The sequence below is a fragment of the Haemaphysalis longicornis genome, unplaced genomic scaffold (assembly GCF_048455015.1).
Source record: "Haemaphysalis longicornis isolate Haplotype H1 unplaced genomic scaffold, Haemaphysalis longicornis Haplotype H1 scaffold_16, whole genome shotgun sequence".
Lineage (NCBI taxonomy): Eukaryota > Metazoa > Arthropoda > Arachnida > Ixodida > Ixodidae > Haemaphysalis > Haemaphysalis longicornis.
The window spans coordinates 13,897,469-14,041,647 of NW_027526266.1; the positions used below are offsets into that span (position 1 = coordinate 13,897,469).

General features: G+C 47.2%; 1 protein-coding gene across 1 annotated transcript; it reads left to right on the forward strand.

Moving 5' to 3' along the window:
- Positions 1-20,775: 20,775 nt before the first annotated feature.
- LOC144166121 (uncharacterized) lies at positions 20,776-69,586 on the forward strand. The gene is made up of 5 exons (XM_077695739.1): positions 20,776-20,891; positions 32,744-32,829; positions 37,762-37,863; positions 43,989-44,018; positions 67,912-69,586. Exons 1-5 carry the CDS (start codon positions 20,846-20,848, stop codon positions 68,917-68,919), a joined length of 1,272 nt encoding a protein of 423 aa, XP_077551865.1. The 5' UTR covers positions 20,776-20,845; the 3' UTR covers positions 68,920-69,586.
- Positions 69,587-144,179: the final 74,593 nt, after the last annotated feature.

A 144,179-nucleotide genomic window follows, 5' to 3' on the forward strand; every position in this document is an offset into this window, starting at 1 on the left:
TTTGAGTGGCCTGCGACGCGAAGGTCAATTGGACCTGATCAGGTCAATTGGACCTGATTTATAGCGCCGACGGAAAAGCGCGGAACGGCACTCAGCAAATGGACATCACCGTGACATCATCCCATGAAAGCCAAAAGAAGTGACGCGAAAGCACTCGTCAAAAACTCGTGATGTCATTTTACGCGCGGCCCCGCGAGCGGCGAGCACGTTCAGCTCCGGCGGCGGCGCGGTCGAAACAAGGCCCCAATGGCCTCCCCAGTGTTTTTATCTCCGCACAAAGCGGTGAGCTCATGCCGGGATTCTGTCATATGCGCCTTTCGGGATGAAAGCGCGAGAAATTGAAACGAACGATTTTCATTCGTTTAATGTAATTAATTGTCTCGCGCTGAAGTATTTAAAGTGCTGTTTTGGGTTTCCCGGACCATTAGGTTCCGATAAAAGCAACAAAAGTGGAATATAAAACGTTGGTGTCAGTAATCCTTTAATCTCAGACAAGAACGAACCCATTCAACGACTTTTGGAACCCTCAGTAACCGCATCTACGAACTATTTATACGTATACAGATACCGGGTTATGATATAAAGGAGTACTATTGTGGTCCTTCTTCATGATCAATGCATATATTCTGTTATCGAGAAACATTCCTTTTAGATGCAAAGCATCTCTTGCTCGGGGCTATGTCCGGCGTCCGTCCATTGTCCGCACCCCCCCCCCCTACACTATAAAAAAAGAAATAGTTAGCAGCGCCCGGGTTTGATCCCACGACTCTCTGGCCGCCACAGGAGGTACGCGGCGCTCTTCCCACTGCGCTACTAAACCGAGGCGGGAGCAAGTGCTACGAACGCGCCTTATGGCCTTGACTCATTCAAACTACGTCAAGAAGCTACTGATACAACGAAGGCACGCGAAGCTGAACGTCAACGGAAACTACGAACTGAAAACCTTAGAGGAGGATGTTAGCGGCTCTTGCTTGGGGGGATGTCCCGCGTCCGTGCCCCGTCCGCAGCGCCTGTGATGATAATTGTGGCAGGATGCCCCTATGGAATGGCCAACCAAAGAATTCTTCACGAGATAGCTTCGCGTTTAACCACCGTCGTCATCTTCCCGTAGGGGAACCGCTGAAGACAACGAAGGAGAAGAAGACAAAGCTCTGAGGAGGAGGGCGTGTACGTTTCTCTCGCCCCGTCCACAGCGCTTCTGATGAGGATGTTGGCAGGACGCCCCTAGGAATTGGCCAACCAAAGGATCCATCACGAGATAGCTTCGCGTTTAACCACCGACGTCATCGTCCCATAGGGGAACCGCTGAAGAAGAAGAAGGAGAAGGAGACAAAGCTGCGACGACGAGGGCGTGTATGTTGCTCTCAGCTAGAGCACCAACATCAACAACCTTTCCCTCACCAACGCTGATGGAGACTACCGATTCTACCACAGAGACGACAGCATCGACAAGAACATGATGGACGAGTTTTGGTGCCTCTAGCACCACCGCGTACTCACCGTAACACAACAGTACTTGCGTGCCTTTGCCACCGGTGTGGACTCGGACGTGGAATTCTCTCTGGCGCTACTAAACACCAGATCACTCAACATAAGGGCAATACGCCAGCTGCGCGATAAGCGCTCATGCACGTCTCCTCTCTCATCTTCTCCTCTGCACTCCATCTGCTATATATAATAAACCCGGTCTGCGCGCCGCTTCCTCAGTTGCTGCTTTGGTTGAAACACGCTGCACCGTCCGATGAGCTGAATGGACGCCAACCATTCTGCTTTGCATCACCACAAAGTTCCCTTCGAGGAGATGGTGTAATTTGTTTTGCAATTTTCAAGTAACGGTTTGGACACAGTGGGTGCCCGGTTTTTTGCGGTCGATCAACTGAAAGACGCTATCAGTCAGACTAAGAAATCTGTCGTTTTAATTGAACAAGGGTTTTAGATCCACTAAACATACACGAAGTCATAAGAGCGCACTTGACTCTAACTAATAGCAATGCAACTCATAGCACGTAATGAAAATTGGACGCGTAAAATTTATTGTTGATGTAATAGCGCACTGCTTACCTAATATTTTTTTAAAAATACAGTCTGGAGTTTTCCCAAGAAAACTTCAGTCATCTAAGGCCACTGTGTTGTTATTTAAAAATCTACAAAATGACTTTCGCAATTATCGCCCAATGTCAATATTACCCGTGTTCACTAAAGCCTTTACAATTATTTTAATTAGGCTGATGTCTTTTACCGAATGGTGTAATAAAATCAGTGTAGCTCAGTTCGGTTTTCGGAAATAATAATTGACCAAGTTAGCCCTAGTGGCCAAAACAATTCATAGTGGAAAAGACCGCAATAAACAACATTGTTGTAGGTGTATCTCTAGACTTTAGTCAGCCGCCGTGGTAGCTGAGGGGATACAGCGTTGTGCTGCTGAGCACAAGTACCCTTGTACGATTGCCGGCCGCGACGACGCGGCCGGCAATCGTACAAGGTACAATTTTACAATCGTATAAGCTACAATCGGCAATCGGCAATACGGCAATCGTACAAGGTACAATCGTACAATTTTGATAGCGGCGAAACAGAAAAACGCCCATGTGTTCGAGATTTCGGCGCACTATAAATATCCCCAGGTTGTTAAAATTAATCCGGGTCCCTTTTCGGGGAATTCGGGTAGTAATCGTAGCCAGCATAGCCAATCACGCCAATTTAACTTTAGCTCCAAATAACAGAAGAATTAAAACAATAACCTTAAAGTATATGTTTCCAAAAGCAAAAAAATCTTGTTTCATCCACGACGTAAGGTGTTTCACCTACCATCCAGTTTAATTGAAAACACAAGAATGTAAATTATTCCATCACATAAAACACTCTATGTTTACATTTGCCAACACATGACTTGGTGATATCATAGTATTTACGTTGCCTCTAAACTATGCAGCAAATCTCGGTACAACGAACACCACATTAACGAACGTTTCAGATTAACGAGCAATTAAAAAATCCCACGCCGAGTGCTTATAGTTTCAATGTAAAATTATTTCGCTACTACGTACTTGAGAATGGCGAACTTTTCAAAACAACGATCATTTTGTTTAGTTCTGTGCCATGTTAAGAACGGCTCAGTACTACGAACTCTTACTTCCGAGGCCGGAGATTCTTAGATTTCCGTTAAACAAATGCGGCAACCAGAGCCTTATGCTAGAAGACGACGCGGCAAAGCGCCGCGCAGATAAGGACATCATGCAACTTGCTCTGCGAGTGCGGGAACCGATGCGAGAAATAGAAAAAAGGTAAGCAGAAGAAAAAAAATGAAGCATGGGTGGCCTCCTCCATTCAGAAAGCCGCGGCCGCGCTATTCGCGCCCCACCCCAAGTTTTTCTACGTTCCGAAGCCGTTCGGGTGGCTTGCTGGATCTTCCCGCACATCTGCGGAGCTCACAACAAAGGACATTCTCCACAGCGGGAGTGTTCAAGATAAAGAAGGGAGCAGAGGCCGGTGAACTCACTCATGAGTACACTCACTCAGACTCATTTGGACTCAAACTCACGCATGAGTTTGAGTTTGAGTGAGCGCGAGGCTAGTGTGTCATGGTGAGTTTGAGCTTGAGTTAGTTTGAGCCGAGTGATCCCGACTGAGTTTGAGTCCGATTGAGTTTGAGTACGCCTGAGACCTAGTGAATTCTGAGTCCATTTTGAGTTCTGAGTACATTTTGAGTTTGAGTCCATTTTAAGTTCTGAGTCCATTTTGAGTTTGAGTCTATTTTGAGTTCTGAGTACATTTTGAGTTTGAGTCCGTTTTGAGTTCTGAGTACATTTTGAGTTTGAGTCCATTTTGAGTTCTGAGTACACTTTGAGTTTGAGTCCAGTTTGAGTTCTGAGTACATTTTGAGTTTGAGTGCATTTTGAGTTTGATTCTTTTTTGAGTTCTGAGTACAATTTGAGTTTGAGTCTATTTTGAGTTCTGTGTACATTTTGAGTTTGAGTCCATTATGAGTTCTGAGTACATTTTGAGTTTGTGTCCATTTTGAGTTCTGAGTACATTTTGAGTTTGAGTACATTTTGAGTTTGAGTACATATTGAGTTTTGAATACATTTTGAGTTCCGAGTAGATATGAGTTTTGAGTCCATTTTGAGTTTGAGCAAATATGAGTAGCCTAGCAGGCAGCTATGGTTGGCTGTTAAGTTTCATGCGTCGCTGTGGGCTCGGAGTTTAGGTTACCGGCGGGTACGGCACCAATCACGATCTGCATGATCAGTTGGGAGGGAGGGGGTGTCTGATTTTTTTTAAATTCTTGTTGAATTTTCATGGCCATACGCACTTGCTGTGTACCTAATTTTTGCGGCTGGGCGCGTGAGTGATAATTGACTGGTGAGGTCATAAAAAAGGGTAGTCTTGACTTTCCGCTTGACGGATCCACTAAGAGCGTGGGAAAGGGTGGTAGGAAAGCACACGGCGGCGCTAGCTTGCTGGTTGTTCGCCTGCTACTGTTAACGGCTTGATATACTAAGGGTCACAAAGGAAGAAGTGAGAGCCGGGGGGAAATGGGGCCGGGGGCTGTCCCTTCTGTTGTTTCAAATGAATTAGCTGAATTGACTGGGCAGCGCCCCTTAAGACAGAATAATGACCACATTAGATTGGGCGAAAAGTGAAACTGATGAGGCTAAGGCATGTAAGGTATCAAATGAAAGGTCTGCATTAACGGAATCATGCCAGGTAAATCAAAAAATGCTTCCTGATTGTAGTAATCAATCAATCAATCAATCAACCTTTATTTTTGGTGCCCAGGAACAACCCTAGGGTCTTGGTACGGGTACACCATATACAAGCATTCATAAAAACAAACTAAAATCAAGACAACACAACACAGAAAACCGTATATATGAAAGAAACAATAAGATAAAAATAGTTACAGAGATCCCAGAAAGCAAAACAGCAAAACAGCAAAAAAAAAGGAAGCCTAGTGTTAGAAGCCATGACACCCGGCCAGCAAAACGTTGAAGGCACGTGAAAAATTGAAAATACACAAGCAAATACTCAATGCACATGACGGAGATAGATTATACACATAAAACAAAGGTTTTGTAACAAAATGTCAGGAAGTTTCAAAATGGAAAAACGAAGTTCAGCGTTACAAGCACTGACACTTAAACCGACAGAAATTCAAGCAACACAAAATCAGGAAAAGTGAAAAACAAACAAGCAAGATGATGATTTGCATAAAATAAATACGGAACAGAAATACGGCACATAAATGACATAAAGGCACTTAAGTTACAACAGTTTTCAATTCATTAGAGAACAAAGACAAAGAGCTCTGGAATATATCAAGACGATCGGAATATTCATTATATGCACATTGTATTCTGCAGATGGACGAGCATCGTTTACTTAAAGCATCTGTTCTGAAAGTTCGAAATCTTCGAAAAAGTTTGTTCGGCAAGTTGACATTGATAAGTGCAACCAAGTCATCACACAAAATATCACCATGAAGAAGTTTATAAAGAAAGATAATGTCAGCTCTCATTCGTCGACACCAAAGGGAAGGAATACTTTTGAGACAAGACGTGCTGGCGTTTGCGTCTTCTTGTACATGACGGAAACGGTGCCTAAAGATAGAAAGGAACTTATTTTGAACCCTTTCGATGCGCGCACTATTGGACTTGCAAGTTCCATTCCAAACAACAGAACCGTATTCGAGAAGAGGTAAGCACAGAGCCGAATACAACTTTAAGAAAGGAAGAGGACTTTTGAACTCTCTAGAATACCTGCAGACAGCACCCAGACATCGAAGAGAGCGTCCGGTAATTTTTGTAACGTGGGAAGAGAAAGTCAGAGAAGAATCAAATAGTACTCCCAAGTCCCGAATTTCGGTCACCCTCGGCAGTGCAGTGCTTGCTATTTGATAGGAGTATTGCAGCTGTTGAGTTTTCCTACTATAGGTAACAACTTTCGTTTTTGAGGGGTTCAAAATTAAGTCGTTTTTGGTGCACCAACGATGGAATGACACGATATCAGCCTGAAGAGAATTACAGTCCTGAACATTACGCACTTCTCTGAAGATTTTCACATCATCAGCATACAACAAAAAAGAAGAATTTTTAATGGCAGAAGCAACATCGTTAATGAAAATGGAAAAAAGAAGGGGGCCCACAACGGAGCCCTGGGGTACACCACTGGTTGCTTTGTACCTAAATGATGTTTGACCATTAACACTTACCTAGCAATATCGTTCCTGGAGATAGCAACGTATAAGACCCACTAAGGAAGCGTGAACATCTAACAGAATGAGCTTGGCAAGTTTCAAAATGGAAGGCGGTCATAATGAGTCATAGATTGGGTTAAAATTCAGAATGACGCAAAGAGGGCATGTGGGGAATAAAATTCAAGGTCTCGATGTGGGGAATCATTCGGGACAAAAATGACTTATGGATATTCCATGACGTAGTCATGGTAAGTCATAGATTCAGTTGAAATTCAAGTTAATGACGCTAGGGCGTGTGGCGTATCAAATTAAAGGTCTCGATTAGGGTAATCACGTGCTTCCTGATTAATATCATGACAGTCAAAATGGGTCATAAATTAGGTTAAAATTCGCAATGATGCCACTGGGTGTCCAGGGCATCAAATTGAAGGTTCCCAAAAGAGAAATCACGTGGGACAAAAATGTGGTTGGGCTATATCATGAGATAGCCATGGTTAGTCATTGATTGGTTTAAAATTCAAATTGATTTTGCTAGGATGTGACGGGTATGAAATTAATGGTCTTGATGAGCGGAATCACGTGGGAGAAATACAAAAATGCTTCCTGGTTATAACCATGAGATTGCCATGGCGTGTCTTATATTGGGGTAAAATTCGAAGTGACCCCGCTAGGGCGTGTAGGGTATCAAATTTACGGTCTTGACGAGGGGAATCACATGATACAAATAAAAAAAGTCTTCGTAGTTCGAATCATTAGATAGTCATTATGAGTCATAGATTGGGTTAAATTCAAGGTGAGGCCGCTGAAGCATGTGGGGCGTCAAATTGAAGGTTCCAGTTAGGGGAATCATGTCGGGCACCTAAATAATGCGTCCTGGTTACAGTCATGAGAGTCATGGTTAGTTTTACTGGTATGAATTCCATATAACCCTGCTAGGGTGTGTGGGGTATCAAATTAAAGGTCTCGTCGAGGGGGGACCAATATAAAAATGCTTTATGGTTATAATTATGAGGATATAGCAAAAGGTACACTCTCACACTCACACTCACACTCACACTCTCACTCTCACTCTCACTCACACTCACACTCTAACTCTCACTCTCACTCTCACTCTCACTGACATTCTCACTCTCACTCTCACTCACACTCACACTCTCACTCTCACTCTCACTCTCACTCTCACTCACACTCACACTCACACTCACACTCTCACTCTCACTCTCACTCTCACTCACACTCACACTCTCACACTCACTCTCACACACTCACACTCTCACTCCACTCTCACTCATACTCTCACTCCCCTCACACTCACACTCACACTCTCACTCACACTCACAGTCACACTCTCACTCTCACTCTCACTCTCACTGACACTCACACTCACACTCACACTCTCACTCTCACTCTCACTGACACTCACACTCACAGTCTCACTCTCACTCTCACTCACACTCACACTCTTACTCTCACTCTCACTCTCACTCTCACTCACACTCACACTCACACTCACACTCACACTCACACTCTCACTCTCACTCTCACTCACACTCACACTCACACGCACTCACACTCTCACACTCCCTCTCACACACTCACACTCAACTCTCACTCAACTCTCACTCACACTCTCACTCCCCTCACACTCACACTCACACTCTCACTCACACTCACACTCACACTCACACTCACACTCTCACTCTCACTCTCACTCACACTCACAATCACACTCTGACTCACACTCTCACTCTCACTCACACTCTCAGTCACACTCACACTCACACTATCAGTCACACTCACACTCACTCTCACTCACTTTCACTCACACTCGCACTCCCACTCTCAGTCACACTCACACTCACACTTACTCTCACTCTCACTCACTCACACTCTCACTCACCCACACCCACACTCACACTCACACTCTCACTTTCACTTTCACTCACACTCTCACTCACACTCTCACTCTCACACTCTCCCACTCACTCTCTCACTGTCTCAATCTCTGTGAGGCCATTTGAGTTCTGAATTCATTTTAAGTTCTCAGCCCATTTTGAGTTCTGAGTACATTTTGAGTTTTGAGTCCATTTTGAGTTTGAGTGCATTTTGAGTTTTGAGTACATTTTGAGTTTGAGTACACTTTGAGTTTGAGTACATTTTGAGTTTTGAGTCCATATTGAGTTTGAGTACATTTTGAGTTTTGATTACATTTTGAGTTTGAGTACATTTTGAGTTCTGAGTACATTTTGAGTTTTGAGTCCAAGTGAGTTCTGAGTTTTGCACTGAATGTGAGTTTGAGTTTGAGTTAGCGCAGATGTGCTGCTCAGCATTGAGTCTGAGTTTGAGTGAGTGGTGATTCGAAAAAAAAATTGTGAGTGAGTTTGAGTAAGCCCCGCCAACTTTGCCGAGGTATGGAAGGGAGTGAGGATGGCATGAACGACAATGCCTCCGAGGGTGTCGCGGCAGAACTCGAAGACTGATACGAGAACGTGAGGACTGCGGATGTGCTGGGCAGCATACAAAAACTCTGCACATAGCCGGGAAAAAACCACACGGCCAATGAGTCAGTCCACAGAAATTTGGAAAAGTTCGAGTCGTTCGTGCTAGGAAGCTTGACCTGCACGCACAAGAAGAAAATTCCCAACTACTTTAAATAAACGTGCATTGTTTCATGATCACTTGCGTATTTTTGTGAAAGTCGTTTTAGGCATTGAAATATAATTTGTTGTCTTAAATTTTGCGATTTTCTTTCCAACGACCTTTCAGACCAACCAGCAACTTTCGGTGGTCCCCTGAAGCTCCTTATCCAGATTTTTTTTTCCATTTCTTCTTCCTAATTTTTACTAACATGTCTTAATTTCTACCAGCAGCTTTAGGCACGCAGCCTGACGAGATAAAGTTGTCTCACGGCAAAATTACCCCAAAGATTAGATAATTAGCACGCGCACACACGTACGTATCATTATGCGTTAACAAAAGTAAGGGCGCGAGAAAAAATACGCGAACATTTCTTATGACGCAATGTGAGTCTTGGCTATTCATTTTAGAAAATCTATTTTCACAAACCAGCTCATCAGAACATGTTGCTCATAAATGCATCTGGCATTCTCCGCTGGCGCAATTTTCACGGTTACACGACCGCACAGTGGCAGTAAAAATAGTACCGTTAGTTACGAGGTCATCATCATCATCGCCAGCCTATCTACGCCCACTGCAGGGCAAAGGCCTCTCCCATTAATATCCAATTACCCCGGTCCTGTTCTTACTGCGACCCATTTTTCCCCACACACTTCTTGATCTCATGTTCCCATCTAACTTTCTGCCACCCTGTGCAACGCGTGCCTTTTCTAGGGATCCACTTTCTTGCCCTTAGCGACCAACGATTATCTTGCATTCACATTACATGCCCTCCCCACGTCTATTTCTTCTTCCTAATTTCTACTAATACGTCATTAACACACGTTTGTTCCCTGACCCACGCCGCTGTCTTCTTGCCCCTTAATGTTACGCCTGTCATCTTCGGCTACATTGGCCGCTGAGTCGTTCTGAATTTAAGTTGAACCCTCTTAGTGAGCCTTCAAGTTTCTGCCCCGTAGGTAGTTCCGGTAAGATGCAGCTGTCATACACTTTCTTCTTCAAGGACCATAGTAGCTGCCGTTCATTATCTGACAATGTGTGCGGTATGCACTCCACCCCATTCTTATCCTTCTAATTATTTCTGCCTCATGGTTGGGATCTGGGGTCACAACTTGGCCTAATTAGATGTATTATCTTACTACTTCCACTGACTCGCCACCAATCTGAAAGCGCTGTGCAGTCCCGAGGTTATTGATAATTCCTTGGGTGTTCTGCATATTAATTTCCAGACCCACGGTTCTACTCTGCCTGTCCAGTGTGGAAATCGTGCTTTTCAATTCGTTCGCCGAGTTAGTTAGCAAGGCAACGTCATCAGCAAATCTGAGATCACTGGGGTATTCTTCATTAACCCTTACTACCACCTTTTCCCAATCCCACGTTCTGAATACTTCTTGTAAACATGCTGTGAATAACATTGGAGAGATTTTGTTTCCTTGTCTGACGCCCGCCCTTAAAGGGACCCCGAAAAGCTTTGTGAAGGTGGCAATCAAATGCATTCAGGTGGTAGAACACATAACGGGGGATTTTTGAGCCAAGTGTGAGCCCCATACGTTGTACAGATAATTTGTAAACAATTTTTGAAGATCGCCTTTCTCAGCCGATGAGCGCGACGCCGCAGCGAGCCGACCGCGGCTGACGCAACGCCGACCGCGGGTGACGCAACGGCGATCGCTGCTGACGCAACGGCGAAGGCGCCCCCTGATTCGCCCAATCGCCGGCAAGGTCGGCCGCCGGCGGCGTCACTGCCATTGGCTTCCGGCTGCTCTTCCTCCTTCCTGCGCGATCCCGAGGCAAAGGCGGCAAAGGCGGGTCCGCAGTGATTGACGCGAGCCTAGGCGCAGGAATGTAGCTAGGTGCTTTGAAGGAGGCAGAGAGGGAGGAGGAGTCGATCGGCAAGTGGGGAGAGGTGCATTTCATTGCTTCTTGCGCAGTTAATACTGAATGTATATCAATAATTCCAACGGCATTGCATCGCTATATTGGTGCTACGTGACAATACAGGCCTTTTGTAACTTTTACAGAAGGCTTTTCTGGGTCCCTTTAAAGGTATTTTACTGCCCTGCTTATAGAGGATGATGGTAGCTGTGGACCCATTGTAGATAGTTACGACGTGGGTTAGACTAAAGACTCCGTTTGATATTCCCGGTTCTGTTATTCACGCTGACAGCGACTTTCTATATTCATTTCAAGGCGGCAGCCGACAATTTCAGGTGTTAAATTAGAAATATGGGTCATTGCTGCATAAATCATTAAACACCCGACAGGATAGCGGGTGAGAAAGACAGGATGATTTTCGCGCTGCATCCATTTACGCACGCAGAATCAGGGTAGATTGCATGCAGTGGTGTGCGATATTACTCCTGCTCATTATTTGTTTGCTACTTCAGAAATATACGTCGTGCAATATGTGTGTTAGATCTCCTGCGTTAAGTCGATAATATTTCTTCCGCTTTTCATTATGGTCGACTAAACGTTCCCTCAGAGGGTATGAGCGATCGTCACGTTTGCGGCTCTTTACGATTGTCCCACCGTTCATTGTGCCCGCTGTTGCGTATCTGGTAGCGTAACCCGTGATTGCCTCCGTTGGTTCGTAGTAGAGCTAAGAACGTTTATGTACATATACTTACATAGCGTTTGACTGAGTAAACAGGGTTCTGTGCTCCTGCGCACGCGAGATTAAATAACCAGGTTGGGTCCGCCCCCTTTCACCCTTTCTCCCGTTGTTTTCGAGAACGCACCAATCCCTAAAATCCATGGCACTGAAATTGACGTCTTCGCACTCACAGAGAGAAGGCACTTTTCTTCTCGCACAGGTCAGCGTGCAATCTTCTGCGGTGCAATCTTCCTGAGGTCGAAGCCCTTAGGACCACACAAAGTTGAAGTGAAAGCAGGGCGCCTGGGTACCGTCGGTCATCGGGCGTCGGGCGCTCGTGGCACAACACTGTTTCTGACACGCCACAAAGGGTTTTCCGGATGCTATAAGATGACAGGACGACTTAGATTACCGCCGAAAGAGTAATGCCGTGCGCCGCCTTTGTCGCTCCCTCCGTGCTACTTTAGCGATCATTGTGACTTGCCTTGCCGGCAGGCGCTGAACGCGGATTGTGCCCAGCAGCAGCGCCCGTCGCCGCCGTGTCATTGCGTACAAAGGCGGGTCGCACCCCGTGGATGAGGGGGGGTGGGGAAGCCGTAAAAACCGTACGACGGAAGGATTGGGTGATTGAACCCCATAATATGGCAGACGGTCTTCGCAACACCGTACACCTATCTTAACACCGCGCACCGATATTTAGAATCCGAGTGCGTACGCGTGTTTCGTGATTTAGTGCACCCTTTTACGTATTTGAAGACAGTAGTCGTGGCTAAGTGAACCAAGCCCCCGTGGATAACCAAGAAGGTACTGCAACGTACGAATTGAGAACGACAAGAGGTGGTGCGAAATCGGAAGATAACAGAAGGAAAGCTGGGTAGACGGTGCCATGGGGACATTATCATTACACGAAAATGAATTTTTATGGGCGTAAGTCAGCGTTCCTTCTTAACGTACTCCGTGTTCACAGCACATGGGCTAAATTATTTTACCACAATTCGCATACAACAGTATTGTCAGTAAGAAATTTGTTTGGCGGGTTTTGGCCGTATTAAAAATTTGTGGAAATTCATCTTGACCTGTCATCGGGAGGCTATGGATAGAGAAGATAAGCTTTGGGGTAAACCGCAATATTGATTTAGTAAAATATTCTGTCAGGGTCTTGCGTACTGTCACAAATTTCCCAGCTGAGGTAAAATTTACCTAAACAGCAAAAATAATGTTCTGGCTTCGATTTCGACCTGCAACTTTGGAACTCACGCCGCGTGACTCACGTGGGGGGAGCTGTGAGCTTTACCGAGCTGGGTTCCTATTCATAGACATTCGAGCCCGGAAAGGTTTATTTAGAACATAGAATTAATTCATTGGTCGTATACAAAACCAAATCCGCGGATTTGGTCAAAAGTCTACTGAATTTTTTTTGTCCCAATTAGCGCCTAAAAGATGGGTTTTATTCAAACCTAGATAACCACATCATGCCAGGCTAAAAGCAGTAAAACAATATTTCAAGGGCACGGTGCATTATATAAGCTTCAAGACAGGCAGCGTATTTAATTTTAACGTAATTTCTCAGCCCAAAATCTGGTAGGCTTAATTAAACATTCGGTAATAATGGTAATGAAGCAAGTGGCCCATGAAGAAAACAAGCAGGGAATATCTGAATGTCTTTTCGGATACACGTGTCACGTAACTTTATGACGCGTGCCTCGGTCTGGGAGCGTCCAAGCTAGGGTACGCGCAAGAAATACGTATGACCTGACATCAAGCTTTGAGATGTCTCGCAATATTCAGGTACTTCCAGCTTGATGTACTATGTATTTTACGTTGCTTGACCCGTCGTTACAAGTCACTGTAAGGCCGTCGTGACGTAGACCTAACAAGGGCAATTGCCCAAGGCAAATCGCCTAGAAATGTATATTAGCGTCTAATATAGACACATCTTGTAGACTAAACCCTTCTGTACTACAAATAAATAGTACGAAAGGTTACAAAATGCTCACGAAGATGGCTACTGAGCAGTTGATTACAGCAATGTGCAGTGTAGAGCCTCGAGTAAATGTAGCTGCATGCCTTGCCTACCGGAGCAACTGCCAAAGGAGCCACAAGGCTGGGCGCACCGCCCTCCCTACACCTTCCAGGTGCTGTGGCCCCATTTGCTCCTGGTTGACTCTCAGGAACATTGCAGCGCCTTAGTACGGACGTACTCATGCGGCGTAGTTTTTAATGTCTAAAGTATTTGTCGGGATACAAACACGCGAAAAATTTGGTGTGCCTGTCCGTATGTTAGAACAATTTTCCAGGAAGCGCACCGTTCCAAACTACTCCATCTGCTGGCGGGAGACATGCATGTTCGCTTTATTAAGGGTAAATAGGCCCTCAGGGATCATCATTATGATCATCAGCCTGTCCATGCCCCATGCAGCGCAAAGGCCTCCCCCATAGATCTTCTATTATCCAGTTCCTGTGCTAACCGCAACCAATTTATGAACGCTCATAAATTATGATCTTATCTATGATATTATTTATGATCTCATCTACTGACCTAACTTTCTCCCACCCCCTGCCACCCTTGCATTCTTTAGGAATACAGTCTGCTACCCTTAACGACCAACGGTTATCTTGCCTTCGCATCACATGCCCTTCCCAGGCGCATTTCTTCTTCTTAATTTCTACTAATATGTCGTTAATTCAGCGTTTATTCCATGACCTACTGCGCTCTCTTCTTGTGCCTAATGTTTACCCTATCATCTTCCGTTCCATTGCTCTCTGAGTCGTCCTCAATTTAAGTTGAACCTTTGTAGTGAGCCTCCAAGCTTCTGCCCCGTAGGTGAGTACCGGTAAGATGCACATACCATACACTTTTCTCTTCAGGCACCATTGCCCTGAAGAGGAGAGTATCTCATTGTCCCTTACAAATATTTGAGGTAAAATTGAAGAACGTAACCGGTACATCCAGCGTTGCTAAAATTACCATTACAAAAAACTTGTAATACACTTTAGGTTGCTTTTTGCGATAGCATGTAAAATAAAGGACACATTCACAATGGCACAGAAAGCATGCAGCTTCTGGATGGTGTAATGAAGCCCAAAAGGGAGAGAGCTAACGCTCATACCGTTTCAGGAATAGCAAGTAACAAATGAGGAATGAACATATTCGAGCTACCCAGACACACGGCGGGCGAGTAGTCCGAAGCCATTAGAGTTGATTGCAGTAAACAAGCCCCCTTCATTTTACAACAAGAGGAGCGTGAATAGAAAATTCTGGCCGCGTATCTGCTCGTTTCGTTGCAAATGTCGATGAATGACAATAGTCTGTTCGTCAACATTCGCCAAATAAAGGCCTTTCTTCGCTTTCCGGTTCACCTCTCATACTGTTCCCTTCGCGTTGCGCTCCTCCCAAGGCAAACACGCTACAGGTTTGCTCAAGTCACTTTATATTTACCGCGTCCCAGTGCTGTAGGCTGGGTGCCTCGATGCCAGCGCTGCCACACGGCAGAGACTCGCGTGAATCGGGCGCCCTACTTCAACGTTTATAGAATCACGTTGCCCTTCTCCACGTGTGTTCGAAGCGGAACGTGGAACCCATCTAGTGGAACATTTCGTAAGTGTTTTCGTTCAATGTCTTAAAATGCCGCCAGAAGCTACAGTTGTGGGGGTGGCAGCAGGCGACGCTTAGCATTTTTTTCTGCAGCGGATCTAGTATTTATTTGCTGAGGAAAAAGCAGTCATCTACGAGTTTTTAAACAACACTGCGAATATTACTGATGTATTGATTTTAGGCCTGATATTTGCGTAATGTTTTGTTCTTTTTCAACAATGTTGGCAAGTATGAACACTGCCACCGGATTTAGACGTTTAGATTTGGCTATGGGTATAAAAACCTACTGTGCAGATTCTGTTTTACTTTGTCCGGCTGGGTAATTCAGCGAACAGACAGACAGGCAGACAGACAGACACACAGACAGACAGACAGATAGACAGACAGACTGACTGACTGACTGACTGACTGACTGACTAACTGACTGACTGACTTACCGACAGAGACAGACAGACAGACAGACAGACAGACAGACCAAAATTTTCTCGTTGATGTATCCATAGAAAGACTCTTGTGTTTGAAAAAAACCGCTAGAGTTGGGAGCACAGAGAGAAAAGGAGCTACGCGGCAGGGGCTGATGACGACTATAGCGTCTTTCCACGACTTAAAAATGCAGCAAGCAGAAACGCGTAATTTTTTTCGTGTGACAGAATGAAGCTTTCATATTTTTACGTTTCAATAAAACCTCCTGAGGCCTTTTTGTTTTTACACAATTTGGGCTCTCTGAAACAGGCCTTCTGCCAACTTTGCTTATTCACACAAAATACAGGGGCTACCCACACACTCTTAATGGCGGCTTCGCAAAAATGTTCGTCTTCTTGCGGGAATTGTATCTCTACTGAGCCCCCAACCGAAATGTGTAGGTCAAACCGTATACAAACATTTGAATTTGAAATACGAAGTCACTGCACCTGAACAAAGAGCACACGCTAAGCTGCTTAACCTAATTGATTAAAGATATCTGTCTGTTTGCCTGCATCTAGAAAAAAAGTATTATTAGCCATTATGGTGTATCAAACGTTGATTTGTTAAATTGCAAGCGGGAGTTAAAATTTGCTTTTTTCTAAGGTGTATTCCGGCATTAGGATAGAAGAAAGTATCGAAACATTCCACTCACATAGTTGCCCTGTTCTTTTGTTAAAAAGGAAAAAACAAACCGTACTGAAGCTTCTCGGGAAACAACGCCTTCGAGAATTATTTTGGTGCAGAAATCGCAGCGATTACATCAGCATATTTCGCATTAGACCCTTCGCACGAATTGGCCGCCTTTGTGTGCTGTATTTGTAAACCCGAACACACATGACGAAACAGGTAACATCACCCGCCCACTATAAACGTAAATTACTGTTTTAGAGCGCAACAAAAGAATACCCTATGCTGAGAAAAATCTCGGGTGCAGTTGTCATAACAACGCAGGTTATGCACCCGCCCACGGTGCAACAAATCACGGTGGTATGTAATCTACCTGTGCTCATGGGATGCTCCAGACTGCATAATAGAACGACTTATTCTTCTTTTGGAGCAATTCCTTTTTGTCGACGTTTGGGACCTTATTTTGGCGTACGCGATCCCCTGCTTGTAACTGAGCAGCCTGCCATATGAGAAAGCTGTTTGTGCGTGCTCTTTGCACGCTTACATCGTGCCTACTGTTGGTCTCTACCGAGTACCTTTGCACCCGGTCAGGCTTCGCTATATTGGCGCTAACAAAAGGTGCTGGTGGCGGCTACTCAGCTTTCACTAACGCGTAACACCCCGGCAGCATGACACCTTCGCAACTCGTAAAGACTTGGCTAAAATAGCTCCCATTAAAACAGCACCGCTGTACGAGTCTTTTAAACGTAACGCAAAATATTAGAGGTAACGTATAAAGGTAACGTGAAATCCTTTATTAGGTACATATTTGTACCAGAGTTTATATATTTCTTCACTGAAACCAGCCACTCAAGGTTGTAATAGAAGCTGCCACATGGTGTTGATTTGGTAAGTTGCGCAACTTACGACTGTTGCGCCGATACAGCTCCAGTCTTTGTTAGCAAACGTTGCCGTGATAACCTTCCGAATAATGATAAACAATCCAAGGAAATGTTTTCCCATATACTTATTATTTTCACCAGCGGCAAGGTTACTTGGGGGAGTTTATGGATCTTTCAATAAAAATGAGTGTGTGAGGGGTTTTCTCACCTAGAAAGGTGTAAAACTATTTGCGCAACTTTTATGTGCTACAGATGGTAACCATTCCAAACAGTCTCAACACAGTCCAGCCCGTTAATAACGAACACATCGAGAAACAGAAATCAGTAGGTTATGACCGTTTGTTGCTATATCTGAACATTAAATAAATGTGTACAAATGGTAAGAAAATGAAGATTTCTGTTTTATAGCGGGGATTTGGCAAACCCGGTAGGGTATGAGTGGGCTATGCTGTTTTGCTTTCCCGCGTTTAGGTTTTACTGTAGCGCCCTAGCGCATCGTGTTACGGCTATCGTACTTTTTTTGTGTGACAGTCTGTATGGCTGCGCGCATGGTTGTCTCATATCCTGTTTGAACCTAGTCTGGATACAGGGGCCACCCGCCAGGAGAAAACGGGATCCAAGGTAGCGAGATTAGGCGAAGTGGGCATCATGGCTAGAATGGGCAAATAACTGCCTTGGTTCTGCTAAATAAAAAAAAACGGACCGCCGAAGCCAAGCGTTTTTGGGTTTGCTCTGTATTTTCAAGGCTGTGGTTTCCCACCGGTTGATGAACCGGCGCTGCTGAATATTTTTTTGTGTGTGCCGTTATTCATAACAATGCACACCACTCCTAGGCTCCCACTTTACGCACAGTCGGACGGCAAGGATCAATGCTCACCACAAAACAGCAACAAGAGGACCAGCATGTGCCAGGTGACGAACGGGACAGAATTAAACATATCCTGGCTTAAGAATGTTCGATCCTTAAATCCACTACTGATGATTACTTTCTTTAATTTGGTGTGTACTTGCCGGCCGTGACATCATACCACCTCGTCCACAAATGCTGCTGCTTTCTTTTCTGCCTGCTCATAGCTCACCAGAGCATTGCTTAACGCCGACTTTAAAATTCGTCCTCTGTCGGGGATGTGCGCGGGGCATGAAATTATGAAATCGGCGCCAAGTAATGAAATAGGCCCGGTTGACGACGGGTTGGAACAAAAGTACCAGGATTAGCTCTGTTACATTCTCCACCAGACATCAGCTAGGCTCGGATACCGATAATACCCGATAATGACATCCGATAATCTCTGATACTCTGTTGTGCAAAGCCAGTGGCAGTCGGCGGAAGTAAAAGTTGTTCATGTGTATATTCACTGCTTCCTTGAACGCCTTAATTACTAGCCGAACAACTGTGTTCCTGCCAATTTCCGTGAAAGTGATGAAAGTTGTGAGATACGTAACTTGCCGAATACATAGCGTTTGAACTAGAAACACTAAATCTGTCTCTTTCCTTCTCCGCGGGTGCGTATAATGCGTCAGAGCGTTTGGGAGTTTGCGGTAAACCACGATACACTAATTTGGCGGTTGCATGTTTGTCGGCCTGAATGGTAAGGGCAGATGGCCTGGGCACATTAGCACAGCTATCAGCGTTGCTTTTGGGGAAATCCGGTTTTTGTGTTAAAATGGAACCCCGGAATACAAAAAAAGTCTTCACCACCAACGCCAATACGGTTAGACAGCTGTAGCTTTGAAGATAAGATGCGCTTCTTATGCTCACATAGACGGACACAGGAAAAAAGTCCACTTTCACGACATGGCGGGTCTAGCGATATTAAACTAGGCCTTCGGAGTTCTTTATTGCGTTCAACCCAGCAACGTGAGCTACAGATCTGTACTGAGAAAAAATAAATACAGTAAAACATCGCTAATTTCTATTCAAAGGTGACTCCACATAGGTTCGAATTATTGATATTGAAATATAATTATTAAAATGCCCCGCTGGTACTTCCGCCACTTCTTCGTTGTCACTGGTAGCGACAGGTGCTGCGCTTCTTACCAAAAGAAATGATGCACTCTGTCACTACGCCCCACATCCTAAACTAGTGTCCACGTCGAAGTAAACCGCAAATAAATGCATTGAAAAAGGGCCGCTATTCGTTTTAAATGCGGAGCATTTCTTAGCCTCGCGATGTCACTCGTCGATGTTGTCGGCGCCATCCACACGCTCACTGCGCATGCGCGTCGCGTCGAGCCGCAGGTGCGCGTCTCTCCCCCGTATCCTCCTCGCTCTCAACAACAGGTGCGGCGGTGCGGGAGGAGCGCGTGTACCCCGTGCGCTCCGTCGCTCTCAACAACAGCTGCGGTGGTGCGGGGGGGGGGGGGGGGGGGGGGGGACGCGCGTCTGTGCGCCCATGCGTCGTAGCTACCCGTGCGCTGCGTCGCGCTCAACAGTAACGGCGGCAGGGCGTGTACACGTGATAACGGCGTGGTGGGTGCGTGGAAATTTCGCGCGCTTGTGTACGGAAGTGTGCGCATGCGCGTCTCTCCCCCGTACTCCTCTCCCTCGAACGCGGGCGGTGTGTATATACAAGCGGTGGAGCGCGCATTCGGAATTCAGTCAAGGGCGTCTTTGCTTGGCTTTCGCTTGACTTGACGCTTTGCTTGGCGGCACCAAGCAATAAAGACAGACTTTAACTTTACACTCCTTGCTTTTGCTTCTCCTTCATTCAATAAATAAGAATAATAAAGACGAAATAACAATTAAGCAATCCCAAACCATACCCAATTACGCTACATTCACGCGATACCCCCACCACTCTGCGACGCATTTACTCGAGTTCCCCCCGTGGGAATATGCGGGCGGGTTTTTTTTTAGACTGCTTTTACCCGATTTAACTTCTCTCTGCTGTTATGTCCTTTACGGAGGCAACGAAGACTCGTGTCTAGGCAGCGGGGCTGTTTCTCTGGCCATATGCCAGGCCCGATGCTGCCACCTTTGTGACACGGAGTTCGAGTAATTTGTAGCGGAGGCCCCTCGCGTTCGAATTAATGGAGTTTCCAATATATAGGCTTCTGTGGAGACTACGCCGGACGAAACCATGCAGTTAAAAGCATCAAAAAAATTCGAATGATTGTAGTCCGGAGAGCTTTCTTTGTATTCACATGTTTCCCACGTCGTAAGGTTCACCTTTCCGTCTGCTTAACGTTGTGATGAGATGTATGGCTTACAGGGACCATTGATCGAGTCAGTTACACTAACCAAGCGCAAAAAAGTCAGAGTAAACATGGTGTAATAAGAACCAGCTATATCCGTGAAGCTGAAAGTTATGCTTTCCGAATCACTAAACCATAATTAGTGCCTTCGTAATTTCGTGGGCCAACTCTTCTATTAAAAACTTTGTCTTCGTGCGCAATCACGCAAGATTGTTTAAAATGGTCGCAAAAACATTCACATATGTGCTTTCCACATTACGGGCATCAAAACTCCAAAAAGAATTTAATCTCGGTGGAATTTTGTATTACCTCATTTATTTCGCCACTGTCTTTGGAAACGCGCAGCGATGGCTACTTAAAAGAAACATGCATGACCAAAATGAATTCGCATTGCAGAGAGAAAATACCTTTCGCGAAGTTGACTTCAAAGTGTGGGTCGGTGTGATAGAGGAAAGTGGACGACGCGACCCATTGTTTTTGTCCCATCTGTACGTTTTCAAAACCTATAACAATGACATGGGGCCAAGCGAGCGTGCAGATGCGAATCAATCAATTTGCTTGAAGTTAAGAAAAAACAACGAGCTAAAACTTGCATCATCAAAACCGCCGAGGTCATCCTTCAGTTTATGCCTCGTGGCTTCGAATGAAGCCTAGTTATGGCCGAAAGAAGCGTACTGTTGGTTATCTTCGTTTTAAGCAATGGTAAGTGGAGGCACATTTTTTTATTAGGTGGAACGGGACGGTGCACACTATTGTGAGAACAATCGAATACAAAAAAAATTTAATGTAACATATGTCCAAACGCATTGATTGACAATTTCGCAGCGTGGCGTTTTCAAACAAAACAAAGACATCACACAAAACATTTATTTACACCCAACAAAAATCTTTGGCGTGGTTTAACAGCGTCAAAAAGGCATTGAGCGCAGCCACTGAAGTGAAAATTAAAGCAATAGCGCTGGAACTAAGCGAATCTGATTTACGTTCAGAAAACGTATCGTGAGGATCATACCTCTTCAAGTAATGAAGGACCCAAAGTGCTAACCGTAAAAATTTATTGCTAAAGTTTTTACTATGATATTTACACCTCGTGACTGAGGTGGATACTGGAATGTGCCTTGTGCTTATTGGGGTGCTTTTACGGATTGTGTACAATTTCTGTTAAAATTTATATTCATGGAGGTTGTAGGTTGCATTGTTGCATTCTCAGATTCTGATTGGGGCAATTTCTATGAGCACGAAGCTATCCCTTGCAGTGTACACCTGAATGCTTCTCTGAAACAAATAAAAACGTTAGAGCATTTGCATGCAAAAAATCACCATTTGTGAAAAACGTAACATCCCTCGCTATCAAACAACCAACTCTGCGTTTACAAAAAAGCGCTCTGCCAATATTGTTTCAAGGAGGATGCTTTACGACACTTCTAAAAATAAATCTGAATGTTTACATTACAACGCGGATAACTGTACCGCACGAGAGTTTACACTTCACCGATTTTTACTGAAACGGGAACGCAAAAAAGCACGCGCTCACTGCTGTCACACCAAATAAAGAGACCGTAAGACACACAGACACACAGATGTAGGACATGCACAGGCCGGTTTGAATTTCCAAGTCATGTTCACAGCAAGTGCACCTTTGCTTCGATTGTCTTTTCAGTGAGAGACAGCATTAATTTGTACATAAATTGTGGTCACGGAACAGGAGTCATGAGAGAGCCCTCACCCCCTCATTTTTCAGCCAGAATTGTTTCCTGCGGCGGCCTCGTTTGTCTGGGCCAGCCAGACCTGCTCTCCATGGCCCGAGCTGAGCAGCGTGGTCTTGTTTTTCTCGGGTATTTTAATGGCTAACTTTAAATTCCAAACTTTCTTCCGGTAATGTCTACTTTACTTGTTGGAGCGAGCCCAGACTATATGTAAATGGTCTGCCCATTTCCGCACTGTGTACATGCGCTGGAGTATATAGCGCCGGATAGCAGTGGTTTTCAGAATTGCGTAGGGAAGGAGTTAGTTTATAGCAGGCGGAACTGCACTGCCTACCATTTGGAGAAGGTCCTGTCTCCTGCGGGGTACTGCTCCCTCTAAAGCCTGTTGTACTTTATTTCCTAGAAGGTGAAAAGTCTGTACCTGTTCGACCGGCGAAGCGAGAGCGCGTCTTGGATGTTCGTGATGTCAGCCGGGTAGCTAAAGGCTCCAGACTCATCCTGCGCTGTCGAGTTCCCGGAAGGCCACATTGAGTGGCGCCCACATGGTTTGAATCACCCGTACTCGACCCCATGGAAACCCGCTCCTACAATGTAGTTGTCCTTAGACAGCATGCGTTGCGTCAAACAATTTGGCGGTTTGGAGTCACTTATGCATTGGTTCGGGAGGACGGGATCACTGCGAGTGCAAAGAGTGCCCCTTCGCGGACCTCCTCTGATGTGGTGGTGACCATGCGAGAGGTGATTGAATGACCCTGTTGGTCAACTATCAATATCGTCATGGCGTCCAAACATCTGTGGTCTCCTGAGGCGAAAGGTGCTCGATGTGTGCAACCTCTTGACTATTGTCTGTGCTCTGGCCTGTGCTGCGTTCCGCATTCTGGTAGGGATGTACGTTCCGTGTGTATGTTGGGATTTTTATATGTTGCCTTATATTGGGTGGCATTTCGTGCTTCTCCCCGAGTCCCCTTCTCCCTAATGTGTAGGGTTCGGAACATGTGTCTGACCATCCTGCTTCTGATGAGCTTTTCCAGCTTGGCTATCCTCTGTGCGTTTAGGTCAGTTCCTTTTTTTTAAAGCGCTTTTTGGAGGCATAATTGGCATAGCGTTCGCCTAGAGGAAACATCTCCTATATTAAAACGTTGACTGCCTTGCGATCTTTATTCCTGGGGATGAACAGCGGAGCGACGGAGGTCACTCGACTCAGGGAGAATGCCTGCACAGGCGTGATTAGGTTGTCCTTCCTCATTCATGGGTGCTGGGTGGCAATAAGCGAAATTAGGCGGATTGTTTGGTACAAATGTTTTTCGGGTGACCGAATTGTCTCAGTGATGTTGTGCTTCCGTTAAATGTCCATGTCCAAGTATCAAATGCATGTTACTAGGAGATGGGTCGCCCCCACTATAGATTAGCTGAATTTAGAATTTTTCGATGGGGCTTCATTTTTTATTCTTCCAGGGTCAGCTTATTGAGCAGTACATTCTATTTTGTGGGACGCATTCTAACATTTTGTTTTGACGTATTATTCTGATTTTATTACCTCCTACAGTATATTCTGCTCCTGAACGTCACTGCCTTCAGAAACCCACAGGGAACCTCTTGAGCTTACAAGCTGTTATTTATTTCATTTATTTTCTTCAAGATTGTACGTAGGCCGATCATGGTTACGTTGAAGCGGAAAGGTGAAATGGCTGAGCTTGTGGCGTGGCTCTGCTCTCCAGCCCCAGGTGGCTGAGTTCAACCCCCTACTGTCACCGAGGCTGTTTTGCTATATAAAAGTACTTATTCAAGCGTAGGCCCTTTCTTCCTCTAAGTATTTTAGAATTGCATTGTGTTTTACACTATTGCGTGGCTTTGTGAGGTCAACCCCCACAATGGTTGTGGCGTCTCGTAGGTGCATACCTTCTCATAATTTGATGTATGAGCCACAGCATCACATCCTAAGGCGAGAGCCTGGGCCCAAATCTCATCATGGGATTTGGCAAGAGTTAATTCTCAACCATTTACCTATTATGTCTGTTATGAAATACATTCTCGATTCACTTTACTGACTTGTGTAGCACTCCATTAATTGACTCTTGCTACACCCAACTTTTGATGTTGCAGTGCTCAAAGCAACGGAGACACAATGTCTACAGAAACTAAGTGGCCGAAAATACCCAGAAAAATTCCATAGGTTGCATACGAGCCAGTGCCGCTAATAAATTTCCTCAATCGTACCAGGCTGATTCGATTTTACTACGTATTTGGAATACTTGTTTTAATATGTAATAAACTTTACCTAAATTCCCTGGGCGTGCATAACGCACAGTCAGGATGGCATCACCTCCAGGTTGTCCGCACAGTGGGTAGTTTAGGTAAAACCCTCCATGCCATGAGGTATGTGCTTTTTACTTGGTAAAGTGGCGCCAAAAAATTTAAGAAAAACCGGCGGCGTTTTTGCGCTTAGGAGGATAAGCATGCTCGCGCCACGGACAGAATTTCACTTAACCAACAAGACTGTGCCGTGGAAAATAACGCGTGGGAATTCGAACGTTCGCTTCATGAAAACATTAATGCGCAGCTTGCCCTCAAGAAAATAACGTTCTTTTTGAGAAGACTAGCGGTCGTTGTGAGAAAATAAAATGTTTAGGTTTGTATTGGCGATCAAAACGTTCGTATCACTTCGCGGCTATTTGATTGAAATATTGTGTTATTGTGTAGGGTATCACCCCAACACCTGCATATATTTTTGCAGTGGAAATAAAAGTACCGTAGTTGTTTGTTTCTGCGTCAACCGTTAACAAATCTCTTATCGCTGTTATTAGGGATTACTTTATCCGGCAAGTGGTAATAAATCTCGTGACCTCTCAAACACAGGTATAAAACTGCACTACCAGTATTTTCAACAGGTCTTTTAACTCTGCCTTTCAATTTCTTACAATAAAAGATCAACGATAACTTCTCTTATACCTGTGTAATGCTCTTGGTTGTTGAGCAGAATGAGCACGTCTCATTCAGGAGCATTACTGTGTTAGACAATATTGAGCAATTTGCAGTAAGCGTTTCTTCTACAGGACTATAAAGACTCACAGGAGCTCCCTATAATACTATCACTTTATATTTAAAAAACAAACGTTATTTGTGCCTAGAACTACAACTCAGGTATTCTGAATGTATTTTCATTGGTCCAATATGTTGGTCGAACATGCCGGTTTTAATATGCTAAAACACTGCACAGCCATTTTAAAAAAGAAACAGAAATATTATTACGTAGCGTGGATATGTGAATACATCATATCCCTTTTGTTCCTTTCCGTTAGTTAAGGCTGACGGCCTCGGCCAAAATACACCAAGTTCGCCAAAATGAACTTCTTCCCGTGTTGATGTTGAAAATCGTGAAAGAATGACCTGTTGATATAAGGCCATCTTAGCACAATGCAAAATTGCAGTTACAGAATCCCGGAAGACGTTTAAGATCAACATGCCTACTGTTTCGGCTTGAATGACATATTGAGTTTTATCACCTCAAGCAGGTGCCACTTCCCAAATCTGGAAATTTAATTATGTAGAAATCACAGGTCTCTGAAAGGCTCACTTTGCACTTTGACTTTGACTTTGACTTCGGTACTCCCTTAGATGACCGCTTTCTTACTCAAGATATCGTTTTTACAGCGCGCAACCTACTTTCACATGTTTGCATACGTAAGCGGTTGAGTCGGAAACGGCTGCACCAGACCTCAACTAAGATGCGCCTGCCAGTTTCTACGTTCAAGGGATCCAGCGAATGCTTTACATTTTATAAAACAGGAACCAACCATTGGGAGATAACTCTGCATTGGTAAACGGGTATCAGTGGTGCGTTTCTTCTGAAGATGTTTCCTTTTGCTCCGTGTTTTGGCACGCTACAAATGAGAGGATATTTAAAGATGGAGAGAGAGATGACACTAGGAAAGTAAGTGAAACAGAGGAAAGTTGGAAAGCCAGAGAGAGAGAGAGACAGGGGCTGCAAAAGCACAAATAGTGACGAAACCGATGCGTTTTCGAGTCTAACGTTTTGTGCTAGATGTAAAACCTACGACTGAGAAATAGTTGTTTATATACATCGAGCTCCACAAAAGCGAAAGTAACACGTCGAAAATCACGATTTTTTTCCTTCCCGAAGTAGTTTAACATGACACGTGCACGGTTCGGATGAGCCAGCAATTCCAGTATGTATCTACTGCACGCTAGATATGGAGGTCACATCGCCTCAAAAGGAAAAATTTGCGGTATACGTTTACTTCTTAACCATTTGAGGGTCAAATTTTTTCGCCAAATGCCACCCCCAAGGGTTGATTTTTTATTATTCTCCGGATGAATCTATTTTGAGAAAAATTATTGTAATTTTTAGGGTGACCATAAAGTGATAGAAAAACCTTTTTGTTTTACTACATATATGTCATTTATTCATGAGTAACACAAGACAAATTCCAAATAAAAACGAGAGAGTAACAAGCCAGCACCTTTTGAGTTAATCCAAATCAGATAGACATCAGTTTCGGGGGCGCAAAAAGCGGGAAGCGCCCGGAGCACGATGCAAAAACCAGCCGCTGCGCGCGCGCGCGCGCGCGCGCGGCCGGATGCGGAAGCAATAGACGGCACACCGCTCACAAAATAAAAAAATTCCCCCGCATTTCCCCGAGGGGGAGAATGTGAAAGTGCGAATGCACGGTTGTCGGCCCGCTTGCGGCGCTTGCGCTCGGCCCCCGCAGCCCACCGCCTCGCCGCCTTCTCTTCCATCTCTTCCATCGGGTTTGTAGTATCACGTGTACACCACGCAGTTATCAAGCCGCTATAATGCCGCTGAGTCGCCAACGCACGCCGCTGACGACGTAGTTGGAATGCGTTAAAGATATAAGGCGCGTCACTAACGCTGATATCACGTCGCGTCCGTGGCTTGGTCGGTAGAGCATCGCGCTGCGGCCGCAAAGTCCGCGGATCGAAACCTGGCGCCGGATGCTGTTTCTTTATAGAGGAGCACTAGGGACGCCGACGCCGCCGACGCCGGCGGTGGATGGTTTGGGGTCGCTTATAAAGTGCATTCGCACTTAAAAAAGAAAGAGAAAATAGCCTCATCAGTTTCGTAGGCGACCTTGGTCTGTGGCGGGCGCAAGAAGCGAGAGGCGCCCGGGCGCCCAGTGGGCGATACCCAGCGCGCCCCCTCGTTAGCGGATGCGGATGGGATAGCCGGCACGCCGCTCAAGTAAATAATAAAAAAAGGAGAGCCATCGGCGCAAGAAAAAAATTTGACGTATTTCCGAAGTGTGGCAGTGCATGTCAAGTAAGAGAAGTTGGCGAAAAAGGCGCGCTTTTTAAAGATGCAAGCAATGCCGTACATGTACGTCATTGACCGTTTTGAAAGTGTTTGCCGATGCCGTACATATACGGCCGTGACCCTCAAAGGGTTAAAATGCAGGACGCGATAGCTTTGCTTCGACTTGAAGGAAGCGTTTTGAATTCGTGTTTGTGCGTTTACCGTTTATGCTTTCGAAGAACTGCAGTAGAGGGACGGGAGCTGGAGAAGCTGCAATGACTTTTGATCACTGCTGCAAAGGGAACGCAGAAGCCATGTACGCTTCTGTGGCTTAAGGTCTGGGCGTGAAAGGTTTTGGCTGTGTGTAGGTCAGTTTCAGACCCGCCGCGGTGGCTCAGTGGCTAAGGCGTTGCGCTGCTGAGCACGAGGTCGCGGGTTCGATTTCCGGCCGCGGCGGCCGCTTTTCTGATGGAGGCGAAAAGCAAAAACGCCCGTGTGTTCGAGATTTCGGCGCACGTTAAAGATCCCCAGGTGGTCAAAATTAATCCGGAGCCCTCCACTACGGCGCGCCTCATCGCCTGCGTTGCGTCGGCGCGTTAAACCCTACAATCAATCAGGTCAGTTTCAGCAAGAAGGTGACGCTATCAGTGTTTCAAAGGGTTTATTCGCTGTCATCATGACCCGGCTGAGGGTTTTGTGTTTTTATAACTACAGACCGGAACTTTAGGAACAAAAATCAAGGTTTTTGGGCGCCTACAACATGCACGGAAAAGTGCCATGTAGGCGTATATAGGCAAAAAATGCTGGCGTTGATGCACATATCGGATCAATTTGTATGTGCTTCAGCAGCGTATTTCAGGAGAAAATTCTGTCTTGAGTTAAAACACTAGATATATCTTGTGCGGGGGGAAAGTGATTTTTTCATTGTGAAAAAAAAACTTACACGAATTGCTAACTTAACATGTACGCAAAATGCAGGATGATTTGACACTTAAACAAAGCCATCCAAGCCATGACAAAACAAGCAAATCTCTATACTATGCTGTTTACAATTGTACCTCTTTTCAGTCCATAATTTTGTGCCAAAAAAGAACTGTCAACGTTAACTGAAGTTGGGGAGCGTGCTTCTACTCCGGCACGTTCCATGATCTCAATCGATCTGGAATATCTAAATGCTTTCTGCTTAGAACCTACGGCAGTTCTTTTAGCTCAGGGAATCCAGGCAGTTTGTCCCAATGTGTAAAAAAGGGCTCAGATTTACATCTGAGCCCTTTGTTACACCTTGGGACACGCAGTAACCTCGAGGCACAATCAGTAACTGCTCTTCGGTAAAAGATCTTAACTGGCACTTAATATTCGTTTACAGAGCCAAAAAGCGTTCTCAGCTCTTCAGAACACCGATGAATCCCATGGATAGTACACTGAAGGGAAATTATTCCAAACAAATTACTGAGCCATTCCGTCCTGCAGAAGCAGATGTTTAGCGAAGCTGCGGGAATAACAGCATTCACTGCCTATGCACCATATACCGATTATCAACATTTCGCAGAACGCAAGACTCCTTGCAAATAATTACCTAACTGCTGCGTTTCCAAATGCCCTTAAAGGTTACCCGGCACGACAGATGACGGCTGTCACTACTAGACTAATTGTAAAGTGCCTAGATGTTCATTCTTACAAGCCTCGCTTCTCGTTGTTTCTGGTGCACACGCTGAATTTCGCCAGGCGGTGGTGAACTCGTGCTCGGCTGCTGACTGTTCACGTACTTGTGGCGTCACCTTGAAGCTCTCTTGTGTCGGATGCTTACGTGGTTTTCTCATTGGAGGGGTCGTTGATCTTCAGAGGCATGTGCGCGGCTGTGTCTCGCTCAGGTTTTTATATGCTAGTTTTTATTGCGTTAGCAATGAAACGGTCACGTCGGAAAATGTTTTTGCCTTTGTTACAATGGCAGAGCGCGTAAGAACATAAAACAAAAACGTTCGTGCAGACTGGGGTGACGTCGGTGAGCTTGGTGGCGGTGTTTCTGCGCACGGGCCTCGGGTGGTTCGGCTGAGCTGGCGTGGTCAAGGGGGCGCCGACTGGAGCACGCTTAGCGGTTCTCGGCGTGTTTGGCACTGGGCGGATTATTCTCGCAAACGGCGTGCGACAAACGCCCAGTTGTGGGATTCTGAAGCAAGAACAGTCCTTAGACGAAAGCGACTAAAAAAACCAAAAAAGGCATTTATAACACAAAAAGCATTTAGGCGCTGAAAAGTTGATATAGGGCCAAACACTCAAGATAAGCGCTAAAATCGCGCAGTGAAAATAGGCGCTTATAGGTAAAATAAACTATTTTTTTAAGAATCCTGACCTTCCCTCAGCTCCGCTCCTGCTTCTATGTTAAAAAGGCTTGTTAAATACTGAACAAAGAATATACAATTTGCCGACTTTCCGGTCTCTATTTATAACACACACACGCAGTGAGTGAGGGAGAAGGAGAGAGAGATACTTTTTTGAGTAAGATTTATTGAAAGTTTGCAAAGAGGGGTTAAGTGAAGGTAGACTTCGAAAGTAGAATCCGAAGTCCTGGGCTACAGCATCAGCTAATGTTGATCTTGCGGTTAAGAGCTGGCCAGGAAAGCCTTCTATGCGTCAATGTAGTAGTAATACGCAATGTTTGAGTTCTTCGCGCATGAGCAATATACTTCAATACGACCAGATTGCCTTAAAAGAGTGGGCGTTTTCCCGTATTTATCACAATTTAATATTGAAGTTGCACGTTTTCTACTTAACATCTTCACTCATCTAGACTTGTGGATATATTTTTTTGTTTCTATCCTGCAGAGGGTTTGTGATTTTTCGGATTTCAGATCACCGGTGTTCCTAGTATCGAGTGGAGGAGACATTCTCAATATTTTTCGATGAGGAACTGTGGCCATGGTTGTCGAAAGGGAGCCGCGGTATGCGAGTTTTCGTGGATTTTTGCCGCTTTGTCATTCCTTCCAGACCCTTTAGCCCGGATGGTGATGTGCCGGGAACTTTCATCCCTGTCGATTTAAGAACCCTTATAAAGCGTTTTGGTACTATGCCTGCAGCCAAAAGAAAAATGTCCCTTCGAGCATGTGTAACGAAATTAGGCATCTATATCATAGTTACGCTGGCATAGATCGCCTAGATGATTTCCGCTTTTTCGTTCCTGTGTGTAGCAGCGTAATTAGGTAACAGCGATTTCCATGGTAGTCCAGTACGACCACTGCTGCCTTCGTTCATTCAACGTCCCGGGGTCGGCGTATGCTGTATTTTAATAGCGTTCGATCTTTTCTCGACGGAATATGATGATCCTACCTTGTGTAGGGGTCGCTGTATGTTTTTTGGTAGTGCGAGGCTTATATGGAGAGCCGCTGGATTTGTGAAAATTCATCGTTGCATTCAGACGCTTTCTCTCGGGAAGTGCGGCATATATTCCATAGTGTGGCCGGTCGCAGTGTCTTACGCAAAGGCTCTTTTAGAGCTAGGAGAGTGGTTTCTCTATTGTATTTAAAGCTGTAATAAGACACAATATACAACCTACACGGTAATCATAAAAATTGACAGGTAAGACCGTATATACTGTACAATAAAGGTGCATATTTGGCTGCCTTCAGGGCTGGTAAGTTTCCGGTACGGCTAGCTGACAAATATCGTGCTCATGACCAGTGCCTACATGAGTTTTGTCATTTCCTCGTTTATTCATGCTCATCCCCGAAATCCGTGTTTTACAATGTGGTGGCTGTGTTTATATATTCCGGGTATATTGGCGATTGTGTCATCGCCTCTGCCGTTTCTGTTTAGGGATCTGCCGATGATCCTTACGTGACGGTTTCTGAAATATCAAGCGGCTCTATATTTAGGTTTGGTGACTTGGCAGCGTGGCGCCATTCATCCTTTCCTGGACAGAGACCGCGGAGGAGAGAGGGTTGCGAAAAAAAAATGAAGGAAGCTCGAACTAACGCGCCAGACTTGGAGCAGACGAATTTGTACGCAACCTTCACGACCATCACGATGGTTTAAGTCGACGATTGCAGCCGATTTGCTTCTTCTTTCCTGCCGCATTCACCTTTACTCCATCATTGTTGCTATAAGTGTGAGCCTCTTCGATCTTTTTAAGTCATATCATTGGACCTCGCCTTGGAGAAGGCAACGCTGCGGCGTGTCTTTCTCGTTCCGAGCAACTGCTCCCATAATTATGGCGAACGCTGGAGTCTTTTTCGTTCGAGCAGCAAGTGCTGCCACGGATACAGCGAATGCTGGCATTTTTTTCTAGGCCAATGTTAGCAAATCTCCCTAGGTGGTTAGGCTTGGCTGGAAAAACGTTCACTGAAGACGTCGGGTGGTCACCGCGTGGCACGCACGCACGAGCGCTCGCATTTTCTCGTTTTTTTTAACTTCCGGGTGGTCGCAGAAATCTTGGCCACTCACCCTTAGTGGGCAAGCTTAGATTGACAAACGTGCGGCGGGGACACTTGGCGGCCGCTGCGAGGCACACACACACGAGCGTTCGGCATTTTATTGGCTTTTTAACTGAATGGTGGTGGCCGCGAAACACGCGCTCCTGGGCCTCGCGGCATTTTTAACTGCGGACAGAAAAAGTAACGATTCGCTAGACAGCTTCGCCTTTAAAATTTCAAAAATCTTTTTAAATTTCTTTGCCCCGCCGCGGTGGCTCAATGGTTAAGGCGTTGTGCTGTTTATACTAAGGACGCGCGTTTGATTCCCGGCAGCGGTGACCGCCTTTGTGATGGAGGAGAAAAGCGAAAATGACCACATGCTCCAGATTTTGGCGCACGTAAACATCCCAAAGTGGCCAAATTTAATCCGGAGCTTTCCACTACGACGGGCCTCATGAGTTGTGTAGCGTTGGCGCGCTACCACCTCAGAATCAATCAATCAACCAATTTTAAATTTCTTGTATTTCGGAGCCATATAGTGCACGGTTTTATTTTTATTACGACAAATCGGTTTGTGTGTGGGCTTCGAATCTAGCTTTCTCTGGGTTTAGTGAGCATGACGATAATCTTTCAGCTGTTTTTATGTAGGTGACACAATATCAGCGCCAGCAGTAGTATCCTTTGGAGATGCGCTGCAGTGGTGGCTTGAGTTGAGGACACAGCTCGCAACTATGTCTGCCAAGGAGGAACTCTTCTGAGAAGTCGCGGCGCCTGCCTATATCGCGCATTTTTCTTTCTTCTCTGCCTCAGCATCATTTTTCTCTTTTTCACTATCTAGTTGCCAATTCTCTGCACTTCCGATTTAAGTAATCTATTGTATTTGAAGGCTTCAACCGCAGTTTCTTGTCACCATCAATGATGTTCCTCCGTGGATGTCTGATGAGCACGCCTACTAGCGGACGGCTAGAAGGGATGCAAAAACCGAGAAATGAGCCTTCTAACGCTATCGCGATAAAAAGCGTTTCCATCAAATGCAGAAATATCGATGCTGATTCCACCTAACGAGAAGTTGTAAATGGTCAATGTTGAGCAAAAATCCCAAGACACAGACACCTTTGCTGCGTGTTTTGCTTCGAAATTGCAAAACTCACGATTTATCTTTACCTGCAGGCATTGATAATGGAGGAGCTTCAACTAAAACGCAGCACCTTTCGTTGAGCCCCTGGTATTGTCACCGCCTGGTTCCTCTATTCATAGTAAGTGCATTTCAAGCAGTTAAGCATTTTATGAACTGTACAAATGAGCACGAGATTGCTGACGTTTTTGTGTGGAGCCACAACCAAATAAATTAACAAATTGACAAAGGAAGAACCAGAACCCACGCACGCCGTATGCGCCCGATAACGTATATTCAGCGTAATTTGTTGTCAACAGTTTAAATAGGTCTTTCGCTAAGTAGTTCACAGTACCTGCCCTTCGATGCTGTTCTAACATCGATTTACTGTTTTGGACCAGGGTAATACTGAATTTTATATACAATGATGTACAAACACTCAGAAAATTCTGGAAATAAGATGAGAGTATGTGATGTCACATAAAATGCCGGAGAAGCAATTTTAGCTTAGGAAAACAACCAAGGTAAATATAAATGGTAGCGAAGGCTCGCGCAAAAAGCGGTTCAGAACCTATTGCCAGCAACATCAGCATGGGGGCTTATGGGAGTAGCGATTGAAGCGCGACTAGGTGAGGAGGGAACAAACACTAGTAACAAAAAACCAAGTTTTATTCAACAATAAAGCAACATTTATATTTTACGAACTGTATTTATTTCTGAATCACCTTTATTTAGGCACAGTGTGCAAAGAACTTATGAAAATCTTGTTCATTCTTAAAAACCTTTTTTGTAGCGCCCTCAGAAGAATGGCAGTAATTGTAGTGTTCGGAAAGGCGCACCTAAAGTTCGTCTGTTAGGAAACGCCCCTCCCGTGTTTTGGTGGTGCGCATTTGCATTCGTTCTTCCTTGTTAATATAGTGTGCCCTTAATTTTTGCTGTGCGTGGAGTTGCGAGGTGCGTCGTATCGTGGGTGAACACGTTTAGTACCGTGCCCGGCGGGCACGGTGAACTACGGGACTATGCTGCCAACGGTTGGAGCGGAGCGCTTTCCTCGGTACCTACGGAAACGATGTGCTGTACAAGGTTTCAACAGCAACTCCCGTACGCCTGGCGTTTCACTGCACCATTTTCCTCTCTTTTTTACAGGTAACGCGAAAATATGGTACTGTTAATACGTGCATGGGGGTTGTGTCAGGGTACGTGGTGGTGCTTCGAAAAATAATGGGTCTAAAGCTTTGTTATGTCACAGTTACCTTTTGATTTCACTTCAGGTTGGATCGGAGCAAGTGGTGTCAATTACTCTGGGACTTCTCAGCGTATTCACACTTGAATTCAAATGATTCACTTTAATTGTCGACCTCAGTGCCTTCTTTATTGCATTACAACGCTTGTAGTGATCGTTGGTTCCCGCAAGCATTATTCCCATGGCAGTACTGTGTTGTGCTGCTCCGTGCTGCCCTGCTGCCAGATTTTTGCTGCTTTTTTTACTTATCTGTTGCGACACTTGCCTAAACAATGCAACCATGAAATTGCCGGCGTGAATCCTGGGTGAAGTTCTGAGAAACCCATGTCTACTTGATAAGACGCCGGGACAGCTGCGGTGTGCTCGCTTCACTTTCGTGAGTCCGCATTACTGCGGCCTGGTTTTCTGCGTCAAGATGCAGTGCCTAGTTCTTTTCACTTGTTTCGAAGTAGTTCTGCTGTTGAGGCTTTCATTGCTCATAATGCTATGTGTTACGGGTAAAGTCAATTTTTCGGCTCGTAAAAAAAATCATAATGCATGTAGTTTCCACGAACATTTTGTACTTATTGTATACGTGCTGATTTTGTACAGTGTGTTAAAGTTGTTTTATGTTTATGTTGGAATAAAATTCAAATATCTTGGTTATAGCTTGACAATGCGTTATTTCTTCTCTTAGAACTGAAGCACACAAACCGAGCAAGCATTATATAACATTGATCTATACTTAAGGCACGCACGCAACCTGCGTATGTGCGACGCAATTAAACAGCCCAGTAGTGGCGTTGGTAGAAATTTGTATCGGGGTGAGGAGTGGGCACATTTTTAATATGAAGGAGGGGAGCGGGTCGGGGAGTGTGGTTGAGTGTCATTTTGTGCTCTGCATCCCATGGCAGAAAAAAAAATTCCGGTCGAGGGTGTACGTGCCCGGTTCCCGGTTTGCCACCCACTGCAATCAAAATAAACAACTGATTGCTTTTGTACAGCAGTTGAAGACATGAATACAGAATAAAGTTTCAGAGATAATGCAAGATGTTTTCAGCAACGCCGAGGTTGATCATACGACAGTATGCTTAAGTACGTTTCTGTAGTCACGAGTCTGTACTAGTTAGGCTGGCGTTGACTGGAAGCACACACGCCAACGGCTCGCCAACTTGCGTCAGATGGCAATGACATGAACCCTGAGCGATCAGAGGCGCGCTAAAAATATTTTGAAGTCAAATTTTCGCGCTAATGCCACCAAAATGACGTCACTTTTTGACCGGATCTTGCTTCACATCCGGTTTATTTTTTGTTCCGCCGGAAGTGTTCCCTCCTCACACAGATGGCGCTAAGCCCCATGAGCAGCTCGAGAGCCGCCATTTTCTGAACGTATGGGCTTCTATGGAAGCTTCGCTACCAGTTACATTTACCTTGAAATAACTTGGTAATTTGACAAATGTTTTAAAATAAATCCGGTATAGTGTTCCCGTGCTTCATTCTTCGAAGTACTTTACTAACATATTTTTAAGTAAAATGTTTTATACACCCATACGGTGACCAAAACCATGTTTTTTGAACAGGACGTCTAGGTTTTCTGGTTATATTCATAGAATATTTTTAATGCCGTGTGCTAATAAGCTACAATGTTTCAGAAAATTGAGGCCCCAGAGAGGTCGATTGAAATTAAGCTGCGTTCACAGCTCTCATCGGGAACGCCAATTTTTCGGAACGTTTACCATTGTCAACAAATAATTTCAACCATTACATCAGTTACCATGGACTCGTATTTCAAGTGATTTATTCATATACTCCCATTGGCAAATCCTAAATTTGTAGACAGTTTTTTTGCAGGAATAAAAACTGGCTGTAAAATTTTCAAAAAATATTCTCAAAGTTTTCTCACTAACTGAAATTGGTGTAGAAGCCAAACTATATTAAATATTTTTCCCGATCAAAACTCCCGGAGCACTTGTAATTATTCCAACTGGAAATTGAACGCGAGAGTTGGAAACCTAGCCAAACTATCAACATAATGGTCTGCTAAACCGTTTATTATGCCCGAAAACTCACTCTTTGTGAGCAGCCAATTTCAATGGAGATTACGCCCTTGCCGTTGATTTACGGGGCGAAGGTATGGATTGGCATGGTCCGGAATAGGCGACATGCGCGGCAGGCAACCGGGGGGCCGGGAGTATTACGAGTGTCCGGTTGCGTGGCGCACCTTTCGAAATGCACGCTAGGCGGTCATGACCGGAAATTTTGCGAGAAGGGAACGGTGAGACGGTGAGAGGAGGCCACTCCCGCAGACATCCGTTCATTGACATGGAACTGCTTTGCCTGCCGGGGGGTTTTCTCTAGTTCAGCTTCCGACATCACCAGCACGGACCCTACATACTTTGTAACGCGGCTGCAGCACACCACGGGAGCCCGTGCCCGTCGCCATCATCACCTCACACAAACCCGGCTCGTTTCGTGTTTAAGAACTTGTCGCACTTGCCTTCTCCTGGACGATACTGTGCGTGGTTCTTTCCAACCACTTTACTCAGGACCATACTCATTCATTCGTCGTAACGACAGAACTTGGACACTGCAAATCAACTGGGAGGACGTCGGTTTCCCTATCGACAGAAAGCAGCCATCGCGCATCGTCTTCGAGGAGATGCCAAACACATGCGCGTGCGCTCCAATAACAAGTCCATAACCATCCCCGACCTCTCGGCTTGTGCCCTGCATCACCCGCATTCGACGCCGGGTGTGCTTCACCAATTTTTAAAACCCTGAGGGCTCTTCTCTACGTTTGTGCATGTGTAGGGAGGGGGACTTGTGTGACAGCCGCGTCGGTATTTCTCAAAGGGATTACCGGCGACAAAAATAAGGACGCATACACACCGGCTCAGGTAAACGAATACGCGCGGCCAGCTGCAACGCGTGGGAACGAGAACTTGATGGCGCAAAAGTGCACCGACCGTGCCTTCAGCCATGCGGACGACCCAGTGCCACCACTAAACGGAAAAGGTGCTGTAATGCGTTTCCAGGGAAAGAAATAAAGCAACGCTTCCCCACATGTGGAGACGACAGGTACCACGTTCAAATATTTATTTCGCCAGCACTCAATTTGAGAATTGTTAGGAGGTCGCCACATAATAGCCTGTAGTTCGGCAGCCAGTCATGTCAAACTATTTTATTTTTAGGAGGACTTCGGGAATTTACTTTTTTTTATTTTCCCTAAACTACTAATCACCAGAGGAACACAAATTTCTATAGTACAAAAATATCACTCCTTCTAGGTTCATAAATTTTTTAAAGAAATAGTATGGTAAAATGGTTTCAAATACCTGGACATCATAATTATGGGGTAATAATTGGTGTAATTAGTGAGCTACTGTTTTTGTTTGTTCTCCCTACAACTCTGTATTGGGGAATGTAGTTTTGAATAAAGTCGTTAAAGGACCTGCACAGCCCGACAGTATATTACTAGCATTAAATATCCTCAGAACCAACATGAAAAAAAACAGCGAATGCGGACCAGCCAGAAAAACTCGCCAGTGAAACTTTTAAAGCTATCTATGTAAGCAACTTCTATTATTGTAGGCTACGGGAAGTGTACCCAACTTCCGCGTCTAAAAACTGAAAAGATTAGTTTTTCACACGCGTTCGCTGTTATGGCGCGAAAGAATTAAAACGGAATTTTGATGAAGAACCTCCGGCGTGAAGGAGGACTGTGTACATTGTCACTGGATGTACAGGGAAATCATGTTCCTCGGCAATTTAAAAATGTTTCTCTAATCTGACACGAAACACGAAAGCTGTTTACAATATTTGAATGTGAAAATAACTTTTCTCCTATTTCAGAATTCTGCGGGCACTCCCTGCTCTTACCCGTGCCTTTTTGTATCGGCCCACGAACACCCTCACATTGTTGTGCAACCTGAGCCCGATGGAACACCGTGCAGGGTAAGTGTATGCAGGGTGAGGTCGATGGCTATTCTACAATTGTTGGAAAGAGAGGGTGGCGAATTCGCTGATTACAGGAGAAGAACGAGCGATCTGGAACTGATTAAGCACGTGCAAGTTTGGCACACGATATTGAATCGACCATGCTAATTTTAAATGAGTAATACAGCTTCTACTGCTTCATCCCTATGCCATATGGATAGCATGGACAACTATGTATTAAAATCACGCGTATTTGTGCAGACATTCTTCTCATGTAAAAGTAAAAAAATTGAGATTTCGCCAGAGGTGAGAAGCTGTATATACAGTCGGCCTTTCCTAAGAGGAAGTAACTTCGACCTTCTCGTTGGTCTTGTGGTCGCGAACGCACTCCTGGGTGAAGACTCCCCAACTATTCTCGGACATGTCCTGACTGAGGAGAAACCACACCACTTCATGGGCCGACATCTTGACCGCCTTGAGCATGTTAAAAGTGTGAGCCTTGAGCCCTTACGGGTAACCCATGTCCCCGCGTTACTACAGCATCTCGGCCACGGCATAATGCAGGTTAGACGTTCTGCACTGGGCTTTGTTCACGCAGTTGACAACGTACGTGACACAAGCACAGTGATTGGGAATAACCTCAATGACCGTGTTGGAGTCGAGCACGGAAGCAACCCAGGGGTTGAATGTGTTGACCCACTCCTCATCGGGGTGCCGGTTGTACAAGATGCAGGAACGACTGATTCCAGATCTGAGAATTTTTATGTAGTGACCAACGTTGCGCGCGCCAAACAGGCATCAGAACTGTTCGATGTCATCGAACGGCGTGTGTTCAAGCAGTTGTACATTCTTCCTAAAGGTTCTTCAGGTTTTCAATGTGTTTGCGCTCGCATTTGTCTTCTCCTTCGTCGGTTACGTTTTCGTCGCCTAAAGCTTGCTGCTGGCCATTGCGAACAGTGCGCGGAGGAGGGACGATCTTACGCGCCGGACCCATGTATATGTGTAGAAACAGCTCCTCGCCATTGTTATCGAGGACATTCGCCCGACGACGTACTTCGACTGGGTGCTACCGTTAACACCAAACATCACCACGCTCACGTTGTTCTGGATCTCTCTTGCCGCGTTTGTCTATGCTGACGAGGGTCAAGGGGGTGTATTGGTAACTACCGCAAACACTCCCACCATCCCACCCGCCCTCGCTGACGACTCAACCACCCTCACAGCTAGCACTGATGCAGACAGCAAGAATGCTTTCGTACAGGCCTCAAATAAAGACGTCTTTCTTTCGCTCTCTCTGTTATCGTAAAGGCGAGAATTCGGGAAGCTGCCTCCTGCCGGCGGCATGATAACGTAGCTGCAAAACATGTTACGTGGCGGCACAGTGGAAGACACGAACCATGGCAGGAGAAGGGATGATTTAATCAGCGGCTATATTAGCACGAGCATTCGAGGTGTGCACTATTCTGTTCATCGTATTCATCAACGTCGCTCGGCTTGCTAGTGATTTAAATGGAAGCGTGAGTGCGTGAGTAGGAGGGCGCAAAGCGGCCAGCGGAGAGGAGTGATGAACAGGATTTTCAGCGAGCTGAGCGTAGTGAGAAGTATACAGAAAGACGACGGAGACGAGCCTTATAGTCGAGGAATGGACGGCTCGCTTTCTACTTTGACGCCAGCTTCCAAAACTCATAAAACAAAGATAGTGACATACCTTTGTAATTTGTGTTATGAGAACACCACGCGGGAATAAGCGAATAAAGACGATGACGAAATTAACTAGTGAGTGCAGGCAGTACGCAACGTGCGACTTGCCACAGCATTCGGTTGGCAAACTGTGTTTTGTCTGCTTTCGCTTGCATAAGCAATCTGGCGGAGCTAAGCCACAGTCGTTTATTTTTGTACTTTCTACTTCCTCTTTTTCACTTATTCTCTGTTGTGTTCTCATTTCACAAATTACGTAGTTATTACAGAGCACAAAAGCCAATAATGGCTAAAATCGATGCCCCCTAAGCACATTGCAAATAAACCTAAAACTCCAGGGTTATGAGATTATTCCTGGAGATTGGGACCTTTGCCGTGCGGGATACTAATGAAATCGATGTAGCAAACGAAACACAATAGCTCCTAAAAATATTTTTATGACACCTCTTGAAACCAATGCTTCGATTTCGCTCAATATGAAGCAAAATGTGGGAGTACTACTGGGTCTCCTAATTATTACCAATACTTTGTTAGAAATGTCAATTATTTGTAAAGAAATTTAAACAAAGCCAGAATTAAAAAAAAGCATCAAGTAGAAGTGAATACTTATAACAGCAGGACAACAATAAATTTTTTTTGTTATGTTTTGAATGTCACTATCCTAAAAGGGAAACAAGGTTTTGTTATACCGGCAATATAAGTAAATTAGTACGGCTAATATGCTGGTTATAAACCAACTTCGCGTCAATTTACACTGCACCTACCATAAAAAACACCCAAGGTACTAGACGTCAGAATCGCATAGAATGAAAAAAAAATCCAACATTAATGAAAAATATACAAGCATTATTTCTTGTTTAACAGTAATCTATCAGTGCCCGTACAACTAATGTCTTAGGCGAGCATCAGGTGAAAAAATAATGCAGCGTCGTTTGAGTTTTAAAAGTAACTGTAAATATTAAGTAAAAAAATTCCTACTATTGAATATTTTAAGGCCCCATATTTGCAGCAATCTATTCAAATGCAGGGATGAAAAAAATGACTCAACATTTCGGCCGTGCAAAAGTGGGTGGCGAGCAAATGTTTTAGCACATGATATTGAGGTGACAACAAAATTGACTCCAATTCACGCTGTGAAGGTGGTTGGAAGGAAAAGCTTTGAATAACCCCCACAAGAACTGCCCATGCGACCTCACTTGAATTCTCGTACGTCGCGTTAGAAAGAGTGAAACCAGATATTCGGCCTGCCGTTACCTGGGATTTGCGGGGGCGCCATCCCGAGGGAAGCGGCGTCGGCCACGGCCGGGATCGAGCGGCGGATGCCGCCGCTGTAGCCTGGCCGTGCGTAAGAAGAAAGAAAATGGAAAGTAGCCTGTTGCGAAGGGAGAGACAGTGGAACCTAGTCATCCTGATGTGCTAGCTCGGCGCTACACAACCGCGCGACACAACGGTGGCACCGAAACAATCCGGCATGTTAGCTTAGAGATTCCCAGTATGCATATTTCAACGAAATAGATTCGTAAGTTTGATAATTTTGAGAAAACTGACGAAACTTGCATAATCGCTATTTATGAGACCCAGTTGTTCCATTCGTCTTTTGTGATACCTGTTGAAACACAACCGCATTGACATTCAGCAATTGACAAAACGCAGTCGAATTCGTCACAAGCAGTGCGCAAAAAGTGGCGTTTCTTCAGCGCCCAGATGCCTGTAAGTGGTCTCCGCATTTTGTTTTCCGGCCCTGCAAACTGCAGCACGACGGCTTTATTTCATCGGCTCTGGGTTGCCCAATAGTTGCTGTCGAGCAAGTTAATCAAGCGGTGCGAAGTATGCCCGCACTGGACGCGAAGCTGCACCAAAACAGCCCAACACCGTCGCTAAAGCAGACGGGAAAGCCGATGGAACGGTCGCACCGCAGCACCCGCAGGGGTATGCAGGGGGACGCTGGGTAATAGCACCCTCTCGCCGCGCGATCTACACTGTGCTCCGGGAGGGAAAAGCGCCCTCCCCCTCCGCAGCCGCGTTGGGAGTTTCTTGTCCCGCACGCCAGGAAAGAACCGGTGGCTGCTGGAGGTAGAAAGCTTTGCTTCAAAATTGAAGGGGAAGGTGGAGAAAGTATTATTAAATGCAGAGCATTTCAGTAACTCACGATGTCACCCGCGTTGGCGTCCGTAGTCCGCACCGCACCCCTCCCTACTATATATAAAAAAAGTACCATCGGCCGCCAGGTTTAGATCCCTCGACCCTGCGGGCGGAACGCAATTTACATGGTGCTTAACCCACTGCGCCACAAAGCCGACGCAGATTGGGAGGCTACGGACGCGCCTTATATCCTTGACTCATTCAAATTACTGCTGACGAGCGCTCTCTCGTCAGCAGTTGCCACAAGTGCAACAACATTAACGTAACGCAAACTACGTAACGTCGTGCGCCCCCGGAAATGCTCTGCATTTGATCGTGCCCCTCGCGAGGGGGATGTTGACGCTACCTCTTGCAGAGATTGAGTGCAACCACCGAGAGCAAGGTCCCACGAGCGGCGCGCGCGCCGTGGACTGGTGGCGCCATCTGTCAGACGCGACGCGAACTACTATCATGGCAGTGCGAAAAACGAACGCGCGAAATACAAACTGGGCTGTTTGTAACATCTCTTGAGTGGGCTAAATGGCGTTTCCGGCTGCGCTGGGTGTGACGTCAGGGCCTCTATTTGTGCTATATACCGTCGAAATATGTGTTCGCCCTTTGTGGATAAAGCCTGCTTGCCACTTTGGAAACACGTGAGGTTAAGGAAAGCTGAAATGATTGTTTACCTTTGAGTCCTGCATGTCAATCGTCAAGCTATCCTGCTCGAAGGACTAATGTAACTACTGAACTTTCGTATTACGAAATGTCGCATTACCTCGGTAGTGAATCTCACGGATACTAATGAGTGGGAAAAGCGGTGTTGGCCGAAGTGGATTACAAACAAGCCAGTCCTCGCTCGTAAGAGCGCCAAAGCCATGTAGGTGACGTGGAAACAGGCTTGGGAGACCTGAATGGATTATGAAGCTAAACCTTCTGTGAGCCTCCGCTCGACACCTTCTTTTTCTTTAGCTTTGAGGAGAAGTCAACCTCATGAACTACACACGCATCCATGCACACTATGTTATTTTATTCTAGTGATTGTGTGACCATGGCCCCTAATTAGTAAACTTTATTCAATAAAATGCATATCATAATAATAATACGCATAAGTTTTAGGTCACATTATTTTTTTAACTGCATACGGCTTTTTTTTTTTTGTTTTCGTTCTAAAAGCCCACACATAGCGATGTTTGTTTTTCGTCCGCACGAGGTTGCTCACCATGTCAGGCGCATCTACGTGATACATTTACGAAAACGCGTGGCTCTAACTCAAGAGGCTATATGCATTCGCTTTTTTGGGGGGCTTTGGTGATAAGCTTGGTGTTTGTGAGCTGGCTTTCCCCAAATCGTTTGCGCACAAAAGGCAAAATATAGCAATTGTTATTAGTAAATTAGCCAATTTTACGTTTCTTGTTACCAGAACTAGCACCTTTTTGCATTAGGCATGGCCATGCAAATATCTCGCCAGGTCGACATTCTCAATTTTTTTAACAATACATTGGTCCAGAAACAGATCGTTATTATAATATAAAAGGAAACCTCTTCTGAATAATATACTTTTTATAGGTAAAAACGTCCAATACGGGCATTATTTGCAACAATATTGGAACTTTTTCTCATTGATGCTAACACTTCAGTAGATATTACGAACAACGTATCATAAAAACCAGAGTTATTAACATTGTACGCACATCTTGGTGGTTCAGCGGCTAAAGCGTTCTGCTGCTGACCCAAAGGATGCGGGTTCGACCATTGTCGGGCAGGCTGCTCTTCTGATAGAGGAGATAAGCAAGGACGCAGCTGTGCCGAGATTTTGGCGCAAATTAAGATTTTTGGGTGGCCAAAATTATTTCGTATCCCTCCACGGCAGCTCACCCTTTTACCATAGTCAAGTTTCGGCGCGTTAAAGTTCACAAACAATCCCAATAAAAAAAAATTGCGCCTGCTGTGCACCTGTAAGCAAATAACCGTAAGCAAATAAACCCTTTAAAACAAAACTAATCCCATCAAACCAATTGGAGGTGAACCTCTTCTACATACGCTGCGTTTATTAAACTGACAAAGTATATATAGCACATATTCTCCCCGGATTATATTACAACCGTATGTTTACTCTGTGCACTTTATTACAAACCAATAGGAGTACTGGTAGTCAGAAGTTGCGAACCAATTTACTAAATATTGTTATCGTAAACAAATGTGGCTATAAAAATACACCCCACGTTTTTAAGCGAGAATCGGAAAACCTAACGTTTGACTTTTATAGACTATTGTTTTTTTTTGCATTTTTATGGAATGAATATCTTGCGGCTTTTTAATTTCAGATCACCACTGGCAAGAATCAAGGCTTCAAGGTATGAAATTTAGCCGTATGACATATTTTAAACATCTGAAATGACGAAATTTTGCTTTATGTATTGTCTCGTTCAACACAACCCCCTCTTTTACACTGAGACTTTTCTAGTGTGAAATGATGTTCAGTGACTGATGAACGCAGTCGAATACAGAGAAACAGCCCACAAATCGTCGCGGGACGGTTGTGCAAAACGGCCGGGTGGCACTTGTGTCGTTCGAGCTTGTAATTATCAACAGCAAACGACAACAACAAACGAACAGTTATTAAAAGGGATGGCTCAAGGCCACATGGGGAAGAGGAGGGAGGGGAGATCAACGACACTTTTATGCACACGAAAACTACCAAACATTACATCTTGATGGTTTCAAAGAACAGGGTAATGCACAGAAGGAATACACCAAAAACCATTTTGTTTGTGGCTTCTTTCCGTCCGTTTCCGCCTTCTCTACAAAAACGTGATTTGCATGCGTCGCGTGAGTAACTCGGTACTTTACAACTTGCTCTATATTTGCTCGCATATTAACATTTTCTCTTCGCAACAAGTTAGCAACCGTCAGAATTCCAGCTGATAACACCGCCCATATTTATTTCGGGGTTTGACACACGCCTTTTCATTTTCCGGGCGCACAGAGGTAGGTACGAGAGCGGTATAAAGGAGGGATTAGCAAAGAGCCACTAACGACTTGTTTATTGTTTGTCCGCTTCCTTTTTCCATGCGTCGTTTGTTTTCATATTTATTTTTTATACTGGGTATCGGCCAAAGTTCTTTATTTTTGAACGGGGAGCAAGTGGGCTGGTTGGTGCATGTTTAAAAATGTAAGAAACAGCGCTAAAGGACAAAACGTAAATTAGACGACAAACACGCGCCGCGTGTTTGTCGTCTAATCTACGTCTTGTCCTTTAGCGCTGTTTCTTACATTTTTATTTTTGGTTCAACCTTCTTGCCTTCCTGTTACTGCGCAGTAAAAAAACTCTACCGGCTGCTAAACAAAACGAAATTTGGCGTTGGGGTAACGGTATTGTTGTTCCCAGGATGTTAAAACATCATGAACAAAAAATTAATGTTCTTCTAGTGACCACAAAGCAAGACGCATATTTTCGGGATGTCCACATTTAATTCCCGCTCCATGTAATATGACCATTCAAACTAGCTTAATAGTTTCCTCATAATAACTGGTTTTTAATATTCCGAATCGGCAATAACCTATATTCCCTCACTGGACGCTGAGTCCCCCTTTCTATAAAAATGCAATATTTTATGACTGTTAATAATAAAATAATTCAAAACAGGCAGTGTAGGCTTCCTACAAAGCAACAATATCAAGCTTCTTTTTCCGGAAACAACGTTGTAGACAAGTAAGCCATGAATACCACTGCAACTCTGTAACCTGCTAACATTTTTCTGCAAAATTGAATATTTGTGCAGTTTCACTAACACAGCGTGGTACTCATAAGGCAGTGTCCGATATCTTTTGCTGCCCGTTATCGACTGTACTCTGTGGGCATCGGTCCTGACGGAAGAGAGCCATAGGCCATACTTCTGTTGATCTGTCTAGTTTGGAGCACCCTCCGTGGAGATTTCAGGCTCAAGTTCATTTATGCCTATTGCTGTTATCAAACAACAAAAACCGGATGATGCCCCGTTTACTTATGACAAACCGTCTACTGAAGCGGACGCTGATAAAACACCTGAGAATTCAGGAACAATGAGTTCCAATACGTTGAAGAGCGGATGTCAATTAGGAACACAAATCTGAACAGAACCTGACAGTTATGGCATGAAAACTGGTTTCATCTGTCCGCCTTTGGACACTCTGACTACAAAACTAGGAGAAACAGAGCAATTCAGAAAGACGGTGTTTGTTGGGTCGAGCGCGACAGGGCCATTAAGTGAAGACAACTGCTCTCGCGAGCGGCCAACATGCCAACTATTAAGGGGTGACGTTTCGAGAGTCAATAAGCCGTGAACATGCGAAAATGTGTCAAAACCTAAAAACATTGTGCCCGATGATGTTCCCTGAATGATTGAAAGAGAGACCTAGGCATGGCTTTGCTTGGGCACCCCGTGGACGATGTGACACCGGGAATTCCGGTTGCGAAGTCGGAGCCAACGACGCGCAATCAGCATGTTACATCTCGCGCCAGTTGCCGCAGGGACACGCTGGTTGCTCGCGGCTATTCTGCTGTGGCAGCGCTTTACGATTCAGGGGATTTTCCTGGGTGCCGCAAGTAACGCTAGAGAATTTTTCTGCCACTGTGTAGCCAGTGATGACGCCGGACATTATGCACCAGTGGACCTCATGTTTTTTGCAGTAATAATTGTGGGGCCCAATTTATACCAACAATATAGAAGCATGTACACGGCTTGCTTGCTAGTGTGGCACATTACAAAAAATTGGCTATTCCAGCCCTGCAAAAGTGGATTGGCAGCGAAGCGTTTCAGCACGCGAAATAGGGCGGACACAAAATTAATGTGAAAGCTACCAGGAAACTCGGTCTTGAGCTGTTCCGGTGGTCATCTCAAGGAACGACATGCCTGTAGGCACAAACTTTAATTTTGACTCTTCCATTCAGGCATAATATAGTTGCGTAAGCCGCTTATAACATTCAAATTATAAGGCGTGTAAGGTCAGGTGGAAAACATGTTATGAACGGCGTGCGACTTAGATTGTGACGCTTTCCATGAGCAAACACATTGGGAAGTTCGTTTTTGTAAAGCCGCTCATTTGGTAACCTTCTCTCAGACACACTATACTCAAATCAATGCGTAATGCAGTCACAGAGTCGTGAGCGGCGATATGTCGTTGCTTCGGCCGCATTCATTTGCTTTGATTGTTACTTCTTTCACAGCCAATTGTCTCTTTCGCTTTACATTTTTAGGGAAAAGATTCCACTCCATCACGATAGGCGACAGGCATTTGGTTTTTCCGTAACCCAGGCCTTTGTAAGATGGCTTTCTCGGAATGCATTTTCCGGCGCATGTGGCGGTATAAAATCCCGCATGTCTGCCTTAAAAGCTTCCCGAAGTAATAGTGCCCCCGTGTACGTAGGTGTCTTTCTTAGGAATGGCTTCTGCCAACGCTCAATGTAAATAAATTTCCTTAGTTTTCTCCTAAATTGTATTATCTCCATGTAGTATGCTGGAAACATTAGGGGATCCTTTACTTTTGTATGGTGGGAATGATCGAAGAAAGAAAAGAACTTTTTCACAGTTTTAGTTCTTGCCGTTGTGCCGCTGTCCCTTTATTTCGAGATGGGCGGTCCGTTGCTCTCCCAGACTCCCTCACTGTCTCGAAGGCAGTAAGCCGCCAAGAGTTCTTGCGTTGAATTTACGTTGACGCCATGAGCAATTCTCAGCCAGTTTCGAGAAAAAGCAATGCTGGAGCTAATGACGAACGTGGGTCTGATGGATGACACTCCCAGTACATAGGTGTCGAACAATAGGCGGGAAAAGCTTCTGGGCGTAGGGCGAATTGCACGCAGAGGATTTCGTTTATATAGTGGATGCGAGATGAGGTAAGTAGAAGAAGGGATTTATGCTTGCAGAAATATTGGTATTGCTTCACTGAGAGGGTGACATGCGTGGTTAAGAACACTGACTGCTTGTTTTTAGCGCGTAGAGAGGCTGTAGGCGTGCCTGACGATCTAAAACGTTTCGATGTAAGGGTGGGGGAGGCTTGGCCGGAGCACGGACAGCCACAGTGACATTTCTCGTGTAAACGTGGTTGTTCAGACATCGCGGTCCAAGTTCGGCGTGCAGGGCGCCTATAACAGCGTTATCTTTGGATTGATGGTGCAGCACAGGCACGGTAAGGCTGTGGCCATCCCGTTCAGATATTCAATTGTGTTTCCCTGGGTATTGACAACACATTAGAGTGCAGAAATTCCCTTTGAGGTGCTCTTGTGCTTGCAACACCAATAGGACTGTTTTAGGTTTGCAGGAAAGAACGTCGCTCAGAAATGTCTTGGTAAGTGTTAAGCACAGTGATATATGAAATTGGGTTTTGCTTACGTGTTGCCTGCACAAATGCACATAACTGACTTTGGATAGCCTTTTCTAAAACGGCGAATGGTATTTATGAAAATACGCCTCCCAAGAAGTGAATGTGGCAAGATCTATCAACACCCAACTTGAAAGTCTGCAGAAACAGACTTGAAATGTGGGGAGTAAACTGCTATAATGGTGACGGATCTCATTTACGCTGACATATTGTACTACAGCCCCGAGCAAGCGAAAACACTTGGTACCATATCTTCTTGCTTTTTTGCTAAAAATATAGTCCAAAAAAGCGCACTGACGATTACTATACCCCCTAACCCCCCGCGTTGGCTCAGTGGCTAAGGCGTTGCGCTGCTGAGCACGAGGTCGCAAGTTCGATTCCCGGCGGCCGCGGCTGCTTTTCTGATGGAGGCGAAAACCAAAAACGCCCGTGTGTGTGAAATTTCGGCGCACGTAAAAGATCCCCGGGTGGTCAAAATTCATCTTAAACCCTTTACTACGGCGCGCCTCATCGCCTTCGATGCGTCGGCGGGTTAAACCCTAACATCCATCAATCACCATACCCCCTAATATAAAATTTCTGCGCAGCGCGAACTGCAGTCTGCTAAGTCGCGGCGCATATCTGCTGCGTCTCAAGAAGTGATCGCATGATCAGCGAACTCGCGGCGGACTGGCAAACTCTGCTGCTTTTTCGCAGCGCGTCACTGCCGCCGATCAGGTTGTTGCAAATCGTGTTTGAACCTCCCGTGTAACTTTCAGGTGGTTTGGATGAGACCCTATCCCTTTCCCGGTCTTTCCCTATCCCTTTCGCAGGACTGGCTGCGAAAGGGATAGGGAAAGACCGTGAAAGAGATGACGCAATGGCAGCGCCCGCGCCAAACGCTGTGAGGAGGGCCTCCTGCGGGCTCAACCAAAACCAGATGGAAAGGGTAAAGACCTTAGCTGTCTTTCCGTGACGTCACATAATAGGGCGGCTAACAACAATGGCGGAGCGCTGTTCAAGTGAGGTCGCGTAAATGCACAGTGCAGAAATTTTTTGGGGGGCAGAGCCCCTTAGTGCCTGGGGCTGTTGGCGTCTTCTGTCGTCGTCGTCGTTCGTCTCATGTAGTCACGGTACTAAAATACCGAGAAACTCGTTTACGCCTCGCGCTAGACGTTATGCGTACTAGAAAAAACAGGACACTAGTTTACGCCTCGCGCTAGAGAGGTTCGTGCTTCAAAGACAAGAGGCTTCTACAGCAACGCTGTATACTAGTACCGCCCAACTGTTTCTTCCCCATTGAGAGAGAGAGAGAGAGAAAAAAAATAAACGTTTATTGCACACAAAAAAATGGAGCGATTGATGGTCTTCGATGCTCTGACGTTGATAAACCAGGGTGGGTGGCATCCCTATTCCGGGATGCAATGGCCTACAGCTGCTTGTCTGTCCCGGGCCACCAGGGCGCGCTGGTTTTCCAGGATCTCGCTGCGCACAACGACCTCACACTGATGCGTAGGCGGCGCAAGGAGTTATAGTAGTTGTCAAAAATACCAAGGCGCCTAGAATACACTTATACACTGCATGCTTCGCCCCTCACCGGTTTTCGTTGTTTCCGCTATACAAGGAGGAATACACCCATTTATTCTAGAGAGTTGTTGCGTGCTTTTCTTTTCTTATCGGTAGTGTCGAGAAGTTGACCATTTAGCTTTCAACAGAAGTTAAAAATTCATTTGTGTTAAGCGCAGCGCCGGAAATATTACCGTAGTCGAGGTAGAGTTTTATACGTATTTCATTATTATAACTGTGACAAAGCCCCGGCCGTTTTCTAGGCAGATATTCTTCGCGCCATGTAGCGGCATAATGCATCCCTCTAATGCTTTTAAGTGCGGAGCACTTTATGGGCTCGCCTTGTCGTCGCAGCTCACGGTAACCATCGATACGACTGCCGGAATCAGGTGGTGCAGCGAGATAACGGACCCAATCAGAGCGGTCTGTACCGTCATTAGGGAGTCACGTTAAGGCTTCGAAAACCACATTGTTTATATAGTCATAACCCTTCCAACCTCGTGAACCGCTGGCGCGTGTGATACATCTCCCCATTGTTTAGCTGAATGAAAACTGCAGGTACATTTCTGGCATAATCTGTGCATATAGCCGGCAGCCCACGCGTTCTTTTAGTTAGAACACTCGTTGGGTCGGTGTTTGCGGTAGTAAGCGAAAAAAAAAGCGGCCGCGCAAGAAAAACATAGCGGGTACGAAATGACGCAGAAAGGCTCCAGCCGCGAAAATAATGGGGCGTTCGACATGACCCAGAAAGGCTCTAGCCGCGCAATAAAAAACTACGCGTTCGAACCGTCGCAAAACAGCTCCAGCATACGAAATAAAACAAGCACAAAAACAACAGAACTTCCGCGTGCGCTGTTTTAGGCAGGGTGCGGGCGAGCACTGCTAAGCATGGAAATATGAAATGCATTGAGTGGCAGCAGTTAGCGGATAACGGCGGTGCAGCCCATTGTTTCCTAATCACTGCTGTGCACTTAAGACAGCTTTCATATTGAGTGGAACGGCTTTAATTTTTTGTTAAGGGCTCACACCATAAGACTAGCATATTGATTCGATGGTCATAAGATGCGGCGAGCTGATACTTGGCTTTGTATGTAAGCCTACGCATGGAACAAATATAGAGAAGAGAATTCAACAGAGCACGATGAAACAACCACCGTAGCATCTGCGGTGTTCTTTGGTAGGAATTAGGTAACTTGCTCTTGCACTAATCGTCTTGGGCGGTGGAGCTTGCGCCTGCGCGAGTTTGACGTCACAATAGTCTACAAATCCAGCAAGAAACACTCCGACGCCGACTACCTGTCCCGCGCCCCCGTCGACCCACCACCACAAGGCTCCGATAAAGACAGCGCGTTCTTCGGAGTCGTGACTGCGAGCGACCTAGCCGCCAAGCAGCGTGCCGACCCCGACTTGCGTGTCATGATCGACTACCTCGAAGGACGCAATGTCGCCGTGCGTAGTGGGTTCTAGCGGAACTTAAAAGCATTCACCCTGAAAAACGCCGTCCTCGTGAGGAATTTAAGCCGCGGAACGAGAACGAATTATCTACTTGTTGTCCCCGCAGACCTCCGTGACGAAATTTTGGAATCTTGCCACGGCGACCTGTCTTCCGGATATCTCGGCACAGCTCGCACTATAGCAAAAATTAAGGCGAATTACTTCTGGCACCGCCTTACATCCGACGTCACCCACCACGTTCGGAGCTGCCCTGACTGCCAGCGACAAAAAACGCCGCCGACAAGACCCGCCGGACTTCTGCAACCGATCGCTGTCCCATCGAGGCCCTTTGAACAATTGGAATGGGCCTTCTAGGCCCGTTCTTTACGTGAAGATCGCAGAACAAGTGGATTGTTGTAGCGACAGACTACTTAATGCGCTACGCAGAGACCGCCGCTCTCCCGAGGGGGACTGCACAAGAAGTCGCCAAGTTCTTCATAAACAAAGTTGTGCTGCGACATGAAGCCCCTGAAATCCTTATCACGGACCGCGGAACGGACTTCACTGCGAAGCTTATGCAAGGAATCTTACGCTTCTGCACCACGGATAGCCGAAGAACGACGGCGTACCACACCCAAACGAACGGACTAACAGAACGTCTGAACAAGACGATCGCGGATATGCTGTCAATGTACGTTGACGTTGAACATAAGACATGGGATGAAGTGCTCCCTTATGTCACGTTTGCGTAAAACACGGCTATTCAGGAAACTTCAGGGGCTTCATGTCGCAGCACAACTTGACTTATGAAGAAACTTGCGACTTCTTGGACAGTTCCCCTCGGAAGAGCAGCGGTCTCTGCGTAAGGCGACATGTAGGCTGTCACTACGACAATCCACTTGTTCTCGGATCGTGACGTAAGGAACGGGCGCAAATGGTCCATTCCAATCTGGTGGAAAGGCCTCGATGGGACGGCGATCGGCTGCAGAAGTCCGGCGGGACTCGTCGGTAGCGTTTTTTGTAGCTGGCAGTCACGGCAGCTCCGGACGTAGTGGGTGACATCAGAAGTAAGACGCGGCCAGTAGTACTTCGCCTTCATTTTTCCAATTGTCTGGCCTTTTCCGACATGTCCGGAAGTCGGGTCGTCGTGGCACGATTCCAAAAATTTTTCGCGAAGGTCTGCGGGGATGCAAGAAGATAATTTGTTCTGGTTCGGGTGCTGAAATTCTTTTTCACGAGAACGGAGTTTTTGAGGCTGAACGCTGGTAGGTTGCGTATGAAGGCCCTAGGCACAGCGACATTGCGTCCTTCCAGGTAGTCGATCATGACGCGTAACTAGGGATCGGCACGCTTTTTTGGGTGGGTAGATCGCTCTCCGTCACGACTCCGAAGAACGCGCTGTTGGCATCGGAGTCTTGAGGTGTTGGATCGACGGGACAGACAGTCGGCGTCGGACTGTTTGTTGCAGGATTTATGGACAATTGTAACGTCGAATTCATGCAGGAGCAAGCTCCATCGCCCAAGGCGGCCAGAGGGGCTCTTCAAATTGGCAATACAACACAGCGCATGGTGGTCCATCACAACATTAAATGGGCTTCCATACACGTATGGGCCAAATTTTGAAAAAGCACATATGATAGCTAGGCACTCTTTCTCAGAGGCAGAGTAGTTTTTCTCCTCCTTCGACAGACCGCGGCTGGCATAGGCAATTACCTTTTCGCCACCACTGTGCTTTTGGACGAGGACGGCACACAAACCTATATCACTGGCATCCGTGTGCATTTCTGTTTCGGCGTTTTCGTCGAAATTAGCGAGCATGGGCGGGTTTTGCAGGCGTTTTTGCAACTAGCAGAAAGCTTTTTTCTTGGTCGTTTTCCCAGCCAAAAGGCCGCAATCTTTCGTCAAGCGTGTGAGTGGCTCCGCAATACGTGCGAAGTTCGCGACGAAGCGCCGGTAGTATGCGCACTGTCCGACAAATCTTCGCACGACCTTTTTGTTTTTCGGCCTTGGGAAGTTTGCAATGGCTGAAGTTTTGGCCTGGTCAGGTAGGACTCCGGCGGCGTTGACGATGTGTGCCAGGAACTTGAGTTCTTCGTATGCGAAGCCGCACTTTTCAGGCTTCAGCGTTCACCCCGACGTACGAATGATTTCGAGTACACACTTCAACCTTGCAAGGTGTCCGTCGAAAGTCCGGGCGAGTCCACAACGTCGTCGAGGTATATGAGAAAAGTGTGCCACTTCAGGCCAGCTAGCAGTGTGTCCATGACTCTTTGAAACGTTGCTGGCGCCGTGCACAACCCAAAAGGCACCACCTTGAACTCGTATGGGCCGTCCAGGGTTATAAATGCATTCTTCTCTCTGTGTCTCCCGTCCACTTCATTTTGCTAGTAGCCGGTCTTCAGATTCATCGATGAGAAGTACTTGGCACGGCAGAGGTGGTCGAGCGCGTCGTTGATTCGTGGCAGGGGGTACACGTCCTTTTGGTGATTTTGCTGAGCCACCGGTAGTCAACGCAGAGCCTTAATATGCTGTCTTTTTTCTTTACGAGTACGACCGGCGCAGCCCAGGGGCTTTTCGATGGCTGTATAATGTCGTCGGTGAGCATGTCGTCGACATGAGTTCGGATGGCCTCCCGCTCGTCTGAAGAGGCGCGGAACGGTGATTATCGGGTAGGTCGGGCTTCAGCTTCGGTTATAATTCGGTGCTTCGCTAGGGGTATCTGACGTAATTTTGAACTTGACGAACAACACTCGCTGTAGCGACATAGCAAATCCAATAATCTGTCCCGATATTAGTGCGGATACGCCGGGTTCATGTAGAAAGGATGTGGCAGCTTGGAAGCATCTGCGCGTGCGTGTTCAAAGTTGGCAACCACGATCACTTGGCTTGCTTCTTGCGTTTCTTTGAGGAACGCAATTGCAGCGCCCTTGTTTAGATGCTGGTACTCCTAGGTGAAATTGGTGACTAAAACGTTGAATTTGCATTCCTTAAGCGCGTAATGCCTCTTGCGACGGAGACACCACGGTTGAGAAGCAACCATTGGCCAATCTGTATGATAGCGTTGATGTTAGGAGCAGTGCCCTCACACTACACTGCGATCATCAAGCTTGCGCGGGGTGGCATGGTGAGGTGATCGTCGGCGATCCTTACAGCAGCACGGCGATCAGGGTTGGGTTGCGGCGTCGTGGAGTGATCGGAGAAAGAAGTTATCGACTTCTTCGGCAGATCAAATATTGCTCCGTTGTTCGTCATAAAGTCCATTAGGAGAATTACGTCGCGGGAACGGTTAGGCAGAATGACGAACTCAGCAGGGTACGTGGTTCCGCCTATGGTGACGCGTGATGTGCACGTTCCACTTGGCGTTACGAGATGGCCTCCTGCTGCGCGTATATGCGGACCGTCCCATTTTGTCGTAACTTTCTTCAGCTTAGACGCGAATGACCCGCTCATTACCGAGTAGTCGGCTCCCGTGTCGATGGGGGTGACTACGTCAAAGCTGTCGATGGACACCTGGACGTCGGACGCCACCTTCCTCGAGTTCCGGTTGCGTCGGGGCGTCGCATCTCGGCTTGTGCGTGTTGACGGTCGGGCACTGTATGTCGTCGTTGTCGTTGTCTTCTCAGTGACCATCGCGGTCATGTTAAGTACGCGGCGCGCCGCTAAGCTGTCGTCGTGTTCGGGTGTCTAGTCACGGTTTCGTCAGGTCGTCAGGATCAGGGCATGTCGTTAATCACGGTCTTCGGCGCGCCCTTGTGTCGTTGGAGTATTTTCATTTTTCCGCCGTTGTGCAACTTCACCTCCAGAAGTTGTTGTCTTTAGTTACCCCCGCGCGGGCTGGGAGACCTTCCACGTGAGAACTAAGCATTGCTAAGGCGTTTTGGCGACTAGTATGGGATGGGCGACGGCGAACGGTTGAAACGGGCTGGTCGACGGCTGGTGTTGAACATGTGTTCTTCGAAATCCGATGGGCGCTGGCCGGTTCAGGGGCGGGGTGCGTCGACGGAGAACTCTCGCAAACCGAGCCTCCTATAGGGGCCACGACGGTAGATATGATCGGATTCTCCGCAGTGGTAGCACAGCGGACTATTGTCGGACGTTCGCCACACGTCGGTCTCCCTTGGGGCTGGGGGCTGCACCGCAGGTGGTCGGGCCAGCGATAGAGGGCGACGGTACGGAGCCTTGTGACGATAGGCCGCAAGTGGGCGAGGGCGATGGACAGCAGCCGCGTAGGTCATGGCTTGCCGCTCGCGAGGTGCTACTGGCGTCGTGGAAGTTCCCAGCGGTTGCTGTACTTCTTCTCTAATGACGTCGGTAAGAGAAACAACTTGTGGTGGCGGCGGCGTTGGGAGCAGTTTCCGCAGCTCCTTTCTCACTACTTCGCGTATAGTCTCCTTACGCTATCCTGGGGAATGCGCACGCAGTCGACGCACTTCGCACTGGCCGTGTCAACAAAGTTCCGGTCGTACTTCTTAGCACGCATTTCGAGGGATTTCTCAGTGGTGCTAGCTTCGGTCACGAATTCGGCGATGGTCTTTGGCAGATTCCGTAAGTTCGGGGTCTGCGCGCCGAAATAGCTGCTTCACCTTCTCAACGAAGATCACGACCCCTTCGTTGGGGTGTTGCCTGCACGTTTGCTACAAAAGGGCGGGTCGTTCTTTTTGCGCGATGGAAGCGAAGGTTTTGAGCAACTCGTTCTTAAAGAGAGTGCAGTCGGTTAGGGAGCTTTCATGGTTCTCAAACCACGTTCGGGCCGTATCTTCTAAATGGAAGAAAACGTGGCGGAAAGTTTCTTCGTCATCCCACCTCTTCAAGATGTGGACGCGCTCCACTTTCTCCAACCAGACCTCAGGGTCTTCTCCGGGGGATCCACGGAACGATGGTGGTTCCGGGGGCTGTTGAAGAACAAGGGCAGGATTGGAAGTGCTGGTCATGGTGCCTGCGTTGGTCATGGTGGCGGTCACGACGTCTTCTTTCTTCACCTTATCCGGAAGCAGTCGAAACTCCGGCTGAGGACCTTGCTGTCAGCGGCTGGCACGAGTGGGACTTACCCGCCGCGGTGGCTCAGTGCCTAAGGCGTTGAGCTGCTAAGCAGGAGGTCGCGGATTCGATTCCCGGCCGCGGCGGCCGCTTTTCTGATGGAGGCGAAAAGCAAAAACGCCCGTGCGTACGAGATTTCGGCGCACGTTAAAGATCCCAAGGTGGTCAAAATTAATCCGGAGCCCTCCATTACGGCGCGCCTCATCGCCTGCGTTGCGTCGGCGCGTTAAACCCCACAATCAATCAACGAGTGGGACTTGCTTGCTGGCTTGACGAGGGCGTACGGTTCATGTATCCCGCACCTTCACCAGATGTCACGAAGCCAAAAACAACGCAGTTGTTTTCAAGGTAAACAAGTTTAATGGAGCGAACTTGTGCTCCCCTAACAACTTGAAGAATACAGGTGGCGAAGCAGCAGTCAACAAAGTGACGTGCGAAGGCGAGCGCGAAGATTCAAGATTCGAATTAAAGCTGCGGCGTCTGCTGTGCAGGCTTTCATCTTTCGGCGCGAGTGTTTCTCGAAACGTCGATTTACATCCAGAACGTAGAAGATTATTGTAGGCTGTTCACGTTAGTTCGGAATGCTCTCCCTATCAGAAGAGATAACACAGGCGGCACAGAAAGAAATAATAGAACACGTGCTTCCCTTGGCACACAGATAACGCAGATAAGACAGACCGGCCCAGCGGGCGGTAAAAGCAAAACATAAATTCACAAACCAAATGCATGGTTTGCGGCAATATTTCTGCTGACTGGTACAGGAAAGATTGCTCACCATAGTTCGTTCTTACTTTTGGAGTGCGCCGTATTGTATGCCTTAGATGGTAGCCAGAAGATTTACTGTTAACTTGACTGTGGGTCTTTTGCTGATACATGGTGTGCAGAACCTTCATCTAATAGAATTGGTCAGCTCGAGGCATTGAATATTATGTAAATACAGGACTTGTCCATACATCTACGTAACAACCCTGATAATCTAGATATATGTGCTAAATTCTTTTTTGCAATACAGTGAGCCTGTAAAAATTAGTTTTTAGTTGTGGTCCCCCACACCGAAACCTCGTAGCATAGTTTCGAATAAATGAGAGCATTGTATATGTTTTGTTTTAACCATAGTGGTATGAAATGGCCCATTGTAGATATATGAGACCTACACTTTTAGAGAGTTTGGTGGACAGGTGGGCAATATGCGTATTCTACGAAAGTTGTCCTTGAAACCAAACACCTAAGAACTTCTGTTCTGTCGCTCGTTTTAACTTGGTTCCCTTGAATATAATCGGGATTTCTTTCGCGAGATTTTTATTGTATGGCCTAAATATCATGTAAGTTGTTTTTGTAGGGTTAATTTGCAATTTATTATCTAATAACAATTTGGTAATTGTTCCAAATAAACATTTATCATAGAGTGAAGTTTAATTATAATAATAGATGTGAAGAATACGGTTGTTTTAAAACGTTTCAATGCCTTTTAGGTGTATACCGGCCTACTGTATACTACCCTCTCCCTTTATATTGTCACGTAGCCAAGGACGAAGCAGTTGTTTGGAAAAGAAACAAGTTTATTGGAGCGAACTTGTGCTCCCCTAACAACTGAAAAGAATACAGAGGCGGCGAAGCAGTGGTCAACAAAGTGACGTACGTGCGTCGGCGAGCGTCGCAGAATGGAATGCCCCGGCGTCCACACTGCAGGCTTTTTATCTTTTGGCGCGCGTGGTTCTCGAAACGTCGATTCGCATCGAGAACATAGTAGATCCAAGAAGATTATTCTGGGCTGTTCACGTTAGATCGGAATGCTCTCCCTATCACAACAGATAACACATCCGGCACAGAACGAAAGAATGGAACACGCGCTTCCCTTGGCGCACAGATAACACAGACCGGCGCAGCCGGCGGTAAAAGCAAAACACAAATAAACAAACCCAATGTATGGTTCGCGGCAATATTCTCACCTGGTTCTCCCGGTGTATTTTTCTAAAAAGGTTATTAAATTCTGTCCCCCATACCTTGTTCTCTGGGATCTTTCATAGCTTCTCCTTGTCTACTTTGTTCTACGCTGCCTTTATGTCTATGAAGGCTAACCACAAAGGTCGACTTTGCATCTCGCCACCTCTAGGCATTGGCGTACTACAAATAGGTTGTCATTTACTCTTCTGTCCTTTCGAAACCCATTTTGAATGTCCCCTTGCAGGCTATTCTCTTCTACCCATTGCTCTAGTTCAAACTTCACCGCCTGTATTCCCAACCTGTATAGCACGGACGTAATGGTCACTAGCCTATACGAGCTTGGTTTAGTGTTGTCAGCTTTGCCCTCATAGATTATGCTGAACCGGCTAGTATGCCACGTCTCCGGTATTGCCTCCTTTGTTATCCACGTGCTAATGACTTTAGCTTTCCTTTGTTCTTTGTTCCTGATAGGTTGATCAACTCAATCGGTGTCCCATCCGACCCCACTACGGTATTTTGGATACTTTTAAATGCGAAGGCATCTCATTCACCCGCCTTGTCCCTGCATCCGGCGTCGGCGTCGTCGTCGTTGGCGTTCGGCCCTCCCCCATTCTCCTCGCCGCGCGAGCTGTGCTCTCCGCCGCTCACCCCCTCTCCTCTGCGATAGCGAACACTCTCTCGCGAGGGGCATTGGACTGGATTCAATTGGATTGGCTTAGATTGGCTTGGCTTGGCTTAGATTGGATTGGATTGGATTTGGATTGGATTGAATTAAAGTGGATTGTGTTGGATTGTGTTGCGTCATAGCCGCGGCAGGCGCACTGGCGCCGGCGCGTCCCCTCACCGTTATGCACGCTATAAAACGCGGTGCCTGCGCCGTTCCGCTCCATCGTTCCAGCGCCGTTCCTCCGCTGTCCAACGCTACTACGTGAACCCCCTATGCGTCGCATCTACACAGGGGTTCCCGCGAGGGGAAGTGGGAGTTTTGTTTACTCTGCTTCTCCGCACTTGAGCCTGTCCCCTCTTATCTACAGTACTTTCGGCCTCCTCGTCATGACAGCGCTGTGGCACTGCCTGGCCGCTCACACAACCCTAAGGAATTTCTCAGTGACAATTTCATGAAGGTATGTCAATGTATGCTCTCCCTTGAGCATCCGCCCCGCTTTTCTTTCTACAGTAGCACTTTCTGTTCTGTATAGTAGCACCTTCTGTATGGCCCACACATGGTTCCAAAACTTTTTCGACGCGTCTCTACCCCTGTCTCGTATTTGCGCCACCCATCGCTCGCTGCCGCCCTTTATCTTCGCCTACACCAACAGTTTCACTTCCACTTTTCTTTGCTTATATGCTGCCATTTTACGTCTACCTCTTCCTGCCGTCTTCCTGCCCTCTTGGCCTGCCTGTGTTCTCCAGACGACAGTTTGCGCTTTTCCATAGCTTCCTTGATTTCTGGGTTTTATCAGCTTCTTGGCGTTTTTTTTCCTCTTCATTGATTTGCCCTTTTTGCCTTGAATACTTTTTCCTGCATAGTTTTGATGAGCCTGCATATTCCGAAATTTCTTAGGGCCTCTTTCTAGTGGGATTCTGTACTTTCAGCTATAGTTAAAATTTGGTTACTACTTTACTTTGTGTACTGTTCCGCAGAGTCCTGTTTCGCGCCCCCATGTTTCCCAAAATTCAGTTGCATATGCTTGTGGTAACTGCGCAGGCTGTGACCCTCTCCCTCTTCTCTGCTCATTCCATCCAACCATTCATAAAGGTTGTCAGAGAGGAGGCAGTAGGCGATACTCGATTGTCTCCTGCCACATTTCCACGTGATTTGACCGTCGCATTTTTGTTCCCTATTTACTACGATCAGGTTCTTTTCCTCACACATACCCAGCTTTAGATGTCCGTTGTTGTCTGAACCCATTTAGACCCGTCTAGATCTTCAATGTGGGCGTTCATGTCCCGTACAAATAGTACCTCCCCGGACCGTTTCAAATACTCAATGTCCATTTTTAGACCCGCCACCAGGTTTTCACTTTGTTTCTTACTCTCCTTACCCGTCCACAGGTGCGACACACCTAAAGACACCTCCCTACCCCCTACCATCTCTTTGACCCACATGCCCTTTACAGTCTTCTTTCAGCCCTTTTGCTTTTTCCCCCCTGTCGTACAGGCATACCTGCTCCTCCACATTTTGTCGACCCAGCCGTCCTATTGAAACCTTCCGGTACATACTATCCGATTACCGGAGGTTCTTCTAGGTCTCTTAAGTGCGTCTCGGTTACTGCATATACCCGGATCCCTTCTTCTAGCTGTTTGCGAATCTCCATCCGTTTTTCTGGTTTCCTGCCACCCTGCATGTTTAGGTACGGCATATTCAGTTTTCTCCCTCTCTTCTTTACACTCCGGGGTCTCCTCTTTCTTCTACCTACACCCACCTGTACCGACCTAGCTATCTCCCGTTGCTCCCCGTTTACTCTCTCCTCACAAAGGCCTGCGCCCTCTGCGCCCCCCCCCCCCCCCCTAAAAGGCCATTGCACGCTTCGCGTGTCGTCGCCCGATGGCTTCTCCCACCTGCTCGCTTAAGTGGACTCCGTCCTTTAGAACACCCTGTTCCAGCCCACTCTTCAGGCTTTCAGAGTCGAAGCTGACGGCTGCAAAATCCATCGCGTTACCGAGCTGTCGTATCTCCCTGTTAATTGCCATCACCTCTCTCTCTCTCCACTTGCACCCCTCTCCAAATATTCTCGATTGCTGTGCTCACGACGACCTCCACATTTCAGCACGGCATCCTATGCTCCCGCACTCCCCTCTCCAGCTGCCTTCGCACCCCAGCGCCCGTTTCCTACAGAACTTCATTAGTTCCTCCGGCTATAACCACGAGGTTCTGCCCCTGTATGCTTTCCCACATCCTGTATTTCGCTTTTTCTATAACTACCCTGACCGTCTGGACGGGACACACGCCCACCAGCACTCTCTCGCCCACCAGCACTCTCACCAGCACCCGTCCTGAAATCTCCCCCTCCGAGTACCGCATTTCCGAATCGCCTGCCACGATCAACTTGTGCCGATCTCCTTTCTTTTGGCTGGCCCCGGGCGCCAGCACATACTCCTGGCGCATCTGAGTCAGCCTGACCTCCTTATCGCTCGGACTCTCAACCGGATCTCCGGCTTAACTACCCTACTTTTTGATGGCCGAACTGGTACTCCCTCGGTGACCAGCGCTTCCCTGTCCGTCATCGTTTTCCACGGGGCCAAGCCCACTGGGCGCGGATGTGTTGCTGCGTATACCACTCTTGGCCGTGATCGCGCCCCTCTTCGGTAGCTTGCGCTCCATCATGCGCTACCTTCTCCTCGAGCGCCACCCGCTGCTTCCGCTAACCTTTCAGTTCCTCCTGTAACCCGTGAACTTGCACGCGGAGGTGCTACTTTTCTGCCCTGAGCCGGTCGAGGGACGACACCAGCACACACTCGTTGCACATAAAGCCCCGCCCTTCCGCCTTCTCGACCGACTCGAACCTCCGTCTCTTCGAGCGGTTACTCGCGCTCGCACACCACGCAAACCACACCCGGCTTCTTCGGTGGCATGTTACTCCGCGTGCCCAGGTGCGCCCAGCTCGAGTGCATTCACTGCTACGGTCTCCTTCGAAGTCCCCGTTACTCACAAAGCAAAGCCACGTGTAACAACCACTTGTCACATATGGTTCGTACATTTCCCTTTGCTAACCACTCCTGCTTTCAACCTTACCGTAATGGCTAAAACTACATCGTTTTTTATAACGCATCGTCAATCTAAAAACGGAACAAGAAAATTTAAACACTTTTTCGCTTTCGTCGTCGATGATGTCGATGCCGCCATCTATTGGTAATAATTAGCACCAAGAAATTTATTAATCAGATTTCACGCCTTCGCTAAATATGTCTGCGTAAAATTAGTAAACTGTATTCTAGTAATTCTGCAGTAACCTATATTACCTTGCCTAAGACAATTTCAAAAGCGTAAGTGTGGTTTGTGAGCTTATAAACGCATCTTAACCATTTGAGGCCGGGGAGGCTAGGAATAAGGGCGTAGAATTTGCTCACCCATCTGAAAATAAAATCGTCATTTGTCGTACGGGTGAGCGTCATCAGGAAGAATAACGTAATAAACAACATCAACTACGTTTACTTGCATGAAACGTCCAGCACCGCGTATTTGCTGTTATTTAATAAAGCCGCGATGGTACACTTGGCCGGCGCAGTGTCCCTCAAATAAAAGTAACTGTCAGTTACCGCTCACGGTAACTTTCGCAAGCGCGAACTGCACTCACGCAATCATGGTATACGCAGTATCCCTTGCTCGAAGTCCTTGAGTACTGGAAAGCTAGCTAAAAAAACTGTGGTTGATTGCTCCGTCATAGGAATCACTGAAACACGAAAGTGAAATATGCAGCGAAATTTGCAGCTGAGCTTGATTTGCGGGTCGTCGGCTGTCTTGTGGGTGTGCTTGGCGAGCGACGTGCTGCGGGCGGGTCGCTACGGGAAAGGTGTACTGACATCAGTTCTGTGACGCATATGACGTAAGTGAAATCTTGGTGTATATGCCATAAAACACTCACGTGTTTTAAAACCAGAAAACGAACAACACTAAGTATAACCTACTATTCAGTACTAAAGTTTGCTTCCTCGTAAAAAGACCTTGTGTTCAACGTGCATCCTTTATAGGCCACTTCCTTCGTTGTAGTAGTGTCAATTTTATGCGTCACAGAACTGATTTCAGTAGACGTTCCCGAGTGACGTGCCACGAGCGGGTCGCTTCGGGAAAGGTGTACTGACATCAGTTCTGTGACGCATATTATGTAAGTGAAATCTTGGTGTATACGCCATAAAACACTCACGTGTTTTAAAACCAGAAAACGAACAACACTAAGTATAACCTACTATTCAGTACTAAAGTTTGCTTCCTCGTAAAAAGACCTTGTGTTCAACGTGCATCCTTTATAGGCCACTTCCTTCGTTGTAGTAGTGTCAATTTTATGCGTCACAGAACTGATGTCAGTAGACGTTCCCGAGTGACGTGCCACGGGCGGGTCGCTTCGGGAAAGGTGTACTGACATGAGTTCTGTGACACATATGACGTAAGTGAAATCTTGGTGTATACTCCATAAAACACTCACGTGTTAGAATATAAACCCAAAAACGAACAACCCTAAGTATAACCTACTATTTAGTACTAAATTTCCCCGTAAAGAGACCTTGTCTGCAACGTGCATCCTTTACAGGCCGCTTGCTTCGTTGTACTAGTGTCAATCCATGCGTCACAGAACTGATGTCAGTACACCTTTCCCGAGCGACGTGCTGCGGGTGGGTAGCTTCGGGAAAGGTATACTGACATCAGTTCTGTGACGCATTTGACGTAAGTGAAATCTTGGTGTATACACCATAAAGCACTCACGTGTTAGAATATAAAACCCGAAAACGAACAACTCTAAGTATAATCTACTATTTAGTACTAAACTTTGCGTCCTCGTAAAAAGACCGTGTGTGCAACGTGCATCCTTTACAGGCCGCATGCTTCGTTGTACTAGTGTCACTTCCCTGAAGGATATGACGACAGGGAAATTTTGGTGTACCCCCGAATGAAACACCTTAGTGTTAAAAAGGGCATCGTGGTGCCATGTTTGGCTCACTTCCAGGAGTAACCATGGTAATGATGACGCTGTAAACAAAAGCGGATAGAACCACCGCAGTCCGAAATCGCGCACATGGAAGTGAATTCAGACGGCCAACTATGAAATGCGTGCTTCCCTTCGGACGAAGTCGGACTACTACATTATGGCACGTCGCCGAGCCGACAAATAGTTCCGTCTTGTCAAAGTAATAATTTTTGTTGGCGGGAGCTAACACGGTTGCAATTTTAACGCGAAGCTTTTAACCTCTACCTCCCAAGGGTTCTAGCGCGACCGTGGGTGTCAACAGAAAACTCCCGCGAACAAATAAAATAAGTTACGTGCTCCGCCAGGAATCGAACACGGAACGAATAAAGAAACGGGGCGTGAACCCGTCGCTTTATTGATGTGATACGAGCTTACGCGGAGACAGGTGAGACAGAGGGCGCGCACACCGAGCATATCTGTGGGATTACCCCCTGCATTCTCACTAAATGCCACGTGATAGCATCGCGCGACCTCTTGCGGTGGTGTACACTTCACCCACGGCGTGTGTAGCGGCCGTGTGCGCGCCTTGCACATGCACAAGGAGTTACAAAAATTAAAGCTCACACCAACGCATGACTTCTCTCTTCTCCGTCTCTACCGCCGACATAATCGCCTCCGTCGGCGGCGGCAGAAACGGAGAAGTGAGATCGTGTAACACCGGGTTTCAGCTTCCACTCACTTTCTTCAGCATTACAACTCAACCAACCCCCTTCACGAATCATTCATTGATTAACCTTAGCAAGAATATCTCTTAAAAATAATAAACGGTGTGGTTAAGGGCATTCAACTTGCCTCTGGCTTCCCTCTTTTTACACCCACGTGTGGGGATTTAAATGACGTAACGTGAGTAATCGTTATGGCGTCGTTTGCCGCTTCTCTTTTGAACTACCTTAACTGGGTGGATTGACGTGCTTTTTTTGCATCTCGCCGCTCTTTGACATGGCTTCACAGTTGTTTCAAGAACCAATCAAACAAGTTCTTTTAATTTGAAACAACACTGATACCATTCGATATGTGGTTAAACTTCTTGAATTAAGCGTGTCGCTGTCTTTTCGCTCTAATTTGAACATACATGAGCCAATGGAACAGTTCATTTGCGGCCTACAACCCATCATGAGGTGAATTTTGGGCTGGATTTAAGCAACAGAATCAGGTTACAGACAGATAGAAAGACAGACAGACAGACAGACAGACAGGCAGACAGAAAGGAAGAAAGAAAGAAGGAAAGAAGAAAAGAAAGCAAGCAAGAAAGAAAGAAAGAAAGAAAGAAAGAAAGAAAGAAAGAAAGAAAGAAAGAAAGAAAGAAAGAAAGAAAGAAAGACTGTGTGTCAGGTAACACAGAATTTTCGCAGCCCTATAGACAAATCATTGTTGCCTTCCACATCCATTTGGTACCAGGTGCCCGTCAGCAGGTTTTGTTCTGTGTGAGCGCCAGAAAGGGCCTCTAAGATTGGGTTCAAAGTGGTATCGTTGGCGTCAGACATCTAGTGTCTAGTTCTTGTTAAGGGAAGTGTTAAAATCGCGTCAACCAACCCGGTGTAAGTGATTAGAAAGCGAACATGCAAACGACGCCACGACTACCCACGCAATGTCACTTGAATTCAGACACGTGGATCTACAAAGAGTGAAACAAGAGACACTTAACCACACTTAACTAGGCGCTTTAATACTTCGAAGAGATATTTTTTCCTGATGTCAATTGAATACTTGATCCATGAATGGTGGTTGGTTGAGTGGTATTGGTGAAGAACATGAATTAAAACCCTGTTTTATAAAATGAAAGGAAGCTTTAAACTGGAGTGCGACGTTCTCACTTCTCCATTTCTGCCGCCACCGACGTCGCATCCTCTTGTCGCCTACTTCGGCGGCAGAGATGGCCAAGTGAGATGCGTAGGTACTATCGCATGCGCAAGGTGCGCACACGGGTGATATACGGGCCTTGGATGGAGTGCACAACGGTGCGAGATGTAGCTTAACGCTATCACGTGCAATTAGCAAGAAGTGAGGGGGTAAACCGCAGCTCTCCTCGGTGAGTAATCCGTCTGTCTGCCACCTCTCCACGTGCGCTCGTAGCTCAATACTCTCGCGCCGTTTTTCTATTCATTCCAGCTTTGATTCTTGACCGTGGCAGTAATTTCTTTGTGTTGACGTTTACGGTCGCGACAGATCCCTCGACCTATGAGGTAAAAAGCTTCGCTTTAAAATAGTTGACTGAAGCCTCACATGTCTATTTTTGGGCGATTAGGATAAGTAACCTCGTGCGGCGACATGCAGGGGAAGCTTGCGAGCATGCGCCTTTTCAAGTTTCCTTCTTATTCTTCGTGTGCTCCGATAGGTATGCGCCCTGAAACAAATCAGGATATGCTAACGTTTCAATAAATATTTTTGGTGGTGGCGGAGTTGCTCTCTCTGCTTAGGTTACTCAGTTAGGGTGAAAGCCTAATAAGAATTGTGAGGTGGCAGAACCCTAAAATGTGAGCGATAAACGGCTTAACATGTTGTGTGCGCGCTTGGGACATGGTGTTAAAATGAAATAAGGCCATGAAGAGAAATAAATATCGTCAATCCTCCCTGTCTCGGAAGTATAATTTTAGTGATCCTGATGTCAGACATTATACTAAACACAGGTTGGAACGGTTAGCGGAGGCAAGTAACCGGTGGCCGTACCTTAGCGTCTTTCAAACTCGATAGATGGTCCAGATTCAGTGGGTGGACATATCGGTTGACGAAGTAACCGGGGCACGGCCCCTTTACGCGGAGAACCCATACGTCCTGCCCCATTGGAAAATATTTGCCATCCCCAGCGTGCTGGATTCCGCACTATACTTAGCCTTCTCTTTACGGCGACCGAAAGTTCAAAATTTGGACCGCCAGATTTTTCAAGTGAATCAAATGGTACTCAGAAATATGCAATCACACCAGCGAGCCCGCAAAAAAACACCCACCCACCCACCCACACACACACACACACACACACGCACACACACACACACACACACGCGCACGCACGCACGCACGCACGCACGCACGCACACACGCACGCACACACGCACACACACACACACACGCACACACGCACGCACGCACGCACGCACGCGCGCACACACACACACACACACACACACACACTCTCACACACACACACACACACACACAAGCACACACACACACACAAGCACACACACACACACACACACACACACATACACCATAACTTGGCAAAACAGAATTTGGCACATGAGTTTTGCACACCCCAATATGTTGAGGGAAACACATTATGCAGTCAGCCTGAGCCGTACACTGCTTCAACGTAAAATGATACAGGACGAGTTTCCTTTGGCTCCGCGAGCACACGCGACGCCGCTCGATAACGTGCAAGAGGGAACTGTTATTCGACGTGTAGATCATCGGTCTTTTCAGAGTGTCTGGAGCCGTGTATCAGCAGGGAAGGTGCGTCAACGTCGGGTGTACGGTCAGTGTGTGCATCGAATATGCGTGGTGCGCCGCACGAGAAACAATACACTTCTGAATACGGCAGGCGCAATGCCAGCGGTGCCCAAACCCATCTCAACTTCAAGCCACTTCAGCAGGTCAAACTTACCAGAGATATTCTAAGAAATTTTCCGTCCATGCGACAGTTGAAGCGATACAAAGGTTAATTACCCGATTTGACCTCTATAATGTAATATTATCAATGTAACGACACATGTTTTTCCAAGAGCGCCGGATAAGACTTTTCCAAACTGGATTGAGCGCAATGCAGTCATATGCCACCTTCGAGAGCATATCGAGCCGTTTTTGCGGGGAAAACAAATGAAAGTTACCAATAGCGGCAAAGTCGAATGTGTATTTCTTAAAAAGTACTAAAATAATGCCCCATCTTTTTTACAAAGAAAAAAGACAACATATTGTGTGGTCTATGGCACGCAGGCTCAGCACTAATACCAATAGTCGCAAAAAATATTCCGTGACACAAAATCCCGCAAAACTTTGTTCGAAACGTTCGAAGTGTGAAATAATATTACAAATTGTCACAGGATACAATAAAAGCAAACATATCTTTAACTTTTCTTTCTCGCCCCTATGATTTGTTGATTTTTAAATACTCTACTTATCAGCTTGTTCCTTTAGACTATATTTTCATTTGCGTAATATACAGTATGTGATATATAAGAAAACAGAGCCCCTCAAAGGGTTCTGACCCAGGCCCTGGACTTATTTGACTGTTCCTTTGTTCTTTTTTCAGGAAGGCAAGTGTGAAGGTAGTGTATGCCGCATTGCTTCGCCTCATGACACCCTGAAACGGAAGAAGCGGTTCATTTGTCTGTACTCCATAGTAAAACTTATTAAGGAGAAGAGAAAACTAAAGAAACTGAGGGAAGATGTGTCAAGGTTGCAAAACGGTGCTGCACTGGGCAGTTCTGGGGCCGTGGGCACTCTCAGCGGCCGACACATTGACACTAGACGACTAAGCGGAAGTGGACCCGGTGGCAATGGTGGTTCGACCATTGTTAGAATATTGATTGGCCCAGATGCTGGTAACGGGGTACCACGGGATACTCCCAATTCCGCAGGTTTGGGGGAAAGTGGTAGAAGAAGCGTTGTTAACAGTGGAGGGAGCATTCCGTACAGTTTAAGACCTCAGGGAATGTACGGAGAGCCAACACAGCCAACTTTTTCTGCTGGCTATAGAGTTCGAAGCCCATTCTTTGACGTTAGTAGAACTCGTAGAAGTGGCTTCGGCATAACAGACAATGGTGGTCCGGCAGTAAATAGTAACCCCGGCTTGGGGAACCGCTTTGGCCGTGGTGGAAATATTGGTGGTAGGTTCCCCGGGATTGGTAGGTCGGTTTTGGGCACAAGTGGTGCCGGGAGCACAAGTAGCCCTTATGCCTTGTCAGATGGCATGGGAAGTGGCCGTCGCGAAAATGGTGCTGCTAGCATAGATATCAGCAGTGGCCCTAGTCCTGGAAGTTTCATCTCTCCGCCGACTGTTGTTGATGCCGCACGAGCAGCCAGTAGTGCCGTTTCCAGACTTTCAGGAAGCGCTCATATAGGCGCCAGGAACAACGCCGGAAGAGATCTTAGCAACGAAAATCGCCGATTTCCCCCAGTTTCTAATTCCATTGGTGGCACGTCATATGGCAGCGGTGGGAACCGACCAAACGATGGCACGCGTATTGAGAATGGGGGAGCAATCAACGAACCTTCTTCTGGGCCCGGTCGTAGCCTGTTTGAAGTTGACACTGCGTGAAAGAATGGTGCCTGTGGCAGCGGAAAGAGAATAGAAGGATTGGTAATGGCAGGAGTACCACGCTGCAGTTGTTTTGCTTGACCATGTAGATTGTCTTATTCAAAATCAATCGCCGCTAATCTAGTGATCAGTAAATACAGCTTCGACTTGTTCATGGGCTAGGTGGAGTATCGGCCTTGGCTATGGGTTTTTATTTAGGAGGCAACTGTAGCCGGCAGTATAATATAGATGAGCAGGAAACCCTACAAAATAAGATATCAGAAGTTTAAAAAGCTCGACGCGTCACTTCTGTAAGGTTCCTCAAATCACTTGTATGTTCTCACCCCTGTATGTCAGCCACACGACAAAATTTTTGTAATAAACAGTGTGTAAGTCATTTGTTCCCTTATGATGCCTGCGCCCCATTTTTCTGATGCTAGCCTACTTCGCCAACATACTGCTATTCCCTTCACCATGCGGGAAATCTTATCTTGGATACATGCCTTCTAGTTTCGAAAAGTATATGACAAAGACAAAAGCCCTGACTAATTTTCCTTTCTCACGTATATTCTTGTACTTCGATGCCGGTACTATTATTATTTTTGCGCTATTTTGCTACAGCGTTACTAGAATGGGGCCACCCATCTTCAACTTGTGGCCGCTGTGTTCCACGCCAGTGTCATTAAAATGTGTCTTAAGAATTCATAATAAACTAATATGTGAAAAAGAGACATCGGTGTGGCGAGAAGATTGGATTTCCCGGTTGGGCTTCCCGGTCAGCTTAGACATGTGTGCAGTTTGGAATAGGAAACGCCCAGAAGAAAGCCATTTCACTTCCTGGACATTATTGCAGCATGTGCATCTCGAAGCCGCATCAAGTTGGCACTATCACAGGTGACACTTCTTACGGTTCAGTAACACAGTAAACGACGCGGTGACATGTGAGGAAATTAAAGTAAAGGTAATTAAACTAAATACATTAGAGCGCTTGCTTCCTGGAGTAGAATGGCCAGGTGCCGGGCACATGACCTTCGTAAGGACACCAGCAACAGATATGTTGGGGATCTACCGGTGTGGCTCAGTATACGTACCCTTCCGTTTCTGGTCAGCTGTCGACAAATTTCTTATCGGACAGCGAATAATGTCCTCCATATACGGCGAAAAGATAGCGGAATTTACCTCACAATTTAGCGCGCATAAAGCATTACCAGGTGGTGTGAATTATTCCCAAACATTATACTGTTCCGGTGTTGACTTAGTTAACCACAAAGCATGCGACGCAATTCTGCCCTGGGAATGTGGAGTCCTAGTGGAGCTGCAGGTTCACTGTCCTTTAGTGACAGTGGCCAAATGGGTTTATAGCGCTACAATAAATACTGGTCCGTAATACTCGCAACTGCAGGATATTCTTGCATGATGTCAAACTGATGCACGCACGCCGCTTTTACCTCGGTAGGGCCAGATTGGTGTGGCTCCGTGAGCCAAATATAAGCAACGTGACAGGAACAACCCACCCTCTTTCTCTCGTTCAGTCCCCAGACATGCACACTTAAATCACCTAGTAAGACCACAAGAGCATTGTCCTCGGAGCAAACGGACAAAATGAGGAGAGTCCGGCCACACCTAACACTTTTTCGCCCTTGCGAATTTGAAGGCTTCGTGTTAGCTGAGACGCCTCATAGACACTGAACACAAATAAGCCGGAATGGGAGTAAATGGCTTGTGTCATAACTCAGTACCAATTCGGAGTTTTCAAAACTCCTTCCAATGGGAGTTTCGCCTTACTCCCATTATTTCGGCAGTTTTTTCAGTAGCAAATGGGAGTTTCATTTTACTGCCACTACAATGGGAGTTTCGAGGGGTACCATTGGGAGTGTATTGTTTCTTCCAACTGGGAGTTTTCAGGGGGCGCATTGGGAGCCGTGTTGACCTGCATTCGAGGTTTCTTTTGTGTGTGTTTTTGTGCGCTTCACATATATGCGCTGCAGAGGAATTTATTACTGTATTTGGGAGTTCTTAATAAGGGCACAGGCCGCATTTTTATTTTTTGTTGGGGATAACGTAATTTCTAGTCTTTTTCCGCTTCAAACGTTGAATGGCGAAACATGAAAAGTTTGTTTTCTGCAAAGTCAATTTATTGCATAAAAATTACATGAATACGATATACGTGTGAACACGTTAATAGGACATTAAAAACACTGAATCAACAAAACACCTACATCGAGAACAAAAGGTATCTTGGTAAGAACTTTATATACTACAACACTCCTCAACGAAAAACATTTAAGCCATTTGCAAACAATGAGGTCAGCATGTCGTCGGTGCGCTGTTTGCTTGCACCTGCCTCCCAAACGCTGACGTTACCGCACCCCCTGGCACGTTCCCCTGAAAGCCACAGCAGCACATTCATTAGAGGGATAGCAAAACACTTCAAATCTGCGGTAATAAATACATAAGCATATTTGGCATCTGACGTGAAAAAAAAAAGAAACGGAACTGTAAAGACGCTTAACTTGTCACTCTTGTGGCCAACTTTCCGTAATGTCTGAATGTTTGTTTAAAGCTACACAAAATTGCACTTCTGTCCGAGACACCTGCGCTCACTGGTTTTGCCAAACGAAGTGTTCTGCTGTTAAAAAAAGGTGCGCGACCCTTGTGGCGACCAACTTCTCAAAATGCTTCCTTTCCCTCTTTTCCTTGCGTGTAGTGTTCTGGGAACAAGCTTCAGGTTTTACCACCCGCACTGCCCCTTTCTCCCCTCACCGAAAGTTAAGAAAAAATTTCGGTCGGTGTGACGCCTGCGCTTGCCCCCCTTCAAAAAAATACAAAATTAAAATAAGTAGTCGTCTGTCGACTCTACAGAATGCTCCCCAGAATGGCGTTTGCTGATAATAGTTTCACGCGCCTAGCGTACGGAGAGCTCCCACGGGGCCCCGACCTTCTCCCTTTCCAGTGAAAGCAATTAATCACCGGCGGCACGCGGCAGTCACCCTCCTCGTAGCAGGCGCGGCTGGCACTACACCTACTTCTCAAGAAAAGCGGCCGCCCTGCGATGTTTGAACAGCCAACTTCACCCTTGCCTGCCAGTAAGCCACAGACACAGCCTAACAGAAACACCTAACAGCCGTCCAGAGTTCGGACAGTGTTCATTTTGCTTGCGAGTGTGAATGAGTGAGTGTTCTGCTCGAGACCCGCGCAAATACGCATTGCTTTCACACCGTTCGGCCTCCCCAATGACGTTCCGGGCATGGTGCGCCGTCTTTCACGCACAACGCTCACCTCCAGTGGCGGAGAATCGCCCGTGCAGTGGCGCGGGAAGCACGTCGAGTTTATTTGACGCTAGAAAGGGCACAAGTCTCCCAAAATGTTGCGTACAATAAAAATCGTGAAAATCTTACCTTCAACCACCTCGCAGAGGCACAACCGCGTTGTTTTTAACGAGCCACTCTCAGCGACCACTGCATTTAGGCCTCGCGTCGGCTCGCTGGCGCATTCCGTCGGCTCGAAGGTCGGTGACAGGGAGGCGACGTTGCAGTCCGTCGCACGTCAGTCCAGGTTGGTTCCACAATGTTCGCAACGAGCTTCGGTTGTTGGGAAGCATTTCACATCCGTTCGTGCGGCCGCAAGTTCACACCGGGAATAAATTTTCGGGGACGCTGGAGCTCACACAACACACGACACCAACTGGCAGCCATTTTGAAAGGAGGCGTAGAGGAGGAAGGGCTGAAGGAGGAGGAGAAGGAAATGGAGGAGGCGTGGGAGTTTTTAATACTCCCATTAGGACAAACGCAGTAATCACAGCCAGATACTGCGTTTTGTGAAGAGATACAACCGTGGTAAATGCGCTTATGTACGGCGGCTTGTGCCCCCGGTGTAAACTGGCAGTTTTTCACTACCACACGTGGGAGCAGGCCGCCTGTCGTGAGGAGTTTAAAAGACGTATTCCAGCCAAGAAACTCCCATTCAGGCTAACTTGTGTTTTGTGTGTATTTTGTGCTTCCGACGGGTTCAGGAACGGCTTAGTTATGTTGCTGCTTCACTCAAACTGCTACAGAATCAACATATTCAATGGCTTCTTTCAGTCCGCTGCGAGTGGCGCCACTGCTACTTCCCTTTCAATACTGTAAAGGTAAACACAACCCTTAAACCCCTGACGCTACGAATTGCGTCGGGACTCAAAACAAGTGGCGCTTGGGAAAATTTGTTCTTGAGAACACAAAAATGCGCACAACCCTAGCTAATACAGCAGCGTAGCAAAAAACAAACCACTGTAGAATGGTAGCAATATAGCACAACGAAAAAACAGCGCAGTAACGAAACACCGTACTGCAGTGCGACTGTCGTCAAAACAGCACAGCGAAAAAATGCAAAGAAGGCGAAACGACACACTGATTTTGTAGGCCAAGTGCCTTTCCAACTAGTGCAGCCATTTTTGTGCCTGAAAAAATCGCTTTCCTGACCTTGTCGTCAATTTAGTTTCCCTTTCGTCAAACATAATTTTGGTTTCGTCGCCTTCAGAGAACTGCGCGTTCAACGGTGTATTCTATATAATACCCACAGTGAGCTGTTTGGGAAATAAAACTTTGCAGACTTGTATGACCCTTTATTACAGTGGTTTCTCCGTGAATAAATAACAGACTTTCTTTGTAAGATTGAAATCACGTAAAATTCTTGCTTTTTGTTTTTGTTTTCGTTTTATTTTCTTTTTGTCTTGTTTTTTGCCTTGTTATTGTTTTTACCTTGTTTAACCTAAATGTAGCCTAACTTTTGGTGCGTGTCTCAATGAGATTATCAGACATTTTGGGCTGATCGCAAATCTGAAATCTGAAATTATCCGATATTTGCGGAATTACGTTACATCAAAGCAGTGTACGACTGACTTCCTGGGGATTTTTTCTCAAAGCCCAAAAACTTGCTAGATGCTACCAGGAAGCGAAGCAAGGCCGTAATGAAGGTATTGACATTTAGTGTAGCAAGGCGAAAGCTGGGAAGCTTCTCAGTACACTGTTCTTTGCGTTCGCTGCAATGATAGATTAGGCTACTAAAGAAAGAGCTAACCATTTACGAACCCGTACGTCGCGCATATAAGCGCGAATGCGGTCGGTGGCGGCGGGTGGATAGTAGCAGAGAAACCATGCTGCAGTTGCCCGTAAAGGCTGACTAACACGTCATGTGACCGTGTTTAAGCCCCGCGCCTCTGCGGGAAAGCGGAAAGTCCCCGCAAAAAAAGCCCGCATCTTTTCTAGCGCACACTTAGGTCACAACACTGGGTTACCATTAGCGTTTCGAGCGAAGTCTGGAGAGCTTCCCCTTGGCGACACTCGTTCTCACTACCCGAATGCGAGCGTCGGGTCTGAAGGGAATTCGGCCTTGGTATGATGTCAGGGCCCGGGCACTGGGAGACGAGTAGAGCGGGTAGAACCACAGGTGTTCAAGGTCTGCCCGAGTGCCCCATGGGCTGCACAATACAGTGTTCGGCTGATCCAAGGAACCTCTGATTTCGATGATTCGGAAGCACTGCAAATGGTAGGACGTGAGTTAAGTGCCAGTCTGTTCGCGCGAGCGTAACTTGCTGCCTTGCGGGGAACGGGGAGGATGTTAAGTGGACTTCACCCGCTACGTAGTTAGCCGTGTCGGTGCTGCTTGGCGAAAGGTAACGTTATTGCTGAATCTTGCCACTGATTGTGTGTTTCCACGCAGTAGGCTAACCGATTCGAAAATCACTTGGGTGGTTTCGACTGCGCGGATAGAAGTAAAGCGCCCGTTAGTCGTTGGGCCCGATCGTTTTCCAGGAATTTCGGAGTGTCGTGGGACCCAGTGTAAATGAATATCGTGCGCCAGAGAATGAAGGCAGCAACGTGGACACGCAGTTTCCTTACAACGATGGTAGTAGTGCTAGTGTCTTGGCAGGTGCCATAGGTTTCTTATAAAATCCATACACATTCAGTAGTGATGGGAGCAGTCTTCCTCCGTTTGGTGTTGTCTCAATCTGACGGGCTCGGCATAACCTACCACTGCGCACAGCTCTGCAAGGCAGCTGTTCGTGACTTCGCGGGTAAGGTGTAATTTCTTTCGTCGCGTTCTTGCGTCGTCGCTTGACCATGCCGTGGGGATCATTGGCTGCTGCTCCTGATCACCGATTGCTACATCTACATAGATGAGTCGACGAGAGCGAGAGATGTGGTGGCCGCGTGTTTTGGAATGACACTTAGCCAGCTGCTTCACAGAAGTGCACCTGACGGCCACTGGATTTCAGAAGGGCGTCATCGGCAGCTTATCGGCTATAAGATATTTTAAATCGCTTTTGCGAAGATATGTTTATGCACACTCGTGTATGAGAACACAGGTCGACAGGCAGGCCTTTGTGCTGTTGTTCAAAGGCTGGCGTTGTCATAGTCATCGGCAAGGTTTGCGCTTTGTCTTTTGGAAATTACGGGTGGCAGAGATATACCTACCATTTTTATTTCCACCCGTGTAAAAAGCTCGTGGGTACCTGTCTCTCGTAAGCTCTCGAAAGGCTGAACGTGACTGCCAATCGCTTCACGGTGCAGCGCGGCCAACCCAGCCTCAAGCGCTCTTTCTATTGGACGTTTCAAAAAATGTTCCACTCTGCCGATAAATTCAAGTCATTTTTAAGGTAGCACTGGTCTACCAAATTAGGGTAATGCACCAACGACCACATTGTGAATTTTACTAACCGCAGAAAATACTTGTTTCACGATATTTAACACCTCATCTTAAAAACTCGCCATGGCAACTGTCCCGTGGCTAAGGCCGCCCGAAATCACAGCATGTGAATTTACACAAAGGTCCCACGTACTTCGAAACAATCGTGTGCCACAATAGCGGTGTACCGTGGTTTTTGTATTGACCCAGTGCTACTGATACGGAGCATCTTACACGAGAAATATATGATGCTCCGCGAAGTTTAAAAAAGGGAGTCGTGTCATTATCCTTCACCCTGCTTTTCAGGTCTCTCAGACACGTTGCTTCCTCTGTGTTTATAACGTGTTGCAGCTCGAGCTCTTCGATAGAGTCTAGAAACTGCTCCGAAACTTTGGCAATAATAAAAATTACTCTTTCTTGTTTGCAGCCAACACCTGCGAGCCAGGAACTAAACGTGTTCTCTGCCTGCCACACTACACCATGTCCTACACATATTAATTGATTAGGTAGCACTGTCCTTCAAATTTTTTTCACTTACGCTTTGCTGACTTATATCGTCTGGGCGCCGCGAGAGGCTTTAAGAGGCCTGTGGAATCACATTTACCAAGCGTGCGAAATTCTAAAAACCGAACCAGTCAGATGGTAACTGCGTGGCTGCCACTAATGGCCGGCCGCGGGGTAAGTTTCTGGCTCAGTGAAGCAATCTTACGGCCTGCCGACTGAGGCCGTGGCGGCCGGTGAATATAAAAGTAATTTTTTTGCGCTAAACTGGAGGTTCCCCCATTAAACTTTCAGAAAAATATACCGCATGTACACCCTTTGAAACGAACCGAAGTCTGTATTTTACATAGCAAGCCGCACACTGTGATAAGCGCCTGAAAATGAGTAACATTGCACAGTTTCATCGTTAATGAGTTCTGCTCTGCGAAACTACTGGGTGGCCGAATCGTATATTTTTTACCGAACTTACCTTCAACCGCATAAACAAACTCTTGCGTGCATCCTCTCTGAAACAATTGTAATAGCTGTACACACAAAATAAATAAGGCCAAGAAACGTGATATTTACTCTCTGCAAATCACATTTTGAGATATACTAGCAGCAGTCAAAGCGCTGTAGAAAAGAAATTCGGTTTGGGTCCCGCCAAACTGAATTTTGTTACCGTGATAATTATATTATTTGGTTTGAGAATTTTTTTATCTCAACCCACGTCTTTGGCCCGCCTACGATGTTTAGATTGCTGTGTGAGAGAGAAAAAAATTTCTCCAAAATAGGCTACGAGAACGCTTAGGTTAGTGAACGAACTGGCAATGATTTTATTGCGTAACCAGAGATGGTCGAGCGCACTATGCGGCACATTGGGCGTGGAATGACTCAAGAAATATGGTGTGCTTAAAAAGAAAGTTCCATGTTCTGGTCACTAATTTCACCGGGAATATTAGTATTGAAACAAGGGCGCTGCAATTGCATAAATGCAAAAAGGAAGTGAAGTACTCTCGGTGGAGGACTACGAACGCCAGCTGGACAACACCACACAGGCTCAATCTTTCTTTGGTGGGAACCCAGTGCTTACGCAAGACAAAGATAAAAGTTACGAGCTTTGGTATGCCATAAAAAGTATTATTTTTCCCCTTAACTCCAAAGATCGCTAGACCAGCTTTCAAAGCAACAAAGTTTCCCATACGCGGGGGTCACCGCATAGGTTATATTCACAAGATCATGAAGTTATCCTCGCGCAAGTTGAACACATGCTCGGCCAGGACATCGTACGACCCTTGATACGCCCCTTGTTAGCCCCGTTTGTGCTCGTGAAGAATATAAACGAAGTCGATAAACGACGATAAAACGAAGTCACAAAAGCTACGCATCCTTCCAAGAATGGGCGACACCTTTGACCACCTCAGCTACGCGAAGTACTTCTTTTCCCCGCACGTAGAAATCGGGTACTGCAAGTATAAGTGTGCGTGACCTGTGAGGGACCCAGCCAAAATAGCGCTTATAACAGCGGACGGCCTTTAGGACTTCAAGGGGATCACATTTGTTCTGTAAACGACCGCAGCAACGTTCCGTGGCGTCATGGGGATAGTGCTAGCCGGCTTAAAACACCACACCACCCTCGTATAGAGAACACTATGTACCCGCTTGGTGCGAAACTTGAAAAGTGTCGTTTGTCGTAAGACGAAGTGAATATTTTGAGCCAGGTGATCAGCTCTGACAGAGGCCTGCCTGGCCCTTCAAGCCCTACACTCATAGCCTAATTTTTGAGGATGAACAACAGGAAAGACGTGCGAACATTCTTCGAACTCGCTTCGTCGAAAATTTCGTAAAAACAGCCAAGCCCCTTACGCGATTCAGTAACGACACCTTTGATCTCCGTTTCGAGTAACCCCAGGAGAACGCTTTCTGCGAGCTTCAAAATCCCCTTCAGCGCTCGCCTGTGCTTGCACATTTTTGACGAGTACGCCGACACAAAAATTCACAGACACCAGTGTCGTAGGCTTGGTTATGGTTCTCTTGCACAAACAGAATGGCTGCCACGGTCTATTAAATGCCAGCCATGGTCTATTAAAAAGAATAGGGAACTATTTTGCCCTTGAGAAAGCGCTTTGTCGTAATTTGGCTATTTCCAAGTTTCGCCCGCGTTTGAGTGGCAGGCCATTTATTGGGGTAACAACCTTTTCTGCGCTTTGTTAACCAAAAAATGTGAGCCTTCTGGGTGCCTAAGACGGCGGAACCTGCACCTTAGGGAATTCGACACGAAAATTGTATACCATATCTGCAGGAAAGTTTACGACGCGGATTCCATAGCACCTGTCCGTGTCGACCCGTCGCCAGAGGACTCCGACAAGCCTCATTTTTAGGCACCGTTGAGGAACATGAGCTAGCGTACACAGCGTGCTCACCCCCAGTTGCGCATGATTGTAGGTCAAATCGAAGCACGCAACATACACTGGCCAAGCACGTTTAAGCGCAAATTCGTAAATTTTGCCTGAAAACGTTCGTGTTTTGAAGAAGTTCGCCCTGCAGCGGGGACGAAGTACCGTTTGGTCATGCCCACTTGCCTCCGCGACAAACTCTTATAAACGTACCACGACGAACCATAGTGAGGACACATCGGCACTGCACGCACAGTGTAAAAAAGTTCTGTCAATTTAAAAAAAAAGTCAATGAAAACTGTCCCGTTCGCTGGTGTTGTAGATAACTATCTCGTTTGTCTTCACAACGTAAAATGTTGCTTCCGATCCTGTCAATTTAGTCAGAACAAAATGTACGGAACCTGTCCAGTTAACGTGCTTTAGGGAAACCTCCCGGTTATGTTTATCGCAGAAAATGTTCCTTAAAATGTCGCAAATTCACTAAAATAATTAGACGGAAAATGATGCGTTTGCCGAGACTACGGTTAATGTGCAATTCCCACCCCAACGCAGTGACACATCCGAAAAATTCCGCCAACTTAAAGGCACACTGAAGGGATTTGTAAACATTGCAGGATTACGAGCGCAAATTGTAGTCCGCAATTTCTAGGCCGTGTTGCGACCACTCTGAGCCCGTTTACGCGAATTTATTTAGTAGACAAATCAATTCGAAAATTCTGTCCTCCTCTTTGCACCCTCGCCCAATTTCTGTAGAGTTTTCATGTGACGTCAGGAGGAGAGAAGCTGGAAATTGGCTGCGCTACTGCACGGCTCGCTGACCTTCCGACAGAGTCAAGTCGGCCCAGCGTTTCGCACGCCGAGCCGGCGACGGGTCGTCGCAATTCGTTCACTCAGTTGAAGCGAAGCCAGGACACGTTTGTAAATGGAAGAATGTGCTTTCTTTACTTTGTTAGTTTGTACACTGTATCTATCTCCAAGTCAAGGTCGCTTCACACAACCGCTGCACAAGCACATATGCGACGCTTGGCTTACTGGTACGCCATTAGGAAAATATAAGGCGACTTGAATGCCGGAGAAGAGTCAGCGAAGTCAATATAGGTACAAAGGAAATAAAATCAACTGAAAATTTTACCGTACAATGTAAAAAAAGGGTGCAGGAAGCACTTTTTAGGCTGGACGAACAAGCACAGCGGTCAGCAGCACGACTACGCATCTGCAAAAGCTTTTCTGTCTATGAAATGCAATTGCTAGACATGAGTTATTGTTGAAACTTGGGGGAAGCTTACTGCACGAGCGCAATACAACAAATATTCACCTAAGCTGCTTGAAATGCTAAAACTAAAGAAAAGTGTAAACTGGTTATACCTTAGATACCTTATATTTCCAATCTCAGCAGGGTTCGCCCGTGGCCGAGTGGTCTGGAGCGCTAGATACAATACTTGCAGCAGTTTTCCAAGTCACCACTTGGAATCCCCCCCGGGGTATATTCTTTCTTTTTTATAAGTTTACTTTTTCGTTTTAGGCCGATGTTTTCTATAGTGAGTTCACCTTTTTTTGGGCCGTAACGTTCGCTACTCCACGAAGTTCTTCACAGAACGTGCGCAGGCTGACACTGGCGCGCTAGCGAGTTGTCGGTGGCGTGCTCTTGCCATAAGCACCGACTGCTTGCGGTGAGACAGGCTAGAATCAACAGACCCTTGGCATGGTGCGAACACGCGTTTTACGATACAGGCATGAGAGAGGCAAGCTCCAAATAAGGGGGAAAAGCGGATGGCATTTGAGCGTCTGCGGGGACGGGGAAGGCTTTCATCCACTGCGTAGGCCTCGGCTAGTGATTGCTACTATTCCAAGCCGTCCTGGGAGGCTTATTTTGTGCATTTTGCAGCCGACAAGAGGGTAGAAGCGCGGTACGACGATTACTAAGATATCGAGAATGCCCATCCAACGATGCCGTCGGATGTCAAGCATGTTGTTTTACACAACCGAAACCGAAACTTGTTTGAATGATAACCAATCACGGTGCGTCTCCTCCCGTCGTCACAGCCTTTAGTTGGTGCGGCCGCCGCAAAACGCGCATGGTAGTTTTTCTTCTTTCGCGCTTTGTAAAAGAATTACCGACTTGTCAACCGGATATATGATGAAAAGTGTGCTAATGTGAGCTAGTCTACGCAGTGCAAGCAAAAACGGGAGCTTGACAAATTCACTTCAGTGTCCCTTTAAGAAAAAACTGAACGGCGCAAATCCGGTTAGTTGCTATTAACACTAAACCGGAGTCTACGGTTCGAAACGGACTGTACTGAAACATTACCGCCAATTTGCGGCAAAACATTAAGCAACAACTTCCATATGTAGGCGGTGTGGCAGATGTTCAATTTATGTTCGAAACAGAAACTCTGTAGGAAACATTACGCCATTTTCTGCGAAAAATGAAGCTGCGTGTTATCCCTTTCATTTTGATTTTAATTTTCAGTAAGGGATTTTCATCTAACTTTTTGGGGAGTTGAAATATTTAACTGCAAATTGCAAAATTATAATTTTGTACGCTTTATGTCGACGAATAAACAGGAACAATGCTATTGATCGAATTTTTCTTGTGAATGGCGAGGATTCCGGGCAAAACCATTTGCTTCTGGAACACTGACACAACCAGGCTTCTAAAGTAGTTAAGTGGGCCTGTCAAAAATTGCATGGAAAGTTAAACCGAAAATATTATTGTGCTTTCTTAAAAACACAGCTGCATCAAACTCTATTCCTTGAGCGACATCGGTGTAGATTGGAGGACAGTTTGGGAAAGAACGGTGAAAAAGGGTATTGGGTGGCAGTGCTTCAAATGGCTTGGGCCCCTCAGGTATGGTGGCTGGAGAATCTGGAGTGAATTGGGGGCAATGTAACAGACAACGAATTATTTCAAAGTATCCCTCCGCCGCCACCCTTCTACATTTTTTTTAAAAGCGGAGCATTTCTTAGGCCCGCCTTGTCCTGCGTCGTTGATGACGGCGCCGTCCACACGCTCACTGCGCATGCGCAACTCTCCTCCTTACAGCCACAGCTCCGCGATTCTACACTATAAAAAAAGAAATAGTTAGCAGCGCCCGGTTTCGATCCCACGACTCTCTGGCCGGAACGGGAGGTATGGGGGTGCTCTTCCCACTACGCTACAAATCCGGGACAGGAGCAAGTGCTACGAACGCGCCTTATGACCTTGACTCATTCAAACTACGTCAAGAAGCTACTGATACAACGACGGCACGCGAAACTGAACGTCAACGGAAACGACGAACGTCAACGGAAACGACGGAAACAACGGAAACGGTAGATGCTGAATTTCCCGTGGGAAAGCTGTGGCGGGAAGCGCCACGCCCCTTGCAGCTCAACCAGGCCCGTCCGCAGCGCCTCTGATGCTGATTGTGGCAGGATGCCCCCAGGGATTTGCCAACCAGAAAATTCATCACGAGATAGGTTCACGTTCAACCACCGTCGTCATCTTCCCGTAGGGGAACCGCCGAACAAGAAGAAGAACGAGAAGACAAAGCTGCGAAGAGGAGGGCGTGTACATTGCTCTCAGCCGGTGCACCAATGTCAACAACCTTTACCTCACCAAAGCTGACGGAGACTACCGATTCTACCACAGAGACAACATCGACAAGAACATGCTGGACGAGTTTCACCGTCTCGAGAACCACCGCCTACTCACCGTAACACAACAGCACTTGCGTGCCTTTGCACCGGTGTGGACCCGGACGCGGAATTACCTCTGGTGCTAGTAAAAGCCAGATCACTCAACATAACGGCAACACAATGGAACCACACGGAACCGCCACGATGCTTCGCATCCTCATCAGGGTTCTCCACAGGAAGATGGTGTAATATTTTTCGCTTTTTTTTACCTCAAGACGCGCGGATACAAGGGACTTCTCTGCTGGCCATTTTGCTGGTCTGCTGAAGCTCGCCGAAAATGGGGAGGAAACGAGGACGATGGCAGAACCTAAACCCATCACGTGCTTTGAGAACACGAGCTTGAGTCGGATATCGCACGAGTGCTTCTCTCTTAGAAAGAACTGAACGGCTGGAAGTGCAGAGAATAGAAAAACCGTACACTAAGTTGGCTGCTTCCTTAGCGATTGGGAATGCCTATGTTCCAGAAAATAGGGTATCTTGATTAGGCTAAATATGGGGTATGAATTAGGATAAAACTAGGATATGCTGCCATAAGCTTCACTTCCTCTTCACAACTATAATGACGTCTGTTTCATTGGAGACACTTGATGTCCGTGAGTAGTGCGTTGGTGTCTTGATCCGCTTTTTCAATACTTTTAAGAGGGCCTTCAGGCTCACTGTTCTCCGGCTCCTCTGCCTTATGATGCTCACGTTAATTGGGAGTGGTGCTATTTTGATCCATTCTGCGGTAGCTCCGCGGATCTGCGTCTTGCGCTGATATCCTTCTGATGTCACTTCATACTCTAGGCTTCTCAAAATGTGGATGATCTGTTCGGAATACCGGATTCGCTGAAGCTGGCTGATCTTCTGCGCACTCACCAATTCGTCGAGCGTGTTCGTGGTACCCGTTCCTTCCAATGCTTGTGTCGACGTGTGGACGACGTGTAGGCTTGCGTCGACGAGTTGTTCAAGAGAATCTTGGGTTGACAATTTCTGCTTGTAGCCGCTAAGCGTAAGCGGGAGAGCTACAGTATCTTCAAGTAATTTCACCAGCCACGTCAGGACCATTCCATGCGTTTTCCAATTGAAGAGGTCAGGGAAATGGGTCAGAGATTTTCCAAGCAATTAGTTGTGCGTCGTTTTGCTCTCACTATCCTTTTTTGAGATGTTAGAGCTCTCGGGACGTCACTACGGTCCCATACGTGACTCGAGAATGTCGCAAACGTTTCTCAGTCCCCTTCAGAAGCATTTTGCATAAGCCTATGCGATACCCCATCCTGGCCCGGCAGCGTATTCCCAAACCATATCCCGTAGGGGCCCAGGCAGACCACACCCTTAAGCAGGGGAGCAGCCAATAAGGTTAAAAAATTGCAATTTCTTAACCTCCTTGGACGCAGAACCGTGACGTCTCTACCTATATGTGCGCGACTTCATGCGAGGTGGATTTTTTCTTTTTTCCTCCTGCCCTCGTTTCGTCTCCTTTGCGGGTGGCCGATGGTTTCGCTCCGCGGGCAAGTTGTGTTGCACTATTTATATTTTTATACTGCCATTTCTGCTTTATACATTTGTATACTTTTTGCGTGTGTGGCTTACAGTTGAGGCACGAGCTGTGACACAATGCTGGCGAATAAAAGGCCAGACACTACAGAAATGTATATATGTGGTAGCTAAAAATGCGTCGCAGGAAACAGACACAAACTGCTCATCTATACCCATCAGTGGATCTCTAAAAGTGACAATTTTTTGACGCTATTTGGACTCCGAGATCACTATCGTAAAAATAGTGCGCCAATGAGATAACTTTGTTACTTAGTTTTATCTCTGCAGCGACTACCGTGACTTCAAGCTCACGGGCAACTACTCATTAGTCCCAGCGAAAAGAATATACGTATCTGAGTGAGTGTAACACTGCATTAAAGGAGATGCCATGGGGCCCTGGGGGAGCAAGGATGAGGAGAAAAGGGGAAGGTCGCAACTCGCACAAGAACACAGTTGCAGTCTTGGGGTCCTAATCACAAAATTAACACAATAAAGTCAGTCAGTGGCAGCAAAACGCACAGTTCACACTTAAATGTACAGTTCACACTGTGGACAATGCGGTTCACACTGAAAACAGTGCACGCTGCAGGCAGTTCACATTGTATACCGAACGGGAAAGTCGGCCAGGCTGCTACACCAATTTGTAGAGTCTGTTTTCGAGGGCGTACTCGGTAATTGCTTCTAGTGCGGTGGGACCGTCACGGACCCGACTAACATGTTCCTGTTCAGTCGCAGGGGCGGGACCTAGAGTTAAAAGCTGGTGGCGATTACGGTCGAATAATGGACAGAGTCAAATGAAGTGGTAACGATTTGGTGTACCTTCCCGATTACAGGGGGGGGGGGGGGGCATCAGTGCCGTTCTGATCCTGCTGGAGCTGTCTATTTATAAATAACGTATCTTTCGCAGCAAAATCTCTGTGTGCAGAAGCACGAATTGTTAAATATAACCAATCGACATTGGCAACAGCGTGAGTGGTAGCACGCATGATTGCTGATATCAAACTCGGCCTGGTGGCTTCAGTTAAGAGACTGTGGTCAATAGCCCTGTACAGAAGGCATATATCAAACTCCTGGAGTACTTCAGTTGCTGTACAATCCAAGTATTACTTAGCCCTTGGTTGGTATATATTTTCGATGTTGTTTCCCTAAATTGTTATGACCAACCATGCAAATTATGCAGAATTCATGACCGAGTGTAGAACGTGTACGTTTGAGCTGGTGTCTTTCTTATCAATGTATCACCCTCGCAAGAACGATTCACACTTTCCATTGCTGTTAACAAAATGTCAATGTTTTCCTTAGTGGCACTGTTCCTGATAAAGAATAATGCAATGAAGTTAATGTTAACAAAATTCAATGTAATAGTGCTTATGAAAGTGCCAAAATGTAGCAGCTCATGCAGCTGTAATATTTCGCAAGAGTAGGACAGTTTGTAAATGTGGTCATGGGTAATTGGCTGCCTTTCTTGTAATTCTTACCTGCAGCACCGAATCGTGTTTTGAGCTGTGTATATAGTGAAAGAGCACCCAACTCAATTGTATACCCTTCTGTGTGCTGTAGAATGAGCTTTCAATTAGGGTGTTTGCTTTCCGGACCGTGTATAATTGCCACAAGCGCGTGAAAGCATCCATCCGCGTGCGCGCAGTTCGAGCACCGAGTCGAGCGCTTATTTAGGGACACGATCGGAGGTCAGCGTCAATTGCAGGTGCGCAAGAAGAGTTTTGAGCTGTGTATAAAGTGAAAGAGCACCCAACTCAATTGTATACCCTTCTGTGTGCTGTAGAATGAGCTTTCCATTAGGATGTTTGCTTTCCGGACCGTGTATAATTGCCACAAGCGCGTGAAAGCATCCATCCGCGTGCGCGCAGTTCGAGCACCGAGTCGAGCGCTTATTTAGGGACACGATCGGAGGTCAGCGTCAATTGCAGGTGCGCAAGAAGAGCTCGGAGAGATCAGGGGCTCAGGTACAAAAGGTTAGCTTCTACCACATGTGCGTCAGCTTCCCCAGCGCCGCAGGCCAGCCCCGCCCACGGAGCGAAACCATCGGCCGCCTGTCAAGCAGTCGAAACGAGGGGAGGGGGAAAAAAGAAAAATCCACCTCCCACGAAGTCGCGCACATATAGGTAGAGACGTCACTGCGCTGCGTCCAAGGAGGTTAAAAATTGCAATTTTTTAATCTCTTTGGCTGCGCCACTGCTTAGGGGGTGTGGTCGGCCTGGGCCCCTACGGGATATGGTTTGGGAATACGCGGCCCGGCATGGTGTTAGTGGCGTATCAATGTTGGTTTCAAATGATATCAAATGTCAACTGCTGATCAATTATTGTTGCATAAACCTAGAACAAAAAATACTATTTCTTCAGTTCTACACACAAGTGGTTTGCTAGGGTGTGCCTTACATCGCAGTTTTTAGAATTACGTTCTTTCTGGATGATTTTCTGGAATTTGTCAATGATGGAGGATATAGCGTAATTACGAGTGCTGAATTTAATAATATGTTCTTGACGGTAGTAGAATGAAAGCAAAGTTTAAATTCTTGCAAATTATTTATTCTTGTGAGAGTCCGCTACACGACACACAGCGACTTGTTTAGACGTTTTGATTACGAACCATGTGTTCGGGAACTTGTTTAAGATCCGGAGTAATTAACTTTGCGCCGATTAACCGCCTTCCTGTGTTTGTATGTTAGGGGCGCAATTTAATGTTAAGCAACTTGCGCACGTAACCAGTTCCTTCCGTGATGTCGATCCTCTAATTCGAGCCAGACTTCGACACTTCATAACTTGAACTTATATGAACTATTTCTTAAGCACAAGTAGGTCTTACGCTGCGTGTCACAATCGTTAGTGAAGTAGATCCATGTCCTAATAAAATATTTTAGCACAAAACTATTCTTACAAAAGAAGAACCCGCAAACCCAGGAAAACTCGCGACCTAATTAGGCGGTTGAAAAGACGCGGAAACTCAACAAAAACAAGTTACAAACAATGAATGCTTACATCCTTTACTTTATAATCATTTCGCAATTACATCTCTAAAGAGCTCTGTTCTATAAAAACCCTTACAATTCCAGCCTTTCTTGGTTTAATACATGGGAATCTCGCTGAGCCTTTCTTTTTATTCTATGTAGGAACGAAAAAATAGTTGACGAAGCTTTAGACAAGGCTTTCACAGATTTTTTTGCCTGCCAACTGCTTCAATGGACGCTGAAAGGTTAAGATATTTAAACTCTTATATCGGCAAAGCTGCAGTAATTTAGAAGCAGATTACGTCTAAAAATCACTCATACGGCTGGCTTCATTTTCAAAATACTCCCAGCAAGGATTGCGTTGCAACGGGCGGAGGGACAGCCGGCTACTTTGGATGAGGCACATTGGCAACTTCCGTTGTCGTTCTATAGTTGTACCCACGTCTACTTGATTTCTGCCTGACAGAATTTAATTACGACGCATACAAAACAGACCGATATAATAAACACAAGAGAAACAAGATTTATCTAGAAACTAATACGCTCTTACATGAGGACTGTTATGTATAAATATCAATCTTCTCACAAAGAATGATGTACAAATTGAACAATCAAGATGTGCCACAACTCCCAATTACGCTTCCCCGCACTAGCGGGGAATTTTAAAGCAACGCTTTCTCCCTATTCCACCCAACGGTTCTTTTGCGGCTTGCGGGACAATAAACTCCGATCGCGGCCGAGGCGGCTGGCGAGGGGGGGGGGGGGGGGTGGAGCGTAGGGTTTCACTCAAGGAGCACACTGTAGATGGCGCGGCGAATTTACCAAGCGTTCCCCACAAGGAGGTGCTTGCTCTCCGGCGGTCACGTCGGCTGTACGGCACTGTCGTCTGCTTTAGCGACAGTTTCTTTACGCCAGTTTTGGCGCAACATACTGTCCACTTCGCGCTTCCTTAGCACGCCTTGATTAAATTGTTCGACAACACCTTCTGGGTAACGAGTTCCTGCGGAATTAAGTGGTCGTACGGCAAAGATACGTTACGATTGGTTTGCAGAGCGGGAAAACAAATTGTAGAGACATGCAGACACCTGGCCGCTACAGAACCGCTACTTTTTGCGCACTGCTTGCAACGAACGAGACTCCGTTTTCTAAATTGTTGAATACCGATTCGGTTGTGTTTTAGAAGGTATTACAAAAGGCGAAAGGAGCAACTGGTTTTGATAACTCGAGATTATAAAAGTTCCCTCACCTTTCTCGCAATTCCGAAATTACTAAACTAAATAGTTTAATCGGAATAAATGGGAATCAATAAGCCCACATGCTGGATTGTTTCTGTGTCTGTGATAGTGTCGCGCGAGGGTGTAGTCCAAAGCCAGCACATCAGAATGGGTAAGTTCATCTGTCTCATCCTTCGAAAGACGCTCCCCTCCGGTTTTTTTCTCCCGACTCACGGTCGGGCTACACCGCCGGCGTCCGTAGCTCTAGTCCGGCGGTGGCCGATTCTCGTTAGGGACGCCGCCCCATCGAATTCCAGATAACGGTTGGTAGAATCTGTGGTGTCCCTCTTTGTCGAGCCATGTGTGTAAATTCAAGTGACGTCGCATGGGTAATTGTTGTGGGTGCCGTTTAAAGTTTTGCATTGAAATCAACTTCACAGCGTGGATTAAAGACAATTTTAAAAGGTGTTTAGCAGCCCAACAAGTTTTTAAGAAAAAACGTGTTTGAGATCCCATCGGCAGTGTGATTTTGTGGGCGTGAGGAAGTGCAGCTGCGAACTCATGTTTCGCCTTTGGCTTTTCAGTATGGGAGGGATCTGCTAATTAACGCCTGTTAGAGATGTTCAACCGCTGCGTTGAGAATAGTTTTGATTTCAGTATGCTTCCTGAAACGAGTATGCAACTGTTCGTCTTTGATTGGATTGGGAAAACTTTTTTGGGGCCTGCGAATAAAGTACTATTGCTAGTTATCCACGACTTGGCCGGAGTAGTAATCGCAGGTGTAGCCAATCCGGCTAGGTGCCCCCCGCACCCAGTAACCAGGTCGCCGGGGTCGCTCTGCCTGGCCAGCGCCACGATGGCTCGCTGGACAGCCTCGAGTTGGTTGACGATTTTATCTCCAGTCCGCATTGCCTCCTCGAAGGCAGGCGGTATCGTTCTTGTGTTTGATTCGTCCCGTCATGCGAGGCACTCCCAGACGATATGTGCTCGAGTCTTGCTAGGGATTTGCGACACTCCCGACAGGTGGCATCAAGGTATCTCTCCGGGTTCATCTTGTGTTTAAGGTAGTAGCTCAGGACCATCTTTGTTTGGAGCTGCCTAAAGATGACCGCTTTCTCCGTGCTCAGCCCTTTGCATGGCGGCGGGAGCGTGCGGCTGGCAACTCGATATGTCAGATTGATGTCTTTGTAGGCAATCATCCGGTCTGATGTGAAGAAATATTTTTGGAGAGCGCGCGTAACCTTATTTAGGAGTCACTGTGAAAATTCGAAAAATAAAATAATAGCACTACCACCACCAGATTTTTCATCAAAACTGTGCCTCTTCCCACTGAGAATGAGCATCCCGTTTTACCAGTGCGAGCGGTTGTTTTCCGGGAGTTGACATACCTAGAGCACTATATTGAATCCTGTAGAGTTCTGAACAGTCAGTGCTGCAAGGTAACGAAAATAGCGATCTCGAACTTCACCCACAAGCGGAGTTTGAGGTTGGCCTGACCTGGGAAATTTGCATGACCAGGAAAACAGCAGGAGTGAAACAGGAAAAAAAGAGACTCATGCAGGAACTGATTATGAACCGGATATCACAGTCTGCCGTACCACAAACTTACCCTCACCGAAAAAAGAAAAATAAACGCCTTCAAAAAGACCACTTATACGGCACCCATTCGCAATTTTAAAGGTTGGCAAGAAGTCCTCCAATTGGGTCTTTATAACACCTTTGAAGATATCAGGGAGCTGCTCTCTTAGCGCAAGGGATGCGGCTGTGAAAAAAACGGGGACGGGCTATTGAAGGCAAAATAGGCAGCCCGCCTGCCCCCTCCTTTGTTAACCCCCCCTCCGTTGCCCCCCCCCCGCCCCCCCCCCCCACGCAAGGACTATAACCTGGATTCCATGATGGTCACAGACCTCACCCAGCTAGTTCTCCTAAAATATTTCCCAATCGACATTATTGGAGCGAAACGTACCCAAGGACAGGCGAGAACCCAGGATCAAATTCATTCAAATGAAGTGCCAAAAAGAGTAGTATACACCTACCAAAATGTACGTACGGATATGGCAATAATCTTCGAGTGGACTACCCTGGCAACCTTTGTGACTTTATGACCCTCTCTCGCCCACAAGAAGGAAATAAGCAGGAATTATAGCCATTCTCTTGGCAATTCTACCATCGAAAATATGAAATATATGCACAACTATTATTAGAAACTCCATTCGCAGGACTACAAATATTACTACGGACGGATTACCTAAACTCTTCGCCAAGATGCGCCCATCAGCAATGAAGCAAGTTGAAATTACAAGCAAAACTAATGCGTAAGTGTGGAACGTATAGAGGTTGCTGATCAAGAAACACGCAAACTCTCGAAGCATGATCCCTGGGAGCACTACTGCCACACTCCTCCCCGAAATATATGGATAACGTCTGCTCTTTCCGTGCCTAGAAACACGGTCCTTCGCGTGTAAATAGGTGCTCTCAAGTCTGAAGTACCGCAAACCCTGCACAGGATAGAAAACCAATCCATACATTCACAAATACAGATAGGCGAAGATTTTTCGTAGAAACGTGTAACGTTAACTTTGGCGATGAAAATTTCAGTGTGGTGAATTGACTACTTTGTGGCTCCTTTGAACGTTGATGATCTTCTGTATTTGTGACACTAATGATGATGATGATGGTTGATGCTTAATGGCGCAAGGGCAACAAGGGCAAAGAGCACCAGAGAAGAAGTTACTGAATGTTTGATGAGACCGTAGATACTAAAACATGCGAGTAAAAGCAAAAGTGACGCAAAACAAAAGACAATGGATGATGACGATGGTATTTCTGACACTAAACCGCACCATCTGACACTAAAACTAGCGTCAGATGGTACTCTAAACTAGCGTTACTACAACAGGAAATCTTTGCAACTGGCGTTACGAATGGGTGAGTGGATAATGCTTCGTGCTTACAACTAGTGAAAGAAACATGAACGTGACAGAAAAAAAGCATTCCAGAAAGAACTTGATAGAAAAAAATACGTTGTAACTTGATTTCCGCAGTATTTCACGATCTTGCTACGCTGAAGTATGGTGTGAGCCTTACAGTACGTTTAACAAACAAGTAGCACTAGGCAGAAGCGTGAAGGGATCATATGAGACATGGGCAGATCCACATTTTTGCCGTAATCGTAACAATTTCAGAGGAGGGTGCCAGTATGACAAGGTCGTCTGTTGCCAGTTTTCACACAAGGAGAACACGAAACAGTCTTGTTTGGTAACGGGAAAAACAGAAGAGTTGCTGTAAATGAGAAATATTTTGAAAGCCCTTTTTTCTTTTGCCTGGCGAGATTTCCTATACAGGAGCAGCAGTATAGTGATACCGTGCCGACCAACCATTTAGGTAATTCCTAGAAGCAGAACATGTCACAACAGACTGACTAAGCCATTGCTCAATCATGGTCTAGCTTCAGCCAGTGGCACATCTACAGCCACGTTGAGCCAACATGTTATTCAGTGATTTTGCTATTACTCACAGCACATTCAGCCCAACGTATTCAAAATTGTGCCGAGAAAGGCAGTCAACAGGTATTGATTAGAAGAAATGGCAGAGTTAAATTTATGTTAACTAGTCGAGCAAGTGTTTAGGTCAAAACCGGTATTCATCAGTTTCAAAGTTTGACACCTGTGCATGTTCTAGCACCAGCTGCCTAGTACCTGAGACAAAAATCAGCAAATAAAAAACAAAGACGACTATGTATCAGCAGAAGCTAGGAGTTATCTTCGTCGATGTTCGTTTTCCCCGGGGCTTCTCCTCCAAGCCGCAGCAGCGGTGAGGATCTCACCCCGGGTATCTTCAACCGACAAACTCAGCTTCCGATGCAAAAACTATACATTTATTTACAGCCCGGCGGGCGGCTCGGAAACAGTGCTCGCCCGGAGCCCAAAGACGGTGGGCCGAGGTCTCCTGCGCCCGGACCGCGTCTCTCTTGTCTCATCTTCCCTTCCTCCTGCCGCTGACGGGCGGGGAAGAAGGAAAAGCCAGCCGTCTTCGTCGGTGGCCATCCCATGTGGTGGCGGTTAAGACATCTGGTGCGCGCAGGCGCGGTCTTTTCCGGAATTCGCGGCGTTTCAAGGCGCCGCGCGACACGTGCTTTTCATTTCCGCGCCGCTCTTCTCAGGGCCCGCGCCAGTTCGTGCGTCGAAGCGCCCGACACCTCCACCACCACTGTGAAACGTAACTTCAGGAATGTTTCACACACGAACCACACACCACACACACTTTTGGCACGTGCACCATCGTTCCTTCAGTTGACGACACAACAATAGCGTGGCCAGTGCCCCTTGACCCTGGCTACAGGTCACCATGACAAATAGCCACAATCCTCATCTAGCTCATACAGAGCGAGCGGCATTTACAAGGCGGTACGCACCGGCCGTCGTCGTCCGAATACACCCTTGCATGCGGCGCACCCCATCACACAACAGTATTACGGGCCCCTCTCCTCCTCGCTTCCTCGCTCGGGAAGGGACCACTGCGGGCTCGTCAGCACGCGTTGCAGGCACGCTGCGCTCAGGTGAAGCTGACTGACGCAACACTATCGGGAACCCATCTCCTTCTCGCCTTCTCGCTCGAGAAGGGACCGCTGCCGGCTCGTCAGCATGCGCCGCAGCCAAGCTGCACTCAGGTGAAGCTGCCTGTCGCTTTCGCCTCTTTCTGGGCGAAATCTCGGGATCGGCCGCTTCTGCGCTCGGAGTGCCGTGCTCCACTACGCACCGCTGGTCAGCGTTAGCAGGAGACGGCTGCTTAGCGGTCACATTACCGCTGACACCGACTGTCTGTTCAGCTAGGCCTGCAGTCCTACCTGCAACTGCCTGGGGTTGCATTACATAAGCAGCCGTACACTGATTTACGCTTTCCTCTTTCAATTCGTAGGAGCTCCCCATGGCGATCACATTTTCGCGACATGACATTTGGGGATCTCCAGAAACAAAAGATGCACTTTGCGCGACACCAATCGCACCCGATTCCTCTCTCGATTCCCGTGCTGCCGCATCCTGCAAAGCTACTGGCCGCTCGGCCACGCTCCCGGAATATTCTGCGTCTCCGCACGATGCGGCGACGGGCTCACGCTCAACTGAAGCCAGCCTCAGCCCCTTCAGTACTGCTGCTTTAAGAACTGCGTATCTCTTCCGCTGCTCCCCCTAGAGTCCAGCTAGGCACCCTCTAGCCCTCACGCTCAAGAAGGGAAGAACCACCCCTGCTCACCATTTTGGCGGTACACAGTAGGAGTCTAGCCTGGCCTCGGCATCTGCGAACCAATCAAGCACAAGCGCTTTCTGGGAGGGCATATCTACGAGCACCCCTTGCAGCATGCTCATGCAATCTAATCTCCCATCCATCTCTCTGCACCCTTGTGCTTTCTGCCCGATCGGTGAGGCGGTGACGTTGTTAGCGCTTCTCAAACATTCACTCCTTAGGCGTTCCGCTGCTAACTCCGCCTCAGCGATCTTCATATTCGCCTGCAGTAGGGCCATCTCGTCAGCGAAAGACATGGCTGACCTAATTCTGACGCTCGCTGCCTCATCAGCCCTCACAGTCAGCTCCATCTCACCATACCTAGCTAACCGCCCCTCGTTATCTCACGGCTGCTCATAAAGCACCCCTCTACATGCCATGGTGAGCCACGCACCCAGGATCAAGTGAGGCACTTACCTGCATAGCTCGGTGCCTGTAGAGATGCCGCAGCGGTGTAGATGGGGTATCCATTTAGGCGCGGCTCCTTCAGCCGAGGTGTACGCCAAACGGCCAGCTGACTTCTCACGTGCCAACAGCTCGCTGCTCCTGCCGCTCCACGCTCGATGGACAGCTGATGCCTCCGCTGACCGTTGGTCAAGCTGCTGCTCCGCCGCTCAGCAGGCCACAGAGATTGCCTCGGTCTCCGTTGAGAAGTTCGTTGAGCGCCTGTCGAGCCACTTCTCCACCTGGCTGGTGAGCTCGCTGCTCTCGTCGATCTCGTTCAGCAGAGCACAATTTCTCCGCGTGCTCCGTCCGTCAAAGGGCCCGCCTCGCCCACCGGCTCGCTGAGTCGTCGCTGTTGAAGATACTGCCGACTGCGCCAGTTATCTTCGTCGATGTTTGTTTTCTCCGGGGCTTCTCCTCCAAGCCGCAGCAGCGCTGAGGATCTCTTCCCGGGTATCTTCAACAGACAAACTCAGCTTCCGATGCAAAAACTATACATTTATTTACAGCCCGGCGGGCGGCTCGGAAACAGTGCTCGCGCGGAGCCCAAAGACGATGGGCCGAGCTCTGCTGCACCCGGACCACGTCGCTCTTGTCTCATCTTCCCTTCCTCCTGCCGCTGACGCCGGGGAAGAAGGAAAAGCCAGCTGTCTTTGTCGGCGGCCATCCCATGTGGTGGCGGTTAAGACATCTGGTGCGCGCAGGCGCGGCCTTTTCCGGAATTCGCGGCGTTTCAAGGCGCCTCGCGACACGTGCTTTTCATTTCCCCGCCGCTCTTCTCAGGGCCCGCGCCAGTTCGTGCGTCAAAGCCCCCGATACTAGGGTTTCAACCCAATGCATCTTTACGCAAGTCTGATGCGTTACCTTGAGCCCAGGAAGGGAAGCAGGCTCGCGTCCATGGTCTCACCAACACCACACCTTAGCCACTGAGTGACCGCGGCGGGGTATGCTAGGGATAACTGGAGTTCTGGCTACACTAACGAAGTTCACCCATCCCTTGCCACCCATCCTTGTGTGGTTCGTTTTACGTAGACGAAAGAAAACTGCAAGCACAGCGTAAGGAACTGCAAAATATTAAACCTGAACTCTGATTCTACGACAACCTGACACCTCAACCAAATACCGCCGGTGGCTAACACGCACAAGGGCAGCCGAAATGGGCTATTGTTTCGCAGGGCAAAAATGGTAAGGTCCTAGTGCGTAAAGGCCCAGGAGAACCTAAATTTCGCATCACTAGGGAAGCAGACCTTTGCAGCATTGTGAATGAAGATTTGATGGGCATCACGGATGCCCCGCTATTGGCTTCTGCTCAACAAAAGCAGTCATAAGTGTCCGTCGCCCTAGTTTGGGTTTTTAGTTGTTTTTTCTTTTCATTGAAGGTTCTGCCACTCCTCCAGTGCACGTTTACTTCTGAGATATTCAAAAGTAACCCATCTCGCATTGCTCCCCATATACAGAAGCACTTCTCTCTATTTTACCTGAATGCAAGAAGCTTAAAGAATAAATCGAACAATGTTTGTATGTACCTCGAAGCTCTTCGGCAAAAATGTCACATGTTAGCGTTTACAGAAACATGGCCCACAAATTCTTCTGATGTTGTCCAGTTCGATGAATACCAAAGTGTATTTATAAATCGAACAAATTGAAAAGGTGGTGGTGTTGCGCTCTACGTTCGTGATGATTTTCCTTTTGCGTTAGACAACTTTTCAAATGTAGACGCAGATTATGACATGATACATTAGATAAAATAGTTCTGATAATCGACCGTCCTCCTTCAGGTAACGTTAACAACTTCATTTTGCATATGGAGAATACCTTTCAAGCCATTCAAAAAATATGTAAAAATATTGTTGTTATGGGTGATTTTTTTATAGACGTTTCCCATGAGAGGTTTTTGGTAATATGGACTCCGCGATCCTTACTGATACTAACATTAGTTAAAGGTGAACCCTGGAAGTGATAAAAGGAAGATTAGTGGGATTAATTGCTCCGGAAACTCTCATTACTTACGATTGTTAACATTTATTTCATACGCCTTGTTTTGCGCCACGTCGAAATGTTATTAAGATCAACTTGACGACTCGCGGTATCAGATGGGTTAGAAATGTCTCTGTAAATAACGCAGTCATCACGGAACAATCTTATAGACAAGTTAACAGTATCAGGAAGATCAATAATAAAGGAACATCAGGAAGATCATTAGGAAGATCGCTAAGATCAGCAAGATCATTAGGAATAGGAGAGGGCCTAGCAGCGACACCCTTGCGGAACACCGGTTGTCACCAGGCAAGTGCCGGAGTCATGGTCGTTAACGGAAACATACTGCCGCAAACCAGTTTATTCTTTGTTTTTGCTGCCCGGCCACGCCCGGCTGTGTTATCTGCGTTCCAAGCAAAGCGCGTCTTCCATTCTTTATTTTTATGCCGCACGGGCTATCACAGTCACATTAGCATACTGTCGCGCCCTAACATCACTAGTGCAGAATGATCTTCTTTTATCTATGATTTTCTGGATGTAAATCGACGGTTCCAGAAACACTCGCGCCAAGAGATAAAAGCCTCCAGAGCAGACGTCATGGCATTCGAATCACCGACACAAGATTACGCACGTCACTTTGTTTATTGCTGTATCGCCGCCTTGTATTGTTTGAGTTGTTAGGGGCGCACAAGTTCGCTCCAATAAACTTGTTATTCTGGAAGACAACTGCGTCGTCTTTGGCAACGTTAAATCTGGTGGAGGTGCGGGGTACGTGCACCCTCAACCCTCTTCAAGTCGTCAAGCAAACCCAACTCGTGCCCGCCGCCGACAGCAAGGCCTAGAGCCGGAGTTTGGACTACTGCCAGATAAATTGAAGGCGGAATACGTCACGGCCGTTACCAAAAACAACGCCTCCACGATGATCACGAGCCATGCAGAAGTTCTGCAGCAACCCCGGCCACCACCATCATTTCATGGATCAACCATGGAAGGTCCTGACGGCTGGTTGGAGAAAGTGGAGCGTGTTCGGATCTTTAACAGGTGGGATGAGGAAGAAATTTTTTGGCATGTCTTCTTCTTTTTGGAGGATGTACTTCGAACTTGGTTCGAGAACCATGAAAGCTTTTTGACTGACTGGACTCTCTTCAATCAGCGAGTTCCTTAAAATGTTCGCCGCCGTCGTGCGAAAGGAACGAGCCGCCCTTTTGCTAGAAACGCGCACGCAACACCCCAACGAAGGGGTAGTGATCTTTGTTGAGGAGATGAAGAGGTTCGAAGAGGTTGTTTCGACGTGGGGATCCGGACATGACAGAAGAAAAGAAACTAGGGGTACTCATGCGTGGGATAAAGCAGGGGTTTTTGCTTGCCTTGTCCGCAACCCTCCTAAGACGGTGACCGAATTCGCGTCTGCGGCGGCCGTGATGGAGATGACGCTGAAAGTTTGAACGAGGCGGTACGATCGCCCGGTCAACGCGCTGGTTTCCGAGACGATCGGTGCCGGGGCTTCAAGCTCCGACACACTGCGCGGGACAATCCGAGCAGGGGTCAGGAAGGAGCTTCGGAAGCTTTTTCCGACGACGCCGCAACCTCAAGTTGCTTCTCCGACTGACGTCATCCGCGAAGAGGTTCAACACGCTTTGCGCACTTCTATGTCATCCGAGGCACCCCGCGAGCCACAGGCGATGACCTACTCCACGGCTGTTCGTCGACCCCGCCCTGCTCCAGGCCGTCAACAAGAAGCTCCCCCGTACCGCCGTCCACTCTCGCCGCCGTCCCCACTGTCAACGCCATCCACCGTACTGCCATCCACAGGCCAAAACCAGACGCCGACAAAGACCGACGTTTGGCGAACCGCCGATAATCGTCCACTGTGCTACCACTGCAGAGAGGCCGATCACGTCTATCGTCATTGGCCATACAAGAGACTAGGACTGCATGGTTTCTCCATCGACGCACCTCGCCCTCTCCTTGGGCAACGACCACGTGAGATCGACGACTACCTTTCTCAAACCAGCCGTGGCTCAGCCCGTTTCAACCGTTCGTCGTCGCCCTACCCATACCAATCGCCGAGCCATCGCCGCAATGCAGACTTCTCACATAAAAGGTCCCCCAGCCCAGGCAGGGGAAACTAAAGCAGCAGCTTCGGGAGGTAAAGTTGCAACATGGCGCAAAAATGAAAACCCTCCAACGACACAGTGACTCGCTGAAGACAGTGATTCACGACATGCCCTCACCCTTACGACGCGACCTAACGCTGACTAGACTCCCGAACACGACGACAGCCACATGGCGCGACGCGTACTCGACATGACCGAATCTGCCGCTGAGAAGACGACGACCACAACGACCCACAGTGCGCGAATGTCAACACGCACAAGCCGCGGTTCGACACCCCGACGCAGCCGGAACTCGAGGAAGGCGGCCTCTTCCGTCAAGGTGTCCATCGACGGATTTGATGTAGTCGCCCCCATAGACACGGGAACCGACTGCTCAGTAATGAGCGGACCATTTGCGTCTAAGTTGAGGAAATTTATGACCAGATGGGATGGTCCGCACAGTCGCACATCAGGAGGCCACCTCGTGACGCCAAGTGGAACGTGAACATCGCGCGTCGCCATAGACGGCACAACGTACCCTGCGGCGTTCGTCATTTTGCCTAACTGCTCCCGCGACGTCATCTTTATAATGGACTTTTTGACGGACAACAGTGCAATAATTGATGTACAAGCAAAGTACATAACTGTTTCCTCCGATAACTCCATGACGCCGGAACCGAAATCCGAACACCGTGCTGCTGTAAGGATCGCCGATGATCATGTCACCTTGCCCCCCCGCTCAATCTTGATGAGCACGGTTTAATATGAAGATGCTGTTCCTGACGTCGACGCTATTGAAGAGAGTGATCAAAGGTTGCTCCTCGACCGGGGTGTCTCCGTCGCAAGAGGCATTGCGCTCTTTAAGCAACGCCAATTCCAAGGTTTCGTCACTAATTTCAGCGAGGAATATCAGCATATAAACAGGGCGCTGCAATGGCGTTCCTCGACGAAACGCAAGAAACAAGTGACGTGATCGCGGTCGCCGACTTTGAAGGCTCACCCAAAGATACCATCAAGCTTCTGAATCCCTTCGACGAGAATCCGGCGTTACCGCAAGAAGAACGGAAGACATTATTGGATTTGCTGCGTCTCTACAGCGAGTGTTTTTCGTCGAACTCAAAATTACGTCAGACACCTCTGGCGAAGCACCGGATAATAACCGAAGATGGAGCCCGACCTACCCGACAGTCCCCGTACCTCGTCTCTTCACTCGAGCACGAAGCCATCTGGACTCAAGTAGACAACCTGCTCACCGACGACATTATACAGCCATCGAAAAGTCTGTGGGCTGCGCCGGTGGTACTCGTGAAGAAAAAAGACGGCACTTTAAGGTTCTGCGTTGACTACCGGCCACTGAACAAAATCACCAAAATGGACGTGTAACCCCTGTCACGAATCGATGACGCCGTCGACCACTTCTGCCATACGAAGTACTTCTCACCGATCGATCTGAAGACCGGCTACTGGCAGATTGAAGTGGACGAGAGAGACCGACAGAAGACTGCATTTATTACCCCATTTGGTCCATACGGTTTCAAGTTGATGCAGTTTGGGCTGTGCACGGCGCCAGCAACGTTTCAAAGAGTCATGGACACAGTGTTAGCTGGCCTGAAGTGGCACACCTGTCTCGTATACCTCGACGACGTTGTGGTATTCGCCCAAAATTTCGACGAACACTTCGCAAGATTGAATCTTGTACTAGAAGCTATTCGCACTTTGGGGTAAACGGTGAAGCCTGAAAAGTGCCGCTTCGCTTACGAGGAACTCAATTTTTTGGGACACGTCGTCAACGCCGCAGGAGTCGTGCCTGACCCGGCGAATACATCAGCCATAGCGAACTTCCACAGACCAAAAGACAAAAAGGCCGTGCGAAGATTTCTCGGACTGTGAGCATACTACCGTAGGTTCGTCGCAAACTTCGCACGCATTGCAGAGCCACTCACGCGCGTGACAAAAGATAGCACCCCTTTCGCCTTGGAAAACGCGCAAGAAAACATTCTGCAAGCTGCAACAACGCCTGAAAAACCTTCCGGTACTCGCTCATTTCGACAAAAACGCCGAAACGGAAATGCACACCGACGCCAGTGATATGGGCTTGGGAGCCGTTCTCATCCAAAAGCAGATCAGTTGCAAAAAAGATATCGCCTTTGCCAGCCGTGGTCTGTCGAAGGAGGCGAAAAATTACTGCGCCTATGAAAAAGAGTGCCTCGCAATCAAAGGAGCCATTTCAAAATTTCCCCCATACGTGTATGGTAGACCCTTCATGGTTGTGACATACCACGATGCGCTGTGTTGGCTCGCCAATTTGAAGGACCCCTCTGGCCGTCTTGGGCGGTGGAGCTTGCGCCTCCGTGAGTTCGGCGTTACAATAGTCTACAAATCAAGCAAGAAACACTCCGACGCCGACTGCCTGTCCCGCGCCCCCGTCTACCCACCACCACAAGACTGAGATGATGACAGAGTGTTCTTCGGAATTGTTACGGAGAGCGACCTAGCCGCCCAGCAGCGTGCCGACCCCGACTCGCGTGTCATGATCTACTACCTCGAAGGACGCAATGTCGCCGTGCCTAGGGAGTTCAAGCGGAACTTACCAGCATTCACCCTCAAAAACGCCGTCCTCGTGAAGAAGAATTTCAGCCCCGAAACGAGAACGAATTATCTACTTGTCGTCCCCGCAGACCTCCTTGACGAAATTTTGAAAACGTGCCACGGCGACCAGTCTTCCGGACATCTCGGCACAGCTCCCGCTACAGCAAAAATCACGGCGAAGTACTTCTGGCCCCGCCTTACATCCGACGTTACCCACTACGTTCGGAGTTGCATGACTGCCAGCGACAAAAAACGCCGCCGACAAGACCCGCCGGACTTCTGCAGCCGATCGCTGTCCCATCGAGGCCCTTTCAACAGATTGGAATGGACCTTCTAGGACTGTTCCCTACGTGAAGATTGCTGAACAAGTGGATTGTTGGAGCAACAGACTACTTAATGCGCTATGCAGAGACCGCTGCTCTTCCAAGGGGGAGTGCACAAGAAGTCGCCAAGTTCTTCATAAACCAAGTAGTGTTGCGACATGGAGCCAATGAAATCCTCATCACGGACCGCGGAACGGGCTTCACTGCGAAGCAAGGATTCTTACGCTACTGCAATACGGATCACCGAAGAACGACTGCGTACCACCCCCAAACGAACGGACTAACGGAACGCCTGAACAAGACAATCGTGCATATGCTGTCAATGTACGTCGACGTTGAACATAAGACTTGGGAAGACGTGCTCCCGTATGTCATGCTTGCGTAAAACACGGCTATCCAGGAAACTACGCAGATGACGCCGTTCGAGCTTGTCTACGCACGGCTGCCGGGTACGATGCATGAATTGCCATGCTTCCTCATGTAGAAGACTACGACCTCAACCCCGACATCCAAGGATACCTTCAACGTGCCGAGGAGTCCCGCCAGCTCGCTCGAGTTTGTACAACGGATCAGCAGCTGGTGGATGCCGGGCGCTAAAAGTCGAGACGTTGAGTACCACCCAGGGGATCATGTTTTGGTTTGGACTCCCATCCGACGACGTTGACTAAGTGAGAAGCTTCTCCGAGGGTATTTCGGAACTTACCAGATTCTACGACGTGTCGGCCATCTTACCTAAGAGGTGATCCCCGATGGTGATTCCGGAACATCACGACGACGCACGCAGCTGGGTCATCCACGTGTTTCGCTTGAAACCTTACTAAGCAAGATGACGGACTTCTTTTGTTGTTGTTGTTTGGACTGACTTTTATTTTAGCATCGGGTTCATGCACTCTTAGAGGGGGGTAGTGCCGCGATGCATATATAAGTTTAATGTTTGTTTTTGCTGCCCGGCCACGCCCGGCTGTGTTATCTGCGTCCCAAGCGAAGCGCGTCTTCCATTCTTTATTTTTATGTCGCACGGGCTACCACATACAGATAAGCAGGCTGTCTCACCGTAACGTCACTATCCCAGAATGATCTTCTTTGATCTACAATGTTCTGGATGTAAATGCACGGTTCAGGAACACTAGCGCCAAGAGATAAAAGCCTGCAGAGCAGACGCCACGGCATTCGAATGGCCGACACCAGTTTACGCACGTCACTTTTTTGTTTGCTGTATCGCTGCCTTGTATTCTTTCTCTTGTTAGGGGTGCGCAAGTTCTCTCGAATAAACTTGTTTTTCTTGAAGACAACTGCGTCATCTTTGGCAACGTGACAATACTGCGTACGATTTAGTAAGAAACAGTATGTCCACTTGATTACATTGAAGCCCACATTAAGCTTACTGAGTTTGAAGAGCAGTAGTTGATGATGAACAGTGTCGAATGCCTTGCCGAAATCAATGAAAATACGATCGGTTGCGGCTGAGCGATCCAAGGCAGAAAATAGGTAGTTAGTGCAAACCAATAGTTGAGGTTTACATGAGTGATCATTGCGGAAACCGTGCTGGTGCTTCGTAAAGTATGAATTAAATTTCAGAAAATTATTCAAGGTGGTATAATGTTTGTCTTCAGGAAGTTTGCATCAGATTGACATAAAAGAAATTGGCCTGTAATTGGTTGGGGAATGTACGTCACCAGATTTGTGCACTCAAACACCTTGCCCACCTTCCAGTCGTCTGGCACCATGGCTGTCTGCACAGATTGAGAAAAAAGTAAGATAGTAGTAATGATGAATAGGCGCTAGTACTCTTAGAAAATGTCTAGTTTATACTATCACATCCAGCAGAAGATAAACGTTTTGCGTTATAGATCATACGGGTTATACCGTCTAACTAAATTGCAATCGGTTCCATTTCCGGAAACGTAAAAAAGGGGATAAGGTGATGATTTATAGGAGAACTATCTATAGATGGCAAAGAAAAGGTGCTGTTAACAACATCGCAGGACTTTCAACGTGGTACTAAGTGATCATATGGGAATTTTAGGCGGATTTCATGAGTTTTACGCGTGCTCACCATGTTCCAGAACCTGCGGAGATTACCAGATAATAAATCAGGAAGAGTTTGATTAAAAAAGTGTAAAAAAGTGTGTTTAGCTGTGCCATTGGCACGTTTATACTCAGACGTGGATGAAATAAATGCTGGCCATCTATCCGCAGAGGTAGATAGCATAAATAGAGGTAGATAGAGGTAAATATGCAGAAGTAGCAGAGGTAGATAGAGGTAAATATGCACTTTTTGTTTAAAAGTCTTTGGAGCGATATACTAAACCATGGTGCTCTTGAACGTGAAAACCAGCGGGTTGTAATTTATTTATCAGTGAGTGCTCTCGCTTTCTCTTTCAACAATTTCCAATTTTTATGAATGGTACGCTCCCAAAACTGAGGAATGAAAGAATGAACAAAGAACCCTAATTCAACATTGATGGAAATAAAGTTTGCATTGGGGTAATCTGGGATAATTTTATATTGCCTGCACAGTTGCGGGGCGAAAGATCGCATGATGATTTAAACAACAGTCATCTCTCAAATCCGGTAGCAGCGTTATGTTAGAAAGCATATAGGGGTGGGGAGATAAGTCTAAGTCGAGTTTAATAGCTGATGACACAGGAATTCGAGTTCGTTATTGAACAAGCTGGGTGAGGTTAAAGGTGGAGAACAGGTTGATAAAATCTGTGCTTTCAGGAGAGCCAGAAAGTACAGTTGGGCCACTGTCATTCCACATGATTGTACTAAAATAGAAGTTACCTAAAAAAATATTGTCACTGCGGGTTCTTTTCACTATATGGCTAAGACAATCAAATAGGTCATCACAGAATGTTGGTGGGGCGTTTGGCGGCCTATAACAGACACAAATAAGCGTATCTTTATTATTTAAGGGAATACAAATGCATAAAAAGTCAAACGAAGATGAAGCAACAGGAACGTCAAAAGACGCCAAGGCATCAGACACCGCAATCAAAACAAAAACACCACCACCTAGGCGAACAGTACGGTCAAGCCTACAAACACTGAAATTTTTCTTACAATCGAACAGCTCATCACTAGTAATTTTGTCAGACAGCCATGTTTCTGTAAGCACAAAAAGGTCCGCAGAACATGTGTCGACCAAGCTTGATAGAGCATCTTGTTTGTTGACTATGCTTAGTAAGTTTAAAAAACAATTTACACCATCGTCCCTCGAGGGGAACCATGGGGTAGATGCAACGCATCGGGGGTTGCCGTTGCGTTTCCGTTATGTTAGCGATGTCAGCGTCTGGATTGCTGCTGTTGTGTATCCTATGTACGCAGCATGTTCACCACCCATGCGTCGAATCTACCCCATGGTTCCCCTCTTGGGAAGATGGTGTAAATTTTTAACCGAGTGCAAGCTGCGCGCTAACGCACAGCTAGCGCGGTGACGGCAGCGAGCGCAGCCGAGCGCAAGCTACGCGCTCACTGCGCTGACGCACAGATGGCGCTGCGGTGAGAGCGGCGGAGCGCGCAGCTGCCGCGGCGAGGAGAATGGGGGAGGAATGTGGACTATGCCGTGACAACGACGCGGGACAAGGCGAGTTAAAGAGATGCGTTGCATCTAATAGAATGAGTGGTTTTCTTGGGCTTTGCTTGAACGGATGCAAATTTCTGAGACTTGGGCGTCGTCGAAGGTCCCGAGGATTGTGACGTGGTAGTTTCAGAACATGGTGCGATATACGATTCGACTTCGCATGCGCTATTGATTGATTGATTGTACAGTTTAACGCGCCGACGCAACGCAGGCGATGAGACGGGCCGTAGTGGAGGGCTCCGGACTAATTTTGACCACCTGGGGATTTTTACGTGTGCCAAAATATCGTACACACGAGCGTATTTGCTAGACATCTTCGTCAGAAAAGCGGCCGCCGCGGTCGGTAATCGAACCCGCGTCCTCGTGCTCAGCAGCACAATGCCTTAGCCCCTGAGGCACCGCCGCATACGCTATCGGTCTCACGGCAGTAAACGTAGCACTCTTTATTAGCGTATAGCTAATTGTACCGCAATAAGTATGTGCGACCGCTTTCTTTCCAAAGTGAAAGAGTTTTTTCCACCTCAGGCGTGTTCCTTTGCAACAAATTGACCACATCTTTCCGAGGGGGAAAATATGGGGTGATGATACGTATCTGGGCGGTGCTTGTTACGGTTGCACCGACCATCGTGGTAGCAGATCTCTTAGTCTCCATTCAAATAATCAGTGGTCATCGGATGTCATCGGAGAGGCGGCGGTGGAGCGACTGAGCAGAGCGGCGAAGTTATCGCGTTTACATGTACCGCGCTTTAACGGTGAGGGGAATGAGAGAGAGTAGCGCATGCGCATGTGTTAACCGAGCGCTAACGCGCCCTGACGCACAGCTGACATGGCGAGGGGAGCGAGCGCTAACGCAAGATGGCGCTGCGGGGAGAGTGGCGTTACCGCGCAGCTGGAGTGGCGAGGAGAATGGGGGAGAGGCGTGCGGATGGACGCCGGATGCATGCATGGAGGGACAAGGCGAGTTAAATAGATGCGTCGCATCTAAAATCTTCTTGGAAGCCTATATTAGTTCCCGTTAGTCCCCACGCTGTGGCAAAATATTTTTCTTGACCTTAAAGACAGTGAATATAACAATGACAGGAGGACACTTATTTGTAACAAAGGAACCAAGCCTCTGCGCTCGCGATATGCATTCACTCAGGAGCTCGAGTGAGAAACAGTCTTTTAGAATTCCGCGCATCTTTCCTCCAGTTAATGCCCATGTTTCGGTCCGAACATCTTGAATGCCGTAAAAAAATCAAGTTTTTGCTACGGGACCTGTCTTCGTAATCATCAAGGCGAGCTTCAAGCGCAGAATTCTCACTGCTGATAGCCTCAGCTACTGGGTGATGCACAACCGAGGAGTAGTAGAGGCTTTCAAGTGAGCTTACTTTCAATTCAGTAGCCCCAAGCCGGATATTGATGTTGGTCACGTTTTGGCTAGCTTTCACCTTACTAAGGGAACATATTATTTCAGCGCGCCATGATTCCATTGCCAGCAAAAGCTTTTTAAGGGCAGCTAGTATTTCTTCCATAGAAGGTCCGGGATTAAGTTCCACATCACCTGAAAACAATAGCAAATTTGTTACATGGACACGGTCAACGATCAACATTAACAGCACTTAAGAAAATGGGACAAGAAAAAGGCATCTATTGCTACAACGCTTTGTGTGAATATCCAGGATAGACAAGAATAAACTGAAAATAGAGGGCGAAAGTGCCACACGTAAGGGGCATATACAGGAGGACACTTTTGCGAACGAGCAAACAAATTATTGTTGCCAGAAAAAGCTAACGTACAGGAATACACAAAGCCGTATGCACACTAAGGGATACTATGAGACCACACGCAATTGTCGCTCAATGCTGAAGGAAATTGTCGCGAATTGGTGAAAGGGGCTATCGTGGCTGGCAAGCGGTTCCAATCGTCTAATGTTTCACTTATGAAGGAATGGAAATACAGATTCGTGCGGCCATGAGGAATGTTCACTTTGAAAGGATAATCTTTACGCGACCATATGTGTGACGGGATGGAAAGAAGTTGATTTTTAAACTGCGGATTGAAGTTGTATATTTTATAAAACATGTTAAACCGTGACATTTTCCTGCGGACGGAAAGAGTTGGCAGATTGGGCGTTCATTTCATTCAGGATATACTGGCCTTACCAGCGTAATTAGATAGGATAAAGCATGCACTGCGGTTTTGTACGGGCTCTAAAGCGTTGATAAGCAAGTGTGTGCTGGGCCCCACGCTTAACCTGCATATGGTTTAGTGCCTTGTAAAGGACTAGTTTTAACCTTGATGGAGCCACAAACAATTACGCCGCACATATCTAAGTGTTCGGTTTGCGGTGCTTTCATGAGACAACGCCGCCTGTATAAACAGTGCCTAACGCGTGAGCGAAAAATGGCCAAACAGCCACTCTCCTGTTGCTCTCTCCTACCCTTCCCCGCTCCGTAGCCTTCCAGCGTGCTTTCGTGTCCGCCAGCCAGCGCCGCTTCTCGGAAACTATGAAAAATAGTGGAAAGTTTGTTTAGCGTTCCCGAGGCGGCGCTCCTCCGCCTTCTTGTTTTTCACCATGCCTGTCTGTCTTGGTCTGTCACTGATAAAACTTCCTTTGTCACGAAGCAAAATCCCTTGCGCTGCCGCAGGCTGATGCCGGCTTTGCGGGCTTATCTACTCGGATCACAGGCCCTGAAATTTTCTGAGTGGGGCATCCCACCTCTATCCCCTCCGCATTTAGGTATTATTTTGACCCTGCTGTTCGCACTCCGCATCGGTACGCACTTCTAAAATTGAGGACTGTACTGTAGAAGCACCCGGACAGCGTGGCGAGATCCCAGCTGCTTATTTTTGTGTTTCCTATAATTTTCTGAAGTTTACAAGCACGTGATATTATTGGAAAGTAATCGTAGAAGTGAGCGCCTGAACATAAAACGTGCACGCAATTTTTTCTTCTCTAAATACTCCAGAAAGAAAAATATCAGTAAAATAGTGGCTGCCCCAGCAGAAAATATCGTTTTTCTGTTAGCTATATGTCTACCCGTCAATCAGTATGTTCTTACACTATTTCAGTCCGCCTCCGTCTTTATCTTTGGAAAAATGCAGCAAGTATGAAGCGAGCGACACGTTGAACGAGATCCCCCAGTGCGCCACAGAACTAGCGCCCCGTCGCGGCTAAGATGTAAGCGAAACGGTCCTTGAAGCCCAACAGGCAAGCTGACAGACACACGTCGTAGAAGTGGGTGCAGCGTTCGCGACTCGCGAGCAGTGACGTAAGGCGAGATGTCCGCTGGCACGCGCCACATAGCGGATCAGTGCCTGAACTAAGCGTTCCTACCCTTCCTATTGAAAAGCGCGCGACGCGTCAGGCAATGTTAATACAGGCGGCGTTGCATGAGAACATGAGAGCAAGACCAGCCCCAAGACCCTTAATTGAATAGGGAGCAGTATTTCTTCGATATCTGGCCAGTTTTAATATATCAAGGTAAACAGCTGTCAGATTGTGCAAAATGCGGCTTGATAAAGGGTCACAGTTAGGGCATCAGCAATTCAATAAAATCTAATTAGAAATCGATTTTAATTATTTTACAGTTGTCAAAATTGCACCAACCATTATCATCATAGATGTATTAAAAACCATTGTGTGAATTTCCGTACCACTCACCAAGAAAATAATCGAAGTCTTAGCAGACGAGGTAAGATTTTATAGTGCCGGTAATACGAGAACTGTATATACAACGCAACCTAGAAACAAAGTTTTGAAGATGACCGAAGGCTTCTAAAAGCAGATATTTAATAAACTGAACTTGCAGGTTACATGTACACGATAGCAGGGACTGACTTTGTTTTATTATTCCCTGTGTAAATCCTGGAAAGGCCATGTAACTAGGGCAAAAAAGCAACTGAAGCCAAATTGAAAAGGTGAATGGGATATGTAAGTTCGTCTAGTGCAGTGTTTGGTGCCTAGTCGGGAAATATTTCTGCAGACTAGGTAATAAAGCACGTGATGTGGATGAATATATTTTCACAAATAGCGGAATCATGGCTTATGTGCGTCAACCGAAAGAAATGAAGGAACATATGGCAAGAGGTTACTTGTCGCACCAAACACAAGGAGTAAACAGTCGTCCTCTTCGAAACAAAACCTACGGTAGACGGTGAAGTAATGTAACGTGCCATCAGACAAAAATGCAATGCCGAATTGAAAAAAAAAATGGAGATTTAATGCGGGCATCACACATTTTGTATCTTTTAAATTATTCTCGCTTTATTTATTGTGGAAGATGGTGTTTGACGAGACTGGCCCTTTGGGCAAACCCTCCTGTAAAAAGGTATGCCACGAGTAGCGCCGTCTTCGAAATTGATCTTCCAGACTGCTTTGGAAGATGACGTAGGAAATTTACAACCCAAAAATACGAGCATTGTGGACGACCAGCGTGTTGAGAAATATCGGATTTTCAGATGACTGAAAATGAAAGTACTGTAATTTTTGTAGAACCGACTGATTGAATTTTAAAATTCAAAGGTCATTGTTACAAGCAAGAGTAGTTTGTTAGCCTAGCTTTATATAGTGGTTATGCGCCTAAACGAAAATGTTGGGAGGGATTTTGATCACGATTGTAGTAATGTGGTTGGAAGAATGTGCTTGTGTTAGTTCTTAAACAGGAAGTTGGTTAAAAGCCACAACTTCGCGCGCACTCCTAGACGTCTGCCGTGGGAGAGGAGTCATTTCAACAAGACTAGAGGGAACTTCGATTAAATGATAAACTGGTAAATGTAAATTCCTTATTCAGAAAACCCTCTTGAATTTTGCTTACGCCCTTCCCAACTTTCTCGCTTCGGAAGCAAGGTAATGTCGTCTCATTGCAAGGTTTACAGCCCCACGGGACACGTCTTCATCTCCTGCCTGCCACTTCAAACAGGGTCTCTAGTGCGCTCTTCGGCATTGTTTTTTTCGCTGCAACCAGTTGCTTCTCAGGTTTTTGACACTTCTTCCACCGCTGCTCATCTTGCGCACGCTCGTCCTGACGACACATAGCTTGTACAGCGCAACGAATACGCAACACTGCGTATCTAGGTTTTTGCGGCTCTGCCGTACAAGCTAAGTTAACTAGACATTGTTTTCTGCGTCTCAAGACCATCAAACATCCATCCTTCAGCTGTCACAAGCAGTGGGACAGGGATACGCACCGGCTATTTTTTTTTGACGCAGTGCAGTTTATACTCCAGCTGTGCGCTGGGCACAGTTAACTGTCAATCCCTTGCGGTAGACAATACCCATGGCAAGAACAATCCCTGCTTTGACCTACGTGCACCGGAGTCGTTTGCACCAATACGCAAAATTTTACGCGGCCCCTACAAACATGAAGCCTCGCTGTAAATGGATAACAAAATACTTCTTATAGATTCGCGTCCATTTACGTCACAGTGATTGAACGAGTGTATGCATTGGTGGACGCTGAAAAAACAAAATTTACTTTTCATCAAAATATAATGGGAAGACTTACACATGACCTGCACCAGCACCTAATATAGCTCAATAGTGTCCACTCACGTTAGCAAATATAAAAGACCGAACAAAAACACAACGGAGAGTTCAATGCGGCATGTTTTAAAAACTATTTCTACAGAACGTTGTTACTATCCTGAATGCAAAATCTCATCAAACTTGGGATAGGCAACGGTGTAATGTCGAAATAAAAAGAAAGAGAAACGAGCTGCACGTTTACTTATCCACCGTTTCTGATATACTCTTTTTACTAAAAAGACATGCATATACCATCTTCCAAGTGATGTAAGGAAGTCACACGTGAGGCCTTACTAAAAGCCTTCAAAGCAAACTGAAATGCACTCACAGAGACAAAGCAAAAATGCTAGGGATATATGATAGCAATAATAACACAGCAGCATGGACCAAGGAACATGCAAGCTTCGAAAATAGCCTCTGTAAAATATGGCGAAGGAAGTGTGGCAGGTCAGGTATTATAATGAGGATGAATAACAGGTTGACCAATCGTTTAGCACAATGGTTACCAAAAAAGCCCGAAGCAACAAGGGACGGAAAACATTTGAAGGAGGAAATACTATGAAAATTGGTTGCCAAAGGATGAACTCCAGGAATTCACAACGCAGCATCTGGAAATATTTGAGGTGCTCCTTCGTTTTCCAGGTTACACAACCAGGGCTGTTAAAGATGGTAACAATGACAACAATGACCTTTGTAATGACAAACATAAATCCAAATGTTGTGATCCGAACGCATTATGACGAAATGCAAGTGCACATTTTGCCAAGGGTTCAAAGGAAGACGAAGGAAGCAAAATTCATGAACTGTGATCGTGCATCGAAGTAAGCTATAGGCTAAATCATGAACTACACTTTTACGAGCAGACAAGGGCATAAAGTATCTCATGTTGTAGAAAAGGCAAGATACAGACTGAACTTGTCGACAAATGTACACAGACTGTTCCAAGAAAAGTGCCTATTAGAAAAATTAAGGCCAGTTCCACGCTTGTGCAATCTGATGAAACAGTGAAGCCCTGACCTAGCCCTGCTGCTTTCGGAGTTTTTGTAGTGCGTACAGCCTAGCGTTGATCGGTGAGCGCAGTGGTACCTTCGACTCATTCGGCGTGCATGCCGGAAAAGCCCGTCTCATAGGCACACTGTCTTTTACATTTTTATTTAGTCCCCCTCCTGTTCTCCGCGACACGGTGCGCCAGGGGAGAACGTGTACCGGACAGCCGTCGAGGAGGCCGTGCCATCTATCAGCTCAGCGAAGTGCCTTCGTCCGCGCGCAATGAACATCCGTTGAGGCGATGGCGCCATCTGCGGACCAAGCCATGTACCTTAAACTGGAGTGACGAGCCACATCGTGCGTGACAAACAACGCTTGGGGTGACAACATCCGCCGGAAAGTTCGAGCAACTAAACAGCCCCGCTGTTAAATGTGAAAGGAAATGTCTGGAAGATAACAGGATGTGGAGCTCAGGGAGAGGGGTTATGAGGAAATAGAAGGAGATCGGCTAAATGATCGAGCTAGGCGGCACAGATGTGCGCGCATTCTATTTTCTTTTAAGGATCCCATATCCTTTGTGTAAATTTATATTGCTGAATATTCGCATAAAGGTGTTCAGGTCGCCCTTTTGTGAAGTCGATATACAGACTGATGTCCTAAGGTAGTCCCCACCAAACGAGGTTGATTCTCTTGTCCGATGGAGTCGTGGGGAGCGCACAACGTTCCAGTGAATATTTACGGTTACGACACTGGATATGATCTATTGTCTCCTCCACCCCACAGGTGTTGGAATAGTCGTTGTTGGCCATATAGATGAAGTATGTGTCATCATCATCACCATCATCATCACCAGCCTATCTATGTCCACTGCAGGGCAAAGGCGTCTCCCATTAATCTCCAATTACCCCGGTCCTGGGCTAAGAGCGGGCAATTTATCCCCGAAAACTTCTTGATCTCATCTCCCCATGTGTGTTTCCGCCACCCCCTGCCACGCTTGCCTTCTCTAGGGATCCACTCTGTTACCTTAGTAACCACCGGCTATCTTGCCTTCACATTACATGCCCTGCCCACGTTCATTTCTTCTTGATTGGTACTAAAACGTCCTTAACAGGCGTTTGTTCCCTGACCCAGTCTTCTCTCTTCTTGTACCTTAATGTTACACCTATCATCTTCCATCCTTTTGCGCGCTGAGTCGTTCTCAGTTTAAGTTGAACCCTCTTAGTGAGCCTCCAAGTTTCTGCCCCGTCGGTGAGTCTCAGTAAGATGCAGCTATCATACACTTCCCTCTTCAGTGACAACGGTAGGCTGCCATTCATTATCTGCGAATGCTTGCCGAATGCACTCAACCCTATTTTTATCGCGATAAGAATGAATGAAGGGCGATAATGAAGGGCGATGAAATAAATGAAGAAAGCCGATCCAAAAAAAGTCGCTCCAATCCACGCTCTGAAATGGATTGGAAAGGAAAGCTATAAGCGACACCCACAACAATTGCCCATGCGATGTCACTTGAATTCACACCCGTGGCTCTACAAATAGTGACACCAGAGATTCTGCCATCCGTTACCTGGAATTAGATGGGGCGGCGTCCCAAACGCAGCAACGTCGGCTACGGCCGGGTTAGAGCGGCGCATGCTAAGATTCCGCTCTCTCACCCTTCCAAAGACGCTTTTCTCCGTTTTTTTTCCTGCCGACGCACGGCCGGGCTACAGACAGCGAAATCTCGCCTTGCTGATGTGCTATCTCGGGGCTACATCACCGCGCAACACAAGCGGGGACACCAAAACAATTAGGCATGTGAGCTTAGTGATTGTCATTTATCCCGATTAAAACTGGTTATTTTGGTAAGTTTGAGAATTGCGGCATAGCTGTGGAAGCATTTTTAATCGCTATTTATAAGAACCAGTTGCTACTTCGTCTTTTGTAATACCTCTTAAAACACAACCCAATTGGTATTCATCAACTTAAAAAACGGAGTCCCATTCCTGGCAAGCAGTGCGCAAAATGTAGCGTTTCTCTTGCGACCAGATGTCTGTATAGGGCCTCTACATTTTGTTTTCCCGCGTTGCAAACGAACCTTTAACGTGTCCTTGCCGTATGACCACTTAATTCCGTTGGGTTCGGGTTACCCAGGACGTGCTGTAGAACTTAATCATGCCGTGCGAAGGAAGCGCAACATGAACGCGAAGCTACACCCAAACGGGCCAAAAAAACCTTTGCTAGAGCAGACGACAAAGCCGTACACCCGAAGCGTCGGCCGCCGAGCGGGCAACTCCACGCGGGGAACGCTCGGTAAATTCGCCGTGCCAGGTGCACTTTGCTCCGTCATAACACCGTTCGCTCCCCCCGCCCTCCGCCGCGTTGGGAGTTATTGTCCTGCACGCCGCGAAAGAATCGTCCGCTGATAGATGTAGATTTTTCCTCTAAAAAGGGTCCACAATATAAGCACTGTGGCATCAAGACAGGCGACACAAAAGACAGCACACGAATAGGTCTCCTGTGTAGTCGCGTATCTCGTTCTTCGTTTGGCTTCGTTTTATTTAAGCTGATTTCCATCGAACATCAGAAATCCCAGGGAGCGTCGCAGGTCGGTGATTTGCTAGCCGAGTAAGGAGCCTTATGTGCACGCATACCTCATCAGTATCCAAACAAAGTGGCTATAGGGTACTCCTGAAGCGCTAATACAGAAGGCCCGAGATCATAGGTAAGCAGGCTCACTCACGAGTGCGCTCAAACTACCCCCCCTCACAACTAATGCGTGAGTGGTGGGTGAGCCTCGGCACCATTTTGGACTGGCAAGTGTGAGTGTGAGTGCGAGTGCGATCCTCAAGCGCAGTGGGCCCCGGTCACCACTCGTGAGCGCGAGCGCCACTCGCAGCGACCCCTACTCACCACCCGCACTTACGGGGAACCCCGCTCAGCACTCACGAGTGCGAGTGCACTCACGGTGAGCCCCGCTAACCCCTAGCGAATGCATTCGCGCTACTCGCCCCACTTGCGGGGCTTCCCAGGTGAGCGCCACTATTTTACTTGTACTCGCGGTTCGCTATTCGTCGCATGAGCCACTCGCTGTGCTGGTAGTAAATGGCGGGATTCTTTCAGATTTGGAAATTTATTTTCACTAAGCTTCAGCTATGGGGAACCCTGGAATCAATTCTCTGGTGGCGTGTTGATTTAGGATACTGATTTAGGTGGCCTTCTGACGCCGTAATGCCCTAATACTGTTCGGTTTCATGACACATAGACGGTCTTCTGCACACACTCGCGTGCGCGGGGAAGCGACAAGTGGTGAGCTCGAGTGCGAGGGAGTGCGTGTGGTGGCGGCGAATGGTGAGCGCGAGTGATTGCGAGCGGTGATGGAGATTGGCTAGCGTGAGCACGAGTGAGTGCGAGTAGTGACGGCGGCCACCGAGCCGGCATCGTACCGGCCGGATTCTCTGACATCCGCAGCGGGGAAGCTAATAGAGAGCATGGTTCTGGCGCGCCTCCAGTGGATTGCTGATCGTCTGGGCGTCTTCCAGGAGCAGCAAAGCGGCTTCAGGCACCAACGCTGCACGGCGGACTCCCTGGGGGATTTGGAGTCTATGCTGAAGCAGGCCCGCCATGACAAGGGAGTGGCCTCCTTGCTTCTGCTGGACATGAAGTCGGCCTTCGACTCAGTCACCCACACGGCCATCCTGGTGGCACTGCATGGCACTGTCATTGTGGGGCACCTCACGAGTTACGTGGCGGTGTTCCTGGCCAACCTGACCCTTCGAGTCAAGGTGGGCACAGCAACCGGCAGCCCACGAGACGTCAGCTCTGGGGTTCCTCAGGGGAATGTGCTCAGTGCATTCCTCTTAAACCTAGTCCTGGGTTCACTCCCAGACTGCATCCTGGTTGGGCTTGAGTTTCCAGTGGGCATGGCAGTCTATGCCGTCGACATCGCACTCTGAGCACACGGACCGTGCCAGGCTACTCTCCGGGGTAAAGGAGTGCTTCCAGTGGGTACTGTGGGCGGTAGCCGCCTTCCTGGCCAGCAGCTGTCCGAGTCGAAAACAAAGGTCTTGGTCTTCCACCCGAAGGGCTACAACGCTCGTAAGGCGACACCGCCACTCCCCTTGAATGGTCAGTCCCTTCCGTGGTACACCAAGGCCAAGTATCTGCGCCTCCTGGTCGACTGCCAGTTGTCCTGGCTACCTGTGTTGAAGGCACTCCGGCAATGCACAACGAGGGTCCACCAGGATCTGCGGAGGTTGCTGGAACGTCACCAGGGCTGCACACACACCGTGACCCTGCGGGCGTTCCAGGGGATGGCGTCGTCCGCTGTCCTCTATGCTCTGCCTGGGATGCAACTTAAGCTGCGTCCGTGTGAGGAGCTGGAGATGGATCAGCGCCGGGCTATCCGCCTTTACCTGGGCCATCCGCGCATATCTCCGGTGGCGGCGACGTCAAGAGAGGCATGCTCCTGGTCTTTCAAGGTGCCGGCCCTGCAGGTGGGGCTCCACAAAATCCACGCCCTGCAGGGACATCGGACGGCGCGGCACTCCTCCAGCGCTACCGCAGCCGACCCAACTCTCGGATGGCCATGCTGCAAGTACCTATGAGAGCCATATCGCATTGCCGCAGCGGCCCCGACTGGAGCCACAGCCCTCAGACACAAGGCGCGCTATACACATCGCAACCACATTGCCGTGGGTCCGTAGCAAAACAAGCACTTCACACCAGGCCTTCTACCAAGAAGTGGCCGCCCTGCTGCAGGACGACGCTGCCGCACGTCTGCAGGTGTACATGGCAGGCTCTGTGCAACAGTCGTCGGGCAGAGCCGGAGCCGCCTGCACGGCCGTGGAGCTTGGCAGCAGCCAGGTGTGCGGCCTGCCCTTTCCGGCCTCATCCACTCATGTAGAGCTGCCAGGACTCCACTTCGCCGGGGACCTAATTCTAATTCTACAGCAGGGGACCCAGGCCCGAGGAGCCATCATCCTGTCTGATTCCCGGTCTGCCCTCTACCATCTGCGAGCTGCCCCCCAGCCTGGCAGCTCCAACGGCTACGCAGACCGCTCGCTGGCGGCCATGCCTCATGCGGTGAAGGCCCATGGGTGTGCACTGCGACTGCGACTTCACTAGCTGTGATCGCACGTGGACATCATAAGCAGCGAGGTAGCAGACACCCCGGCCAAGGTTGCTTCTCGCAAGGCCAGGGCTGCAGCCTCCAGGGACGTTGTGCCATACAACGTTGCAAAGGCTATCCTGGCTCGGGTGATGGAGGCCCTGCATTCAGGTGCCCGAGTAGTCAGTGGTCTAGCCCCCCGGGTCCTGCCCGGGCGCATGAGCAGAGACACCCGGTCACTGCTCCTCCACCTGCGGCCTAATTGCGGCAACGTGGGAGCCCGCCTGCACCACCAGGGCCGCTGGGCATCCCCTAACTGCGCCGACTGGACATAGCACGAGATGCTCGAGCACTTACTGTGCTCTTGCTACCAGCATGACACCACGAGGGAGGAACTCCAGGCCACCCTCCAGCGACTCGGTGCACCATGCCACAAGTTGGAAGACTTTCTGTCCCAACGCGTCCGAATGCGTTCCAACGGGAGGTGTTCCATTGCTTCACCAACTCCCTGGTTGTGACAGTAGTGCATCGTTTGTAGCCGTCGAGCCTTGGACGAGACGAACGCTACATAGACCATCCCCCCTCCCCTCCTTCTTCCCTCTCTTTCTGTTTTCCTATCCTTTGAAACCCCTCTTTCCCTTGCCCAGGCTCGGTAGTATGAGGGTGAACTCCCCGTTAGTTCAACAATGCCCCAGGTTCTTTTCTTTTGCCGGATTTCAGAATAAATTACTACCACCACGGAGCGGTGAGCCTGAGCGCAAGTGACTGCGAGTGATCACGGCGAGTAATGTGCGTGAGTGCGAGTGGGTGGGAGTGGTGGAGGGCGCCTAGGAGTCAGCGTAAGTGCGAGAGTGGTGAGGGCGAGTGGTACGTTTGAGCATAGGTCGGCGTAATCACTCGTGAGTACACTAATTTGTACTCATTTGTACTCAAACTCACAAGTGAGTACGGTGATGAGTGAGCACTCACCCAGATTAAAAGTGTGAGTACGATGACGATTGAGTACAGGGGTAAGTCCACTACTCGTGAGTACAGTACTCATGAGTACACTACTCATGAGTATGAGTACACATGAGTACAGCTCTCATGAGTATGAGTACTGGTGAGTATGAGTACACGTGAGTATACAGTACTCATGAATACATAGTCCTCATGAGTACAGTACTCATGAGTACAATACTCATGAATACTGTATTTTCGAGTGCTTGCACTCGTGAGTACATGCATTTGTGATTACAGTAGTGCAAACAAGTTCTATCACTAACTCTACTCTGGAGGCGCGTGCACGAGTCGCAAACATTTATCCGTGCCACTGCACAGCGTAACTCTCAAGGATGGTAAAGTCAGACAACGAAAACTGCGCCTCTCTCGTTTCTCGGTCCTTGTATGGCGTTGTTAGCGTTTTGCGGAGGTCGGTCGTTAAGGGGTCACGGTGTAAAAGGAAAACCGAGGGGGTGAGGGCCCGGCGGGAAGTGCAGCCGCACTGACTCTACTTCTACGCCGCGTTTAGACTGGCGCAGTTATTTTTGTTTGCAAATACGCGGCCTGGGAACGCGTAGCTATTTCGTTCCGCTTGCTCCGTTCGCGTTGCTGTAGGGAAGGCGGTGGGGGAACTAACAATGCAGGCACTAAGCGCACCGGAGTCGCTCTTTTCCGGTCTTCAGCAGTTTTCTTAGACGCATGTCAAGCTGTGTAGTCGTTTTGCGAGCTGAACTGCTCCTTTAAACAGTCGCAGTTAAGTACGTGATACACGTCAAATTGACTGTATGGTTTGTGTCACCAAAATTGTCCGCACCATTCCGCTGTGCGCAATCAAGTGATAATTTGGATGATGTACATGCGCCCTTGTGGTTTTATTAGGCTTTCGCTTTGAATCTTTTGACTAAGGTTCGTCTCGTGCAGTGCATTTGCAAGTGAGCATATAGCCCCAGTGTGCAGGTTGTGGGTTGTTAATCAGACATCATAATGCCCAGGTGAACGCGTGCGACGCCTTGTTTTGCCTCCCATATTTTGTCGAAGAGCCCTTGCATCTTGCCGCTGCAGGAGCGTTTTGCTTTCGAAGGGCTTTGCTTTCGAATGGCAACCCCATGCGCAGCTCCTCGTTTATGCAATCATGTAGATGGGGAAGCTGACGACTATTGTGAATTTCGGTGGTTGTTCTTCCCCTACGTTCATATGCTGTTTACTGGCGGGGCGACCACTCCTCGCTAGCAACTACTGCCGAGTTTAAGCTTGCACAGTGGAAGGCCTCGTGAAGGGGCCGTTTTATATGATGAACGCCAACGCCAGACGTAGGGTTTTTACCTTAAGCTCGCGTCTTGGAACGTCTCGTAAAACATGTTGCTTGCCCATAACTTCGTTACAGCACTTTTTTGTCGATAGCTGTCAGCTTCATCAGCGCTGCTCGAGACAAGAGCTACAGATTTCCACTGGGCAACCAACGCAACAACATGGCAATAAAGCGACGTATAACGCCTCCGATAAATGAGTCTGCAAACTTTGTTTTCGCATTCACAAAGCACGAAAGAGCCGTTTGACAGTTCTGTTACGGCTGCCAAGCTCCGCCAGCAACTGGGTGCACTGCGACCCTTGACTGCGAGCGATATCTGCTCCGCGCCCCCCTCCGCCTACTGCTCCGCCACCCCCACCTCCCACCCCCCAAAACACACACGAGCACACTGTTGGGACTGGCTCATTCCAGCTCAAGCCCGTTCTGCATGGTGCGTTTTTCGTCTGCGAATTCGGTGGAACGAACATTCGCACCTGCGAAGTTCGCAATGCCTTGAAATGTCGTCTACATGGCCTGCGAACGTCGCCATTGTCGCAATTCATAAACACTTCGTTTGCAGACAGAGTTAGTTCTGCCACGAGCAAAGCTTGTTGTGATGTTAATAAATACGTTTTATTATACTTTCTGAGGAAGTTGTTAAAGATGGTTTCGCAGTAAATATGAGTTTATTAGCTGTTACATTTAACAATTGCCAATTATTTTTCAATATAGCCGCACATAGCAGAGAAGAAAACGCAGCAAGCAACCCTGGGTTCGCTTGTTGTACGTGCCCACCACATTTTGGTGTACTTCGACAACCACTTCTTCGGTTCTTATGTACTTCTTCCGAATTGCTGGAACGTCCGCGACATGCGTGGTCACCGATTAAGCATTCGTTTAAAACGGCGCGCGAAATCGTGTTTTGAACACGCGTACGTTTGTATTGATGCGCCCGTGCTTACGCCCCGCGTATGCAAGCAACGCCATCCGGTTACTAAGCGTGCAAATAGTGATGCCGTGACGTGGCCCTGACGTTCACCTACTGTGTTCCTATTGGCCGCAAGTTGCGGCCCCTCTACTGCTTCACGCCCCACGAGCGGCGTTTGCCGAGCATACTCGATCTTTCCAAGCATTTGGATCTTTGCCGCAGCAATAAAAAAAAGGTCGTTTTGCCGCATGAGCTGCGCCGAACCTGCGAAGTCGCAGGAAAAATCGCACCTTAGAACGAGCTTTAGTGGCTACTGTCGCGACGTTGCCCTGAAATGAAAACGGGCGAGAAAAGCTGCCGCCAGAAGACACGCAGAAATCCGCCAGATACGGCCACGGCAGTGCCGAGAAGCCCTGAACCCCACGAGAGGACGACGCACCCCAGACTGGAGCTTTTTTCCCGAGAAAACCAGCAGACGCGAGGCGCAACGCGAGTGCTTACGTTCCGTTTTGCTCTGTCCCGTGTAAGCGTCTTCGCGCAGTGCGTCGCCCTACGAGAGTGCACCGTAGCAGACGTTTTCTTCCCGTGCTCCTTTGTCCTGATGTAGATGTAACCTCAGTATTTCTAATTAGTTAAACATTTAAATTTTTCCTCTTTAACCTTTCATACGAGCCACGTCCTAGCTAACATGGAGCAGTTGATAAGATCAGGATTTAAGGCCAAGGGAAGCCGAACAGACCAACAAGATGAATGACGTCGACCAACCGCATCACGACTACGAGACTGCGGCACGCAGACGTGGGGTACCGATGGACTCCACGTCAACGGTGGTCGACTCACTACTGACTAAAACGGAACGCTAGGTCCTGTGTTCAACGAAGAAACAGCAGTTCATCAGCGCAGTTCGATTACGAGGGCTGCCTTGCTCTTGCCGTAAGGACGACATCGTCTCGCATCTTCTAGCGAACAACGAGCAACGTAGCCATAAAAAAAGAAGCCGATTAGATATTCACCAAACGTGATCGAGACAAACGCCCTGTAACGACGTTCGTAGTACCTGGGACAACAAAAAAAGCGCCAGCATTGAGCAACTGCAATCAGTGGACAGTGATCTGGATACAAACGCACGCAAATCTATGCGGACACTCAGTTGTGTCTGGGGGGTATGGAGTATTCAGTTGAGTATTCGTGAGTAATGCAAATTGAGTACTCATGGTACTCATGAGTACAGATTCAGTACTCATGAGTAGAGATTGAGTACTCATGAGTACAGAAGAGGGAGTACTCATGAGTACAGAATGAGAACTCACGAGTACTGATTGAGTACTCATGAGTACGAATACTCGTGCGGACAAATGAGTTTGAGTACAAGTGAGTACGATTACAAATGAGTGTGTGATGAGTGAGTATGAGTGATTTTGAGAACAGACGAGCTTTTTGAGTCTGAGTTTGAGTACAGCGTGAAGGAAAAAAGTTATGATTGAGTTTGAGTGAGTAGACCTATGCATTTGAGTGAGTGCGCCAGGAAAAACATTTTTTTCTATGTGAGTGTGAGTGAGTGGCACCCAGATTTGTCGAGATATGCCCGAGATAGCTCGCTTCCAATTTTCCAGGTGCTCTAGTTAACGAAGTATTGATAGTGGAGCATCCAAAAAGCCTCAAGCGAAACTGGCGCAATCGGGCGTAGCACGCTTGACATCGGGCGTGGCACGCCCGGTTGAGGCCGCTAACGTTGAACAAGTACGGCTTGTACGAACTTTGGCTTGTAGCGCCCCCTATATTCTAGTTGCCAAATTCATTCTGTTGCGTCACGGCCTCCGCGATCGGCTGCCGGCGGCGCGCCGTTGCTCCGGCCGTCCCAATCGCCCGGAGAGAGCGTAATTGCAAAGAGGCCGTTTCGCCATTTTCCGCCGCACCGCGGCGCGCGGAGCCGATGGTTGAAACGAAAGCCGGGTATGCTGCAACGCTCCTCAAAATGGCGTTTCGTCAACTTTCCCGCTTCGTATCGCAATAAAAAGAAAGCATAGCTGATGTTAAGGAAGAAAAGCGACTCATAGAACCTGATAATAATGAATTTACTTTACCTACGATTGCAGCTATGCGACTTCTTTACAATGTGCCGCATGATGCCTTCGACACACGGACAGTATTCCCTACTACCAATGGAAAATTTCTGGTGCCGAAATAACGTTCGGTTCACTAAAAGGTGATTATTTTTCAGGTATTTCTTATCCAGGCTTACGTACTTTATATAACCTGCTTGGTCAATGCAGTTCAGTAGAGCGCGGGGTGTGATCGCGTCATACCCACGACGGATGGCTGCGTTCTTATCTGGCCTTCGAATTAATGCCTGTTGGGTGGAAGCACCCGTCATATTTTTAGGGTTAACACGTTTAAAGAGTATTACTTTGAGCGATAGCCTCAAAGATATGGCAATTCTACACATGTGCATTTAGCAAGTTACAGTTTCAATTCCAGTCGCAACAAATTAAACAACTTGAAGTCAGATGCACCCCGATTTTATTATATTCTTAAACGTATTTTGGTGACCACAGGCAAGCCCAATTTTCTCTATTTTGGACCCAATACTTTTCAATGACTCATTTCTAAGCCCATCCATGTGTAAAGCAATGATGACAGGTTTCATGTTTGCTTTGGACATGTACACACTGCAGCTTTTTTCAGAGGCCCGTTCTTCCACACGAAAATATCCGAGGCTTGTCCGTATGAAACAAAAAGGTGGCGACAACAGTGTTTGCAAAATCATTTAGTGTGACAGCACACAACCCGCATAAAACTCCTTGTAAGATTTTCTGCGTTTTGGGGGGCAACCGAATGCTTGTAATGCTGCTTTCTTTAGATAGTGACAGTGTGTCTTTCGTTTGGAGAAAACTGCATAAAGAAGGAATAACACCATCGTAAACGGCGGCTAATTGTTAGCTGAGTTGCGCGCCGCAAAAAGCGACTATAAATTAAAACCTTGTAAATTAAAAAAGAAGCATGTGTGTAAGAATATAATCAATAGGCTGCATAACAGTTCTTCCATGGACGAGGTATCAAGCAAAAATATACAAATGTTCAACTTCTAAAAATAACTGGCAAAATCGAACACGGCGCCAATATAAAAATGCAACCACTGCACTCGATTGTTGTCCATAACCCACCCTATGCGGAAATAAAAATATAACTGCTGCTCCAGCAAGAAAGCACCCGATAATTCTGTAGCCGAGAAGTTTTCGCACCCAAATATCCGCGCACCTGAATGTCCGCGCGGAAATGTCCTGCACCGATCAAGAGCAGCAATCACGGCGCGAAAAACTGTTCAGTGCTGTTCCTAGAAGCTTCTGAGACAAGAGGACTTCATGACCCGGTAGTTCGGTTTTTCACCTCAGCAAAAATAAAGAGGCAACACAGTTACGCAAATTCCGGCCGTGAAAACACGCAGCAACTCAGACCCCACAAAGCCGGCCAGGGGAGTCGGTGAGGCTGCCGAACCATCAGCTAATACCGCCACCTGGCGGCGCGTTGCGGAGTTAGCCAAATTACATGTTTTTACTTGGGGACGCACCGAATGGGACGGCCGGAGCAACGGCGCGCCACCGGCAGCCGATCGCGGAGGCCGTGGAGGCCGTGGTTGCGTCGTGGCCTCCGCGATCGGCTACCGGCAGCGCGCCGTTGCTCCGGCCGTCCCAATCGCCCGGAGAGAGCGTAAGTTGAAAAGGGGGCGTGGCCGCGTTTTTTGCCGCACCGCGGCGGCGTAGCCTAAGGTCGTTTTCCCTGGCGCGGGCGGGCGCAGAGGACGAAAACTCGGCCTTCGCAGCCTGTGTGCGCTGTTTATTAATAAAAAAGTTACCGCACACAAATGCGGGAGAAAGTACGAAGTAGTTGGTGGTGCCATTAGGGTAGCCTTTGAATTTTCGACGTAGACTATGCCCGGGGTGCTGCTTAAGTGAATTCATTGCACAGCAGTATTCTTTTTTGTAGTCAGGCATGGTTCCAAAACACAACACATTTTCCGGTTTTGTTTCTGAAAATCTCGTACATGTTGTTTGGAACGCACGGAACGCATATTTCGTGCGTTACGAGCAAGAACCAAAATATGGAACCTCAACCGACCGAAATCCAGCCATTAGTAAACACAAAAATACCCCTATGTCGTTTCCTTTTTTCTCCTTTAAATGTGCGGTCTTTTAGAGATAAAGTAGATGACATGGCAACACTACTTGAAACGTTTGGCGTAACTTTTACCGCGATAATATTAACAGAAACGTCGTAAACTTCAGCATCTGAAGTGTATACTGTCCAAATGGCTATCGGTATTTCTTCCGCAATAGGCAGATTAAACGTGCTGGTGCCGTTTATTGGCATGCATGCTTCCATATACAAACGTACAGAGAGACTTCCAGTCTACCATACAGCGACGTGGGCTAAGTAATGTAATAAAAATCTTTACCCGAGTTACCATTGGTATAGTTCTCCACTTGATGTGTTTATTCACTAATATCCCGAACAACTTACTTACAGCCGATGTTGTGCATACATATATTATTTATCAGCTTAACCGCTCACGGAAAAAATAATGCCCTTAATATATCATGCCAACAAATTATGTGCAGAATATATCACCCCAGCTAATCTACAAATTCAGAAACAGCCTTTCGAAAAAATACATATGTAGAGTCGATAGGGATATGAAAGGCATCGCGGAATACCATGACTTTTTCAATCACGGCAAATAACTTGGTAGCGAGATTGCAGTGGGTATTTGAAACCCCAAAGCAGATTAAATAAAACGCAAAAAAATGATTGATTCGTACCCGTGGAAGCCTAACAGATTATTTGACTATCGTAGTCGCCTGCCTATAAACAATACACGAGAGCTTATCGGTATTACGCTGTTTTCGCGCACGTGCACACACACACCCACCCACCCACACACACACACACACACACACACACACACACACACACACACACACACACACAACGAATACCCAGAGCGTTGGAAACAACTTAAAAGGCAAAAAATCATATTTTCGTGCAGCGATATCGCGCGAAAATGCTGTAACAGCGACAAAAGAATTCAGCACGCTGGCATTCACTCTGTCCGAGATGACAGAACCCTGGACTATGGCATTCGCCTTTCAAGCAAACGACCACTAAAGCTGCGTGCAAAGGCAATCGTGGGTGTTAACCAACGTACGTTAAACAACTTTGTACTTCTAGGATCGAGTCAAAATACATAGACCACATAGTGAGAGTTTTCTATCCCGAAGACGCGACAACGAAAGCTGATTACAACTCAAAAGTACAGGCAGCGTCGGCCAGACGAGCCTCGCTTCAACCTTAGGCTAACGGCGCCGCCTCGCGGCGTGTGTCGGAGTTAGCAAAATTACACCGCTCCCCTTGCTTCCGCGCCGAATGGGACGGCCGGAGCAACGGCGCGCCGCCGGAAGCCGATCGCGGAGGCCACGGTTGCGTAAACGAGATAGCCCCGCTATTTCTTTTAAAACTTCGGCTCGGCTCCAGCCTTTGTTCAAAGCTCCGCCCCCAAAAAAGCGGTATGGGTGGCTCCGATTTTCTCGGTGTTCAGTTCTTTCACTGAAATGTGTTTCATACGTAGTTCGAGGGACCGGAACGAGAAACGCGGCGCCTGCGGCAGTGTTGACTGACTGTGGCCTGGGGACTTCGTTCGTAGATTGTTTCCTGCTAAGCTTTGTTAGTAGATCATTAAATGCAAGTGACTTCATGGCTGCGACGCCGACCCACCGGCGAAGTCGACGCCATGGTTGGGTAGTGCTTCGGTCGCTACACCCCGCCCACGAACGAGCTGGGTGTGCTTGATTGACAAGAGAAATCGGAGGAAACTAGGGATTGATATTACAGTGCCGTCTTGAACTCGTGAGGCTCGTGATGGTGTCTGCTATGGCGTGATTTACTGTTTATGGTCGCCATTGCAGGCATATTTATAGCTTGACAGATCCTTTTCTTTAGCGGAGGCGAACTTTTAGCTGGCTTTTTTTTTCTCGAAAACTACTCCGCATTGGCTGTGCAGTCATCCGCCTACCGACGACGTTTGCGAAGATTTATAAGTGGCTTTATTTTCATGATCACCCAGTAGAAAGTGAGTGCGCTGCGGTTTTACACGATGGTCACCTTCAACGGAAGCGTTGTTAGAGAGCACGCCATCGACTGCCAACATTCAACAGTCAGCCGATATGCGCGCAAGACAATCACTAAGGACGCGTTTTAGGGATTTGTTTTTTTGTTTAGGTGATTCCGCGCACATGGCTTCCGCAGGTTCTACCCCGCTTCCATCAGCCTACAGCTGGAGCGTGCGCGTCAGTTATAATCTGCTCAAAAAATATTTCAAACCAGCGTTCCATGACGCTGCATTTTATCTATTGTCAACGAGGCAGATGGTTTCGCTTGAGGTGTTGCCTGTAGCGCCGTTATTTTGAAAATGTTAGTGGCAGGATATTACACAAAAAAAAGACGCGTGTGTATTATCGGCCACGATCTCTGCGCATTTCAACGAGCTTTATCCTGTGTCGTCTGCACGACGCAGAGCATGCAAAACTTGTGAAGGGGGAGTTGATGATGAGAGTCACAGCGTCACGCCACAAGGAGGGTAAGCGAGAGTGGAAAGAGGGCAAACGAAGAAAGGGGAGTAAGATTGATTTGATTGGTTGATTGTAGAGTTTAACGCACCGACGCAACGCAGGTGATGAGGCGTGCCGTGGGGGAGGTCTCCGGATTAATTTTGACCACCTGGAGATCTTTAACATGCGCCAAAATCTCGTACACACGGGCGTTTTTGCTTTTCGCCTCCATCAGAAAAGCGGCCGCCGCGGCCGGGAATTGAACCCGCGACCTCGCGCTCAGCAACGCAACGAATTAGCTACTGAGCCACCGCGGCGAGTAAAGGGGAGTAAGGCGATTGGGCCTAATAACAACACTAAAGACTTTAGAGAGCTTCGTCTAACGAGAGCGGTAAAGAGTAAAACGAAATAAAGCAAACAAACTTGAAATGTGGTTGTTGTTGCTATTTATTTTTAGCAAATGCCCCCTTGGGCAATTTTCGAGCAACGGGGAGCTTCGAGGAGTTAATGTACCTGGTTTACAAAATTCACAAAACTGCCAATTGAATAAGCAAAAGGTGTAGATCAGTTCATGCCCCGTGACACGTGAGCTTGAAAGCACCTGAGAGGGCAGGTGCACAGCAGCCATGCAGAACCCCGAATCCTCGGAGGCTTACATTCCTCTTGCTTATGTAATTCGCATAGAAACGAAACAGCAGAAACTGACGCAAAGACGGTATAGCAGAAAAGAAGCCGGTCGTAGTTGTTTGTTTCAAGAGACTAAGAAATGAAAGCCAGAACAAAAAAAATCGCGCCAATCCACCCCGTGAATGTGGTTGGAAAGCAAAGCTGTAAACGACACCCATAACGATTACATATGCGAGGTCTTTAAACGATTACCCATGCGACGTCTTCAATACCAGAGAGAAGTGAAATGCACATAACCCCACCATTTATTACTTCAAAGAGATATTCTTGGTAAGGTTAAATCAATGCATGATGCATGAACGGTGTTTGGTTGAGTTGTATTGGTGTAGCACAAGAGTGGAAACTTTATTTATAAAATTAAAGTAAGCTCCAACCCGCTGTTAGACGATCTGACTTCTCCGTCTCTGCGCCGCGGACGGAGGCGACGAGATTTGTGGCAGAGAAGGAGGAGCAGAAGGAGGAAGCAATACTTCTGTTCAGATTTCTGAACGGCCCAGAGTGCAGCCCTGGGGAGCGATTCCTTCTTCTGTGGGGCCCGTATGGAGTCCGCGCGGCCTGTGCTCTGTCCACCCGCTGAAACTGGGTAGGTAGAGAGAGCATGGACAGCAGCATCTCCCATTGCTCTTGTTGGGTAGTTGACGGAAAGAGAGGAGGGTGCTCAGGGCTAAAGTCGCACACCCCGATTACGGGGCGGAGTGTTCCTACTTCTGAGCAAAATTTACATTCAGCGTCGTAGCGATTCGGATACATTAAGTGAAGACGTGTTGGCTGAGGGAAGGAGCCCGGATTGTATGAGCCGTAGGGTAGTTTGTTGTTCTCTGGAAAGATCAGGGTAAGGAGGAGGTACGGCCTGCTTCAGAAGGCGATAATTCTGGGTTATCTATCTGAACGTGACAAGTGGGTGACTGTCCTCGTGCAGCTCCATAGCGCGGGAGGTAAAAGCGCAGGCTTGTTGAGTGGGCGTATTTGTTGCCCTCCATTGAAGCGTGAGGGGGTGTCCAGATGAGCTGAATGCAGCCGTTTGGGGAGTGGTTTTTTGGCACGCGCAGTGCAGGTCAGGACACCCAACCCGACTGGTAATTCCAGAAGGCTTGCTGGGAATCGGTGACTACACTCCGAACCCCTGGTTGAGTGAGAGCCAAGGTGATGGCTGCCTCTTCTGCTGCCGTCATTTCTTGGGTCCCAAGCGAGGTACACGCAAGGAGGTTGGTTCTGAAGCTAGCCACGATGATGGCGTATTGCTGCCCTCGATGTATGGAGGCGTCTGTGTAGATAACTGCATCATCCCCACCGAGGGTGGTGTTTAGCGCTTGAGCCCGTGCTTTTCGGTGATCCTCGTCATGTGAGGGGTTCATATTTCTAAGCAAAGGGAGCATCTTTAGTTTTAGTCGCCAAGAGTCTGGGAGTACGTGAAGCGGACTGACATTCTGGGCGGTCCAGCCAATCTGTTGAAGCATGCGGTTACCACCGCAGTTCTGAACCAGACCTTCTGGTTAGAAAGATGGCCTTCTATCAGCTCTTCCACCGTGTTGTGGAGCCCCGTGCTAAGCAGCCTCTGTGTGGACGCACTCATGAGAAGACTAATGGCCTGCTCGACCACCTCCCTAATCATTATATAAAGCATCTCTATGTCTTCCTTGTCGGGAAGACAGGGGGTTAACGTAAGTGACTCTCGAGAGGATAAAAGCCTCAATTTATCGAAAGGCACCGGATTCCTTTAGGCCTCGCTTCTTGGTGGCAACTCGCCTGATCAAGTGTAAGATTTGATTAATGCTGTTTTAAAGCAAAGCTTTTTACCTCTACCCCCCAAGGGTTCTTTCGCGACCGTTGGTGTCACCAGAAAACTCCAGCGAACAAATAAAATAAGTTATTGGCACCAGCGGGATTCGAACCTGAAACTAATAGAATAACAATGCGAGAGCCCGTTGTCTTACCGATTTAACTACGAGCACACGTGAAGACGGGGAAGACAGGTGATCTACTCACCAAGCACATCTACGGGTTTACCCCCTGCGTTCTCGCTGAATGCCACGTGAAAGCGTCACGCGACCACTCACGCCCGTCTAGCGGCCCTGTGCGCACCTTGCTCATGGGCTAAGAGTTACAAAAATTAAATGAAGCTCGCACCAATGCATGGCATCTCACTTCTAGTACGCCAATGTGCTAAAGCCTGTGGCCTCCAGTGTTCAGGTAAAAAATCCCAGCTCCTTGTCGTCCGCCCTCACGCCAAACCAAGGAATACATTCAAATACTTCTTGATGGCCAGGCCATCACTCCAAGCCCCAGCATCAAGATCCTGGGCCTACATCTCGAGGCTAACACCAAGAGTGACGTCTCCTTGCAGTGCCTCAAAAACAGCATTAATCAAATCTTACACTTGATCAGGCGAGTTGCCACCAAGAAGCGAGGCCTAAAGGAATCCGGTGCCTTTCGATAAATTGAGGCTTTTGTCCTCTCGAGAGTCACTTACGTTCACCCCCTGTCTTCTTCCCGACAAGGAAGACATAGAGATGCTTTATATAATGATTAGGGAGGTGGTCGAGCAGGCCATTAGTCTTCTCATGAGTGCGTCCACACAGAGGCTGCTTAGCACGGGGCTCCACAACACGGTGGAAGAGCTGATAGAAGGCCATCTTTCTAACCAGAAGGTCTGGTTCAGAACTGCGGTGGTAACCGCATGCTTCAACAGATTGGCTGGACCGCCCAGAATGTCACTCCGCTTGACGTACTCCCAGACTCTTGGCGACTAAAACTAAAGATGCTCCCTTTGCTTAGAAATATGAACCCCTCACATGACGAGGATCACCGAAAAGCACGGGCTCAAGCGCTAAACACCACCCTCGGTGGGGATGATGCAGTTATCTACACAGACGCCTCCAAACATCGAGGGCAGCAATACGCCATCATCGTGGCTAGCTCGAGAACCAACCTCCTTGCGTGTACCTCGCTTAGGACCCAAGAAATGTCGGCAGCAGAAGAGGCAGCCATCACCTTGGCTCTCACTCAACCAGGGGTTCGGAGTGTAGTCACCGATTCCCAGCAAGCCTTCTGGAATTACCAGTCGGGTTGGGTGTCCTGACCTGCACTGCGCGTGCCAAAAAACCACTCCCCAAACGGCTGCATTCAGCTCATCTGGACACCCCCTCACGCTTCAATGGAGGGCAACAAATACGCCCGCTCAACAAGCCTGCGCTTTTACCTCCCGCGCTATGGAGCTGCACAAGGACAGTCACCCACTTGTCACGTTCAGAGAGATAACCCAGAATTATCGCCTTCTGAAGCAGGCCGTACCTCCTCCTTACCCTGATCTTTCCAGAGAACAACAAACTACCCTACGGCTCATACAATCCGGGCTCCTTCCCTCAGCCAACACGTCTTCACTTAATGTATTCGAATCGCTACGACGCTGAATGTAAATTTTGCTCAGAAGTAGGAACACTCCGCCCCGTAATCGGGGTGTGCGACTTTAGCCCTGAGCACCCTCCTCTCTTTCCGTCAACTACACAACAAGAGCAATGGGAGATGCTGCTGTCCATGCTCTCTCTACCTACCCAGTTTCAGCGGGTGGACAGAACACAGGCCGCGCGGACTCCATACGGGCCCCACAGAAGAAGGAATCGCTCCCCAGGGCTGCACTCTGGGCCGTTCAGAAATCTGAACAGAAGTATTTGTTCCTCCTCTTGCTCCTCCTTCTCTGCCACAAATCTCGTCGCCTCCGTCCGCGGCGCAGAGACGGAGAAGTCAGATCGTCTAACAGCGGGTTGAAGCTTACTGTACTTTTATAAAAAAAGTTTCCACTCTTGTGCTACACCAATACAACTCAACCAAACACCGTTCATGCATCATGCATTGATTTAACCTTACCAAGAATATCTCTTTGAAGTAATAAATGGTGGGGTTATGTGCATTTCACTTCTCTCTGGTATTGAAGACGTCGCATGGGTAATCGTTTAAAGACCTCGCATGGGTAATCGTTATGGGTGTCGTTTACAGCTTTGCTTTCCAACCACATTCACGGGGTGGATTGGCGCGATTTTTTTTTGAGGCACTCCAAGGAGACGTCACGCTTGGTGTTAGCCTCGAGATGTAGGCCCCCCAGGATCTTGATGCTGGGGCTTGGAGTGATGGCCTGGCCATCAAGAAGTATTTGAATGTATTCCTTGGTTTGGCGTGAGGGCGGACGACAAGGAGCTGGGATTTTTTACCTGAACACTGGAGGCCACAGGCTTTAGCACATTGGCGTACTAGAAGTGAGATGCCATGCATTGGTGCGAGCTTCATTTAATTTTTGTAACTCTTAGCCCATGAGCAAGGCGCGCACAGGGCCGCTAGACGGGCGTGAGTGGTCGCGTGACGCTTTCACGTGGCATTCAGCGAGAACGCAGGGGGTAAACCCGTAGATGTGCTTGGTGAGTACATCACCTGTCTTCCCCGTCTTCACGTGTGCTCGTAGCTAAATCGGTAAGACAACGGGCTCTCGCATTGTTAGTCTATTAGTTCCAGGTTCGATTCCCGCTGGTGCCAATAAATTCTTTTATTTGTTCGCTGGAGTTTTCTGGTGACACCAACAGTCGCGAAAGAACCCTTGGGGGGTAGAGGTAAAAAGCTTTGCTTTAAAATACACCATCTTCCCGTAGAAGAACCCTGAGTAGTATGCGAGGCAGCAATGGGGTCGATTGACGTTTTCTTTAGTTTTCAGTTCGTCGCTTCCGTTGACATTCATCTTCGCGTGCCTTCGTTGTATCAGTAGCTTCTTGAGGTAGTTAGAATGAGTGAATGACATAAGGCGCGTTCGTAACCCAAGCTCCCGTCTCGGTTTGTAGCGCAGTGGAAAGAGCGCCACGTACCTCCCGTTGCGGCCAGAGAGTCGTGGGATCGAAACCGGGCGCCGCATAACTAATTCGTTTTATAGCGAACGGCGCTGACGTCAGCCCAAGCGCTGACGGGGCTGAAGAGACGCGCATGCGCAGTAGAGTGCGGACGGCGGACAACGACAAGCAGGGAGGGGGAGACACAGCCCCCAGCATGAGATGCTTCGCATCTAAAAAGATGCGAGAAAAGGACTGAAGTTGTCAATAAGTATCGCCAAGCGTTCGCCTTGAGATCCCGTAAGCAGAAGCATGTGCACTTAGGATATTTGGTACCGAAACTCGGACGGCGGGTTTCGAGAACATAAATACCGATGAACAATCACTTTAAATGTGGCGCATTTGAATCACCCGCTTTCTTCGTTTTTGTCAATAGGCCATAGTTATGCGATTACATTTGTTCCCACCGTCGTAAGAAACTGGTTCTCAGGACAAAAAAAAGTTTCAAACAACACGCCGACATGAACGCCTGAAATAAAAATAATAACTTTGTAGTGAAATACCGATCAATAAATAAAAGCGCAAAAAAGTAAAGTAGTCGCATATACCAGCTTTCAGTAGCCACCAGTGCAACAGTGGACCTGAGGGAACGCACTGAAAAATGCGAGATAGCCTAGCAGCGCCTGCTTGGAGCCCGCGGCCCTGAAACAGTTACGCCACCTCAATAATCTGGCAATAGCAGGAATAACATTTCTGAAGAATTTGAACTCCGCCTCGACATATCATCATCTTGCTACGTTGGTGTTTCTGGAGCTCGTGTTCCTCGACTCTCGCTCAATCTCGGGCCTCCTGGAATAGCAACACTGAGAAACACAAAAGGTTTTTATTGTAACTCCGCATCGCCCAAACCATGACACGTGCACATATTCTTCGCTTGGATGCTTTATTCGAGGGAAGCAAAAGAGGGCGAGGGAAAGTATTCGTAGTTTTCACTCTCCGCGGTTGGTGTTGCTTGGCGTGTCACGGGTGGCAGAAGTAGAGGGGGTATAGTAGATTTCTACCCACAGAGAGGCTGACCCTTAGGCGCCCTAGGCTATATACCCGAACGTGGTTTATCCTTTTCGGAAAGGCTAACCACTTCTCGAGAATATAAGGTGAAGCGGTGGGAAGCTTGTTAAAAATTTTGGGATGATTGCACGCTCACGACGAGAGATTTCACTTGTCAGCTGGACAGTCAATTTTAGCGGTATTTGAAAGTCATGCGACATTATTACAAACTTCAATGACTTCCCAAGCAAAGCTGCTTATTTAACATTCATTCCACGTCGTCATCATGTGTGGTGGTTCATCATGGCGCTTTGCGGCCTTTCTCACTTGTGTAGACCGTGAAAATATATTTGAAACACTTGTTAATTCGGCTTCCAGAAACAACACTGGCGTCTCCGGAGGCTGCACGTTAAGATATAGCTGCCGCAACACCGGCGCAGCAATCACTTATTTCGAAGTTGTGCGTGCTTTGAAACAACATCTTTGTACAACAAAGGACAAGAGAATCGGGAGGTCTCTGTTTCTACTAGCTAGTGGGTGAAATTGATCGGCACAGCCTTCTAAGCACGGCACAATGCGACTGCGTCCATACCAACCTTGTTTCGATAATAGTATGAAAGCACGGATACGGTCACCGGAAAAGATGCGATGTTTTAATGCTCCTACCCAAGCACTTGCCCACGAGAAAAAAAATGTAATTGCAGATATGTGTTTATCGATTCCGTTGAGTCGGAACGATCGAAATTTTTATATATGACATCCTTACCTATAATAAATTTACCCAGGGCACTTCAATTGGTAGCAAGAGGTTTTGTGGCCAAGAAGGCGCACATGATTTTTCCAAAGCTAGGAGAAACTCTTTCGCTACCGACGCAGATTTCCCTTGCTCCATGACATTTTCTCGCTATAACACATTATAAGAAAAGAATTATCGTAGTCATCTGGGTACTGGAGAGAAAAATTCTGTTTTCAACGTGCCGATAGTCCCTATTTTTAGCATTTTTCCCACAGGTTTCTCAAGAATCTCTATCAAATTTCCTTTCATTCTCATTTTGTGGCTGATGGATCTTTACGTGTATTCCTCTTTGGTTGATGATGATGACGATAATGATTAGTGGCCCTGCCTATATATATACATCGGTTGTCAACAACAGACTTGCCTGTCTTATTCCCTGGATTTCTGATAGTATCCGCTCTGTTATAATTTATTGGCGTGCCATGTTACCAAAAAAACTAACCTACCTATGTTTTAAACTATCCGTTTAATTATAGCGCCGCAGGATCAAACACTGTTAGGGCAGACTCAAAATAATTTTATTCTGTTAGATGTGGTACCTGTCCTAGGCCAAATTTTCTTCTCTCCTTTTTGTCCTCCACCATTCTAACCTTCTTTTAGTCGTCGCGACAGCCTTGAACTTAACTTCCTGTGTGCAAGTGATACCCTAACTCCCAGGGTTGCTGGAAGCCGAATATTTCTTTAATGGAGATTTGGATACACAGACTCAAATTCCAATACTATGTGCCGCATCGCTTCTGTTTCTTTTCCGCAAACCACGCATACACCACCATTTTGTGTATAGTACCCCAGAAAGCTCTTAATTCTCAAACGACTAGATCTAGCCTCGAAACGCAATGTACTGCCATTGGAATTATCGTACAAATTTTATTTCTGATCTGCCCTCTACATATCAGACGATGTTCAAACCTTCCATTTTTCTCTCCATTTTTTGCTTCTCTTTGCCTTGCTTCCTTCTTGGTTTTTTGGCTGTCTTTGATACTCAACTGTTATTTTGGTATTTCATCATATGCCTTCTAGTCCTCGACAGCCACTGAGTGTCAACGCTTTTCATGTCATCATCATCACCAGCCTATCTACGCCCACTGCAGGGCAAAGGCCTCTTCCATTATTCTCCAATTACCTCGGTCCTGTGCCAACTGTGACCAATTTATCCCCGCAAACTTCTTGATCTCATCTGCCCATCTAACTTTCTGCCGCCCCCTGCCACGCTTGCCTTCTCTAGGGATCCACTCTGTTACCCTTAATGACCAGCGGTTATCCTGCCTTCGCATTACATGCCCTGCCCACGTCCATTTCTTCTTCTTAATTTCTACTAATATGTCTTTTACACCAGTTTGCTCTCTGACCCACTCTGCTCTCTTCTTGTCCCTTAATGTTACACCTATCATTTTCCGCTCCATTGCCCGCTGAGTCGTTCTCAATTTAAGTTGAACCCTCTTAGTGAGCCTCCAAGTTTCTGCCCCGTAGGTGAGTACCGGTAAGATGCAGCTGTCATACACTTTCTTCTTCAGCGACAATGGTAGGCTGCTATTCATTATCTGAGAATGTCTGCCATATGCACCCCACCCCATTCTGATCCTTCTAATTATCTCTGCCTCATGGTTGGGATCTGGGGTCACATCTTGGCCTAAGTATACGTACCTAAAACCTTTAGCTGTCCAATTACATGGATCTATTACTCTCAACCTCCCCTCACAACTTATTCTACTTTGAGCTTCTCGAACTTCAAACGACGCCCATGCCATTTCACCTCACACAGCCTAGTTAGTTGTTTTACAATGCGTGCCTAAGGCCAAACCGCCTACCGTTCTCTCGTTCACTTCAAGGCTTGATAGAGCGTCCTATTTTGCGCCGAGTACTCATTTTCCGCAGATGTTAGGGTCGGAACCATTGCTCCTTTCCACATTACTGTCACTATTTCGTATTTGTTATATGTGGCTTTGTTGCTCTCTCGTTTTGTGCTGTGCGCTCGCGCTGTCCATTATTCTTAAGTTGCTCCTCGTGAGCTCTTAAGTAGTTGTCCCCTTCCTTTATCCACGCTCCCAAATATATTTTCCCTGACTCTGAATAATTCGAAATTCTGGATTAACACTGCGTCAGTGCTAGTCTTATTGAAAACCATTATTCCCGATTTTATGGTGCTAAAATGTCACCTCAGGTATGTGGCTTCCTGACCACTAATATTTATTAGCCGTTTCATATCGCTCTGGCAATCAGATAAAAGAACAATGATGTTTGCGTTTACAATCCCCGGTATACGCTGTTGTACCCCTTGGCCTTGCCACGTTTTAATTAGGTTGATCCGTGACTAACTTTCCTCCAATTTTTAAATGCAGAGCATTTCTTTAACTCACGATGTTATGCGTCCGTAAGTCGGCATCCGCAGCCAGCCACACGTGCGCCCCTCCCCTGCTCCTCCTCGCTCTCAACAACAGGTGCGGGCGCGCATGCACGTGCTCCGGCGCTGAAAGAGGCGTTGCTGCAGCAGGTGCTACCTCCTCTCCTTCTACTGCGCGCGGTACGAATATACTCGTTGCCCGAGCGAAGGATCCGCGGCCCGACGTTGACGTTTGGCCGCGGCTTCTCGTGCACGAAGTTCGGCGTCGGCAGCGCACTTTAGACGCTTGCGTTCGGCTACGGCAGCGCGCCGTCTCACCGCCTTGTCTTCTGCCGCCGTCGATGAAGAGGATGGCACGATGTCTTGAACTGGTGCTGCAACGCTGACGTTGGCTCACGTCGCGGTACTGGTTGAAGGTGTAGCTTCCATCGCTTATGAACTTCGACGATGGCGCACTGCCCTCCCGAGAGGGATAATAAGAAAGAAAAGAATAATAATAAAAATCCAACCGATGGCCCCGCAGAGAGGGTGGGGTGCAAACGATGGCAATAAATAACACGTTACGTACTTACGTCTCTCGTCTCTCTCTCTCTCTCTCTCACTCTCTCTCTCGTTACGCAACCCAACTACCCAACCCCAAAGACAACAACAACTACAACTACCACCACCAACTACCACAACCTACGCAACGTGACCACCCCCAATGCTCTGCATTAACTCGTGTCCCTCGCGCGGGGGCATGCGATAAAGGTTTTTTTTTCTACTCCTATGATATTGTAAACCATAAAGTGTATTCGGCACAAAGGGGCCCCCTTTTTCAATCCTCGATGGGTGTTGGCTTGCTGTGCGCATTCCTGCCGTTCCCATGTCAGCTGCACTCTATTACCTGTATAGGTCGCTCTAAGGAACTGTACTAACTCGTCATCTAATCCCTGGAGTTTCATTACCCTCCACAGCAGTTCTCTGTTTACGTTGTCATTTGCCCCTTTAAAGGGGGTCATGAAGACAAAACTCAAGTTTGGTTCATACAAAAGATAGCCTCGTTAGAATCATGTTGACACCGCGTTTAACGTAAACTTTGCTAAAAACGCTATATAATTAAGAAAAAATAGGATGGCCATGCGACTCACTAGCTCATTTCCCAAAACAGAACCTATGATGTCATACCAGACAGCTCTACGATTGGAGTAGGCCGGCAAAAGCAAACGCAATTAGGCAAAGGTTATAAGCTTGCCGAACGAGCTATTTGCGCTTAAATGTAGGGCACATTCTTTTTATGTCAGTAAGATTGTTGGGACAAACAGAGGAAGTGACGAAAGCACACATGGACGTTGATGCACCGATACGTACGGCTCTTGGTACTGGGTGCACTATGCTTAATTTAGATTCCAATCACCGCTGACGACACTGGCTGATTGATACAAGCGACGTTGTCTTACGTGACCATATTTTTCGAGCGAGCAGTATGTTTCACGAAACGATGATTTTCTCCATCAACCAAAACAAGCCAGGTTTAAATACGGTCACAAGCAAGCCAAAGGCAGAAAAAGGCTTGCCGAGGTGTGGCGGCGACATCTAGGTTGATTAAAAGTAAACAACTCTCCGCTTTACACCAAGTTTAGCTGAGAGGCCTGTTCTTATAATGTCATTACAAAACTTCGTCCAACCACTCGTTTTGGCGCGAGAATGGAAGGTTTAGCTTAAATTGATTAATTTCGCAGTGGATAAAGCATGGCTTGATTCCGAAGAAGCGCTGAGGGCAATATAGAACACGAAATCTTTCGAATAAAATAAACTTGTATTTTTTTTCATCGCCCATTTAATGTCCAAGAACGTAATCCATATTGATCTTTTCTGAGCTTTCGCAAGTTCGATGCGCAGTTTTATCAAGAATGTATCTCGTATTGCTGAGAACCAGCTGTTGGACTCTATATCCTTTGTGTGAAACTGTAAAACCTGTAAGGGACCGGGGCCCCATCAGGCGATGCCCACCCATAGCCTTAGCTCCCTCTTAGAGCTGTCTAAGAAAAATAAAAGAAGGAAACAATGAAAACAAATTCTCCTCCAGGCACTGCAGTAAGATGGCAAGTTTGACTAGTTGGTGCAGATTTAGATTCATGGTGAAAACTACGCACATCTTCTCGCAAGGGAACCCTGATGTGATGCGACGCATCGGGGGGTTCAATTGGTCGTAACGTTGCCTTGAGCGTTTGCGCTGACGGTGGTATTGGATTGTGTCAGACCACTCGCTGAAGGGACCGTCGCTTCCATCACGTCTTCATCGGACAAATCAAGTCAAGCACGGAGTCGTCAAGCAAGGTCACGCAAAGTCGAACGAGACCGAGCGCTGACTGAACCGCGTCAGCGCGCTATCCGCTTTATATTCATAGCGCCTGAAGGAGAGGAGACAGCGCAGGAGAGTCGCGCATGCTCGCACTTGCGCACCGGAGCAGACGCGAGCGGAGCGAAGCGCGCGCGCAGCTGTTGTTGTTATGCTAATGCGACGGAGTGAGAGTGTTGCACACAGCTGTCGCAGAGAAGAACGGGGGAAAGTTGCACATGCGCAGGTGGTGTGCGTCTAGCATGCGCGCACTTGCGCGCGCCGGAGCCGTTGTTAATGCAGCGTTACGCAGCGAAGCGCGCCCAAACAAGCGCGCCAGTTGTGGTATGCAAATGAGCCGGAGTGAGAGTGTTGCACACAGCTGTGGGAGAGAAGAACGGAGGAGAGATGCGGATGGACGCCGCGAAACGACGCAGGAGGGACATGCCTCAGAGCAAGAGATGCGTCGCATCTAAAAACAGCGCAAGGAACCCAGGGACAAAAAGGAAGAGTGGACGACGCACAGCGCTGAATTCGCTACTGAATGTTTATTAGAAAGAAAGCACATATTTATACACAATAACATACTATCGCGTGAACAGATAACACGGACAAAGCGTCTGAGCGACAACAGAGTAATATCTTTAAAACACTGTGGCACGCGACAAAATTCAGCATCCAAGAAGTTACACAATCTGCTAGCGGATACGAAACTCAAATTCCTTGTCAAGTTATGACAGAGAAGGAACACTAACGCACTCGCCCTCGTTCCATCTAATATGGAAGGCATCTATTATCTCTCCGACCTGCTGGTTTTTATGTTTGGCTACGACTTTGGTTTCCTTAAAAACAGGGTAACATTCCTTACATTTTTTACATTTTTTACAGTGTTGTGCGACGTGAAAATAGTCATCGCCCTTCAAAGAACGTCTATGCTCCATTAGTCGAATGTTAAGCTATCGGCCCGTTTGGCGGATGTACACGTGACCGCATACAAACGGAATCATATACACCACACTAATACTACAAGGCACAAAACTTGACACATGTTTTACTCCACAGCTCTCACGTGTAGCTATACCAGCCAGCCTCCTATCTACAGCGCTACATATCTTTCCTAATTTGTCGGGTGCCGAGAAAAGGTGCAAGTAGCCAGGCTGAGGTCGGCCGGGTACAGCAAGCATGTGATGCGTCTTGCTGTTGACAAAGTAAAATTGTGGGTAAAATCTGGTTCAGTAGCGGGTAGAGATACAGAGTCAAAGAAAAAAGACTTCTCTGTCATGCCATTATGTGCACGCGCTGTTGTATGGATTAAAAAAAATTAAAGAAATACCCCCTTGCGAGGGGCACGATCAAATGCAGAGCATTTCCGGGAGCGCACGACGTTAAGTAGTTTGCGTTACGTTAATGTTGTTGCACTTGTGGCAACTGCTGACGAGAGAGCGCGGCGATGAGTGCGTTCCAGTCACGCCGACACCCGCTTTTATCGCGCCACGCGCGCGCGATGCTGACGTCACGATCACGCCACAGATGTTGATCCCGCGACGCGCGCGCCCCCACCTGTTGGGCGCGAACCGAACCGACCGCGGAGAGAGCGCGCGATGCGAGCAGAGAGTAGGCGAGGAGGAGCGGGGCTGACGAGAGAGCGCGGCGATGAGTGCGTTCCAGCCTGACCGACACCCGCCTTTATCACGCCACGATCGCGCGGAGAGGGCGCACCTGCGAGCGATGCGGACTACTACGGACGCCTAGAACAGGTGACATCGTGAGTTAAAGAAATGCTCTGCATTTAAAACGTGGCAGGCCGGTATGGTGTAAACGTCGTTGTCGCTCACACGCTTTGTCCGTGTTATCTGCTCACGCGATAGTATGGTTATTCTGTATAAATATGTGAATTCTTTCTAATAAACTTTCAGTTGCGAGTTCAGCGCTGTGCGTCGTCCACTCTTCCTTTTTGCACCCGTGTTCTTTGCGCTGTTTTTCACCATGACTCTTATCATCCAGGCACGTGTCTTGTGTAAGTTCTTTCTAAAGCTCCCCAAAGATTTTATTTTGTTCCATCCATGCTTGAATTTCTGATTTTGTCACCTACGATACCAACCTATACACCATTGACGTTTTGTGAGTGGTCTGTATAAATCAGTACTGGCTTTGTTGCCTCTGCCTTCGTATATTAAATTCATCATGCTTTCTAGCCAATCCTCCGGTATTTGTTTGGCCTTGTCTACTGCCCTCGTGAACGATTCTTACTTTTTGGTCCAGCTGGTTTATCGACTGCATTCGTATTCCGTCCGCCCGCTGCTGTTCGGGGGAAGACGTTTGCGCTCCTTTTTGTAATCAAGGTTGCTGAAATTTATTTTAGTTTCCGCAGTCCTCAGTGGCGCTGGTATGTATATAAGCTTCCCTTCCTCAATTTCCCTGAACTTCTCACTAATCGCTGGAAGAGTATGCCCCGACACCTGCTCTTCTTCGAAATGTTTCCCCTTCTTATCAATCAAGACTTTTTGGTGGGTATTATTTTTTTAGATAAGTGGTTTTACATGGTTCGAAAACTTCTTGAACGCGCTTTTGTCCCTCTTCGGTATTTCGGCCATCCAATGTTCGCTTTTTTGGGTGCGTTAGCTTGTGCCACATAGGTATACATTATGTAAGCCTCCGGTCGACCACACCCTTCAGAGAATCGCAGTTTAAGCATGGAATAAATTCTACTACATCTGCCGCGCAGCGCTATTTGGCAATGTATTTCACGTTTTAGCCAAGCAGCATGCTGAATTTGCATGTTAAAGCTCCTAGTTAGAATTGGGGGCTATGAAAAAAGCGAGATATTTTTGGGTAACCGAGGTAATTTTAGCTCAGCGCAGGGACTGCTTGCGCCATTTCTTTTCGACAGCTTGTGTGCAAAGGTGTACCCGGAAACCGTTTTTTGTGTATATCGCGCAAGGATACATCCGAAACGGCTCTAGCTCTTTACTATCTTTATTATCGCTTTGCTAGCTCTTTCTCATGGAGTATTTTTTCCTCTACAGCCACCATTCCCTCCTGTTGCATGAACTGGATTGGAAGCCGTCTTAGATGTTGTTGGCTGCGAAAGAAAATTTGACATCCACCTGCATGCATTCATACGGCTACAAAGGAAAGCTATATAGCTTCCTCGGAAACTTTGCAGTTGAAGAAAAATTCGTCCTGGTCGAGGATGTCCTGGACCAGGACGACAGCATCGTCCTGGTTCTGGTCGATGTTGTTGGCTTGTCGAACTGAACAGCGGGTATGTTTATCTAAATCCGACGAAGTGTTAATTGAACTTTTTAAATACAAACAAAATTATAAATGCTGCGAGGTCCGTTTTACTCGCGTTTTTTTCCCCCTTTTTACTCGGGGACTCCGAAAATTGTCTGCGTCTATAAAGATTCCTATTTTTTACTTAAGAATTACAGCGCGAAATTCTCCGTTTTGATAATCACTGAACTGACGTTGAAGAATTGAAGCAATATCAATGACCAGCCGTTCAGCATTCGTTGAGAACTTTTTCCCAAATGTGACGGTGTTTCCAAATTTGTACGGCCAACATACAGAAAGGAAACAGAAAAAGGGACCAACACTTCAACGGCTCCAAGGAGCAAATATTGTGCAAAAGTAGCTTTAGGCGCGCCCTATGAAGAGTTGTTTGGAACCTTTAGCGGGTACTTGCTGCTCAGCGAATATGAACAGTTTTGTAGGCTTCTTAGTACGCGAACAGGATTGCGAGTATTCGCACGAAAATAAGTCGCGTGAATATTTATTAGCAACTTTCTCGTGGAGCGCCAACCAGAGCTTGGGAAAACGGTGTGGGTATTCAGCTCGGCGTAGTGCGTAGTGAGCAGGCGTGACCGCTTATCGTCACCGTCATACTTTTAATTGTTTTTCTTTATTTTTCTACCGGTCGGTTTGGCTCGGAGACCTTTACAATCATCCTTGTCATCCCATATTGGGCATAACATTAAACAGTCTAATGTTAAAAGCAAAGCGGGCCACAAAACATCAAACTCTTTGTACGCAAAAGTGAGGATACCGGTTGGGAGTTAGATCTCAAAGTGTAATTAAAGGCGAAATTTCGTAGGTAGAACACTTACCCTTAAATTTAAACAGCCCTAATGTTAACGCTGTCATGCCCAGCCACGGAAAGGTTTCGTCGGTCAAGCTGGTAGTTCCGGTTGAGGAGGCTTATTTGTAAGAGCAATAGACAGAAGGACCCATGAACGGGAAAGTATGGTAGAACTTATTACCCGGCAATAAATAGGCTTACTGCCGGAAGAAGCGAAATATAGCTTTGGTACGGGCACGCAGGGAAGAAAAAAGCGTTTTGAAATTGTTCTGTTAATTTACCCGAAATGGGACCAGACGGTTTGTCGCACCCGTTAGTGTACTCCCGCACGCTCAGTGTTGTTTTCCGTAAAGGTTGTAGTAAATACTAGCGGAATTAAAAAATCTGTCCGTTATTGCGTACGTTAAATTCGTATTGCAGCATATAGTAAATTGTCGTACAAAAGACCGACCGATTGTCACTGTGATTAGTGTGTGGCACATTAAAAGCGCATCCGAAAGCGCCTCAGGCTTTGGTGGCCTCCGTATGCGGGCTCAATCAATCGTATACCTAATTGTAAAAGCACAGCAACTCATGTTTCTATGGCTAATTTACTCATGTAGCTATCCTGAAAGGTCACCGACGCACACTTGAAGATAGCCAGTGCTGGTACAAAAGCGCTGCAAAAAATAATTCGTAATTGTATTTTTTTATGCACGTAGATCTGAAGTTGCGGGCCTAACAATATAGAAAGGAACTGCTTCTACTTTAAGAAATGTGCCGTCAATGACTTCACAAACGGCCAGTGTTACGTCCGCTAGAGCCACTGCCGAAAATTTTTCCGTTCAAATCCAACCATAGCATAATATTTTAGGCCAACTGAAATAAATATAAGGTAGATTTGAGTGCCTAGGGGCCAAATCAAGCCAACAGCATGGAAAAATATTCGCTCTTTCTCTCTTGTAAAATTCTCTGAACTCAACAAACGTCATTGCAATTAGAACATAGTTGTATGGCGCTGCGTATTTTTGAAGTCAATGAACAATTTATTCGTCATTCTATTTCTAGTAATTCCGGCAACTCGAAAGCTAATGTGGAAAAGCAGCTATGTAACTTAAAATGGAACTTGATTGATGATATGACGTCGCATTGTAAAATAAAAATGTGGGCAAAAATGCGGCCTTGGAAGTATGCCTGGCCGTAAAAAGTGACAGGGGACTTGCGAAAACGGCCGTTTGTTGTTTTCATGCCGGAGTTCCTAAATATTAAAAAAAGACAGGCAGCCAAGCAAGTGGGCACAATAGGCATCAGTGCTATTGTACTTAATACCTAAAGGTATTGTCAGCTAGTGAAAAAATGCTTGAGAATAAATACCGTGGCCACATTTTCCTCTAGGTTCTAGCTGGAATGGCTACCACAGTTATGGCGGCTAAATTTGTAGCCTTATTTATCTTCTGTGTTGTAAATGGTAAGTGCAAAGAAGATGTTGCTCCATAACTATACAAGGCCACGGAGATAATCGTGAGATAAGTGCAACAATTCTGTTGCATTTGTATAAAGCGTCTCAAAATATTCGTATCGCCTTTGCTTTGTCAGAAGTATCTCTTGTATCAGGCATCAGTTTATCTGGTACAAAAATTCTCTACGTTCATCTGTTTAGAAAGGTGTCTGGCCAAGTCGATTAAAGACTTACGCCAATCGGATGGGGTTGTGCGAAAAGATAGCCAGAGTTATTGCACCGTCAGTTTGTAATGCAGTTAGGCTATCTGCATAACAAGCATGATTCATATCTCACACGCTTTATTCGGACCTTAAGTCACTTACGGCTTAAGGAGGCCATGGATTTCGCCTCCGTGTGGTCGGTGTGTTTTGTTTACTTTTGTCCTAAAGGTGTCCTTTGATTTTATTTTTTAAGCTCACACCAACACGGGGTTTAACGGCTTAGCGTGGATCATTTTAAAGAAATTTTTAAGACAAAAATGTTTTCCTGAAAGGTTGCACCAGAACCGTTTCCTGGTAATCCTTCACTTGGAATCGTCGCTTCTGCACATGAAATACGCATGTCCCGAAAGATGATATACTAGCTGCGAAAACGTTCACACTTGCAAAGAAATTGAGAATCAGATAGCGCTCGCATCAAGTAGAGGTGTCTTCCCCGTCATACATAAAAGCTGTGGTATAAGACTTGTTTTCCGCAGTACTTCAAAACAGCGCAAAATTCGAAAGCAGTATCGTCATTAGGTAACCAAATCTGCTTACAGTAATACTCTTCAACATCTGCAATCAATGAAAATGACAATTTCGGTATAATATATATATATATATCTATATATATATACAAAAATTGTTTCGACCAAGGTAAAGAAGAGAACAGATTTAATAACGTTTCGGCCGAGGGACCGGCCTTCGTCAGATACAGTGACGGCATTTGTCGTACAGCTTACATATGATTCAAAACTACAAATCAGCTACAGCAGTTGAATGGCGAAAGGGAAGAAAAGGAAAGAAGCAAAGACGAGATACAGGCGCTTGTCTAAAGCATTACATAGACGCTAAGGTGCCCAGAATTATCAACAAAGGTTTTCTGCACGATGTCTGTGCTTATACAAAAGCAAGGCTATCTT

Excerpts from the sequence above, each read along its gene's own strand:
- LOC144166121 (XM_077695739.1), top strand. The coding sequence starts at position 20,846 with ATGGCCGAAAGAAGCGTACTGTTGGTTATCTTCGTTTTAAGCAATG. Across the intron at positions 37,864-43,988 it reads CCGATGGAACACCGTGCAGG|ATCACCACTGGCAAGAATCA; the intron begins GTAAGTGTATGC and ends TTTTAATTTCAG. Across the intron at positions 44,019-67,911 it reads GCAAGAATCAAGGCTTCAAG|GAAGGCAAGTGTGAAGGTAG; the intron begins GTATGAAATTTA and ends TTCTTTTTTCAG.